Genomic DNA, 144,179 nt, shown 5'->3' with positions numbered 1-144,179 from the left:
GACAGGCCCAGACACAAGGCCGTTCAGCACAAGGTACCAAAGAGCAGGCATCTCCAGGACACACAGGAAACATAGCGTGGCCTGGGGGGCTGAGAGGCTGTCCCAGCGGGAGGTGCTTCTGAGCAGAGCTGTTATAGGAGATATTCAGGTGACTGTGGGATGGGAGAACATTCTCATCAGAACAGAAGGGTCACGTGCAAAGCCCTGGAAGCTAGAGGGAGCGTGGCTCATTGAGGGAACTGGGACAAAGGCATGCGGTGTTACTGGCTCCTGAGAGCTAGGGAAAGGGAGAGGTCAACGCTGAGGGTGGGGAAGGGAACTCCAAGGACTCCTCTAGACTTGGTCCCGAGGTGAGAGGAGGAAGAGAAGGAGATGCATTGATTCCAATGGTGTTTAGGAAGATACTGCTGTTGCAGCATGGAGACTGAATTAGAGGTGGGTCAGGAAGGAAGGCAGGTAGGTATTTGGGGCCGTGCACTGCCCAAGGAAAGCCAAAGGTTTTGAGAGCTTCAGTTTTTCCCCATCATTCCCAGTTCTGTTTCCAGACTTGGGCTTCTGTTTACAGCAAGTCCTGCCATGACCCTCCCTTTCAGTGCCCCCCCATCCCTCAAGTCCTCTGAATTACCACCCGAGCAGCCCTCCTGGTTCTCTTGTCCTTCCCCTCTCCCTCCCTGTCCCCTCAGCGTGCAGGAGAAGGACCAGAAAGAGGAGGGGGGTCTAGGAGCTGCAGCAGGAGAATGTGCTAGACCAGGGCATCTCAAAATCGCCTAGCCTCCAGATGGACTGTTTAAGAGAAAATCAGATCTTAGACGTAAAATTTAACTTCAGGTTAGGACACCTCCTACCATGTGTGGCACCCGCGTCATGTTAAACCAGTGTCAATCTCTCCCTTCACCATCAATTTCTTTCTTTAAATACCCTTTTAAGATATGAGAAATGGAATATTTCCTGCCCTATCAGTACGCAAATGATGTCACCGTCATCAGCGATTGCAGCCACCAGCCAGTGGTGAGCCCGTGAGCCCCGAGGGAACTCAGGAAGGAAAGAATACCTGCCATCTAGCAGCCATCAGACTGCAGCCACCCCCGAGGGTGCACCCCAAGGAAACTCAGGATGAGAAAACACAGGATGCTGGCCACAGATGGCTGAGGTGCACATCAAAGGAATGATTTCAGTGAGCCCAGACTCTTGCATCTTCCCAAACATAGAAAAGCGCTAAATTCCTTGAGATCTCTGTTTTTCCTTAACTAACAATAATCTTTTAATGTTCAGACTACCTGCCCTTTGTTGCAAAATCTCCTATATAACCTGGCCCCCTCCTCGGAGCCCTTTTTCAGGGTTACTTGAGATGCTGCCTCCTGGGCTGAAGTCCTAAGGAGGTCCCCCGAATAAAACATCATGCTCAACTTTTAGGTTGTGCATGTTTCTTTAAGTTGATAGATATTACTTTTTCCCTCCGCCCCCCTGTTTTTGTCCCAGGCTGCCAGCGGGTAGAGAGCGGGGTGTCATTGGTGAAGGATGTGGTTGAGGAGAAAATATCCTTCAGCCACACAGCAACATGAGAGTTCAACTAATGTTCTCAAATGACTAATGCCTAAAACATATGACAGCTGTAATTCAAGGACATCAGCAGAGGCAAACTATGACATATAGGATGGGCAAACAACAAGGTCCTACTGTAGAGCACAGGGAACTATATTCAGTATCCTGTGACAAGCCATCATGGAAAAGAATATGAAAAAGAATATATATGTTTATAAACTGAGTCACTTTGCTGCACAGCAGAAATTAACACAACATTTTAAATGAACTATACTTCAATAAAGTTCAAAAATTAAACAAAATTTAAAAAGACAGGGAAGTAGTAAAAGTGGCAGTGCAGTTTTACATGTGTTAAATGATAAAGAAGTGTGTAAGTCCTGCAGTAAATGCAACCGTTTACCACCCTGCGATATCTCTTATATGTAGAATCTAAAATATGGCACAAATGAGCTTATCTATGAAACAGAAACAGACTCACAGACATAGAGAACAGATTTGTAGTTGTCAAGGGTGAAGGTGGGAGGGGAGGGAAGGATTGGGAGATTGGGATGAGCAGATGCAAACTAGTATATATAGGACCGATAAATAACAAGGTCCTACTGTAGAACACAGGGAACTATATTCAATATCCTGTGATAAACCATAATAAAAAGGAATATGAAAAAGAATATATATGTTTATAACTGAGTCACTTTGCTGCACAGCAGAAATTAACACAGCACTGTACATGAACTATACTTCAATAAAATTCAAAAATAAAATAAAATAAAAAACAAAGACAGGAAAGAGGGAAAGCTTGAGTGTATCACTAGTCCATGAAAAGAAGAAATTCTGCAACAATTGAAATCTGGTAGCTGTTAACTGATACACAGTTCAAATCATAACATGGACCACTACATCACCAGATCTGCGCAGAATTGTGAAGAGTGCCCAGGAAAGAGAGGCTCGCATGTGGACAGGAAATGTCTCCGTGACAACTGAAAGAAGTTCATAAAATTAGGCATAGGTGGTGAGGTGCGAGCTGAAATGACTTTTTGCCATCCACCTCTGCTTTACAAGTCTGCCTTTGGGCCCCTCTCTCCTGCTTCTGTAACAATATCTTGGTCAAAGGCCCGGGCCTTGCAGTGCCTTTTAGGTATTAGCACAGTGTCATTTTTTAGTTATTCAAGTGTTGCTCCAACCTAATGTCCCAACTTCAGTCTCCCAAAGCTTTTTCCTTGTTCCAGCTCCTACCCAGCTCATGAGCTCTGCCATGGGGGCCAGGCCCTGGCAGTTTGTCTCTCTTTCCTCTTTCCCCAGCTGGCTTCTCCAAGAGCCCTCCTCTCTCCATGCTGCTGATGCTCCGAGGATGAGGAAAGTGTGCCGGGGAGAGAGGAAAGGCGGGGTCCTCCAGGGACTGGTGCTCTTGCCATATGTATGTGGGCCTCTGCCTTAGCAAATGTCCCGGGCATACTTCTCTCCTATTCACTTTGGGACTCCCCTCCCCATTTCCCATCCCCTTCTCCAACACTGCACGTTTTCCTAACTCAAGCAGTGGATTTTCTGGCTAACATTTTCCTTAACATTTGCCACTCAACCCTAGCCCCGAGGGTATTCACCAAGAAGAAACGCTGATGTCACATTCTTTCCCCGTGAGTCACCCTGGCTGCCTTCCAGGCTATGGCCTCTGGCTTTGGGAAATGTTATACTTATTTGCCCACCGAATTCTTTAGGGACCACTCCGCTGGCAGCTGCAATCTTTGCTCTGATTTTCAAGTAACTCCAATCCTAGACTTTGACTCTCCCAGGGAAGAATCAGTCACCACGTGGAGTGGAGTCTCGGCCTACCACCCACCCCCAAGCCCCAGGGATCACAAACTTCCAAGGACATTGCCACTGTTCAGAAGCCTGAGTTTCTGCAGCTTCGTGAGCACCCAGCTGGGTACAGAGATGTATTTCTAGATGTTTCTGGAAAGCTCGTTAGCTCTCCATTGGCAACTGACTGTTTCAAATCATCCACATCAAGGGTTCTTAACATACCTTGTCCTAAGCTTTGGGGCCTGAGCCGAAGCTCCCAGGAGGAAAGCCTCACCTTAACATCCGGCTACAAAAAGATGACTCATCGCAACTCTAGATGAGGGCATCTAGGGTGGCACTAGGGTTCCAGGAGAGTCAATCCACATACACAACGAGGATTGAATTGAATCAGGAAATTGATGCCAAAAACTTGGCCTCTGAGCACCGCTGCTGAATCAAATCTCAGAGACAGAGTTTAGGGTGAAGTAGAAAAGAATAGGTTTATTGCTTTGCCAGGCAAAGGGGGACACAGTGGGCTTGTGCCCTCCAAAAACTGTGGGGTGTCCCAACCCGGGAGGATTTGGTGAGGAGTTTTGTAGCAATGGTTGAGGGTGGGGTTACTGATAAGGACCAGGATGTACCAGGGCCTGTGCTCCTTTAATCTGGCCTCAGGAGGTCTCCTGATGAGATTCTGTCTTCCTGTCATCTGGAATGAAGAATACTTCATCTTCTATTTGATGGGGGTTTCAGTATCTGCAAAACAGCTCAGTGATGTTTTTCTGTGCATCCCTGAATGGGGAACCGTGACCCTGCCCCAAGGCTGCACCATTGTTTCTTGGCTGCCCCTCCCTTTTCTCTGCATCCTCTCCCTTTCCTGGTGAGCAACTGTTCAAATATGCCCTTTGGAATTCAGGGAAGGTCATGGAGGCTGGTGTCTATTCCCTACAAATAAGAAATGGGGACATAGAAAGGCTTCCATGCCCAGGAACCCCACAGGGTCCTGCTCGGTTTCAAAATTAGTAACTCTGGGTTGAAATCTTCCATGAGGCATCTAGTCCAATTCTATAAACAATAGTTTAATCAATAGTAAAAGAATCCTAATAAGATTTTGTCCAAACTCTGCTTGAATACCTCTGGAGACAAGAACATTTCTGCATCTCAAAGCTGACCACACCATTTCTGTACAGTTCTAATTGTCAGCAACTTTGGATTTCCATTGAGTCAGAATTTCTGTTTGTAAATTTTACCCAATTTTTCAGATTTAATCTGCAAAAACTCATAAAATCTGACCAGTCACTTTTCTGCATGGTAGGTACCCCTTTAGGTTTTTTGGAAACAATGATCATTTCCCTTTTAGATTACTCTGGTCCAACCTAACTTCCCCAGTTTTTTCCAAGTGTTCTTTCTATAGTACGTTTCAAGTTTTCCTTACTACTTTGGCCACCCTTATGTTATTGTTTTCCAGTTTATCCAATGCCCTACTTACAGTATGGTAGCCAGGATTTAAAACAACACCAGGAAAAATGAAACAGGGACTCATTTCTGTAAAAAGTTAATATCCAAAAAGGGTACAATCATAACTCTCATGTGGTTGCAAAATAAATATATGTTGAAGATTCATTAAGGTCATAATCAACAAGGAAACCAGACAGAGGTTATAATTGGTTGAAAAGAACCCAAAGAATGGACACACTGGTAGGTCAGGAATATTGAAATATTTGTGCAAGGGAGGCACAACTGTTTACTCCATGATGGTAGGGGATTGTCAGTTACAACTCCACAGACAGGGCAGAATTTGCATGCATATAGAGAAAAGTGATCTTGCATTACTATCTGTTATCTACAATTCATGGTCAAGTGCAATAGCTTTCAGAGCTTCTGAAGACTCAGTATCAGATCACCCAGAGAGTATCTACTCCTCTTGCTCCAAATATTCTATTTCCTTGAATTCAACAAAATAATGATTGTGCATAGAAGCCAACACCTACATAGTTATAAAACTGCCCCACATCTTTTTCAAAAGTTTCTTCACATTTATAAGGATTAGTAGATTATTCCAATAAACACTAAGGTTAGCCTTAGGTTACTTAAGGGAAAAAAAAAAAAAAAGGCATTGAAAGCATGTTTGCCCTTCCCTGGGTATATCTGAAAGGAAGCTGATGTCACTGGTTTGCTAACTGTGCCTCACCCTTCAAGTTTCCCACCTTCCAAGAGTCTGGATTTATCATTCTCAAATCAGTTAACAAATCAAATTAATTCAAAAAATGCCAACTGAATTTACAAATCTGCTATATGCATGAGAAAAAACAATAAGTAAAAGTATAGATTTGCTTGCAGATAAATCATATTTCAGTTGGACAGGGCAAGGGGAGACATGTATAAATAAATTACAAGATGAAATATAACTTACTTACCGGCAAAAAATAAGCTATTGGAATTTTTAAATGAGCTAATATTTTAGGTCAAAAAAATCAGAAACAACTTAATGGGAAAATTGCATTTCCTTAAATTATATCAGGATACAAGAGATACTCCTGGAAAAGGAACCAGAAAGAATGGATGCTAGATTAGAAGTGCTGGAAATATTGCTGGGTCATCTGAGGGTCTTGAACGTCAAGCTGAAGAATTTTTATGCAACCCCTAAGCAAAGGAGAGTCATGGGAATTTTTGAAACTTTTATTTACAGGATAAGAGCAAGACTGAAAGATCCCAGCAGAGCTGTGAAGAAGACTGTAAAAGGCAAAGACTGAGGGGAGGGTACCTCTCGGAAGTAAACCTGATGGACCTGGCAGCAGTGTTCTGGCAATGAAGCTAGCAGGGGTGGGTGTGGGCTGGGAGAGAAAGAAATGAGGGATGATTCCAAGTTCTCCAGTTTAGGGAAAAGTCTGTATTAGTTTCCTAGCGCTGCTGTAACAAATCACCACAAACTTGGTGGGCTTAAACAATAGAAATTTATTCTCCCACAGTTCTGGAAGCTGGATGTCCTGTGCCCTCTGGAGGCTCTGGGGTGGCATCCTGACTAGCCTCTTCCTGGCTTCTGGTAGCTCTCGACATCCTTGGCCCCATGGCTTGTGGGTGCATCACTCCAACCTCCGTTTCTTTCTCCACATCACCTTCCTCCCATGTCTCTTTGTGTCTTCTCTTCTCATAATGACACCGGTTATTGGATTTTAGGGCTCAGCCGTACCCAGTCTGATCTCTTGATCCTTAACTCTTTGCAAAAAACTCATTTCCAAATAAAGTGACTTTCTGAGGTTCTAGGTGGACATGAACTTTTAGGAGACACTCTTCAACCCACTACAAGTAACTTGGAAAAAAGCGGGATTATTAATGCAAATAAGTGTTCCACTGCCCGTCCTGCTGGAAAAGAAGTTTTCTGTGAAGGTAGATTCCGGTTGGAGTTCTGACAGCCAGATGTATGAGTGGTAGAAGCTGGAGTAGACTGACTCCTGGTTATAAAGTGTAGAGCCAAGGATGACAATCATTATCATAATTAATAATAATAATAATAATAGATGAAGTCAGAAGCGAAATGAAAATTATGAAAAGATAAGACATTTTTTAGACAGTAAAAGCTACTTTTTTTTTTATTGGAGTAGAGTGGATTTGCAATGCTGTGTTAGTTTCAGGTGCACAGCAAAGTGATTCAGTCATATATTTCTGCATATATATATTCCTTTTCAGATCCTTTTCCCATATAGGTTATCACAGAATATTGAGTGGAGTCCCCTGTGCTGTACAGCAGGTCCTTGCTGTTTATCTACTTTATATGTAGTGGTGTGTGTATGTCAATCCTGGACTCCTAATGTACCCCTCCCCCCATTTCCCCTCTGGTAACTGTAAGTGTGTTTTCTATGTCTGTGAGCCTTTCTGTTTTGTCAATAAGTTCATTGTGTCATTTTGTGGGACTTCCTAAAACGAGCTGTGTCAGTAGCACAAAGCCTAGCGCTTGCTTACGGGGTAAGGAAGACAGCGCCTTCAGGGACCTTTGTACTGTCTCCAAGCAGGAGGAGGGAAGGCAGCATCGATTGACAGGGGAGTGTGATTTAAGGCAGAGTTTTCCACGCAGGGACTTGATTAGGGTTGGGTAAGAATCACGTGCGAGAGTTCCGTGAGGAGAGGAAGTCAAAGAATCTGAGGGCCTGAGCTAGTGATGCTCTCCACTGGAAAATGGATGGGGCTTTCAGAAAGTTCTTGTCATGAACAAGCACATCTGTAAGCGTCTCCAGCAAAGTAAAGACAGGAGGCTAGCAGATGGCTAGGAGGGAGACACCGTTGGCAGGGAGCTGGGGTTCCTGTTCTCAGCATCCTTTCTGAATGTGAAGGCAGGTAGCCTCAGGGCCACCAGGGAGACCATGCCACAGCCCACAGGTTTAGAGCGAGGGCTCAGAAGAGGAATCTAGATGAATTTCTTGAGGTGCAGACCACAGGGCCCAAGGTGATGGTGACGCTTGGGTTTGGGTTTTGTTTTTTTAAAAAGATGCCTGCAACTTTGGTCAAGGGTTTCAAATGGGTTCTGAGTGTATCCAAATTTTGGAACAGAAATAACAAATGTGGGAAGATGATGATAATGAAATTAATAACTATAAGGCATTAGGAAAGTATGGTCATATTTAAAAATAAAGAGGTGGCTTCAGTAAATTGGTATGGTAGACACTGCTAAAGCTTCCCAACAGCCAAGTGTTCTCCTGCACTGTGCAGGAACCGTGACCCTACCTTCCAGCCCTCTTGCGAACAGGCAAAGCCACGTGCTTAGTTATGATGAATGCAGTGAACTACGAGAAGAGGAGAAGTACTTCTGTGTGTCACTTCTGGGCTGAGACAATGAAAGTCGGTGGTGTGATGCTCCAGTTGGTCCTTTTCCACACACCATGCTCATGTGGGTGTGTAGTGAGATTCCGGAGCCACTAGATGGAACATTCTAGATCCCTGACTCATCAGAAAGCAGTAGCTCTGCAGAGTCACTGACTTGCAGCAGACTTTCTGAAGGCAAACAAAACATGTGTGTATGTGTGTGTGTCCATAAGAGCTTTGAAATTAATTTATTCCTGCAGCAAACCTTATCATACATTATATACCGAATTCTAAGAGTCACAAAAATGAACAAGTGATGACAAACTGGGTCAAAAACATAGAGATTATTGTTTGAAGGATCTGGTGATGAGGCAAAGGAGGAAAAAGGGGGAGTTTTCAAGGTCTTAAAAGCAAATGCACATTTTTGATATTTCATTTAGTTTTATAAAATTTGGAAGCTAGAGCAGCATTAAGAGATCCCAGGTTAACTGTTTTGATTTTTAGATCATAAAATTAAACCTCATTTAGTGGATAATGTCACTTTTCACCTTCTGATCCCCATCTTTGCTTGGAAACTCACATCAGAATTCACACATTTGGTGATTTGCCAAGAATTTGACCTCATTGCCAGGAATTTGATCTCACTGAAGCTAAGGGCCTATATTAAATCACTTTATTTTTTCCTAAAGTATTGTCTGCCACTTACATGCTCTGGATTATTGAAATATATTTAGATAGCATTTGATGTAAGAAATACTTTAAATTGTTTTTGATTTATCATACACTATTTTCTTGGGCAATTATTTTTATACTTCTTCCATCAATTGTCAGTTCAGTACGACGTGTTCTCATAATTCCAGGAAGTCATGTTATGGTTGTCAAGACGAGGTGTTGCATAATTGGTAACAGTAAATAGGCTGATTCTTTGAAGCTATTCCTGCTGGAAGGTGTATAAGGATATCCATGGAAAGGTGCCAAAGACTACCTGCCAAAAACTGAAACCTAGGAGTTGAAAGAGCAGGGAGATAAATAAGGAAATGTGCTATAACTGTCCTGAAATATTGAAATATTAGCCTGGGAGGCACTGTGAAAGTACACAGCGATCTCTTGTTTTACGTGGCAATGTGTTCTAATAGGAAAAAGAGTGATCTATCCTTAACTCACTTTTGCTGCTGGATTCGGAGTGGGTGCTTTGTAAAAACGAGTCAGTGTAGATGGAAAAGATCCTCTGCTAATTCAGTGCCTGGCGTATGGTGGGTACTCAGTAGATGTTTGGTAATAAGGCAATGGATGAATAAATTAATGTAGTCATGGAGCAATTGGTCCAAAAGTTGAAAACCTATCCCTTTGTAAAATTTAGAAAAGGCTTGAAAAACTAGGGTTCTAGTTTGCACTAGAAAAGCTTAGACTGTTAGTGGATAATCTTTCTTCCTGGAAAAGGAGGGAGCCAGAGTTCCTAGCCAGAGCTAGGTTCAGGCTTGAGTAGGGACTGACAGAGCTGGACTTAAAGGTGGAGACTTCATTTGACTGCCGGCTCAGGTAGGGGCTGTGCTTTGAGCGGCAGACCTAGGAAGAAGCCAAAATAGAAGGAAGGCAGATGGCCAGAAGTTCTCTCCTGAAACAGAAAAAATCAGAGCAAGGCAATGGAACAGAAATCAGGAAGAAACTGGAGGGCCAGGAGCTAAACAAATTCTTGGAAGTAAAGCGTCATAATTGCAATAACTTCTTAGAAGATGAGGTAAGCATGCCTTTGTAGACATGGCTAGTGGTATCCCAATACCTAGTCTTCCTTACTTACTTAGTAATAACTACCCTGGTGGTCAGTGAACACACTGCAGTCCAGGAAGAAGTAAGGAAATTCTCCATCCTTCCTTGCAGCTGGTTATAGTCAAATGATGACAGTTTGGCCAATGAGCTGTGGCAAAATTGGTGTGTTACTTTTAGAAAACCTACTTTAAAGGAACTGGATATTCCCTTCCTGGATTTTCCCTCCATCCTGCTTTGTGAAATGCAAACGTGAAGGCTGGTGCTCTAGCAGCCATTTTGGACCATGGATATTGCTCTGGAGAAGGCAGAGTAGAAACTAAGAAGGAGCCTGTGTCGTAAATACTTCATGAACCTGGATTGCTTATCCCCGGATTCATTTTACATGGAAAAATAAAAAGTCCATCTTACTCAAGTCACTATTTTTTGAGTCTACGTTACAGCTCATATAGACTACAACTGGTCTTGGAAGTTGCAAATATTCCTTCATTTACTTTCTAAAAAGGAGTCATCTTGAATGTAATGGAAAACTGTTCTAGAATACCCCCAGAAAAGAGCGTGATAAACATTGATATTGACTGATAAAACTAATCATTGACCAAGCTGTTACAATACCTGAAATTTTATTTGGTTTCTGTACAAAGCGGAACACACACGTAAACATGATTTTTATATTTTCTGGTGAATCGCTGGTAATAGTCCTATAATTTTAGTATAGCAAGAAACTTTGGCTAATCCTCTAATTTTTCAGATGGAAAAGCTGATTCAATGACTTGACCAAAGAAAAAAGTTTAATTTATTGTAGAAATGAAACTAGCAGCTAGCTATCCTGGTTTTCAGTCCCATATCTTTCTATTCTAATACGATGCTAGTATTTCAAAAAAGATAACATGTCCTTATTTCTGCCAAAATACAATTGCTTAAGTGTTCTCAAAGCCAAGAGATACTATTCAGTATCTGAAAGCATAAGAATTTCTCCTTCAAAAAATTTAAGAAATAATTTTAAAATTTTGAGTTCCATTGCAGTAAGTTTATATCAATTTACATTCCCACCAGAACTATACTCTTATATTGACATAGTAAGACACAGGTAACACTCTATATTAATATTTTAAAATGTTTCCCTCTGGTGGATATAGCATTTAGAGGTTACTAACTGTCTGATATATCCCTGCATAAAATTTTTCCTGTTTTATTTTGATGTATAGTCTAATCCATCTCTTCATTTGATTGTAGTTTGATAATATCATCTGCTGCAGCGAGAATAGGGAAATAGTCTGTTCTTTCCTATAGCCTGGTAGATAAAGATTTACTTCTTCTTACTAATGGTTTAGAAATGATTGTTTCAGATTTTTGACTTGTTGGATTATGCTGTGAATCTCTAGGATTGTAGTCGTATTTAAGAAAATCCATGTACAGTTTATTTCAAATGTGAGCTGTATGATTTTAGGGCATTTTAAGTGTTCTTATACTGTGACTAATCTTAACCAGAATGTCAGCGTCACTCATCGTAGGGTCAATGCCCTCACTGTAATGGCATAATATGAATCACATATTATTTTTACTGATGTTAGCATTTTACATTAAGCTGGCAAGAAATTATTAGTAAGGTCCTGAATAGCTAAGATACAGGCAAGCCCATTTCCGGCCAAGGGAAGAGTGAAGGAAGGCCTAGACTGGCAATAGCAAGGTGCCCAGTTAGAACAGGACATCCTGTAGGGTCAGGAATCACCAAGTGATGTGTCAGAAAGGTGTTCCAGAGTCAGGTGGGAAGGTGCGATATAGTATCAGATGCAAATGACTCAGCAAGAACCAAGCATCCAATGCTGGTAAGTCATCATGAATAGAGTGTATTGCCTCAAAGTTAGGTAATTAAAGGCCTGATACTAGATCACAAAGTGGCATAAGATAATAGGCTGCACTGTTAGGATGACGAGAAAGTGAGAAACAGCTCTGCTGGAAGCCAGTCCATAATGTTCCCACTTCACGTAAACGTTGTCAGCCAGGAAGAGTTCCCTCTGCAACCATAAAAGGGACTAAACATGCCCCCTCCCTCCTGACTCCACAAGGGTCCACGGCTCAGCCCTCCCACTGCAAGAACGGGTGAGATGGCCTCCAGCCACCCACTCTTTGGCTTCACGGGACGTCATCTCTCCCAGGGCTGTTCCCAAGCCAGTGACACCGTGGTAGGGGCCCCAGAGCTGAGGCATCTCTGCCTGATGTGAACTCTTCTAACAGACAGGCTGGCTGCCCCACCACCTCCCCCGCCACCAAGTGTTTCTCAGCACAACTCTGAGTCAGAAGGATTTCCTATCCAACCTCCTTCCACAGATGTCAGAGAAACATGGTGGTCTGTAGGTCCCCCTGCTTTTTCCCACTGCCCCTCCCTTGTCTCTTCAGAGATGTTCCCCTGATAAATCTCTTTCACTTGTACTTTCTACTTGGCGTCTGCTTCCCAGAGGATAATCTGACATGGTTGGTTCTGTGGAGACAGGATGAAGGATGGGTCGGCCGATGGATGGCATCACTCACCCCCTAAGTGGCAAAGAGGACCAGGGGATGCTGGCCCAGTGGTCTGAGGTCACAGACACACCCGGGTGCATGATGATGGTCCAGCGGCTGTTCCTGCTGGAGCAGAATGCTCTTGCCAGTGTGGCGATTCTGACACTGCGAGGTGCAGGGGAACAGTGCATATATGAACAGTGATGCAGGAAAAGCTTCCCAGTGGCTGGAGCTTCACCGTCATGCAGGAAGATGGAGCCCAGGCAGAGAACATATACAAACTTGTAGGCGGTGGTCAGTGCCCTGGCCAGTTGGTCAGGGGCCTAGAAGGAAAAGTACTAAAAAATCAGAGACAAAGACATGGGAGGTAGAGGCATGCATGTAGGAGTGAGCAGAGTGTGAAGATATTTTTACAATCATATGTTCATGTCCTCCCACCAGAAAGTGTCTATCATGGGAAAGACAATGAACAGCTATGGTGACAAAATGATTTGGCCCATCCTGGTCATTAGCCATCTGAGAACTGGCACAGTGGGCCCATAAGGAGGGTGACCAAGATGGCAGAGAAGAGAATACACATGCACCCAGCCATGTGGATTCCCACTTGTTGAGGCTGACATAGCTGCTGTGGCCTCTAAGTATCTCACTTGCCAGCAATGGAGACCAATGCTGAGCCTCCCATATGTTGGTTTCTCAAGGAGACCAACCATCAGCCTGGTGGCAATTCAGCTACACTGGGCCCCATTGCTCAGAATTCATCCTTCCAGGAGCAGATACCTACTTGGTGTACCGGTTTGCCTTTCCTGCCCTCAGATTCTCAGCCAGCATCACTCTTTGGGGGCTTACAGAGTGCCTGACCCTCAGGCAGGGAATACCACATGACACATCATCTGAGCACTGAAGCACAAGTGGTAGCAGACTCATTTTCCTAGAATCCCCTGGTTGTGTCATATACCAAACCAATCAGAGGCAGCCGGCCTGCTAGAGCCCTGGGATGGCTTTTTGAAGGCATTCCCTGAAGTGCCATCTTGGAGGTAATAGTCTGCAAGGAAGCGGTGTCACTCCCAGGATACAGTATACATAGCAAATTAAGAGACCTCCCAAGAAAACCATAGTTTGAAAAGATACGTGCACCCCAATGTTCATAGCAATATTATTTACAATTGCCAAGACATGGAAGCAACCTATATGTCCAGTGACAGAAGAATGGATAGAGAAGATGTGGTGCATATATATATATATATATATATATATATATATACATATAAAGGAATATTACTCAGCCATAAAAGAGAATGAAATAATTCCATCTGCAGCAACATGGATGGACCTAGACATTATCCAACTAAGAGAAAAACAAATATCAGATGATATCACTTATATGTGGAATCTAAAATAAAATGATACAAATGAACTTATTTATAAAACAGAAACAGACTCACAGACATAGAAAGCAAATTGAAGGTTACTAAAGGGGAAAGAGGGAGATAAAGTAGGAGTTTGAGATAAACATAAACACACTACCATATATAAAAGAACCAACCAGGACCTACTGTAGAGCACAGGGAGCTCTACTCAATATCTTGTAATAACCTATAATGGAAAAGAATCTGTAATAGAATAGATATATATGTATGTATAACTGAGTCACTTTGCTGTGCACCTGAAACTAGCACAACATTGTAAATCAACTCTACTTCAATTTAAAAAAAAAATTGAGTGACCTCTCCGTGTGGCTCTGTATCTCCAATGGGAAGAATACACAGTTCTCAGAACCAAAGTGGTTTCACTGACTGTCACTGCCGATGTCCCACCGGGAACTCTGTGCTCTCTCTGGTTGCAGTGGAAACTCGAAGGGGTCCCTCTCACAGTAGAAACACAAAGGTTATCCCTGGAACTACAAGCTGTAGGTCCTTGTGACCAGAGCCCAGCAGGCAGAAGAGGAGAGTGATTGTCACTGGTCATTGGGAAGAGGGGGCTGCTCTTACATGGCTGGGCAGCGGGGAGAATGTGTGGGGCTCAGGTGACCACCGGGGCATCTCCTCGTACCCCTTTTCAACCATGTGGTGAATAGACCCAAGAGCAGCCCTGGCCTGAGAAAGGTATGCTTCAGACAGGAAGAGCTGGCTGCCCCTGCCAGCTGGGCCCCCAGGCTCTGCAGGGCTGGCTGCTGAGGGAGGGGAATGGATAAGGGATAGTGGAGGAGAGTCAGGATGAGTGGCCTTTGCAGTCAGAGACCAAGAATAGCCACTGGGGCTTGTTTATGTCCCTCCAACGCCCTCCTCCATGTTTCCACTTTGGGTGGGAAGTGAGAACCCTGGGATCTTGGAGAAGCTTCTCCCTGAGCATCTGTGCATCTGTGCGGTGTAACGAGTGGAGAGTGGGAGCCTTGAAGGTCATCTCTCAGATTCCCCTGCTGGGAGGAATGGGGGTCGCTGAGGGCCTGGGACAGACCCCTTGGGATCCACGGAGTAGCATTTCCGCCGAGAACACGCCGGCTGTCCCAGGCAGCTCCAGCCAAGCCTGTGGTGGTGCTGGAGCTGGGCCCTCTTTCCATCACGGACCTCACCAACTGGACACCTTTGCTGTTGGCTCCACGACAGCCTGGCCTTGTCTGTGTGGCGCTGTAGCCTGAGCTCCTCCACCCCAAGCCTCCTTTCTTCTCTCTCTCTTCACGGATGTCAGACCCACATCCAGGGTCAAGGGTTCTCTTTGCCCTTCCTCCTCCCTCTATCCTTCCTAAGTCTTTCTCCCAATCAACATCTTCATTGGACCCGGAATGACACAATAACCAACCACCCAATTGTCACCTCTTTGTGACAGTATCCAATCGAGAAACAAGATTTTTTTTTTTTTTTTTTTTTTTTTACGTTACACGGGCCTCTCACCGTCGTGGTCTCTCCCGTTGTGGAGCACAGGCTCCGGACGTGCAGCTCGGTGACCATGGCTCACGGGCCCAGCCGCTCCGCGGCACGTGGGATCCCCCTGGACCGGGGCACGAACCCGTGTGCCCTGCATCGGCAGGCGGACTCTCAACCACTGCGCCACCAGGGAAGCCCCATGTTAGCACAGTCTTAACATATTCATCAAAAGGTAACATTGTCCAAATAAAGATTTCAATGCAAATGTGTATTTTATATTAAAGAACAAAATGATGAGCAAACTTTTTTATGTATATGGAGAAAACGTTTTGTGAAACTTTTAAGTACATAGGAGACCCTGTTTAAATCAGGGTGATTATCTGGGAAGATGATTATCTGGATTATCTGGGAAGATACAGAGATACATAATGACTCATTGGAGCGTTACCAACTCTGGGTCACGTACAGGAGGTTTTTATGTATGGGTGATCTTCCATGAACTTCTCAGGTTTTGTTGGTTGGTTTGTTTTGTTTTTGTTTCTTTTTCCTATTAAGGGTTCAGAATTAAGCTGGAAACAAATGAAGGCACTTTAGTGTGGCTGGTATAACAGACGTTCTCTTTAGAGTTTTGTGGTTGATGTTACATGGAATGTGGGCTCCCTGGGAATTCAGACAAACAGGGTGTAAAGTGAAGCTGGAAGCTATGATGTAAGAAAATTCCATCTTGGTCTCTCCGGTTTCCGAGTATCTTACAAGCATTGATAGTTCTGTTTTGGATTACCTGTTCAAAGGTGTTTGTGTAGCAAGTGGCCTTGGAAGATAGAGCTACTGTGTCCCTCTGGGACAGAGGGCTGGTTTGTCTGTGGTCCGCTGTGATAATAAGGATGATGTCTTCTTCCCAAGCAAAGGTCATGTGCAGGTATGCTCTGGTCTATTGATACAAGATTGGGGTGGGTGGCCTCAGCCGGAGGACCTTTCCTGTGACACAAGCCACTGTATGTGGGGCCGTCGCTTGGCCCTGTCACATAGCCCTCCCTCCTGGAGCTGAGAGAAGAAGAGGGTGGTGCTCAGGCTACTGCTGTTGGTGTGGGTAAGAAACTGTCCTGTTCTCTGACTCAGGAGCATCGCGGCTTCCGCACGTCGCTGAAACTGTGGTGGTCCAACGCAGCTCGCAAGCACAGCATAATCCCAAACTCATCACAGTTCTTGGTGGCTACTACAGACTGTTTACAGACCTAGACACTGTATGTCATATAGCATGAAACATCTATATACATCCCAGATAATCAGGAACATTTCACTGGGGTAGAGTGTTGTATGGGAAGTGACTCATGACTGCCTATGGAATTATAAGAATTTATCTTCCTGCTGGTTTGGGACGGGTCAGTACTCTCGGGACACTGAGAATGTTTCCAGCTGTGACTCACAGGGCTGAAAACATGGGCCTGATGTGAAAACTTCCCAGGATGTGGTCTAGCGTGAAAAGACAAGCTGGACCAAGGAGAGTCTTCTCTCAAGATTCTGAGTGGGAGACAGAATCCGACATGGCAGGTACTGCAGCTGAAAAGATGCAGAGAGAGGTGCTCATGGATGTCGTCAGGACCACGAGATCTCAGGTGAGTCAAACTTCTGAGGAAGAAAAGTGTGAGGCAAGGGAGCTCCTTTATGAAGAAGAAGGCTGAGAAGAGGAGAGAAGTGTAAACACAGAGCAAGAGAGATCAGGGAAGCCACATGGCTAGAGACAGAGGAGGGCTCCTCCCCCGGGGCTGCCTGGGTTCTTGGCTGTTTCCAGCTTCACTTTATGCCCCGTTTATGTGAATTCCCAGTGAGCCCACATTCCATGTAACATCAACCACAAAACTCTAAAGAGAACGTCTGTTATACCAGCCACACTAAAGTGCCCTCGTTTGTTTCCAGCTTAATTCTGAATCCTTCATAGGAAAAAGAAACAAAAACAAACCAACCAACAAAAACTGAGAAGTTCATGGAAGATCACCTATACATACAAAACTTATGTGTGTGACCCAGAGTTGGTAAAGTTCCAGTATGAGTCATTATGTATCTGTGTATCTTCCCAGATAATCATCTTAAACTCACTTAAGATAGGTGATTAAAAAGGGTCTCCTATATACTTAAAATTTCACCAAACATTTTCTCCATATATATAAAAAAGTTTCCAGAAGGCTTCATCTTGCTCTGATGACATCAAACAAAAATGACATAAAAGTCCATGATTGAAAGGTTTGTTTCTTTATGTATTCATTCACTTTAACAAACTTTTCCTAAGTGCCTTTCATTTATCTATTTATTTTTTAGGTGGCATACCTTTATTTTTATTTATTTATTTTTCAAGCAGTCACCAAGTTTTGTTGATTCTGCTACCTAAATACTTCTTCCTTATATCTACATTCTTTTTTTAAGTCTATTTTTTTAATTGAAGTATAGTTGCTTTTCAATGTTGTGCTAGTGTCATGTGTGCAGCATCTAAGGTATGTTTTGAACACCTGGGCATGGGGAAAAGAAAAGAAGAATTCCTAAGTAGAGTAAGATATAGATTTTGCGTTCGGAAAGTACAGTCTACCGGGGTGAACAGAGAGCAGAGCGTCACGGCACAATCAGACTGTGGAAGTGGAAGATTTACAGTGAGGCTGCTTGGGAGAACAATTTCAGGAGGGACCACTCACTCAGAACCCAAGATCGTCTATGGATTCTTTATCTTCAATACCTCCTGAGAGAAGGGTGCCCTCAGGAACTGAGCAATGCTGTGGTCCTAATAGCCTGGGCATCATCCCATAGAAGGAAATACTAGCATTAGACGCTGGCATGGGGCTGGTAGCAGGCAAAGAATAGGAGAGGAATTCAACCCAGGCATCAGATACGTTCTATGTTCTGCATGTGACTCAGCGTCCTCTCCTACTTCTTTCTATCTGCACTCCTGAATCATGGTAGACAGAGAGCTGAAAACTATGTCTCCTGGGCTTCCTTGTAGCCCAGGTCTGGATGCAAATTAGGTTATGCTAACTGGATGCATTTGTGTGAAATTTGGAACCTGGCTATGTAGTAGGAGCCATTTTTTCACTGCTACTTTAAGTACCAATAATCCCAAAGAGATATTAGAGTTTAAAGGCGGTTGTAGCAGCCAGACTTAATAGTCTGGCATCTGGTGGGTCTAAAGGCAGCCATTGCAGGAGCTGCAGTCCACACACCTGGGTCTAGTTGTCAGCGTCCAGTGTGTCCTTGAAACAATCAGTGCAGGAGCTGCCCACGCCCCTTCTCCTGCAGCAGCCCTTCGATCGTTTCGTAAGCATTTAATTTCCTGTGTCAAATCTCTTCTGCTGGAAATATCTGTTTACCACGCTCCACTCTGGCTGACACGGCATGTTCAAAGGCAAGAGATGTGGAAAAAAAAAAAAAAAGTCTGTGGTCAGGGAATGCGGAGCTGCTAGATGTGTTAGAGTCAAGGATGGATGGGGCAGAAAATCCAGATGGAGGAGTGTTACAAAGATTATGAAGTTTTTAAGTTTTGTTCCTCCCAAAGACTTGGCATCTAGTAGATTTTCATTAAACGTTTGTTGTATGGAACTGTATTTAAAGGCTTTAGAGTTCGGCCTTTGTCTTGTAGTGGAGCCAGTGGAGTGAAGAACCACTGAAGGCTTTGACTTAAGGGAACAACACGATGAGATGTGTGCTCCTTGTTGAAAATTCTCTGTGGATGATGTGGGGAAGGAATTGGAATTCTAAGGAGAGAAAAGCTATCCCAGAGTAGCCTGTTGCTAAAGAGGCTACTGAAGACACAGTTTATAAATGTGGTCACATTTTATGCAAAGTTTATTATGTGATTTTGAACAGCTAAAACCTTAAGATGGTCACACTTTGAGATATTGAGAATCTGAAAAATTTTTTAAATATTCATCAAGATCACATCTTTTTTTTTCCCATTGTTTTAAATTGAAGTAGAGTTGGTTTACCATGTTATGTGAGTTTCAAGTGTAAAGATCACATACTTTTAAAGCTATCGGGCAGAGGAAATTGTAAACTGGGTTAACAGTATTGCCGTGAGGTGACACCAATTTGACTGGTAAACAGATATGACTTCTATCCATATATAGTCAGTATTATGTGATTTGTTTATGGGCCTCAGACTGTCTATATATGGAGATGTATTTTATCATATGATATTCTTACGTAGAATATTTTCATGTCCTTTAATAGTGTCATCTGGAGGTCATTGGCACTGAATTTGCTGAAAAATATGTCCCCAAACTTTGGGATGCACGAGAGATGACAGGAAATGCCAAGGTCAAACACTGCAAATCTTGCTAATTTATTTGAAATGGGAAACTTTAAAATATTGGACCTAGGTTGAGAAAATGAAAGGGGACAGTCAAGCAAAAATGTGCTAAAATAGCTCAAGGGTAGTTCTAATATCCAAGAACACACCTCCTCTAACTGACATTTATTTTTATGGGGAAATTAGTTGAAGTATGTGAGTGTTAATTTAATGTCTTTGGAAAGCTCCTCCTTTGAATTAAATGGGACTGCCTACACACGGCTCTGTTCTATCGGCTACCACTTTGTATTAGAAATACTTTCTTACATGTCTGTGTGTCGGAGAAAACATTATATTCGATATCAATCCATTTCTTCCTGGCCAAATAGAAAGATGCTATTTTCCACCCTGGAACCCCATGGTTTCCATGGAACCCTGTGGTGTACGGAACTTGGAGGCTTGGCTGTATGACCCTTGCACAGTCTTCCTCATCCTATCTTCCTTTTTCCCCGTTTATGGCAATTTTTAAGGCCACACGTTGAAGCTGATGGAGCCGCTAGGTAAAAAGAAACTGAGTTTCTGAGTCACTGCATGGGGCCCCTCCCCCCTCGACTCCCACATCTCCCGACCTGGCCACACACACACCGGTCCACACTAGGCTGTGATATAAACCGGAAATGAACCTTTGCTGTGTTAGGCTGCTGAGATTTTGACATGTTTATTACAAAACTAAACTCACTTTGTCTCACTAGATTGCGTGTGCTCCTTGAGCTCAGAGGTCTTGCTTTATTTGTCTGTATCTCTTGTCCTACCGAAACATCTGGGACAACGCCCTGCACATAGTACGTACTCAATATATGTTGAAAAAATAAGTGAATGAGAATTCTCAGCAAGAGGTAATAGGTATCTTTTACTAAGGCAAAGGCAGGAAGCAGTATGAGTAACTATTTAAAGATATCTTCAATTTGGAAATTATTTTTAAAAAGAATACTTTTTAAAATATATGGTTCTTTAGTAATAAACTATATTTTAAAAATATACAGCTTTTAAACACTCGGCAAATACTGTGTCACTATTCACTCTTCTTTTAACTTTTTGCTGAATATGTCTGGGATTGTTGTGAAATATGAAATGAAAAGTAATGTGTAATGAAATTTATTGCCATGTATAACATGGAATTAGTTGGACTAACTTTAACTCATGATGCCATATGTTGTAACTTAATTCATTCTCCCCACAGCTCTATCTTCTTAAATATTTTTCTTACATTGATAGACTTAAATTTTTGAGCAGTTTTAAGTTTACAGAAGAACTGAGCAGAAAGTACAGAGGGTTTTCATATACCTCTCCCTTCCCCTATTATTAACATCTTGGATTATTGTGCAAGATGTTACAGTGGGAAGATGTGTTTTATTGTTTGTTATAATTGATGAGCCAATTCTGGTACATTATTAATGACTAAACTCCATAGTTTAGAGTTCACTCGTTGTGCTGTGTTGTAGATGTATAATGATATGTACCCAACATTACAGTATCATACAGAATAGTTTCACTACCCAAAAAATTATCTGTGCTCTGCTTATTCATCCTTCCCTCTGTCCTTTCTTCTGAAGCCCTGGCAACCACTGATCTCCTCACTGCCTCCATAGTTTTATATTTTCTAGAAGGTCATATAGTTGGAATCATACAGTATGTATGGAGCCATCTCAGATGGGCTTCTTTCACTTAGCAATATGCATTTAAGTTTCCTCCATGTCTTTTCATGACTTGATAACTCATTTCTTTTTGTGATTGAATGTTATTCCATTGTATGGATGGACCACAGTTTATCTATTTTCCTGTTAAAAGACATCTTGGTTGCTTCCATGTTTTGGCAATGTATAAGTAAAGCTGCTTTAAAAAATCATGTGCAGATTTTTGTGTGAGCAGAAGTTATCAGTGAATTTGGGTAAATACCAAGGAGCAAAATTGCTGGATCAGATTTTGTGGGTGTGTTTAATTTTGTAAGAATCTGCCAAACAGGCTTCCAAAGCAGCTGCACCATTTTGCCTCCCAACCAGCAATGAATGAGCATTCCTGCTATTCCACATCCTTGTCAACACTTGGTGTTGTCAGTGCTTTGGATTTTAGTCACTTTAGTAAGTGTGTAGTGAGTCTTCTTAGATTTTATTCCATGGTACTTAATTCTGTCCTATGTTTTCAGACAGAGTCCTCCTTATTACCTATGAAAAGTGGAAGAAAACAGTAGAGAACCGAGGTTTACATCTGGGAATCCAGGCTTAATTTATTGAAATCACAGGTCACCTTGGGTCTTAGACTCAACTTTCATGTATGAACAAGTGAGAACTTTAACTGAAAAACATGTTTCTAAGAGTTAAAATTCTGCGCAATTTGCTTTGTTTATCCTTTACTGACTCCAGTACTTTCTGGCTCACATCTGAGAGCAGGTCAGATCACTGTGATGACGGATGAATCGACCCAGTATCCCCAAAGATCGGAGGAGCCAGTCCCAGCTCTGGAACTAATGGCCCCATGCTTTGCCCTGAATGTAGTTGCATAGTTGCAACTATGTAGTTGCACACCTTCCATATAAAGTTGAGCTTGCTATAAAATAAACAGGTTGGAAATGGACAAGAGCAGCTGGTATAAAATTCCTTTCGAAGTACTGACTCTTTTATCTCTGCATTTATGAGATGTGACAGAAGAACAACCAGATGGTCACAGGATGGCTGCGGATTAAGGCACAGGTACAAAACTCAGGGCACTGATACAGTTGCTTTTTGCAGATAGCTGTTAACATTCTGAAGTGACTGTCAGGTGCTGAGTGAGGTTTTTAAAGGTGCTGAGAGTGGATAAGAGAAATTCCTGGTCAGAGACGCACATTCTCCGTGGTTCACACTTCCCTTTTGGCAGTAAGCTTTGGGATGACTGCTCTAATTCTGACCCTCGTATGTAAATATTGTTTGAAGGATAGAGTCTAACAATTCATATAATTCCAAAGAATTCCAAACTCCACACTACTGAAGTTTGGGGGAGAGGAAGGAGGGTGGGTAATGGAAGAAATTTTACTTTATTTCTGGTCTTGTTACAGAAAAAAATTATTTTTCTTATCTTTCAAATGGAAACCCGAGTAAACCTGGCAGACAGGCAAACTGACCATATTATGATGGCACTAAAAGCCAATTTATTTGCCAAATGTCCTTCAGTGAAAGCTCTGGTGATTGAATGATATTGAAAGTTGTCCAAAAGGGTGATAAATTCACTTTTATGTGTTTTGACACTACAGATAAAGAAATCACTGTCATTTCTCACGGATTTTTAATTATGAGTTACTGAAAGCTGTGCAGTACCAGATCTAAATGTCATTACTGCGAGCTCATTGACTTCAGGATACATACAGTAGGAAAGTTAGTACGCTATTTGAATAAAACCACTTACAGAGAGAGCAAGGGGTAAATATGTTTCAGTTTGATTTCAAACTAATTGCTAGTATATTAAAACTATTCTGTAAATACCGAACACATAGATGATATTCTAGCATCTATCATTAGTCACAAAGTATGAATGCTTGTACATTGCCCTTTCCTTTAATTGATTCACATCATAGTAAGGGCAATAAAGGTATAGTAACTGTGGTAAATTGTATTTTTTGTCAATAAATATTCAATCTTCTTCTCTCTTACCACTGAGAGAACCATACTTCCCCACCCCATCAATTTGGGGTTTGGTCATATAACTTGCTTTGCTAATGGAATGTGGCAAAAGTGACATTTTGATAGTTCTAGCCTTTAAAAGAAATTACAAGTTTTCATCAAATTGTGAAGCACACCTAATCCAGTTCATAGCCTGAAGCACAGCTGCAGCCCACACAGTCCACAGCCAAGAGCAAGCAATGTGAATAAGATGTATTTGCAGTGTGTGCCCTTAAGATTTTGAGATTTTTTCTTCTTGTTATGGAGCATAACATATTTAAAGCTGACAAATGGAGATATTAACATCTAAGATGGAAGCTTTTTTTACAATAACAACAAAGAAATAGAAAGCTCTGGCATTGGCTTGGGGCTGGGTGATGTAATGTAAGAAAACTTTTAGGAGTCTGGAAAAAATGGCAAGCCGTGTTATGTAATAAGGAAATATTTGGCTGAACTTTTGAATGCAAATACCTGAGGGGCTGAGAATGTAATGGATTTGGTGTTTGAAATTGGTTGTGATTTGATATATCTGTAAAGCTAATGCAAGAAAGAATAAGCTCAGAAAAGATCTGTACTGTTTGCGAGGGAACACAGAGAGTCTAAGGAAAGCTGGAGGACTCAGAAATGAAATGGTTTCTCATTTCTAGTGAGCCTAAGATAAAAGTGAGAAACCCCTTGAGCCACAAATGCTGATTAGCACTTAGGACACAGCATCAGGGTTGTGACCGTAGCAGATGTATAATATATTATATTTTCTCAGAGGGAAAAGTGAAACAGAAATTGCATTTGCAGTTGCCATACTGCCCTCACTATAATACACATTTCCACTCACCCACATGAACTAACACCTGCACTGAAATTCCCTCATACATTAACATTGATACAAACAGCAGCCATGCCTCATCATATCAGACACCTGTACTCGTGCCTATGTCTGAGATTTAGCCCGTTGTAAATGCTCAGTAGTAACTGCTGGATAAATTCATGATTTTTCCCAAGGTCTTAGATTTTAGATGCTAATAAATCTGTTTTCAATAAATGAAGGAGACACATATGTCTTGTATAAAAAGTCAAACTTAAAGGCTTACCAATTTAACATACAATGTAAATACATAAATAATTTTTGTGTGTGGGTAAAAGAAAAACTTTTAATTAAGACACAGTGAAGAAAATGCTTGGAAACTCCAGGGGTTATCTTTCATTAATGTTCATATTGATATAAAAAGTAATAAATATATTTTTTGGCCAAGATATATATTGACTAGATTCAATATTGTTTCTGACAAAGGGTAAGAAGACCCAAACATATGAGTACTAAGGAAAAATGCCCTAAAGTAAAGATGGTCTACAACTAATTTTTTTTTTCTAGTGCACCCAGAAGTAAAGAAGAAAAGACCTCCTAAGGATTCTTTTTTTTTTTTTTTTTGGTTTGTTGGGTCTTCGTTGCTTCATGCGGGCTTTCTCTAGGCGAGCAGGGGCTACTCTTTGTTGTGGTGTGCAGGCTTCTCATTGCGGTGGCTTCTTTTGCTGCGGAGCACAGGTTCTAGGTGCGCGGGCTTCAGTAGTTGTGACACACGGGCTCAGCAGTTGTGGCTCACGGGCTCTAGAATGCAGGCTCAGTAATTGTGGCGCACGGGATTAGTGGCCCACGGCATGTGGGATCTTCCCGGACCAGGGCTCGAACCCGTGTCCCCTGCACTGGCAGGCGGATTCTTAACTACTGTGCCACCAGGGAAGCCCCTCCTAAGAATTCTTGAGAAAAGTATTACAATTAATGTTATTGAGAATTTAGGAAAATTTTCCCCCAAGTTTACTTGGTTTGTGAGTGTATTGGCTTATTCTTCTGAGTTTGCATCAGTTTAAAACTCAGGAGATGTAAAACAGAATTGCCAGCCTTATGTCTAGATATTCTTGTAAACCAAAAGAAACTTGAGTCATGAAGTTTCTAACAGTACTGAGGGTGAACTGCACTTGCTTTTTCCCTGCTGTCTCTGTCTCCATGACAGAAGCAGCTGTAGAATGAAGGGAAAGATCTTAAGCCTTCTAAAGTCTTGAGTCATTTTAGAAATTCCTTCCCTTTGTATTAATTACATATTTTAGTTTGACGCTGCGTTCTAAGTGTAGTTTCACACAAGAGCCTGAAGACATGAAAATCCAAAGTAGTCTTCAGAAGTCTATCCAGAAGAGAAAAATCTGTTAGAAATGAGCATGTATAGGAAAAAATAGAAAAAATTTGTTTTAAATTTATAATAATGGAAAAAAATTTTAAATACTCTTTATAAGACTAGAAGCTTAAAGTGTGTCTTTTCACCACAGACTTCAGCATCCCTTCCACTGATATTCATGAATTTTATTACAAAATTCCTTGGCTTCACTACACTAGCTTTACCAGTTGTTTTTTTCGTGGACCTGTGTGAAGAAATAAGTATTTCTCTATTATTTTACTCGTGTATTTACTTTGTAGTTGAATTAAATTTATAATATATAGATCAAAGTCTTCCCAATTTGCAAGAAAATGAACTGTTTATAAAATATTTAAGATATTTAAATGTGTTAGAATCCAAGGGACCTCAACATTCCTTTTGAGCTACTCAGTGAAAGTAGACTTTGAAAATCCAAGAACAATCTTAACTGAAATTCCTATCTTAACAAGAAGAGAGAGAGAGAGAGAATTCCTAGTATGATGGTCAGGGACCATCATACTGCGATGATTTGACTTATGATTTTTTGACTTTTGGATAGTGCAAAAGCACTAGGAATTCAGTAGAAAGCACACTTGGAATTTGGAGTGTTGATCTCTTCCAGGGCAAGTGATTTGTGGTTCAGTACTGTCTTGTGATGCTGGGCAGCCACGTGATCACCAGGGTAAAAAACTGATATGCTTACAACCACTCTGTATGCAGACAACCATTCTGTTTTTCACTTTCAGTACAGTATCCAATCAGTTACATGAGATAGCCAACACTATTATACAATAGGTTTCTTAGATGATTTTGCCCAGCCGTAGGCTAATGTAAGTGTTCCGAGTCTGTTTAAGCTAGGCTAGGCTAAGCTATGATGTGTGGTAGGTTAGCTGTATTCAGTGCTTTTTTGACTTACGATATTTTCAACTTACAGTGGATTTATCAGGACTTAACCCCGTCGTAAGTCAGGGAAAATAAGACATTTTGGCCAGTAACTTAAATAATGAATTAAAATATTTTCCTCTGGAAGCTATCAAATTATCAAACCACATCTAACTTTGTAAAATATCCATGTCTAAAGAACAGTAAATATGTCATATTTAAATGTGCCTTGAAAGATTTGATTGTAAAGCTGACAACTTTACAATCCTCAAATGTTTTAATTTGAAAAAAAAGTAAATCGCATTTATCATGAACACATTTATAATTATCATGAAAATAGTAGGACTGATTTTTATCACCAGGACTAGAGAGGGTGACAGCACAAGGGAGGCGGCTACGTAAGATTGCAGGAGATATTTTCTGTGCACGTGTGAGTGGAAGAGGAACAGTGGTGGGTGAGAAGCACACAGGAATATTCCCTGCTGTTTTCCACAAGGCCTGAAGGCACAGTCTTCTGGCGTCCCACGCATTTGCCTTTTTTTTTTTTTTTTTTTTTGCAGTATGCGGACCTCTCACTGTTGTGGCCTCTCCCTTTGCGGAGCACAGGCTCCGGACGCGCAGGCTCAGCGGCCATGGCTCACGGGCCCAGCCGCTCGTGGCATGTGGGATCTTCCCGGACCGAGGCACGAACCCGTGTCCCCTGCATCGGCAGGCGGACTCTCAACCACTGTGCCACCAGGGAAGCCCCCGCATTTGCATTTTTAAGTGCTCGTTGCAGTTAGCATTCTTGTATCTATCTGATACAAATTTGGTAGAGCAGTAAACTCAATGATTTAGAGGAAGCTACCATATAGTCCCTTGGTTTCTAAGATTCTAAAAGGAAAGCAGCATAAATTCAACATAAACTAATTCAGACAATCGTTTCATATCCAAATTGTTAAATGGAGGAAATGTACATTCTTTAGCTACATCCTCTTAGGAGGTTTATAAAATTCATATTTGCTCTTAAAGGCAAGATTGAGGGACTGACCATTGACGAGGACATTGTCTAATTGTCAGCTTATATTTTCTTTTTATTTCCAGAAAAACATCTGGAGTCTCCATACAGGTAGCTAACACTGAATAATAAGTAGCATGGAATGGTCCCACCCAGCCAGAAGTTTAAACACATACAAAGGCCAAGGATATTTCATAATTACAGGCTCTTCTCCCTCTACATGATCTTGCTTTTCCACATCTGTGGCACCATCATCAGGCACAGGGTCTTGCAGTTCTGTATTATAATATCAGGGTATTATAACATCCCTCATAAGAGGACTTTCAGTGGTGGACTGACCACTGTTACTGACCTGTAGAGATTTGTGGTGTGGTAAGCACTCATGGCCTTCAGCATTTGCTGCTGGTTTTCCTCTATTTTTGTAAGCAGCTCTTTGCAGGAAACTGCCCTCAGCAGGAAGCCCCTTTTCTTGTTACTTTAGCAGAGCTATATTGTCACTAATCTTAAACCTGGCGCCCCTATGCTCTATTCATCTCTGGCCCAAGCACACAATACTTTGCCGAACCTGTTGGTTCTTTCCGTAGATCAAAGTAGAAATAAAGAATAAGTAATTAACAGATGACCAGATCTCTTCCCCAGCTTTCCCTTCAGTAATCTGGCAAACAAAGTGTGTGAAGAAGACAGCATCTGAAGGAAGCAAAGCACCAGCAGTTGACAAGCCTACCCACAGCAGGGGATGACGACCAATCTCACCCCCTTCTCGATGATTCACTGAAATTACTTCCCTTTTTCCCTTTAAAAACCTTCATGGCCGAGCAAAATCTTTGGAGGTGGATTTGGGGGACACTGAGTCCACCTTCTCCCAAGATTGATGGCTTTTGGATTAAAAGCAACTTTCCTTTCTTCCAACACTTGCCCCTTGGGTACTGATTTTCGAGCAGCAAGCAGCTGGACCTGAGTTTGGTAATGTTTTGGGACGTGGTCCCATAGTAGAATGTGGAAACTGTCCCAGCTGCATTGCCTTCAGGTATGATTCTCTGTGTATTCGCCTGCTGCAACCAAGAATACTTTTTCTTTTTTTCCTCTCTCTCAAACACACACACTTGACAATGAGGGGAAAACACCTTATTACCAGATGTTGGTTTATTAAAACACATTAGCTTTATAAATTTTTTCTAGCATTTTCCAACAGATATAAGAGAAAATGTATTGAGTAGAAAAACATGATAAATGAAAAATATTTCACCATTCATCAAACTTACCTCATTTGTTCCCCTGTACTGGGCATCAGAATTTGGTAACAGGGATAAAAGAATGATTTCAATGGGGAGGCCAATATGCAACAGTTTTTCTCCTAAGGCTTCATAACACTTATCAAATCTTAAATCAGATTCATTAAACAGCCAGTGTGATTCACACATCCACTCATTAAAGAGTAAATCCTGACATCAGGGACACTGGCAGCTGCATGGAAAATGAGTGACACGATTTCTGCAACGGGGCAGGTCAAGTACAGTGTTTACACCTGAACCACCAGAGGGCCCGACTCACACATGCTGGGTCAGAATCTACAGAGAGTGGAGCCCAGGGTCATGCCCGTTTTTATATTCACCCTCTGGGTGATTTGAAGGCACACTAGTGAAAGTTTGAGGGTAATGTGTAAATTTCTTCTCAAAGAATACTTAACTCTTAAAATGAAAACAAAGCCATTAAAAATACCGGCCAATGCTTTGCATCCTATGTCACACCTTCAAAATTTCAGATTGTAATTTTCACATTTTTTAAGGCATCATTTCATTTGCTAAGTTTAGGATGACAGCATTTTCCTCATCCAACAGAGATGAAAACCATGGCAAATACAAATTGTTTCAAATGCTTCCAAATAGGAGGAGCCCTAAGATTTGGATTAAAGTACGATGCTTCTAAAATTCTAGTTGTTTACCCCATTTAATTCCATGCTCTTTAAATTCCTTAAGCTTCTTTTTTTCTGTAGCCCCATTATGGCACTATTATTCCACCATGAGGCCCAGAATTGGGGCAAGTATTTATCAGACCATCTCAGGCCATTACCCCAAAGTGTTTCAATGCTCTACTTAATTTGACCATGACAACTAGCCCAGCTGTAAAATTTCAACAGGATATGAATTATCACCCAGAACCACATTTTGGAGTGTCTCAACTCAACTAGTATCATATCATATCATATGATATATCATATTGCATTATATTGTATTGCATTCTATTGTATCATAAACTCATAACTTTCTAACAGGTCTGTCTTTTGCTGTACAGTTTTGGCCCAGGATCCCCAGGACCCTGGTGGTGAGTCCTACTTTATCTTATTGCTAGAATCTTGAGAAGTACCCATGTCTTTGGCTCCTTACCTCACTATAGAGCACAGTCAGTATCAGAGTTACAGTCCTAGCAGGTAGACTAATGTACACTTATAATATACATTTTCAACCTTTTCTTTTTGGCTAGGGCTAGTAAGAACTATTGTGTATGTTACATGCAGAATCTCAACAACTGGTATAAATGGATTAGTTAAATAGGTATTGGAAAGCTCTGAAGATTCTATGGAATGGCTTTGGGTTTAAAGTGTTAGAGATTAGGGAAAATCCTCCATTCTCCCTGGGTGATATAGTCACTGGGATCTCATCCAAATCTGCCCTCAGAAGAGGCGATTGCAGTGCCAACTGTTAACGAATGTTTTGTTTATTCAAAAGGTTGATAGGTGACATCCTTTAGAATAGTCACGCAATGCGTTAACATCTTTGAACACACTCATTCTTTGGCTCAATTTTTCCATCTACATCGGGTCTTTGATGTTGACCATTTTTGTTGGCTCATTAATTCAATTTTTCTTTGTTCAATAAATTCCCTGCATGCTGATGTTGAATTGCCAGGAATAAGAATACTGATGATAGAAATGGCACCAGAGAAATCACTGCTATTCTTGGCCACAGACATTTCCAGTCTGAACAATAGCTGTTTTCTTCATAGCTTTCACCAATGTCATATTTTAAGCAGGGATTTTGTGGGCTCAACAAATGAATAGAAAAGTCTGTAAAATATGTTGCAGAAATCTCTCACAGGTAGGCAGGAAATTTGGAATAGATTATCAGGACAGAAAAGTTATATAAAGATGTCTAGGTCAAAAAGACAGAGTAAAAAAGCTGACGCATGTGGTAAAGTGTGATGCAGTCAGTAGCCCAGCCATGTTCTTCCCAGCTGATTCTGTATCCACTGCTATGAAAGAAATTAAAGGAGGGAGGCCAGGAGACCTGGCTATTTGAAGATCTAGGAAGTATTAAGAAGGCAGGTTTCATAAGAATAGAACTATCTTAAGGTAGTTTATTTTATAACTCGGTATAATAAAGCTCTTATCCTTTTACTTTATTTATTTTCAAAAGAAATTGTATTGGCGCACAGTTGATATACAATATTGTGTTAGTTTCAGGGGTACAGCAAAGTGAATCTGTTATATACGTACACGTATCCACTCTTTTTTAGATTCTTTTCCCATATAGGTCATTACAGAGTATTGGGTAGAGTTCCCTGTGCTATACGGTAGGTCCTCGTTGGTTCTCTATTTTATATATAGTAGAGTGTATATGTCAATCCCAATCTCTCAATTTATCCCTCTCCCTTTCCCTCCTGGTAACCATCAGTTTGTTTTCTACATTCTTATCCTTGTAAGTGATAATTATTTAAACCAAATTTTTCACAGATTGCAAATATCCAAATAGTCAATTCCAGAGTCAAGGGATATGAATGAGGGAGAATTAGGGAGGACACAGGTAACATGCTCATACCAGAGCTATCTACCTTTCTTGGCTTTTCCTTTGAAGCATGAGTGGGAGGTAACACATACAAAGAAAATAATATCTAATTGTAAAAAACATGCAGAAGAATAAGGAGTTTTCCTGAGAAATACCTGAGACCTAGGGAAATTTCCCAAGTTTATTCAAATCTTCTTCATCTTTCCATCTCTCCAGAGACCCTCAGGAGTGACAGCTGCCCCTCCAATACTCCCAGTCTTTTCACCCTTTCTCTTGCTGTTCTATACTGCTTTTTTTTTTTAATTCCTGTTTAGTGATCTCTTTATTATGTGAATCAAGATAAACCTTGACAGACTTTTTCTTTTGGATCACCACAGTGACTCCCAACAAATGTACTTCATTCTGAAAGTTCACCTCAAAAGGTCAATTCGTTTCTCTAGTTCAAAAGATGCACCTCTTGTTAGGAAAAGCTGATTATACTGAGACATCACAGGTATTTGTGGAATTAACTTCTCTGTTTTCAGACACTGAGTTCAATGGCTAGGGGTACTGTTTTCGCTCATAGGCGGTCTAAGGAAGCTCCAACAAGAGTCACTAGACATACCTGACAGTTAATACTTGAGTTAACTTAAATGTACTAAAATTAAACTTTCACTTCCACTTGCCATATTTCAAAAGCTTACTTGCTAACTACGCCTACTATCATGTTGGAAAGCATGGATAGAGACCCTTTTCTTCTTTGCAGAAAATTCTATTGGGATGACTGTTCTAGAATCTTCTATTCAAGGTGCATTCATGGACCAGCAGGGTCAGCCTCCCATGGGAGTTTATTAGGAAAGTGGATTCCTGGGCTCCACCCAGGACCTACTGAATCATAATTTGCACTTTTTCACAAGATACCCGGGATTTCATATGAGGACACATCAGTGCCCCCAAGAGGTCATTTTGGAGTCTGCCTTTAAATATAAATTTCCTTGCAGAGAGAGCAGATTAAAATATGCCTGATTTTTGAGATGTAGAGGCCAGAACTCCATCTGAGCCTTCTTATCATGCAATGCCAGAACAACCATTAAGTCCCTATACATTTATTTTAATCATAAGGACAATTATGATGTGTTTGCAATTTTCCAAGATGTCTTCTTCAGCTATAATTTTTCCAACACTCACGTCTTTCTGAAATTATGCTTATTTTATTGGGACCTTCAGAAAAAAAGGAAATCACAGGCAAAGGGCAGCTCATCAAGATGTGACACATTTTTTGAATCATGAAAATACTTTGGTCAACATGAGGGAGACAGCACCTAACACAGGCAGCTCTCTGGGGGTTGAATGAACTATCCACACTTGTAACTGCAGAATGTAATGGGGTCAACCCAATTTTAAAGACAAGGATAATAACTAATCTATATCCACCATTACAGATAGCCACCTGAAGATATTTAATATTCATTTAAAATCGTAAAAAAAAAATTCAGTTCTCAAAGTTGCCAAACCACTCACTGTGGCCTCCTTTGAAACTCAGAAAATCTTGCTTCACATATATTGTATAGCTCATCACTTTTTACATTACTGATGAATTGTTTAATGACAGTGAGAATTATTAACACGTCAAATATCAGAATTATTCCTGTAAGTCTTCCTAGGTAGATACTTTTAATATAATTACGTCCCCAATATTTGTTCTTGAAGATGAATATTCATTTCTTTATGAAATGCCAAGATTCTAAGATAAGCAGTTCTTGTAAAGATGTATAGGGATTAGCTCAGGCTCTGAAGATAATTTGAAAGTTTCACAATTGGGCTGGCCCTGAATTCCATCTCTTGAGATAAACCAAGGATCCAAATAAAATAAGCTAATCTGGCTCAAGTTTTGTAAAATCAGGCCAAAATTCCATCTTTAACTGGTGAAAAATACAATATACTTTGTGGTGGCCAAACAAAAAATAATCACGTTAATTTATGATGAAGACTATGGTCCACGTCTTTCTTTGAAGTGAGATTAAATTTGTTTTTCTCTGGCTCAGCTTCCTTGGTTCAAAGATCACCATTTGTATATCTGAATTATCAAAAACACTGATCAAATTGAAAAAGAAAATTTCCAACTTCTAAGCTCATAGACCCTCACAGAGATCTTTTCTCTCACTCCCTCACTCTCACAGAGATCTTTCCCCTCTTGCTATATTTGATACTACTTTTCAATGCTGAAAGGCAGGATATTACAAAGGATGCGTATTTATCATAAGAACCCACTTTCTGCGTTGGTTCCCACTGGCCTGCTGGACTCACTAAAATTTCACCATTAGGAGTTTATCACTTTATCTCAAATTATATCATTTCCAAACGGCAGGGTTTTTTGTTATTGCAAAGTCCTGGGGCAGTTTTCCTTGACATTCTACTGTATGCATTCTTTTATCATATGATTAACCTCCAGCTGTGACAGGTGGCTTCAGTTTTAAGGAATGTAGCTGAGGATCAATGGGACAGAGGACAGAGCCAGAGCCCAGCACGATCCCTGTGGACACAGGCGTGGCCAGGCTCCTGAGAGGAACTTCTGGGTGCCTGGTCCCCTGGGATGCCCTGGATGGGGAATAAGCCACACAGAGTGGAGGGGAGGGCGGAGGCTCAAAGTTTATCCAGTGTAGACATGGGTAAAAGACTATAATACCAGGAGACTATATATACGTATTTATTTATTTATTCATATTTTTTTTGAAGTATAGTTGATTTACAATGTAGTTTAAGGTGTAGAGTTTATATGTATATATGCACATATATAATATGTATTCTTTTTCAGATTATTTTCCATTATGGTTTATTACAAGATACTGAATATAGTTCATTGTACTATACAGCAGGTCCTTGTTGTTTATCTATTTTATATACAGTAGTGTGTATCTATGAATCCCAAACTCCTAATTTATCCCTCCTCACCCCCTTTCCCCCTTTGATAACCATATGTTTGTTTTCTAGTTCTGTGAGTCTATTTCTGTTTAGTTGTGCTACAGCTACTTAATTCAAACAAGAACGCTATATGTAAAGTCTGAATCTTAGTGAATTTTAAGGGTCCAGCTTATTAATTAAGCAGATGGAGTTTCAGTTCAAAAGTTATGCCAAGGAAGGGACATAAAGCAACAAAGACTTTTCATGTACCAGTAAAAGTAATTCAAATAACCACCCCATTTTATTTTCTATTTTGGATATTTGTGGAAAAGTAATTTTTAGAATATTTGGAATCAGCAGAGTTAACTGCTGATAATTCTTTCAAATATCCATCTCATTGTCACATCACTTATGGCCCAGGGCGGTAGTTGGATTATAATTCACACACTTCTGGAATATAACAAAATAGTCACTGCACTACACCAGTGAAATTATCACAGTAAGGCACTTTAATAAGAAAAATAAATCAAGGAGAATACATTTCAGTAAGTAAAAATTATAAATTTATAATGTTATGTTTATAATTTTCCAAGTTGTCTTGTGTAATCAAACATGTTAACCATTTGCCATAATTGTTCCTATTGTTAGTTTGAGAAAATAGTTTTTCCAAAACTTTAGAGAAAATGCATAAATAAATACATCAAGAATAATATAACTGAATAAACATATGGAAAGTGGAGCTGATAGTGATATAAATTCTAAGAGAAATAAACTTATCTGTAAAACAAAATTGTTGATAAAATTACATTTGCATGAATCATAAGAATTTACCTGGATAAAATTAACTGCATAAAAAAAACTAATTATAATGCTTAAGAGTACAGAGAGGGACTTCCCTGGTGGCGCAGTGGTTAAGAATCCGCCTGCTAATGCAGGGGACATGGGTTTGAGCCCTGATCCTGGAAGATCGATCCCACATGCTGTGGAGCAACTAAGCCCATGAGCCACAATTACTGAGCCTGTGCTCTAGAGCTCATGAGCTGCAACTACTGAGCCCACGAGCCACAACTACTGAGCCTGCGTGCCACAACTACTGAAGCCCATGCACCAAGAGCCCGTGCTCTGCAAGCCTGTACTCCACAATAAGAGAAGCCACCTCAATGAGAAGCCCATGCACTGCAACAAAGAGTAGCCCCTGCTCACTGCAGCTAGAGAAAGCCAACCTGCAGCAACGAAGGCCCAATGCACCCAAAAATAAATGTAAATTAATTAATTAATTTTAAAAAGACTATATAGAAATACTCCTGTCTGTGAAAACTTCCATTTAAAAAATCCAAATCTTTTTCTGTATCTGTATGATATAATGCATTAATATGATGAGAATCTACTTTTGCAAAAAATTAATAACAACAGCTTTGATAATAGAAGTTTTTACATTTTTCCAGAGTAATAATATATACTGTTTGTAATTACTTATTAGAAATAATTACTTAAAATTATAAGCATTTATTTTACTCACTCTAGTTATTAAATCCTCCTAGGATTTCTTATGAAATAGATGTTCTTTAGGAAGTATATTAAATCCGTTCTAATTAGCACAAGTAGTTACATATATAAGCATTTTTAAAGTGTCTTATATTTGTAGACAACTAAAACTTGGCTAACTAATGTTAAGCCTCTTGGATTCCAAAACTACATCCTAGAGAAAATAATAACATCTTAATTTCTACATCCTTTCATAGTTCTACAAATACTTGATTTAGTTGCATTATATTTAAATTTAAACTATAAAATTTCAATGACAAAGTTTAAAAATGTTAATTATATTTTACATGGGTACCATTAAAAATATACTGCACCTTTTATACACTTTTTGAATAGATATTTTAAATACAGTATTTTACACAAAACTATATGTGCCATACTAATGAATTATTAAGGGATATTCAATGGTAATTTGATTGAACCTTATTTCTATTTTGCACACTGACTTTAGAATCTAATTCTGGCATAAGATATGTCATTTCTCATGATTAGCTGCTCGCAGAGCTTTGTATCAAGGAAGGAAGACACTTAGACATTAAATCTTCCGATTTTCTCTCCCTCTCCCTTTTTTGCTCTACCTAACAGTAGAGAATTCTGAATTTAACAGTGCAAAATTTGGAAAAATAAAGAGAAACAAATGTCAATTATTCCTTTTGATGGAGGTAACCTTATCTGTTAGGGGTCAGAAGTTTTCGACAGGGAGGATTTAATATAGGAAATTTTCTACCCAGGTGTTGGAGGGCTTAGGGGCAAAGAGAAACGCTGAAACCCCAAGGAGTCAGAGTAGGAATTAGGTACCAGTCTGTCTGGGGAGTAAAGAGGGAGATTAGTGTACTCAGAACATGGGAACACAACCCTGGGTGGAGGGCATGGCCGGGCTGCAGCTGACACGTCTGAGCAGGAACAGACAGGCGGAAAAGGCTGAAGGCTGGAACTGGCAGCTACTACTGGGATGATGGTGACCGACTGGCACAGCTAGCAAACAGTAACAAAGAAGGGCCTCTGCCCCTCTTCCGATCTCCTGATCTTTCTCTCGTTCCTGAAGGATGGTGGTAAAGAAGCCTGTGAGGTGTCATCTGCAGGCTTCCAGTCCCAACTTTTCAGGGTGCATTGTAGAAAGACAGATCCAGAACTGAGATGCAATGGATTTAAAACCAGCACAGCCAGAGGAATGGATAAAGAAGATGTAGTCCATACATACAGTGGAATATCACTCAGCCATAAAAAAGAATGAAATAATTCCATTTGCAGCAACATGGATGGACCTAGAGATTATCATACTAAGTGAAGTAAGTCAGACAGAGAAAGACAAATATGATATGATATCACTTATATGTGGAATCTAAAAGCAAGATACAAATGAACATATTTACAAAACAGAAACAGATTCATAGACATAGAAATGAAACTTATGATTACCAAAGGGGAAAAGAGGTGGGGGATGGATAATTTAGGAATTTTAGATGAACATATACACACTACTATATATAAAATAGATAACCAACAAGATCCTACTGTATAGCACAGGGAACTATATTCAATATCTTGTAATAAGCTATAATGGAAAAGAATCTGAAAAAGAAGGGTTATATACATGTATAACTGAATCACTTTGCTGTACACCCAAAACATTGTAAATCAACTAGAGTTCAGTAAAAAATAATAATGATAAAAATAAAAATAAATAAATGTAAAAAACCCCAGCACAATGATCAGGCAAATACTGACATTGTTTACTTATTACATTCTTTGAAAACACCTATCAACGTTCATTTAGCTGTAATTACAAATTATATTTACAACAAATTAATACTAATAATACGATTTTTCTGCTATATAGCTACAATTCTTTGGTATTTAGGCTCATAGAGTGAAATTTTCTATATATTACTCACATTTAACTCTACCTTTCATTAAATGTTATTGAAATGGCAAACTCAGAAGATGGTGTTATGTAGAGGAAAGAACCTTAGATTTTGCATCAGAAAAACTGGTTTCTAATTCAGTTTTGATCACTAATTGACTTTAGACACATCTCTTAAGTTGCCTGAACCTCATAGTTTTGTTTTGTTTTGTTTTGTTTTCCATTTAATGAACTGTGTTTGTCTATTGTGTTCCATACACCAAGATAACAGAACTAAACACATAAATTCTTTTCTCAGAGAGCTTACATTCTGGTAAGAGTGGGGATAGATACACAAGGTAAAACATTCCAGTAAATGTGTGCATAGAATGATATAGAAGCAAATGGGCAAGGTGGTCAGTGACTTAAGGGTCAGCAAAGTTTTTCTGTTGCAGATAACACTGGAGTTTATTATGAAGAAAAAGTCTATGTCACAAGTTGAAGGAAAAAGGAAATTCAAGGTAGAACAAGAAACATAAGACACAGATACACAAGCCAGCATACTGGAAGCTACAAGGAATCCAGGATGGTAGGATAGGGAGGTTTCAAAGTTTTAGGTGAAGAAAGATAAGGGACAGGAGAAATGGGCAGGAACATATCTATCAATATTTGCATACCATGTTAGGAAATTTAGATTTGGTTCTGTAAGCAAGGGGTGGTCACTAGAAAAATGAAAAGCTTGGAAGTTGTCACAATCAGAAATTGTTTATTTAAATAAATCACTCTGAAAACAGTACAGAGAATGGCTCTGTAGAGGTTAAAAGCATTGCCTCTAAAATCACAAAGACAAGCATGGCCTCAGTTTCCCAATCTGTAAAGTGAGAATACTAATCGTAAGACTGTCACGAAGTTTAAATGAAATAATGTATGCAAAACACTTAGTAGATTTACCAGCAGGTTGGGTAATGATGAAGATATCACTGCCAGAGATGGGATGAAACTCATAGTCTTAATTTTGGATTTTATTTGATGATTTCTAATGTCATTTCAAGACTCATGGGTTGGGGGTTATTTGATTCAATGAATCATAGAAGAACAATACAATGAATTTTGTTATTTGCTGAACAGTGTAATGATATGCTATAGAATGTATACACATGACCTTGCTTAAAATAATGGTGCTACAAAGAATATGGAGAAATTATCCTGTCTACCTATTTGCTTCCAGATACATTAGCATAAAAAAGTAAGATAAAATATTTTCTTTAGTAGCAGCACTTTATTGAATAGAAATGGATCTCTGGTAGAAAATTGTTGCATTATTGCTAAAATTGGAGAAAATTCAATTAAATTTGTCAGAAACAGAAGGACATTGTGAGTTATTGTCTAAACAGTGCTTTTTAAAAATAGATGTTAAGCTGTAGGCCAGGGGAGAGTACAAAGTAATTATTTTAAAGGTAAGTATATTGAAACTATTGAATAATCAATCTCGTATATAAAAAAGGGTTGCGATGTGAAATAACTTTGCGTTTGGAAAACTTGCCATTTTTCTGAAATGTGAAAATGAGAATCAAAGTGACATTAATAAAACTGTTGGTTTCTAAAGCAGGATAAAATTTTGTAGAAAAAAAAATGGAAAGGACTGACTAGACAAAAATATAAAAGAAAAACCTGGAGTCTGGATGCTGAACCCAAGCTGTGAGGATTCTGGAATTTATTAAAAGGAATAATTCATGGGGCATTTGGAAACAATATTCCTGCTATATTATGCATTCATGAACTCTTTACTAGGATCCTGTGGCTACTTTGTGTCACTATACTTTCTAAGAGATGTGGACAAACTGGAAAAGATGGGAAAGGAATGAGGAAAATGAAGAAAGGAACAGAAAATAGTAACCTGAGGAAAGTTTTGAAGAATTCTGTTGCTTATAATAGAGAAGAGAAGCCCATGGGGCAGCCTGATTGTTATAATTAGATACATGAGGTATCTTCACCAGATTGTAACTAATCATTGTTTTCTTTTTTCTCCACACCAATGTTTCCTAGAACAAAAGAAATGTGTTTAATTAAAGAGCATTTAACTGTATACATACCCCCAAGTTAAACGTGTGTGTGTGTTTGGTTTTCCACTTCTTTGATCTAGTGAGAGAAGCGTTACAAAGTTACCTCAATAATCCCTGGGAGGAGAACTCCCCCTTAAGATCTGAAAATAGATCCCTCTATTTTTCTGAACAAACAGAGTAGCTTCCTTGGTCTAAAAAAGGGGCTTCATAGGCTTCTCTTGTGTTTTGCCTGATCTTAGACCCAGGACATTTGATCTAACAATCCTTACAAAGGTAGGTGGCTGAACTGGTGAGAAGGGACATATGGGGCCCTTTGGGTTTTGAGAGTTACAAAGGGGCAGGTTCAGAAACGCAAAGACAGTTTCGGAAAAAATGTGGACACTGTGCTCCCTGAGCCTAGAGGATGGCCAAGGATGGCTTAGAGATGTGAGCACAAGTAGCTGGATGATGCACATCCAAGCAGGGGAGATGCTTGCTCCAAGGAATTCTCAGAGCAGAATCCTCTGGGGATGCCGGGACTCATCCCCTAGGTGACTGTGGAGTATGAGTTGTCAACAGCGACGCCTTGTGGTGGGGAGAAGCAATGACAGCAGGAGAAGGATGAAAAACCGAGCTTCCTCCCCTAAGGGGGGTGGGGGAGGACCACAGAGGAGGGCTGGGGTCTCCTCCCAGCATGGATACTCATGAGGGGAGTGACCTCATCTGCAGCCCGTCTTGGAGAAGTAGCTATGTGGGGGAGCAGCTTGTCAACAGAATGTTTTTAAAGAGGAAAGGAATAATTAACAGGTATAAATACAGATAAGTTGAAAACATTTAATTATGCCCACACAGTATTTCTTTTTTTTTTTTTAATTTTTTTAATTTTTTAATTTTTATTAGTTTCTGCTTTATAACAAAGTGAATCAGTCATACATATACATCTGTTCCCACATCCCTTCCCTCATGCGTCTCCCTCCCTCCCACCCTTGCCATCCCACCCCTCCAGGCGGTCACAAAGCACCGAGCTGATCTCCCTGTGCTATGCGGCTGCTTCCCACTATCTATCTACCTTACGTTTGGTAGTGTATATATGTCCATGCCTCTCTTTCGCTTTGTCACAGCTTACCCTTCCCCCTCCCCATATCCTCAAGTCTATTCTCAAGTAGGTCTGTGTCTTTATTCCCGTTTTACCCCTAGGTTCTTCATGACATTTTTTTTTTAAATTCCATATATATGTGTTAGCATACGGTATTTGTCTTTCTCTTTCTGACTTACTTCACTCTGTATGACAGACTCTAGGTCTATCCACCTCATTACAAATAGCTCAGTTTCGTTTCTTTTTATGGCTGAGTAATATTCCATTGTATATATGTGCCACATCTTCTTTATCCATTCATCCGATGATGGACACTTAGGCTGTTTCCAGCTCCGGGCTATTGTGAATAGAGCTGCAATGAATATTTTGGTACATGTCTCTTTTTGAATTATGGTTTTCTCAGGGTATATGCCTAGTAGTGGGATTGCTGGGTCATATGGTAGTTCTATTTTTAGTTTTTTAAGGAACCTCCATACTGTTCTCCATAGTGGCTGTACCAATTCACATTCCCACCAGCAGTGCAAGAGAATTCCCTTTTCTCCACACCCTCTCCAGCATTTATTGTTTCTAGATTTCTTGATGATGGCCATTCTGACTGGTGTGAGATGATATCTCATTGTAGTTTTGATTTGCATTTCTCTAATGATTAATGATGTTGAGCATTCTTTCATGTGTTTGTTGGCAGTCTGTATATCTTCTGTGGAGAAATGCCTATTTAAGTCTTCTGCCCATTTTTGGATTGGGTTGTTTGTTTTTTTGCTATTGAGCTGCATGAGCTGTTTATAAATTTTGGAGATTAATCCTTTGTCAGTTGCTTCATTTGCAAATTTCTTTACGAAAGTTGTTTCTAATATGCCTAGGGATCAAATCTTCTTGTTATTAATGCTCATGGCATCCAGAGCCTCTATTTAAATTCATTAAAATTGAAATTTTATGTTTATTGCTGTATATTTGACAAAAGCCAGTCTCTCCTCTAGAGTATATTCCAGAAAAGAAGGCCCATGCATCTCACCTTTGTATTTTCAACACAAGCTCCATTTTAGACTCATAGGATTACCGTTGAATCATCAACCTCTATCACAATGGTATAGTACATACATTTGATACATAGCTTGGTAGGTAAGATACACTCAATAAATAGGGCTTAAATTTCACTCTCTAATAGTCTAGAAGTTAAAGTTGAATATGTCATTTAAAAACCTCATAGTAAAAATCCCAGACCCAAAAAGATTCACTGGTGTATCTTTCCAAACTTTTAAAGAAGAAATGTAAATAAGAAATACCAGCCAGACATAAATTCTTCCAGGACATGGAAAAAAGGGAATAATTACTTGGGTATTTTTTTGTTTGTTTATTTGTTTGTTTTTTATAATAGCATCCAATCATTGATTCCAAACCCTGGCAAGGAAATTACAAGAAAGTAATATTACAGACCAATAGTGAACATAGATGCAAACATCCTTAATAAAATGTTAGCAATTCCAATTCAGTATATGTATATGTATGTGTCTATATATATGCTTATATCATCCTTCCATATGCAAAGTTAGTTTATCACTGAAAAACCATCAGTGTAATTTACCACACTAAGAAAAAATGGTGGAGGGGAGAAAAATCACATTATTTTGATAGGTTGAGAAAAATCATTTGACAATATTCAACACTTACTCATGATTAAAAACTCTGAGAATACTAGAAATAAAAGGGAAATATCTTAATCTATAAGTAATCTATAAGAATATCTATAAAAACCTAGTGAAAACATCTTACAAAATGGTGAAATACTGAAAAGATTGTCCTTGAAATTAGGAAGGAGACAAGGGTGTTTACTATCAACATGTCATTCAACAGTGTACTGGAGATTTAGGCAGTAAAATAAGGCAAGGGAAAAAGACATAACAATTGGAAAAGAAGAAATAAAACGATCATTATTCCGACATAGCCATTGTATGCTTAGAAAATATAAAGAGTTTACAAATATTTAAAGTTAATAAGTGAATTTAGCAAAGTGACTGCATATGTGTTCAATCTACAAAAATCATTTGCATTCCATCAACAAATGACAAAAATGAAATGGAAAAAATTATACCATTACAATCACATCAAGAAACATCAAGTATGTAGAAATAAATCTATCAAAAGAGGTTCAAAGCCTCTGCACTAGAAACTAAAATCCTTCTTAAGATGAAAGACTAAAGAAATGGAGGCATAATTTATGATCCTTGGGAGTACAATGCTAGACACTTCCAAATAGCAAGACCTATTATAAAGCTGCAGTAATTAGAACAATGTGATATTTGTGCAGACAGAGAAGTTGAAAGCCCAGAAGCGGCCCCGCAGACCGTCACCTGACAGGGGTGGGTGCTCTGATGAGCAGCCCGTATTTCCCTTAGCAAATGAAGGGCTCCTTCTGTCGGCAGCTGAGAATGATGAAGATGCTGAGAAAGCTGCTGGGAGATGCTTCCAGACTGACAGCCATTTATGGTGATGGCCTTGGCTGAAGGAGACTGGCCCACTCAAGGTCACAGCTACTTCTGGGGTTCTCCTGTACCCAGTGACCGATCGGCCCAGGCCCCTCTTTCCCAACTCAGGGCAACTCTGAAAGGCCATCCCTGCTCCAGATCTCTCCGTGGAATATGGGGAGTCTTTTACTGGGACGTCATCACAGCTCAGCTTCTCCTTCTGTCCAATCCTGTTTCCTTTCTGTCTCTTCTACACTTGTGGAGTCCCAGGAGCACTCTTTAACAAATGTCTGGCAAACTCATCTTCATCTCAGAGTATGCTTCATAGGGAAGCCAAATCGCAGTAGCTGGTGCCAGGAGTGTTCAAAGGAACAGATGCTAACACAGGATTTCAGGGTTGGCTCATCTGCTGCCTGGCTGGAGGATGCAGCAGACTACTGGAAAGTCTACCAAGGCGTCATCCAAGTTGCAGCTTCTGAGCCAGATGTGATTGTCTTTGCTAGAGTATAATAACAGGTGCATGGTACATGGCCACTGATTTGATGAGTTTGTTATTTTCCATTCTTACTAACAAAGAGCATCATAAACAGTTCATATGCAAATCAAAACTACAATGATATATCACCTCACTCTGGTCAGAATGACAATCATCAAAAAGTCTACAAACAATAATTACTGTAGAGAGTGTGGAGAAAAGGGAACCCTCCTACACTGTTGGTGGGAATGTAAATTGATACAGCCACTATGGAGAACAGTATAGAGGTTCCTCAAGAAACTAAAAATAGAATTACCATGTGATCCAGCAATCCCACTACTGGGCGTATATCTGGAGAAAACTCTAATTCAAAATGATACATGCACCCCTATGTTCACAGCACTATTTACAATAGCCAAGACATGGAAGCAACCTAATTTTTCATCAACAGATGAATGGATAAAGAAGACGTGGTGTATATATACGATGGAATATTACTCAGCCATAAAAAAACGAATGAAATAATGCCATTTGCATCAACGTGGATGGACCTAGAGATTGTCATACAGAGTGAAGCAAGTCAGACAAAGAAAGACAAATACCATATAATGTCACTTATTTGTGGAATCTAGAAGAATGATACAAATGAACTTATTTACAAAACAAAAGTAGACTTACAGACATAGAAAACAAACTTATGGTTACCAAAGGGGAAAAGGGGGCAAGGGATAAATTAGGATTTGGGGATTAACAGATACACACTACTATATATAAAATAGGTAAAGAGCAAGGACCTACTGTATAGCACAGGGAACTATACCTGAATCACTGTGCTGTACAGCTGAAACTAACACAACACTGTAAATCAACTGTACTTCAATTAAAGAAAAAAAGGTTCACATTTACTTGAAATAGGCAAGACATTTAGAGACATTTAGAGTTCTGCCCCAGGACACACTGTGTCACAATGTGGCCCAAGGAGATCTGTGCCCTCTGGATGCACCACAGTGCATCACATTGGTCCATGATAGTGATGCCATTATACTAACAGGACTGGATGAGCCAAAGTGGTTAGTGATTTGGAGACCTTGATAAGACCCATGTGTCTGAAGTGTGGGAAATATAATCCACAAAGATCCAGGGAACCATCACACAGGGGACTGTGTGTCCAGTGCCTATGGTGGGACTTGACATGGATGTGACTCATGTCTTTCCCCAGGGTGTGCTGGCCACCTTGGTCAGGGGTGGGGCTGAAGTGGAGGGGCCCCTGTCCCAGGACTGGGTGGCTTCTAATGTGCCCCTAAGGCAAGCGCCCACAATGGCACCGCAGCCTCACCCAGGCTCCGCCCCCGGATCGTGGGTCCTCGATGTCCCATGGTCAAGACTTCTGCCCACCTGTGGCTGCCCCAGACCCGGCGCCGCCCTGTGCCTGGGACTATAGTGTTTGCTCAGCTGGAGCCGAGGCCAGTGTGGGAAACCTAGCAGCCACAGAGCAGACCTATCTCTGCCCGGCCTGGGACACGCCGGCACAGGCCATCCTCAGGCTTCCCGCTGCCCTCCTGTGGGTCCCAGTGTCCCTCCAATCAGCAAGGGGGGCTTGCCTTCCCACCGGGGGTCCCAGGACTGGGGCCCCCAATCTGTGGCTCTCACCACTCAGTCCCTGGGGCAAGTGTCCACCTGTGTGTTCTCCCTTTTCCTCCGAGTCCCCTCACAGGGGCCCAGGTCCTGACCTGATTGCTTTCCTTCCATTCTGATTACCTGTGCAGCTTTCCTCAGCCTTGGTTGTACAGGAGTCCTTCTGCCAGTATCTAGTTTTCCATGAGAATTGTTCCCCATGTAGATTTTTTGGATGTGTTCCTGTGGGCAGGTGAGCTCCATGTCCCTTTACCCTGCCATCTTTATAGATCTCCAGAACTGTGTATTTGTAACAGAGACAATCTTGCTGGCAAAGTTTCAAATACAGTAAGTCCCCTACACGTGAATGAGTTCTGTTCCGAGAGCACGTTCGTAAGTCCAATTTGTTCATAAGTCCGACAGATTTAGCCTACATTCCCAACTAACACTATTGGCTATATAGTACTGTACTGTAATAGGTTTATAATACTTTTCACACAACTCATACATAAAAAACAAACACAAAATACAGAAAACATTTTTAATCTTACAGTAAAGCACCTTGAAAAGTACAGCAGTACAGCACAACAGCTAGCATCCGGGGCTGGCATGGAGTAAACAGGTGAGAAGAGTTACTGACTGGAGGAGGGAGAGGAGGTAGGAGATGGTAGAGCTGAAGAATTGTCAGCAACAGGAGACGGAGGGCCAGCTGCAATTTCGCTCATGCCTGACGTTGATGGCACAGGTTCTGGTTCCTTGCTGGATTCAGTTCTATCTACCTTCTTGAAAAAAACGATTCAGTGATGTCTGGGTAGTAGCTCTTTTTGTCTCATCATAGATAACATGGTAGCACTGGATTGCATGCGGAACAGATGCTGCGACCTTCGTGTACCGTTCTACCTTCAGGTCCTGTGCCTCAAAAACTAACAGTGCTTCCTCAATAAAGAAAATCCCCTGCCATTTCCTGCATCGTGAATCTCTTCAGTTCTTCAGTTACTTCTTCTTCCTCTTGTCTCTCTTCATCCTCCTTTCTCTGGGCCTCCAATTCCTGGCACTTCTTAGCAGTACCAGCTACATCACAGCTGCTTTTACACTTGCTTCCAGACATCCTGATCTTGAAATAAAGATACTGTGCTACTGTACTCTATAAAGTCCTGTACAGTAAAGTACACAACAGCACAACCACTTGTAGAGGATGCATGCATGGGACAATGTACGCCAGACATGTGAACTAACTTACGTGACTGGACATGTGAGCACATGTTCGCTCTTTGAAAGTTCGCAACTTGAAGGTTTGTACGTAGGGGACGTACTGTATTCGTTATCTGGCTCTTTACAGAAAAATGTTTGTCAATCCCTGAAATAGAAAATCCAGTATTCTTTTCAATATAGACTGTGGATATTGGTGTTTTTGTGTTTTCTATGTCTTCTTCAATCAATTTTTGTCATTTATCTATCTACTTGGCTGTCATCATCTATTGCAACTGAATTTATTTTTTCTTTCTGTTTTCTCATTACTAACAATATGTTGCTACAAACTTTTATTTTGATAAAAATAATACTTGGCCAGACATTATTATACTTAATTGGCATAATTTACTTGTTGTTTATTTTAATTAATTTTTACTTTTGATTTTATTGTCTATATTTAAAAGAAAATTAACCTTGTTCTTCTTTGTAATTTCTTGGACTGAATGTTTAATTCATTTATTTAAAATATTCTTGAATTATAATGAATGCATTTATAGTCATAAAGTTTCCTCTTAGTACTGCTTTGGTCTAACTCCATTATTTTTGAAATATGGAGATTCATGATTAAGTTTTAAAGTTCATATATATATATATATATATATTTGTTTTGATTCCTCTTTAACTCAGGTTTTATTTAGAAATGGATTTTAAATTTTGGAACATAGTGCTTTACACGTATGTGTATGTTTTGAGTCATTTGTAGCCAATATCTAGTTTATTGCATTGTAGCTTGAAAATGAAGCCTGTATAGATTCTTCTTGCAGAAATTAATTGAGTTATTCATTGTGGCCTTGTACATAGCCAATGTCTACTACTGCAGGGGCAAAGAATTAAGGTTTGGGGTAAGAATATCTGTGGGTTGTTAACATTTCTTTGTGATTTTTTCCTTTGTTATTGGCTATAAAGTTCTATCTATATTAGATCAATCATGTTAATTGTTTCATTCGAATTCTATCCTCAGCATCTGGTCCCAATCCAGACAGAGATGGGAAAGAGGGAGGGAGGAGGGACAATAGGGGGACAAAATTGAGGGCGATTCCAGTTACTTCATATTTCATGCAGCACAGACCTACTCAGAGGCAAGGAGCATCATATATCTTGTTAACAAAGCAGATAGAAGAAGCAAAAAGCAAAAAAATTCTATACCTTTTACCTTTTTTGTCCACTTCATCTGACAATTTCTGAAAGATGTATATTAAAATCTCCCACCATGATGGTAGAATTGTGTACTTCTCTTTTTATTAATAGAAATTTTTGCTCTACATGCCTTAAGGCTAGCCTATGAGGCATGAAAATTTGTGATTATCAAACATTCTTTAGGTAAGCTATTTCTTCCCTTGCTGTGTTCAGTCTCCTGACAGAGGTCATCAAAGGCATTCCTCATTTCTGTCAGTCTTTTGGATTTCTAGCACTTCCTTTGATTCTTTCTTAGAATTCCCATCTGTCTGTTTATATCACCCACTTGATCTTACTTGTTGCTGCTGTCCACATTAGAGCCCTTATCATGTTAATCATGGTTATTTTATTTTTTAATTTAATTTAATTTAATTTTTGGCCATGCCATACAACTTGTGGGATCTTAGTTCCTTGACCAGGGATTGAACCCAGGCCCATGGCAATGAAATCACCAAGTCCTAACCACCGGACTGCCAGGGAATTCCCTAATCACAGTTATTTTAAATTCCCTGTTTGAGAATGCCAATACCTGTTGTCATATCTGGATCTGGTCTGACATTCATGTTGTTTCTTCAGATAGTTTTTTTCTTACTTTTTGATGTGTCTTGTAAGTTTTTCATGAAATCTGAGCATGTTTTACTGGATAATGAGAAGTGAGGTGATAGGTCCTTAGAGTGTAGTTTTGTGCTAATCTGGTTTGGAGTTGGGCTTTTCTTACTGTTTGTTGTGGCTGTTAAGTGACAAGGCTTCAGATTCATCTTGTGTCCTTATTTTTTTTTTTTTTTCCTTCTTGACTTTGGACTTTCTTAAGTACTTCTCAGAGAGTCTGTTTGTATACAGGTATAATAGTTGTAATCCACTATTATTATAATAAGGTATGGATGACAGAGGGCATTCCACAAACTTCCAGTTAAATCTCTTTCATGGGGCCTATATCTCTGGCCTGTGACCTTCACGAGTGTGTTTTTTTGTATGCCTTCTCCTCTTAGGAAAACAGGGACCAGACTATGAGGAAGTCTTTTCCCCGGGGGAGTAGGTTCTTGTGTTAGCAAAGTCTCTGGGCATTTATCACAAAGCTCACTCTTCCCTTCCCCTGTCACAACCACTAAGGAACTTTTCTCCAGTCTTCACTGTGACAATCAGGGGAGGTCCCTAAAGGTAAAGTCCAAGAAGTGTGAGGCTTGCTAGGACCTCAGCCCCAAGGAGCATCTCACTCTTAACACTAGTCCTCACTCTGCCTCGATAATTTGTCAAAATCACCTTTACGGGTTCCTATCTGTTTACAGCTCCAAGGGCTTCTGCTCCAGGTAAGCAGATCTCAGCTAGGAGGCTCTAGATTTGCCTGTTACTCCAGATTTTGGGATGGAGACTTTCACTACGAACTTAGTTCTCCGAAAGGTCTAAGAAAAAAATTACTGATTTTCAGTTTATTCAGCTTTTTCATGCTGTAAGTTTAGGAGTAACAACTTCCAAGCTCTTCCCAGCTCTCTGGAACTCCCTATCTAGTCTTTATCATTATAAATATACTTGTTTTTGGCCTCATTTAATGCGTTTCATGTCATAGCTCATTTTATTTGATTTTTAGATTATTATTTGTTTAATACATCCTTAGTCATTTCATTATTGTTAGCCTTTCTATGTGACTTTTTTTTGTCTTGTTCCTTGTGAAAGACACATAGCTGGATTTTGTTTTCTAATCCAACCTAGTATTTGTCTTTTAATAGGGCAATTCAACCCATAAATGCCATACAATCATTCTTTGTGTTGTGTGTATTCTGACCTTCAATTTCCCAAATTAATTTGCTTTCAGCAATCTATTTTTAATTTTCTTTTCTTTCCTTTTTTAATGATTGTTTTTATGTACTTATTTAGTTATTTATTTTTGGTTGTGTTGGATCTTTGTTGCTGTGTGTGGGCTTTCTCTAGTTGCAGTGAGCGGGGGCTACTCTTCATTGTGGTGCACGGGCTTCTCATTGCGGTGGCTTCTCTTGTTGCGAGCGCGGGTTCTAGGCGTGTGGGCTTCAGTAGTTGTGGCACGCGGGCTCAGTAGTTGTGGCTCGTGGGATCTAGAGAGCAGGCTCAGTAGTTGTGGTGCACGGGCTTAGTTGCTCTGCGGCATGTGGGATCTTCCCGGACCAGGGCTCGAACCCATGTCCCCTGCATTGGCAGGCGGATTCTTAACCACTGTACCACCAGGGAAGGCCATTTTTAATTTTCTTTATTGACATTTTTTTAATATACAAAATTATTTTGTTGCTGTTTAAATTTTTTTTTTAATTATTGTGCTCTCTGCTCTTTTCTTTGAAGTGTCTTCTTGTATTATTTTAAGAATCCTTTCTTTAAAAAATAATTTTTAGTGGAGTATAGTTGATTTACAATGTTGTGTTAGTTTCAGGTGTACAGCAAAGTGAATCAGTTATACATATACATATATCCACTCTTTTTAAGATACTTTTCCCATATAGGCCACTACAGAGTATTGAGTAGAGTTCCCTGTGCTATACAGTAGGTTCTTATTAGTTATCTATTTTATATATAGTAGTGTGTATATGTTAATCCCAATCCTCCAATTTATCCCTCCCCTCCCTTCCCCTGGTAACTGCATGTTTGTTTTCTGTATCAGTTAATCTATTTCTGTTTTATAAATAGGTTCATTAGTACCATTTTTTTAGATTCCACATGTAAGTTATATCATATGATATTTGTCTTTCTGTGTCTGACTTACTTCACTTAGTATGATAATCTCTAGGTCCATCCATGTTGTCTCAAATGGCATTTTTTCATTCTTTTTTATGGCTGAGTAATACTCCATTGTGTATATGTACCACATATTCTTTATCCACTCCTCTGTCAATAGAGTGTCAATGGAGTCTATTTTTAATTTCCTTTCCTCAATATACAAAAATCATTTTGTTGCTTTTTAAAAAACTTTTTTGGCTCTCTGCCCATTTTTTTGAAGTGTTTTCTTCTATTATTTTAAGATTCAATTTTATTTCCTTACTCATATCTGGGGAATGTCTTACCCAGGTGGTGAGAGGTTAGAAATGAATCCTGTCATCATTTGGTGAGGACCCCATGGCCTGGCAAGCTGACCATATGTCGAGTGGCCCTATTTGGACTCCTCCAGGTTTGTCAGCTCTTAGGGAGGGAGCAGGGAGGGGCATTCTTCTCCTGGCTTCCCATTCCCCTGGCCAGTCCTCCTTAGGGGGACTGGATGGATAAAAGCTTTATGCTTTTCCTTGAGCCATGATCACAAAGAAGTCAGGGGCATTCCTCTGTGAAAGCCACAGCCCAGGACATCATCACCCTAGTGTCCTCAGCAGGCTCTCCTTTCAGACTGCACAGCCTCATGACAGACACTGCTGCTTGCAGGGCCCCTTGGAAAAGAACACATTTTACAAGACAGGGTGATCTCCTGCTTCTCCCTAAGCTGTAGCCCTTGGCCCCAAATTCTTAGAATACACACACACACACTCAAATGACTAAAGAGGTAATTTTTTTAAAAAAAGGATTTATTAGTAGCATAAGAAGCCATCTTTATAGACTCTTTTGCTGGTTATTAACTTTTTTCCATCTTCTTGAATAACAAAAAATTAAACAAAGCAACCCTTTTATATTGAGATCTGCTAAAATACAGCAATGTGTGCCTGACAAAGACTGCAGAATGTTTAATATTTCATCTTTAGAAGTAAAAGAGATCCTCACATTTCAATTAACTGAAATAAAGAACTATATCTATATCTTTGTATTAGAAAAACACTTCAATTCTTATTTTGCATCTGGCCAAGTGAAAATTCTCAAATCAAGACTGCCTTATTTATTCACAAAATAATATTATCCTGATAAATTGTGAAAATGAAGAGGTCTATTTTTTGAAATACATTTTGGCCTACTTATCAATGTGGAAATCATAAAATACATTGCTCAAAAACAATGGAAATAGTATTAAATTTACTGAGCTTTACTCATGTGTCAACATTCCAGTTTCTTTTGACCTCCTTAAATTTTGGCATATTTTCTCCTTCCTGGCTTCCCTCATCTTCCTGATCAATTCCCATTTGGAGCCACGAATTTGCTAAAAGCAGCATTTACATGTTCATAAAGAAATCAGTGGAACTGCACTAAATGCCACCTACTGTAAAATCTGAAATATGTTCTTCCATGAGTCTTGCTTTTAGCTATTCCATCAGTAACACTGTACCTGGTGTGACATCTAGAGGACACATCTTTTGTCTTGGTTTACAAATGGAAACAACTCAATCAGTTGCACATATTTTCCCTTGGAATTATACTAACCAAAATGGAATGACAATAAATGAAGAATCATTTCTGGAATTCCTATATTTCTTTGTAAAACACACTCAAACACAAACACAAACATAACTACCCCATAATTTTCCAAGGGGCGTAGACTCACATCTCAAGTATCATATTGATCTGTTTTTATATGTTTGTCTTCCTAAATACATATCATTATATTCTAGACTAGAAAAAAGATAATAAATATTTTATTCTTATGCAATTCAAATGTATTAATCATCTGGAAGTATTCCAAAATCCATGGACAGAAATTTATATTAAATAGCTAGGAATTTTGACCCTATTGTGTCATATAGGTCTCCAATACTTAGGGAGATAAAAACTTTCATTCATAAATCTAGTGGAAAAGATTCCCCAGAGGTGCTCAAAATTCAGCCTGAGATATAAATGTCTCTCTTCTTCCTCTTTAAGTATTCCCAATGAAAGCCTATCCATTGTGTGCACGTACTCGCATTCTGTGCCTGCTCGGGCATCAGGCTTCCAGAGGCTCAGCAAACCCAGCTACAGTTATGGCAGCACAGGTGGAATTTCCTTGAGTAACACTGATTTGTGTTAGAGCAACTATTTTTGCCAGCTCTATTTTTTAAAACAGAAGTAGAGTTGATTTACAGTATTATGTTTGTTTCAGGTATGAAGTGATTCAATTATATACATATATGTATATTTTTCAGATTATTTTCCTTTATGCCAGTACTATTTTTATATTAAAAAAGGTTTAGGTACAAAATTACTTAACACATACCATTGGGATAGAGCCAGTTATCAATCGCGGATAGAGATTGGTTGACAGTCAAGATTTGCACAGAATTTGTTAGTGGAGAGATTAACATTTTTAAAAATACCATAAATAACTTCTTGAATCAGTTTTACCTCTATTCTAATAAAATTACCTAAAAGTAATTAATATAGCACAAAATTGAAATAACGGTGCTGTGTTATTTTGGAATCACAATACGTTACTTTGAAAAAGATTTACTCTCAGTGCAAATTCATTACACTGTTTGCTTAATCTATTTTAATGACACCCTTCAATGTTTGACAGCAATTCAAAATCAGTATGTTCTTTTGTTAATCATACTTCTTAAATGTTAATCTGTTCGTTTTTATCTCCCAATTAAAGTTCTTCAATGGCTCTCATAGTCTTCAGAATAAAATGAAAATAAACTTTTAAGCATGTTGTTCAATGTTCTTCATTATCTGGTTATACTCTCCTCTCTGGCTTCATCTTTTTCCATTTCCCTATGATGACCCAGCCATTGTGTTAAGTGGCAACACGTAACATAGTTTTATAAATATATCTGTTTGCCTCACTTTGGATCACTTTAGTGTAAGTACCATTTCTTACCAGATTTTATAGTTCAGTTGCTTCCACAATGTTTGACCCATCGTGAATACCCAGAACATGTTTTTATTGAAAGAAAAATAGAATTAAAATGAGCTATATGGTATTTATTCAGCTTTAATTAGAGTAATTTTCTTACTAAAACTAAGTATTGTCTGATGTCATTGTTCTAAGCATCTATTATTTCCACCTTCACGAACTTTCAATAACAACATTCTAGGTTTCAATAATCTACAAAGAAAGCATAGGAAACTGAGTTGAATTAATTAGAATTAGTAAATAAAAGAAATTGAACACAAGAACGACAGAAGAATTTTTATCAAAAGTACAGTTAGTTATTTTGTCTTGGTTTAAATAGTTTTCACTTGGGACTATCAATTTTGACTAATGAGAACTTCATAAAATGCTTATGGAGATCTCTTATTGGCACTTGGTGATCTACATATGAGGTAGAAAAATGTCAAAAAAGCTACTTAGTAGAAATTAACTTCTACTAATGTTTTTTAGAGTCTATCTATATCTAAGTGTGTATTTATCATTTATTCTTACCAATTCTATTTTCTGTTCAATACTGTGTTTTGACTTCAAATGTATTTATTTTAACATTCCATATAGGTAATTTACTATGACTCATTTACATGAAGCAGGGTATGAAAATGAAAAGACCTAGATTTCAAACCTGGCTCTAACACAGAAACAAATGAAATCCGATACCTGCTTTCAGTGTCAGAGATACAGCTCATAAAGCTTCTGGTGTAAGGTAGCTGATCCATGCTTGTTCTGGGTCCCTGACCTTCCCTCCCAAACCCCCAACCCCATTTTCCCGTGAGCTCCATCTTACTCTTTGAAGATGGCAAACTGCAGCCTTAGGCTCTGAAGTTCTCTCTCTCTCTCTCTCTCTCTCTCTTTTTTAAACGCTCTCCTTTCTTCACTTCCATGAATTTCATTTCCTTATCAATTTTAACAATTTCCCCATCATTCTTCCTCTAAGTGTAAGCGTCCCCACAGACACAGCTGTACGTCTTATTCTGTATTTTCCCTCAGTGTATTGGTTGGTATTGTGCCTGATATTACCTCTGCTTCCCTGACTTTCTCCTAAGTACTGGCTTGCTGTCTCAACCTCAGTGCCCCTGAAATAAAACACTTCATCCTTCCTCCCACAATTGCACTTCTTCTGTTCCATCTTTCTATAAATATCTCAATGGCCACCTACTCATCCAAGTTCAAAAACTACGAGTTGTCTTTGAGTGCTTTTCACTATCCTCCACATTTAATCAGTTCTCTGTATCAACTGCATTGTCAAAATCCTGTCACTCATGAATCTCTCCTATGCATTCCAGGTGCTATGACCAAAGTCCAGGTGTTATGATAGGTCTGAAATTGTTCCCTCCACCTCCAGAATAAGAGAAGAAATCAATAACCTAATACGTAGCAGTCAATAAAGTTATGAGTCTTCGCTGCGCTCCTCTTTTATAATTGCTTACAGTTCTTGTCGTGGCTGAATTATGCCTGCCCCGCCCCCATCCCGCAAATGCATGTGTTGTAGCTCTAACCCCTGGTATCTCCAAATGTAGCCATATTTGGAGATAAGGTCTTCAAAGAGATGATTAAGGTAAAACGCGGTTGCGAGGGAACGGCCCTCATCCAATAGGACTGGTGTTCTTATAAGAAGCAGAGGAGACACCAAGGATGTGTACAACACAGGGGTGACCATGTGGACAGGAAGCAAGAGGGCCGCCATCAGCAAGCCACTCAGAGACGCCTCAGAGGAAACCCTGGTGGAGCGTTGGCCTTAGCCTTCCAGCCCCAGAACTGTGAGAAGATGCATTTCTGTTGTTTACGTCACCCGGTCTTTGTAACTTTGTTGTGGCAGCTGCAGCAAACTAATACAGCACTGACCCTGGGTCAAGGACGTTTCAATACACAGGTGTCCTAATGTTGTCTCTCCAATGCATAATAAAGCTGATCACGTGAGGAGAGAAAAGAAAGGTCTAGCAAAAAGAGCAAACGCGATTGCAGATGGAGAGTTGCAGAGGCAGGATGCTGTTTCCCACGACTTTGTTTTCATTTAACACCAAAGTTTATTGTCAGTTACTTAGCTTTCGGGAGAATCTTATTTTCAAATGTTGGAAAGTGTTATGTTTACTGCTGGGGTTGATAGGAAGGGAGCAGCTGAAGGTAAGGGAAAGGGAGAGGGGAAGGCAGCGTCACAGCTCCTGAATACATGAAAGATGCTGAGAGTCGAAGCAAGGTGATGCAGCTGGTGGTGGATGGGAGGAGAGATGGAGAGGAAACGTTTTCTGTTCGCTGAGTGGAGGAGAAAAGCAAAGGTCTCATCACGGGTAGGTTTGTTGAATGAACGTCAAGTGAATGCTCCCTTCTGTTCTGTCACCTGTTGAGAGTGAGTAGGGAGCCGGGTGATGGAAGTTCGAGGACCGCGGAGAATGTATGAAATAACCATGGAAACCAGAGCAAACATAATAAGATTGCTGAGCACATAAAGGGCCCGTCTACTATAAATGTCATTAAAGCTGTTCTGTTAAGTAATTAATCCGTCTACTCAGTTTTGGAGAAAGCAGGTCGTGGGCTTCACGCAGGATTGGAATTTTGTCATGGGGGTGTAGCAGAAGGACAATCAGGGAGTGTAGTGCAGGATATTGATAAGAAAGTTATTCCTTGAAGCTGCCCAACCACAGTTGTCATCGTCCTGTCAGCCACTGAAATGAAATAAAGCAAACCAAACACACAAGCCAAGAATAACTTCCCTGTCATGCCTGTTTTGGGCCATCGGCACACTTGGTTCTGCTACCCTCATCCTACCATGGTCCATCGTGCATCCTCAAGTCTGTGTCGTCGATGTCTCTCTTATTTTCTGGACTCTATTTATTTCCTGAGATGCTACCTACCGACAACTTCCTCAGTGTTCTCCTTGCTTCTTGTCTGTCCCAACACTGTCTCCAGTTGGCTGTTCAAGGGATCACTCTACAAAACAAATCTGATTACATAATTCCCTTCTCTTAAGACCCTTCCCAGCTTTATTTCAACCTATAAAATAATCATCATTGTAAATGAGGCCCTTACTTGTCTGGTCCATGAACCCCTCCAGCTTCATTTCCTGTCATTCTCTCTCTGCCCTGAATCACACATTCTTTATGTTCCAGAAAAATAAAACTCTGTGGAAAAATGTCCACACCATGTATTGTATATCTATGTCTCCACACCCATCTTTCCACTTGTTAGGAATTCCCTTTGGTCAATCTGGCACACTGATTCTCTAAAACCCAACTCAGATGTCATCTCAATGAAAGATGGTAATCTTCTCCCTTCGCTCAGGCTGTTCATCCCTCCCCGCTCAGGGAGCCATGAATACCTCATACATGAGTCTTTTGTCATAATGATAAAACCCTGGCATTGGCAGGCAGATTCTTAACCACTGCACCACCAGGGAAGCCCCCAAAGTAAATCTTTTTAAAAATATATACACCACCACGAAGCTCCACTCACCATAAAATCTGAAGAGAATATTCCAGCAATATTGCTTTTTATCATTAAAATATTGTCTCTGCCCCCACCCCCCCTTCTTTGGAAAAATTATTTTGGTGACTGTGGCTTTAATCCCTGTCTCCAAGAGGGAACACATGATTCTGAGAAGAAAGTCATGCATCCAGGGCTTTTCAAATGATCTTTTGAGAGATGGGTCATGAAGATACAAAGACATAACTAATCTACCAATAAAATAAAGCCATAAACTTCGACATGCCAAAAAACCAAATCCACGGCAAGCTAAAGTTGTTCTTAATGATAACATGATGAGCTTAATTTGCTTGGTGAGGCTGATTTTAAATCTTATTTTAAAACCATAATAATTTGATACATACCACAGTTTTATTTCTATAGCTTACTTTTAATATTTGTATGACCATTATACATCCACTTGCTAATTCTAAAAAAAATTGCTGAAATAGGAAGCCAGTTCTTAGTCATCATCTGTCATATCATAGACATAAATTGTAAACGGAGTTTACTGGTATGGCAAATAGAAAACACTTCCAACAAAGACACAGATTTAGAATCCATACAATGTGCATTTTTGGAAATTCCAGTTGATGTAGCTTGGTACTAGAAAACTTAGAGGAATAAATTCTTAATATTGTCCATAGATAATATTTCTCTAATATTAATTGTTTACCTAGGTCTTAAAAGAAAGAGGTAATAAGCAAAAAATAAATGAACATTGACATTATTTACAAATTTCTAAAAGATAGGTTTTGGGTTGCTTTTTAAACTGACGTGACACATCTGCTCTGGTTACCGGAGAAGACAGCTCTTGTTCAGGACACTTAAGGCATGAACTCCCTTATGAAGGAGGAGAACATGACGTCTTCCCAGACTTGCAGCACTGCTGGTGGGCACATTCAGAGCTGGTCAAAAGAGGCTGCTATTACTTTGTTCGGACTTGGTAAAAACTGAAAATACTTTTGGCAGAGATTCTGTTTCACTGGAAGATTTGTGGGCCTGAATGACTGGCCATCTGCTTCTGCCCCAGGAACTGTCATCATTGCTTCAGAGAAGCATCTGGCTTCGAGCAATAGGAATGAGCTAACTTATCACATGCTAACTGCAAAGCAGAAGAATGAAAGACTCAACACACAGAGAAAAGGCAGGAATGAGCGAGAGAGGGCACGAGAGAGAGAGAAGGATGATGTGAAAAAAATATATATGTTTTTGTTAAAATATGTTTATATATATATTTTAAAATAACTGGGGAAATTTAATTATGGGCAGAATTTAGGTGATACTAAGGGATTCTTCATTTTGTTAGGTGTGAAAATGACACTGTGGTAATGTGTGAAGGTGTCTGGTTTCCAGAGGTGCATATGGGAGCAAGTATTGAAATAACATGACAACGCCTTTAACTACCTTTAAAAAGACACAGATAAAGCAAGTGTTCAATTTTGATTACTGTTTTACAATGGCTATATGGGGGATTGCTGCACTGTTTAAATTCCAGCTCTATGTCTTTCTAACCGTAACCTTATTTACACTAACTCTTCTAGACAGAAAAATGGCTTCAATACAACTTTCTGCCCCTATTAAAAATAAATAAATAAATAAATAACTCACACAAACTGATCTGTGGATGACAGTTGCCTCATAATATCTATCTGGATGTTAAGAGCTTTGGTTAAAATCAGTGATTTTGATATCGTTGATATTGGACTAGCCTTGATAATGAAACTGTGTACAAGCTCCTGTGTCCTTGCTTTTTTGAAGTAAAAGCCTGGGTCAAGAGCTAAGGATTAGGAATATGAAGATGTAGAAACAAAGGTTAGCTGTTGGGCTTGGAAACTGGTAACAATTTAGACTATAAACCAGCGACATAGCAGAATCACTGAACTCCCAGTTCCTTTAAAGATGCAGATAAAGGTCCAACACACAGTCCTAGGTTGTTTTTATAGGAAGCAGACCCACCAGATGAAAACTGCTGACTGTAAGAACGTAGACCCTAGACTATTTGAAATCAGAAGGTTGTTGATGCTTGAAACCTCACCTTGATGCCAGCCAACCTGAGAATCGTGCATGAGCTAATCATGCACCCTGCAGCCCCTCCCTCACACGTCCTTTAAAACCCTTCCCTGAAAGCCATCAGGGATTTCAGGTCTTTTGAGCATGAGATGCCCATTCTCCTTGCTTTTGCCCTTCATAAACGCTGTATTTTCCTTCACCAAAACCCAGTGTCAGTAGTTTGGCTTTTCTGCACACGGGCAAGTGGACACAAGTTTAGTTTGGTAACAATAACACTAAATAATCATTAAGTTCACTTGCTTTTTCCAAAGGCATATTCTTAAAGTATGGTAATAGTATCATGTCATTAACAAAGAGGTGAGTAATTCTTCCTCTTTTTTTACTAAGGACTTAGGACATACACTATATCTAATTTATCTAAAAACTGTATCATATAATGTCACGGCTTTTATAGTGAATATTCTGGCAAAACATTAAAATCTTGATATCCATACACTTCCAATCACAGATAGGTCCTCTCTATGGGGTAAGGGCTGTGGTACATTAATAGAAGTTACAATGGCCTTTGATGGTTCAGAACTGTTTCCTCAATTGGATGAGACAGAATATAATACTCAAATTCATAAACAGGAGTTTCTTACTCATATTTCTACTTTTATTTTCTCAAAATTACATCACAGTTAATGTGTTTTGACTGTATATAAATTTTATTTTGGATGTCATTAGCTATTATTAAATATAAAATTTATAGCCACACAAAAATACTTTTAGTGCCCAGCTTCCAAAATCAGACATACTTAGGTGCATAGCTGTCTCAATCATTTATTAGGAATGTTATTAACAAACTTGGGAAAAGTTATATGGTGCCTTTGGATCTTTATCTATTAATGGTAATAAGAAGCGTATTGCCTTCATAAAGGTGGAGAGGAGATAATAAATTTATGAAGCACCTGGAAAACAGTACACCCTCAATCAATGAAAATAGTTATTATTATTGCTATTATGTGGAAAAGAAAGAAAAATTAAGTGAAAAACAATTCACATCTTCATTAATCTTTAGGACCAACCTGCCATTGGAAGTAAAATTCTGGATCTACTACCAGAACAGCCTCTTTTACTTCAACTTCCTAAACTGTAGCCAGAATTCTGTACAAGCCAAGTCTATGTCTAAAAAATAAGCTGCATTAACTCATGTGCAACTAAAACTGGAGTTTTAATGTTCTAATATGACATTAAAGGTGAATTACTCCTATCTCTTCCCCTTCAACTCTATTATCCTGGAGAAATAAATTCCTTTTCTGAGCCTCTGGTGTTTCATAGATAATAAGTGTATTAAAATAACTTGTAGTCAGAGCAGAAATACATGAAATAGAGACCAAAAATAAAAACCAGTAGAAAAGATCGATGAAATTAAGACCCGCTTTTTTGAAAAGATAAACAAAATTAATAAACCTTTAGCCAGATTTATCAAGAAACAAAGAGGACCCAGTAAATAAAATTAGAAATGGAAGAGAGGTTACAACTGATTTCACAGAAATACAAACAATCATAGGGGAATACTATGAACAGTTATATGCCAATAAATTGAACAACCTAGAAGAAATGGGAATTCTTAAAAACATACAATGTTTCAAGGCAGAATCAGGAAGAAAGAGAAAATCTGAACAGACCAGTTACTCGTAGTAAAATCAAATCAGTTATCAAAAAACTCCAAACAAAAAAAAAAGATAGCTTCACAGGGGAATTCTACCAAATGTTGAAAGAAGAGTTAAAACCTATCCATCTCAAACTGTTCCAAAAAAGTGAAGAGGAAGGAACACTTCCTAACATATTCTTAGAGGCCAACATTATACTGAAACCAAAACCAGGAAAATATACTACAAAAAAAGAAAACTGCAGACCAATGTCCCTGATGAACATAGATGCAGAAATCTTCAACAAAATATTATCAAACCAAATTCAACCATACATCAAAAGGATCATACATCATGATAAGGTGGGATTTATTCCAGGGATGCAAGGATAGTTCAATATCCACAAATCATTCAATATGACACATCACATTAACAAGACAAAGAATAAAAACACATGATCATCTCAATGGATGTGAAAAAAGCATTTGACAAAATTAAAAATCCATTTGTGATAAAAACTCTCAAGAAATTTGGTACAGAGGAAACATATCTAAACATAATAAAGGCCATTTATGACAAACCCACAGCTAACCTCATACTCAATGACAAAAAGATCAAAGCTTTTCCTCTAAGATCAGGAACAAGACGAGAATTCCCACTCTTGCCACTTCTATTTAACAAAGTATTGAAAATCCTAGTGCAGCAATCAGACAACAAGAAGAAATGAAAGGCATCCAAGTTGTAAAGGAAGAAGTAAAGCTGTCACTATTTGTAGATGACATGGCACCATATATAGAAAACCCAAAAGACCCCACCACAAAACTATTAAAACTAATTAATGAATTCAGAAATTTGCAGGATAAAAAATCAGTATACAGAAATCCGTTCCATTTCTATACAGTAATAATGAAATATCAGAAAGAGAAATTGAGAAAACAATCCCATTTACAATCTATCAAAAAGAATAAAATACCTAGGAATGTTTTCCTTAACCAAGAAAGTGGAAGATCTGTACTCTGAAAACTGTAAGACACTGATAAAAGTAATTGAAGACAATACTAATAACTAAAAAGATACACAGTATTCATATATTAGAAGAATTAATATTGTTAAAATATATTTTCTACCCAAAGCAATCTACAAAATCAATGCCACCCCTATCAAAGTACCCATGGCATTTTTCACAGAACTTTATAGTCCTAAAATTTGTATGGAATCACAAAAGATCCCAAATAGCCAAAGCAATCTTGAGAAAAAAGGACAAAGCTGGAGGTACCACACTCCCATATTTGAAATGATATTACACAGTTATAGTAATCAAAACAGTATGGTGGTAGCACAAAAACAGACACATAGATCAATGGAATAAAATAGAGAGCCTAGAAATAAGCCCACATGTACATGATCAATTAATACGACAAAGGATGCAAGAATACACAATGGGGAAAAGACAGCCTCTTTGATAAGTGGTGCTGGGAAAACTGGACAGCTACACATAAAAGAATGAAACGAGATCATTTTCCCACACCAGATACAAAAATAAACTGAAAATGGATTAAAGACTTAAAATGTAAGCCCTGAAACCATAGAATTCTGAGGAGAAAACTTAGGCACTATGCTCTTTGACATTGGTCTTAGCAATATTTTTTGGATCTGACTCCTCTAGCAAAAGCAACAAAAGCAAAAATAAACAAATGGGACACAAACTGAAAAGCTTTTGCACAGCAAAGGAAACCATCAACAAAACGAAAAGGGAACCTACCGAAAGGAAGAAGATATTTGCAAATGATATGTCCAATAAGGAGTTAATATCCAAAATATATGATGAACTCATACAACTCAATATGAAAACAAACAAACAAACAACCCAATCAAAAAATGGGCAGAAGACCTAAATAGGCAAAACAGTATGGAGGTTCCTCAAAAATTTAAAAATAGAACTACCATATGACTCAGAAATTCCACTTTTAAGTATTTATCTCAAGAAAATTCAAAAAGATACATGCACCCCAATGTTCATAGCAGCATTATTTACAATAGCCAAGGTATGAAAACAACTTGTGTCCATGTTTATATGGTTTTAGTGATTCTGCTCAATTTAAGTGCGCTTAAAAGGTCAGGCTTTGAGAAATTGGAAATAAGACTCCGAGATGAAGTTAGATGCCAGGAGACTAGGCAAACGATGAAGTCACAGAAAGTGTATGTTATCCGCTTTGGTCCAAGAAGGTCATTTGTTAGTCTATTGTTTTTTGTTGTTGTTGTTGTTGTTTGTTTGGTTGGGTTTTTTTGGTTTTTTTTTTCAAACTAATGGTCAAAAATAGACCCTAAACGATTCCAGTTCCTTGAAAGGGTTTTCTTTCTGATCCAACCCTGCCCTCACCACCCCTGCCCGCATCGTCTCCAGCCCCTGGTGGGGACCACATTCTCCCGCTAGACGTGGGGTGAAGGCGCTCGCGCGGCCGGGACACCCCTGACCTCCCCGGCCCCGGCCCCAACTCCGTCCCCATCTCCGTCCCCAACTCCGTCCCCATCTCCGTCCCCAACTACGTCCCCATCTCCGTCCCCAACTCCGTCCCCACCTCCGTCCATAACTCCGTCCCCATCTCCGTCCCCACCTCCGTCCCCAACTCCGTCCCCATCTCCGTCCCCAACTCCGTCCCCATCTCCGTCCCCATCAACTCCGTCCCCATCTCCGTTCCCATCTCCGTTCCCATCTCCGTCCCCATCTCCTTCCCCAACGCCCTCCCCATCTCCGTCCCCAACTCAGTCCCCATCTCCGTCCCCAACTCCGTCCCCAACGCCGTGCCCATCTCCGTCCCCAACGCCGTCGCCGCTCCGTTCCGCGGCCGCACAGCGCCCTGACCGCACAGGCGCGGACCACACGGCGCAGGCTCGGCGGCCGGAGCAGGCGCGTCAGCCCATCTCGGGGACGCGGGGACGGTACGCAGCCGCTCCCCCCGCACCGGCGCGTCCGGCCCGAACGCGCGTCCTCCGGGGCTGCGGGCGGGGCGCCAGGGTAGGTCGGCTCCGGAGGGAGGGGCGGCGCGGGGGTCCGGGATGAGCACCCCTGCGGCGAGGCCGGGCCGGGGCGCGGGGGGCCGCGGCGGCGGGAGGCGGAGGCGGGAGCGCCTCCCGCGAGTCCGCGGTGGGGGTGAGCTTGGCAGCAGGGGTGCCGTCGGCGGCGTTTGGTCTGCGGGGCCCGTCAGCCCCTGCCGCTGCCCGCTTCGGGAGGTGTGGGTGGACGCAGAGGGACGGGGTGGCATCTCTCTCTCCGCCCTTCAGACCTCCAGGACGGCCTCGGGCTTCCTGGCGCCGGCAGGGAAGGCGGGCGCAGTCCCTGCGGCCGTGGGCACAGGTGTCGGGGCCGGATGCCGCCGCTGGCTGGGGTGCGGGGCAGGTAGTCCAGTGCTGCGAGGTGACCGCGGGCAGCTGTGGGCCTGGTGAGCCCCTCCGTCGTCTTCGGGAGAGAGGACCAGGGAGGCGTCTCCTCCTGCTTGCTTAGGGCTGCGAAGGAGAAATGTGAGATCAGACTTCCTGGGAGGAAGAGAGATGAAAAACGTGACACAAGAGAAGCCAAATTATGAGGGGGGAGCTGGGACTTCCGTGAATGCTGAGTAGACCGCTCTCTTCCTCTGCAGGAAACAGTGAAGGAGACACTGTTTATGGTTTGGGAATTAAAGATGCGGAAGAGGTCTAAATACTACAGGGTTTAGGAGATGCTTAAAGTTTTTTTTTTTTTTTTTTTTTTTTTTTTTTAATGCATCAGATAGGCAAGAATGTATTTCTCCTGGAGCATGGAAAATGTTATTAAAATACAGCTAAGAAGAGTATTTATTTGGAGGAGGCTGACTATTTTTGCTATTTTATTTCTTACAATGTTACCTAGAATTTCTGGAGTCAGAAATCATCATCTGAATGATAAATGTCAGTATCATGTGAGTAGGAAAGCCAAAAGCTAACTTAAACCAATGAGCACCTTTTTTGGATAAAAGATAACTTGTGAATTTAAAGTACATAAATAAAAACAATGAATTTAGACAATGAAACTCTTTGGTAATATTTTTTTCTTTTTTCTCTATCAGTCCTTTAATACTTAGAATTATCTTTTCTTCGAGAACAGTTTTATTGTTTTTGAAAAAATATACATGTGAAAGTCAAAGAACAGAGGAAATTTAAAAAACAAAACATTGATTTAAATGACCTAGCACGAAGTAACCATCTTAACCGTGTAAACATCTTTCCATGTATCTTTCTAAGCGTATATTGATATACTGTGCAATTCAATGCCAGTTTAGAATTTTATGAAACTATACAGTAGAAATTTTTTCATACTTCCCTTGTATTCCTCATAGGGGTCTTATTTTCTATGAACCATTATTTAAACTAACGTTTACTATGAAACCATCACAAAATGTATAGTAAAGTATAACCACGTAGGTTTGAGCAATGAGAACTTTTTTTAAAGCCAAATAGCATTTATGCAAGTAAAACAAATCACAGACACTATACATGATTATACATGAAAACACACATGATATGATTTTAAAAGTCTAAAAGTGGACTTCAAAGATGGAACTTACAGAGTTTTTTCTTCAGAAGAGAAAGAATAGAAAATTATACTGAGTATATTTAATAAGCTTAAAATATGATAAAATATTTATTTATTTATTTATTTATTTATTTATTTATTTATTTATTTATATTTTTGGCTGTGTTGTGTCTTTGTTTCTGTGCGAGGGCTTTCTCTAGTTGCGGCCAGCGGGGGCCACTCTTCATTGCGGTGCGCGGGCCTCTCACTATCGCGACCTCTCTTGTTGCGGAGCACAGGCTCTAGATGAGCAGGCTCAGTAGTTGTGGCTCATGGGCCTAGTTGCTCCGTGGAATGTGGGATCTTCCGAGACCAGGGCTCGAACCCGTGTCCCCTGCATTGGCAGGCAGATTCTCAACCACTGCGCCACCAGGGAAGCCCCCAAATATGATAAAATCTTAATGTTTGCACCTGTATGCAAGACAGATGTTTGCCACGGGCAACAAGAACTTGATGTACAAGACACCCTTGTCCATTGGGTAGTAATGGACGTACTCCTTAAAGAGTCGTGTAGTTACCATTTGCCTCATAAATGTAAACATTTTCTTGTTCTTTCTTGTAGATCGATCTCCTGAAATTTAACTTTTCAAGATGAAGTTTGTATTGGCGGTGGCCTTTTTTATTTTAATTTCCTTGTGTGTTGAAGAAGCCTGTTCTAAAGAGAAGTCTTCAAAGAAAGGGAAGGGGAAAAAGAACCAGTACCTATGCCCATCGTATGTTCTTCATGTCTTATATTCTTATACGGAGAAATTTTATTGCATTTTTTATCAAAGAGGTTTATTGAAACACATGTCAACAGAAATTTCCCTATCAGAATTGCACCCATTTGTTTCATAGGTAGAAAGTGACAGAGTGTAGAGGGCTTTACAATGGGAAAGCTAATTCTCAGTGTGATAAAGGTAAAGTTTTATAAAGTTTTGTTCTTGCCCTGTAATTTTCATACATCTTTTTTTTTATACATCTTTTATAAAAGTAGAAAAAAGTTACTATTTCTTTCTTACCCTGAATGTGCAACTTTCGTTGGTTACTGAGATTCCCTGCTTTGAGCAAATACCAGTTCAAAAAGTTGACTTAAAAAAAAAATACTACTGAAATTGAATATTCATTTAAAAAGTCAGATTGCTAGACTATGATTTTAAGGTCTATTTAATTTATATTAAGGCACGGCAGGAGAATAATTACATGGTAGATCCATTTTCCATTTCAATGGGTTTTTTGGGGGTAAAAGATTTATCTTAGGAAATGAGTATATTTCTCAAAAAATATGTTATTAACTTTGAAGTTACCTGTAAAAACAAAATCTAAATCCAATTCCCACTCCCTCCCCACCCAGAAAAAAACAGCAACAAAATTTTATGGTTTGGACTCCATTTAAAAAAAATAAATAAAGTGTTACTATTACTGGTGAATAACAGTAAATAATATCCAATAGTTAGAACAACTGAACAGCATATAAATCAATAACCTTCACAGAATATGTGCTTTTAAGTAATAATGTTACAACATATGCAGTGATGTGGAGTAAGAATTAATTTGCTGGTACTGGTTATTTTTACATTAAGATTTCCTAAGTGCTATATTGATCTCAGGTAACATTATTCCAGCATCATCATTACTTAAATATTGATTATTATAGTTTCATAGATGTTCCATAAGAATGATTAAGGTACCTTCTGGGAAGTAAATTTTGTAAAGAAAGGATATTAGAGTTGGTATTTCGGAATGGACGTCTGTATGAATATGTGAGACGGAAGGTCTGGGGACGGTATGGTGACCCACATAAAGTCCCGTAGTACATAAAGCTCCCTGTTAAGAAATACCTCCTAGTTTTCAGCGTTAATAGTCCTGCTTCTTCCAGTCTACACAGCCTGACGTCAGGGCCAGGCTTCCGGGTGTGACAGGATGGCCTCATCCGCCCTACTGAGTGTGACTCATCTTCACAGATAAGAGTGTTTGAGCTGCAACCAGGGGACTAGCATTTTCGGGAACTGGACATGGTCAGGCCTCACTCTGCCCAAGGATAAGGACACCTTTTCATATTTTGGATATCCTTCATTTTAACGTTTTGTTCGATAAATCTTGGCATATTGATGTGAACTCTTGTATTTGTCTTGAAGGCACGCTGATCCTATGTGTGGAGTCAAGCCATCTGTGGTCAGTCGGGTTCCGCTCTCTGTGGAAGCTGATGAGTCTCTCTCCCTCGCCCCAGCCCTGCTTCCCTGCCCCGTCCCCCCCATCCTGTCAAATGTCATGAATCACAGCTCTGAATATGGCAACTGCAAGCCTTACAGCTGCTGTGTACCTTACAAGAGTCTTTTAGAGGGCATCCTATTTCTTCCCAGAACTGCGCTGTTGCCTTATATGTAAACTGACTGTATATGCTTAGGCTGTCTCTGGTTAGGACAGATTTTTAACGTTAAACCTGATAGATAAAGAGTGAAACAATGAAGGTTCTCTTTGGTGCATACAGAAACCTCCAAGTGGAAGGCCCAACATACACGTGGTGAGCCCGTATCGCAGTGTTTTAGGTATGTTGAGAAATTAAAGTTTTATCTCTGAAACTTTCTACCACAGTTTTCAAATTTTGATTATATTACTTACTTTCTTACAATTATGAGACTGAATAAAGCTTTGTAAACAGTAGCCCTGGTGATGCTGCCCCAAATCCAGCTTATTAAAAAGTAGATGTACTTTGGAGAATTACATTTGTATATTTTTTGTTTGAGCATTTTACTGAGAATTTTGATTTCATGGTCACTGAACTTCTGAAGACTAAGGTTTTCTCTGGCTATTGTTGGATCCATTGTATTAAATTTCTTTGAATATCCAGGTTGGGAATCTCAGTTACAATAATGGGCTGAGAAAGAATATGCAAATTATTTGTTCCTCAGCGGATGGTCCAGTTTGTCCATCTTGTGTAAGCTGATTAAGCATAAAACATCTTGATTAAGAGGAATATTTGAGATCACAAAACCCGGAAGTTATGTACAGGCTTCCATATACTCCTCAATATGGTGAAATTTTGCCCAGTGATGTTCTGATTTCTTTAATTTTTTTTTGGAATAGAGTTGAAGAGCAATGGTGTCGAACAGATATATGCAGTTGACGTGTTGTGCACGTGTAGTAAACAGGAGCAGAAACTTCCCTTTTTATTCTTGTAACATTTCTTCCCAAAGATTGGAAATAAGAGGAAAACTGTTTCTAAATGTAGAAAGGACTTAGGACCCTTCATATTCTAGGTTGATGTGGAGCTTGAATCGTATGATACTCTCTCCCTGGCTCTTTATTTTTTTTTTTAACCTTTAATTGTTTTGAGAAGCTCAAAAATGATAAATTTATGCTATTATTCATTGTTTTTTGGTGTGTAACTGGAGCAGCAGTACCAGGTTGACAAACTACCCGATAAATTTGAGTTCAAAAATTTTAGAAATTTAGTGTCTATTAATAAATACACAATAAACTTTAAATTAGAAGCTATGTTTTAGATTAAGTCCTTGGACACTGTTTAGCTTTTTATTTTAAAGCTTGAATTTGACACTGACCTGAATCTATTGGTCTTCTGATTTCCTACATATTCTGCCTCAGCGATTTTGTCCAAATCTCTGGCTGTACCTCCATCTATGCACTGTTAACGCCTAAGGTGCTGTATGCAGCCCAGCCTCTCTGAAGAACGTACCCATACATCCACCTGGTTATCCCATCTTGATCTTAAAACTCAATTCAAAATGATAAAACCCGAGTACAGAAATCCTCCCCATGTCTCCTAATACAGTGTTTCCATTTGCATCCTTTGCCATCCAAACTCAGATCCTAGGGGTTACCTAGGACCCCCTCTTTCTACCTTAGCTTCTCAAGTCCAGTCGTTGCCAAGACTTCCACGTTCAGAGTCTGCGCCATCTTGGGAGTGTGTCCCTCACTTCCATCCCCATCATGGCGCTGCTGTCACTTCTCCCCTCAGCCTTTCTGGTGAGCTCTTTATTGGTCTCCCTCTTCTTGTCTTCCTCCACCAGTTCCTACCCAACCCTGACCCTAGAGTGTATTTTGCTCAGTGTACTCAAGCCACGCCAGCGCTTAGAGCCCCCTGAGGGACTCTATAACCTTTGGAAAAGGTTCTGATTTCTTGGCTCAGCACATAAAACTCTTGCTGCACTGGCCTCTGACTCCCCCGGCTGTGTCTTTGCATCCCGGCCACGCCCTTACTCAAGTCTCATACACGCTTGCTCTTTCACACCTCCGAAGTGTTCTTCCCTTTCCCAAAATGCCAGAGGTTTCCTTCTTCCATGAGTTAACCCCTGCCTCAGTGGTCTTATGAAAATCCACAGCTATAAATACCACGTGTTTGCTGTCGACTCCTGTATCTGTGTGCCCGGCCCAGATCTCTCTGAAGAGCACTACATCCGTACATCCAACACTTGAATCTGACTGTCTCATAATGACCTCACACTCAAACTTCGTTGTCTCCTTTGGGAAACCTTTCCTAATCCTGACAGTCTGATTTAGACAATCACACTCTGTGCCTTCGTGGTCCCCTAATTGCCTATCCTGCTTATAAAATGATGTGGTGACATCAGCTGTAATTGTCTGCTTCCCCTACTAGATTGTAAACTCCGTGAGGGCTGTGTCTTATTGACTTAGTCACCAGAGATCAACATCGTGCCTGGCACAAAATGTACATGCAATAAACATTTGTTTAAAGAGTGAATACAAACTCAAGATCGTTGACCCTTACAAGTCACTGTATCTGGATTTTGTTACAGTACTTGAAAATAATTTATATGATCTCTCTGGACAGTATTTAGACATATAGTCTCAATATAAGGAGAAGAAGGTAGTTAATGTCTAGGTTATTGGTAGAGAGTCTTCAGCCTGGATGATGCTTCCTGGTGAAAGATTGGCCTTCTCGTGATAAACATTGTATCAATGACTAAAATAAACTATACAGAGGAAACATCCAGATGGAAACTAATGTGATACTGAAACATATGGTGGGTATGTGAGACAGAATTAGGATCTGATATGACCTTGGAAGTCCAAAGCGATGGGCTGAATCTAACGAGATTGAAGTATAAACTGCACTTTGGTTCAGAAATCATATGTGCAAGTATAGGATGGGGAAAGCAGTGTGGCTGAACACACTTGGAAAAAATATTAAATAGTGTTGTAACCATAATATAAATGAATAATAATATACTATAGTATAGTATAGTATAGTATATAATATAATATGATATATAATATATAACCTGAGGCAGATGAGTAACTCTGTACACTATCTTTCCATCCCAGCTAAATATAACTATATATATAGTTGCTTAAGAAAGAAATTAGTGTTCTTATTTTACCAATTCTGTGTTAAGCATATTACCAGCCTTAAAAGAATTATATTTAAAGCAAGACTTATAGAGATTTCTGCACTGTGCTGGTCAATACCTTCAGGGGAGACAAATAAGAATAGTTGAGGTAGGGGCTTCCCTGGTGGAGCAGTGTTTGGGAGTCTGCCTGCCGATGCAGGGGACACGGGTTCGTGCCCCAGTCTGGGAAGATCCCACATGCCGCAGAGCAGCTGGGCCCGTGAGCCATCACCACTGAGCCTGCACGTCCGGAGCCTGTGCTCCACAACGGGAGAGGCCACAACAGTGAGAGGCCCTCGTACCACACACACACACACACACAAAAAGAATAGTTGAGGTAATTAAAATAATGTCACATTATGAAGTGCTGAAGGAACTGAGGGATTTGACAGTTATCTTCAATTTTGTGAAAATTTGTGATTTAGATGACAAAGTAGACTTTGCTGCTTGGCACCAATACTTACAACCAGCACTAATGAGTAGAACCATGAGAAGGGATATTTTTGGCTCCAAATTAGCAAGACCTTTCTAATAGCATTCTGCCAGATATAATTGCCTGGGAACAGAGGCAGTAGAGCTCACAGAAACCCCAAGCACTCCGCCACCGGGGATAATTACTTGCAGGCATATTTTATAGAAAGTTTGAGCTTTGGGTAGGTAGTTTGGCCAGACAGCGGTGTTTAAGGACATTTCAATTTGTGAGATTTTTAAGAGTCTTTGATTCTAATATATTGTATGTGATGACGGTCTTATGATTATCCAATTGCAGAATGATATAGAAAGAATCACCTTTTAAAATTTTAATCTCCATCCAGATTTAAATAGCTTGGCTGCTATTTTTGGTGCATTGTCATGGAGAGCTCTACCATATGAAATAAGTATATCTAGGTGTAATAGTAAGGATTTAATAACTTGCAGTGGTAGCATTTCTTCTTGAAATTTCACGAGTAATCAGGTTTTTTGAATATCTTTCAACCTCAGACTATCTTTTTTTCTGACCTAAACCAATCGGAATAATATGTCAAGCTACTGTTAATCTCAAAAAATAATGATTGAGGGATGATGAATATTAATTATCTGATCAATGCCTGCCATAATTGATAAGAAGAAGACATAAGTTTATGAATCTGTATTTATATGTCTATTGTATATGAAACCAGAACATTCTAAAATATACTTTCAGAATTCTTGATTGAATGAACAAAACCAAAACAAAACAGAACTATTTGAACCAAAACCAAAGCATTATTTGTCATTTCTATTTGTACTCATAGCAGACACAATAACACTTTTTAATAACGAATTTGGCCCGACTGTAACCTCTTGACATATACTGACATTTTTGTCATCACTGAGTTAGGGAACTTTCTACCATTTGGTGGGGACTGTTTGAATTTCAGGCATCTGATAGCTCACCGTAAGTGTAACTAATTTGCTTACAAGTTACATTTGAAATCTTTCTCCCATTTTGGGCCCAGACTTGTACCTTAGGTGTGAAGAAGCATCGTAAGAAGCCCTTAATTGATACTTGATGAGGGCTGCTATTATTTATATGACTGTTCGGTCATGTTTGCATAGATTTACTTCATCCTAATGATCTTTCCTCCAAACTGTTGGTACTCTAGCTTTAAAATCATGACATGAAGATTTATGGTTCTGTGTGTGTAATGAGAAACAATATGATTAATTTTTATTAGTTTGTTCACAACCTAAAAAAGTTGTGTGTGTATAACTTTGTTTGATACCAATATGAGATTTTTTTTGTCTCCTTCAGAGAGAGACCATTTAATGGTAGTATTTGTGGACATCAGTTCTGTGTAGTAAGAAGAGTTGGGTTAAGTATAATGTTAGCCATTTTCTTCCTATTCTGATTTTATTACCTGTTATTCATTAATAGAATGGATTGATTTCAGTTTAGTTCCATTTTCTTACTTCCTAATGGAAATGTTCAAGATAAATACATTGGCCCCAGAATGAAAGGCTGATTGGAAATGGATATGGAGAATCTGTACAATGGTATAATTGAAAACTGCCTGTATTATTATTACTATAACAAAGGTAGATCAATTTTTTCATTGTTGGGCAGTTATGTATTTTCTTACTACCTAAGGAACAATTCTGATTTAATGGCATGATATTATTTTGCAGTCAATTGAATTAATGATCTTCCCTTTCCAAATAATTTCCTAGGTCTTTAAATCAGAATCCTCATTATTTTAGTTATTTGGGCATGAAACTTAAATGGAATCTGTTTTCTCTTAAAATGATCTCCTGTATCTGTCCTGTTCATTGCATCTCCTCTTACTGTCATTTTCAACATAGTCTGTTACAATAGTTTCCTAATAACTTGCCGTATTTTCTTCCCCGCTCATTATTGTTCATCTTACATACCATTTCCATTTTCATCTTGTTAATCTTATGTTCCAGACCCACAATGTCTTCTTATTCCCTCAAGGATCCAGGGCAGACTGTTCACTCTGACTTTCAAAGGTCTCTCTGATTTACATGCGGAACTTTGTGCGAAACTACTCTCTCATCTTAGAAAGGCTGATCTGTCCTTGTGCCAACCTGCCACTGCTTATGCTTAGACATGCTTATGATTATAGAGTGACAACCTCCTGCTTAACCTACGCAGTCATTCAGGGCTCATCTCAGTCATTACCTTGCCTGATGAAACCTTTTAAACGATTAGAAGTGTTCACTGAAAGTAAGATTAGTGCAAATTATTAGCATTCTATGGCTGTTAATGCATTGAGGTCTTGGACCTTGATAGAAATACAGTGTTTCCAGAGGAAAAAAGGTTAATTTCGTGCTGGGTATATCATACCTGGAACATTGTGTTGAATTCTGGTTGCATTCGTTTGTGCGGATTGGATTTACGTGGGAGTTTGTTCAGAGAATCATGATCAGCATTTGCAGGAACATGAAAGTCTGTGGTTTGATAGGTTTACCGTGGGTTATTTTCTTTAAAAGTAGATGAGTAATCCCCCATTTTGAGGAGTTTTCATATAATATGAACTAGAATTCATATTTAGACCTCAAGTTACAGAACCAAGACCAAAGAGAGAAACATAGAGGAAGACATTTCCATTTGAAAGGGTAGGATATAACTATCCAATGATATAACTATCCAAGGATTTCCTTGGGAGGTTCTTTGTCACCAGAGTGATGAACATAGCTTGGGTAGGGACACTACGTAAACGAAGCATCACTGGGAAGTTGCCGAATTTAAAAGTTCTCTTCACCAAGGTTTCATGAGCTTATGATTAGGGCTAAAATTAAACTCCCTCTTCTTGACCTCTTAGAATCCTTTTTGTGCATCCTGTATGTTTTGACCCTTGATTAGATTTAATAGTAATATTCTTCCTATTATATCTTTTATTTTTTAGTTGAAATGTATATATTGTGTTAACTCTTCAGCCAAATTATAAATAGTTGAGATGAGATGGCTCTGCCTCTCTCTCCACTTTCATTACAGTATATACACTTTCATTTAGTAAGCATAAATGAAGGTCTGGTTCAAGGAATTTTGAAGTAGGAAGAATATATATATACACACACTTTCATAAATATACACACTTTCATATATATTATAGTTTCATATTCTGCCTACTTCAATGTTCTTTGCATTTCAGCTACATTTATACTTACTAAATCAAATGGAATCAAATGGGTGACTGATCAAATAGAAAAACCATAAATTAATCTTTTGATGGGTCAGTGACTCACTGGGACCATGTTTAGAGATCACCTTGAACATGGATTGTTTAAAATTCCCTTTGCATGTCTGCTTAATCTAGATGGATAAAACCTTGTAATTTGGGAGAAAGCCCACTGCTGTATCACAATTAGGACTCTTGCTGATGGGCTTTATAACTTTCAATAAGTCATTTAATTTATTTGGGTCTCAACTTTCTCATTCTTATGGTGAAAAGTTTCATCTCAGTAGTTTCCTAATTTCATTCATTCATTCCAACTCTATCTATTATGATGCAGTCAAGTTTTATTTATGATTGTTTTGCTACCTTTATATTCAGGGCTAACTATTCCTGTTTTTGTCAAGATTTTTCATTTTCTGATTTAGAACTAGACAAGCCTAACCAATGGAAAGAGAATACACAAAATTCTGTTCCTTAAGCAAGTTAATTACTAAGGGGTCTAATTGCAGAGTTGACTTATCAAAATATAGGTATGTAACCATCCTCCCCAGTAGAAAAATCACATGTGTGCAAGGTGAATTGTACCCATTCTTAACTCTATAATTTTTCACAAACTGAGGAATTTGACTTACAAAAATGTGTCCTGTGTTTGTCTTTTGTTTTCTTTTGGAGGTGAATAATTTCTGTAATGCAGTAAAGGATAGAGTATCTTTGCCGAAGTCTCCTGTATTCTTCTTGAGCTACTACCTGAAAAAAGCACATCACTGCGGTCCTCCAGAGAGCAGAGAGCATGTCATAAATGAGTTCCTTTGCCCTCAACATGGAAATTTACACTTAGAATTCAAGAAGCAAACTATTCCAATTTATGTACATACAAATAGCTCCTCTGAGAGATGATGTAAATAGGAAATTACCTTTCTAAGAGCTCTGATTGGAATAACAGAAAAAAATGATTCAATCATTAATAGATTTTTTTGGAGAATGTGAAACATCTGATCTTTATTAGTCCTCCTGTGAGAAAACAGTAGGAGGAATTCTTGATGATTTGGGGGAGTTTAGGACTCCACTCCCAAGAGTAACCTAATAGAAAAGGCCCACATTTAATGAGTGGGCTCGTAGCCTTCTTTGCATCTGTGTTCAGCTCTCAGTTACACCATGGACGTGGCTGCTGAGATAATCCAAAGGTCGTATTGCAACACACTTTAATATCTCCCAGGAGTTCCATATGTATTTGACCGGAATACCTATAATGTTTTCAGTTTCATTCTACAAATGTTGTTCGGAATCTTCATTGGTTTATTTTGTGTGTTGATGTAGCCTTGGCTGGGTCTTCATTGTGGTGCCTCAATTCTTCACTGACCCTTAGTGGCTCCATGTTTCTCTTTCCCTAATAATGGTTTCAGTCCTTGATCAATACCCCTTTCAGTCTTCACCTACAATATGAACTTCTACTTTAAAGAAAAAAAATAGAAGTTGCTAGACTCGAGCTCACTTACCACTCCATCTTCCCTCCAGAGCTGCCTGTGGCATCATCCTTTCTCTTCTCCTTGGCTCCTGACCGAGAGGAAGAGGGATGTCCTTTTCTCAGTCCCGGATTCCGTCCCCCACCCGCTTCTGAGACGCCCCCATCACCACACTCTGCTTGCCCATGCTTCGTCGCCTTCTCTTCTTTGGCTCCTTTTTCTAAGGGCTTAAAACTACGCTGAAGCATCGCCTACCTGAAAAAATGCATAGTTTTTTTGTTTTTGTTTGGCTGCACTGCATGGCATGTGGGATCTTAGTTCCCCAACCAGGGATTGAACCCGCATCCCCAGCATTGGAAGCATGGAGTCTTAATTGCTGGATCACCAGGGAAGTCCCAAATGCATAGTTTTTGTATTCCTATTTCATCAACTTTGTTTTTTCCTCTGTGTTCGTTGTCACATTTCTGAAACTGACAGCCCACAATTTTAGCTCTAATTCACAATTTTTTCCTTTTCTTTACTTGAATTTCTTTGAATTGCAAAAGCCAGACATTATTGTTGTAACAAAGGAAACAGTAGAACCACTTAGTTATCCTATTAGTATTGACTCCTGCCACCATTCTGTTTTTTGATGAAGATATTTATTTTATTCCTTTTAAGCAAATCTGCAAAATTTCTTTGGAGTCCTTACGTTACTTGACAAGGACAAATGATTGTCTTCTGCATCCTGAAGTGATCTCTTACCCCCAACCCCTCTGCCCTGATTTGCCTTCCAGCTTTGCGTCTGCCTCTCCTGCTACCCCTGATTAGACACCTTCCCAGCTATTCTTTTTTGTCTGTCCAGAAATAGTGGGTTTTGCCACATATTCATATCCTGGATGTTGGTAGATGTTCATCTTGGTCCTTTTATCTTCTTACTTATTGCTCTTCCCCTGAGTAATTTCTACCTGTGTCTGTGGTTACACACACATCCTAATCTACAGGTGTAACTACTCTTGTGAGTTCCAGGTCATTATTTGTAACTTCCTACTGGACCTCAAAGTTAATATATCAGACCAGCTCTGCCATCAGCCTTCCTCAGCTCCGCACCCAGCCTTTCATGAGAAACGGCTGAAACATCTTCCATTCTGTCCTGGATGCTCGCCTGGATCATCTCATCAGTTACTCATTCTGTTGATTCTTGCTCAGAAAGGACACTTACATCTGGCTATTTCTCCGCATCTCAAGGGGTGTGGTCCTTGTTGGGTTCTAATCATTTCACCTTGAATCTGTTGTTGCAGGGACTACCCCAGACTCCTGAATTCCATCCTGTCCTCTGTAGTTCATCCTCTATAACAGTGGCTCTCAAACTTTGGTCTTAGGACCCCTTTACAATCTGAAGCATGTTTAAGGACACAGTGAGCTTTAGTTTATGTGGGAGTTATCTATTGATGTTGCCTTGTTATAAATTGAAACAGAAATTTAAAAAATATTTATTAAATTACCTAAAATATACTAATTGCAGATTAACATGAATAACTTAGTTTTATGAAAATTAACTATATTTTCAAAAATAAAAAAAATAGTGAGAAAAGTGGCATTGTCTTACAATGTTCCTATCTGTTCAGTGGCTGGCAAAATGGAAGACAGCTGAATTCTCATATCTGCTTCTGGATTCCGTTTGTTGTGATATATTGTTTTGGTTGAAGTAGGTGAAGAAAATATGACCTCATGCTAACATATAATTGAAAAAGGGAAGAGTATTTCAATAGCCTTTCCGTAATTATGAATATTCATTTTTAATGCCATGCCAAAATTTGACAAGTGATAGTTCCTTAAAAGTTAGTTGTGATGTAAAATCTGAAATCAGATCAGTGAACATTTTGATCTCTGTTGTATTAAAATTTGCTGGTCTTTCATTTTGAATGGCTTTTTTTTTTCTGCCCAAACATGAATTTATAACATGCATTGATCATTTGGAAAATATTGGTTTGCTGGGTTTTTCAGATCTTCCAAATGTTGACAGGTTTCATTATACAGTATCAAATAATCACATTCATTTACTATTGCTTTCGATCTCACTGGAAAATCTGTTAGTATCAGGAAATTGTCAAGTTCATGGTGGTGAATATTAAGTTTTCTAAAATTCCAGTTGTTTGAAAACTCGTATTTTATTAGTGGCAGCAAATACTCCCATTAGTTTTTCTTGAACTTATAGGCTTTCTTCTTTCACTTGTGAAGACTTTTTTGCCAAATATCCAAGTCTGAATCACCATAGGTTTTCCATGGTCTTCCATGAAAACAGTGTTGCATGAAAAGTCTCTTGTTCACTAGCAAGTCAAACAGTCATCCAAGTGCTGTTCTTTGGAACAATTGCCATAGTTTAGTTTTCTGTGCAGCAGAAGTACTGTCTGGATACTTCCCATTTTTTTCATGCAGAATATTAAAATAATATGGATTTAAATTGCAAATTTAATGAATTTAATATTTTGTACTGCTTCTTTAAGAACATTACATGGGAACACCATCTTTAACATCTTTTATGTATTTATTTATTTATCTATTTAATTTTTTTTTTTTTTTTTTTTTTTTTTTTTTTTTGCGGTACATGGGCCTCTCACTGTTGTGGCCTCTCCCATTGCAGAGCACAGGCTCCGGACGTGCAGGCTCAGCGGCCATGGCTCACGGGCCCAGCCGCTCCGCGGCATGTGGGATCCTCCCGGACCGGGGCACAAACCCGTATCCCATGCATCGGCAGGCGGACTCTCAACCACTGTGCCATCAGGGAAAACCTGAATATCTTGTTTTTGAGTTTTGTTTGTAGTAGCAAGGAAAACACTCCCTTTTACTAGCTCGGTGCTATAAATTTCAAGGGAGTGGTAGGATTAGAGTGTTGATTTGGAAAAGAAGATACATGAATTTATGTTATGTGTATGTGTAAGAAATCAGGATATTCTACATATTTGTGAATCAAATCACATACTGAAAACTTCAACAGATTTGGATCAGCTTTTTTCTGACTAGGGGTCTTTTTTTTTTTTTTTTTTTACTTTGTTTATTTTTATGTATTTATGTTTGACTGCATTGGGTCTTTGTTGCTCTGCGCGGGCTTTCTCTAGTTGCGGCGAGGGGGGTCTACTCTTTGTTGCGGTGAGCGGGCTTCTCACTGCGGTGGCTTCTCTTGTTGCGGAGCTCCGGCTCTAGGCACGTGGGCTTCAGTAGTTGTGGCACGCAGGCTCAGTAGTTGTGGCTCATGGGCTCTAGAGAGCAGACTCAGTAGTTGTAGCTCATGGGCTTAGTTGCTCCACGGCACGTGGGATCTTCCCGGACCAGGGCTCGAACCCGTGTCCCCTGCATTGGCAGATGGATTCTTACCCACTGCACCACAAGGGAAACCCTAGGGGGTCTTCTTAATTGTAACGAGTTTCTGTTCCTTTGCCGATGACTCAAGATAGGGTACCGTGCACTGATTGATATATAACACCAAGTATTAGGTGTGCTGTAAGCTCTTACTTAAATCACCTAATTTGATTCTGAAAACGTGCCTTTTATGAAAAAGAGTGATTTTCCAGGATTATCAGCACAGTTTACAAGACAGCTAATTGAGACACAGGGGTTAGGTGTCCAGGACCACACCACTAGTAAAGCAGGATTCAGACCCAGGCAGCATGGCTTTCAGAGCCAGGATGCTGTCACTAATGGTGCCTCTCATGTCAAGGGCTACATATTTCTTTTTTTTAGATGAGAAGGGGATCTTGCCTTTAATATATGGTTTAGGAAGGCTCAGAATGATATGGTGACAATCTCAAAATCATCATAAACCATACAGAAAAAGTATATATAACAACGATGTACAGTGCAAAGAATCATCTCTAGGGTGCTTGCAGTGCCTCATGCCATGTAAACGCGATGTAAATAGTCGCCAGCACACTGCAGACTCAAGTTTGGCTTTTTGGAACTTTCTGGAAATTTTTTCTCCTCACATGTTTTCCACCTGAGGTTGGTTGAATCCTGGTTGCAGATATGGCCGGATGACTGTACTACAGTCAGTTCTCCCATCTTTGTTATGCATTTTCATGTCTTAACAGTGTCTCTTGATGAACTGAAGTGCTTATTCTTTTCTTTTGAAGTATAGTTGATTTACAATGTTGCATTACTTTCAGGGGTACACCGGAGTGATTAAGTTATACATGTACATGTATCCACTGTTAGATTCTTTTCCCATATAGGTCATTACAGAGTACTGAGTAGAGTTCCCTTTGCTATACAGTAGGTCCTTGTTGGTTATCTGTTTTGTATATAGTAGTGTATATCTGTTAATTCCAAACTCCTAACTTAAAGTGCTTATTTTTAATGAAGTCTGATTTATTAATTTTTATTAATGCTTTTGTGTTTTATTTAAGAAATCTTTCTCTGATGCAGGTCACGAAGTAGTCTGTTTTGGTTATTTTCCTAGAAGCTGTCACTGTTTCGTGTTTCACATTTAGCTCTGTAGCCCACTTCAGCTCATTGTTTGTGTATGATGAGACAGGCACATCCAGTGATGTCAGCACATTTATGCAAAAGGCTCTCCTTACTTTGCTAACTGGAAAGTGAACATTTACTGTAGGTCGGTTATCACTTCTCTTTTCTGTCCCTCTGGTCCAGGACTGCTCACCTCGTGCAGTGACACACCCTCCATCAAGGGAGTGGAAAGCCTCACATCCCCTGCTTGGTTCTCCTTCCGTGTCGCCTTGGTCGTCCTGGGCTTGTAGCATTTCCCTGTGAAGTTTAGAATCAGCATATCCATCTTCACACAGGTAGATACAAAAGCTTGGGATGGTCCTTAATATGGTATGGACTCGATTTTGTTTCTAATTTTTAGACGAACATGAAATAAAAAGGTAAACAGAGCAACGTACATGGGAAAATAGGCAAAGCAAATGAACTGGGAATGGAGATATTTATCATCAAGTTGTGATAACCACCTTTTCCTAAATGTGGCTGAATCATGGGTATTTGAAACTGCATCAGATGCAAACCTTAGCACTGAACAGTGCTCTTTCAGGACTGGGAACTGGGGGCTTTTGGATTCCTGTCCGGTGGCAATCACTCCACGAGTCCAGGGTTGAACTCCAGGAGGGCAGGTGTTTTTGCATGTTGTTTTGTGCACACTTTTCCGAGGCTGAGGAAAATGCCTGGCTGCAGTTGGCTAACTCAATATGTGTTGAATGCTACCCGTGCAGAATATGAAGAATGGTAGTTCTATTTAAGTATGGGTTCTGTGAGGGAGAAATAGATTCAACTCTTGAAAAATTTACACTCACAGAACATTTCTCCCCAAAGGTGTTAACAAATATAGACAATGATAGGCCATAATTGATATTAGTCATGATTAGTGAATCATTTGGCAACAGTATTGGATACTGTATCATAATACCTTTAAAACGTAAGTTTCAAAATCAGTCACATTGATGTATTTTTGGTTACCTTTAAGGTTCGGAATTGTTTTAAAATACAATTCAGTATATTTCATTTTTTATCTTCTGGGTGCTCTGTGATAGCTTAATTCTTGGCAGGTAAACAAGAAAATTTTTCTGTGAGTATTTTGGATTGTTAGAGTGAAACTTTCAAGGAGGACAGGACATCTGTCTGACTGTTTTCCCACCAGGCATATGATCCTGCCTGTATTCCCCACTTTGCCCCTTTCAGAGAAGGCACTCTCCACCTCCATCCAGGACTAATTATGTCTCCCATGACTTAGATTTCATTGACTCTGGGTTTTTTTTTTTGGGGGGGGAGGGAATCTGAAATGGGAATGAATATTTCCAAGTTTTTCCACTCAACTGCATCTTTTATCACATACTCAGATTTTACAACACAGACTAATGTAACGAAAAATTCCCACAAGTTTCTGAAACCCACACTTGTTTCTAGTCAGTTTTTCTCCTTTTCTGGAGTCAGTATAGTCCAACTCTTCTTTTGGGGGTGGTAACAAAGAGTAGCTTTATTTTATTAACTTTTGAAGTCCAAGTATTTAGGAACTATACCCAGTGATATTTTGTCCTGCTAGTATTCACTTTTTTATCTCTTCATGGGCCAGATTTTTCTTAGAAGAAAACCAGGACGTTAAACTTGGTTTTCAAATATTAGCTAGGGAAATAGTTCAAATAATCAGCCATTTGGTTTTAAAAAAAAAAAACAAAAGCAAACTAGTAATGTGACTGATTTTTTTTCTATCTTAAATTGAATAATAACTCAGTCACAATATTTTGTTATGTATAAATACAGTGTGGATTTTCTTGGGGGGCGAGTTGTTACTGGATATTGTTGTTGTTATTTTAATTTAAAATATTTTTATTGTGGCGAGAACACTTAGCATGAGATCTACTCCTTTTCACAGATTTTGTGTCCAATACAGTGTGGTTGACTTTGGGTACAACGTTGTACAGTAGATTTCCAGAACTTACTCATCTTACTTAAGTGAAATTTTACACCTGTTGATGACCAACTCCAGTTCCCTCCTCACTCCCACCAACCCCCATTTTTTCCTTTGTCTCTATGAGTGTGACTATTTTAGGTTCCTCATATAAGTGGAATCCTGCAGTATTTGTGCTTCTGAAACTGGTTTATCTCACTTAGCATCCTGTCCTCCAGGCCCATCTGTGTTGTTGCATATGGTAGGATTTCCTTTTTTAGGGCTGAGTAATATTCCATTGTGTGTATGCATGGACTGCTTTTAAAAATCCATTCTTCTGTCAATAGACATTAGGTTGTTTCCACACAGTGACTATTGTGCAGAGTGTGACAGGGACCCTGGGCTGCAGATGTGGGAATGAGCTGAGGTAGAGTTTTATTTTTTATTGTTTTAATAAATTTATTTATTTTTATGGTTTTTTTTTTGGCTGTGTTGGGTCTTTGTTGCTGCATGTGGGCTTTCTCTAGTTGCGGCAAGTGAGGGCTACTCTTTGTTGTGGTGTGCAGGCTTCTCACTGTGGTGGCTTCTCTTGTTGCATAGCACGGGCTCTAGGTGTGCAGGCTTCAGTAGTTGTGGCATGTGGGCTCAGTAGTTGTGGCTTGCGGGCTCTAGAGCACAGGCTCAGTAGTTGTGGCTTGCAGACTCTAGAGCACAGGCTCAGCAGTTGTGGCACACGGGCTTAGTTGCTCCGCAGCATGTGGGATCTTCCTGGACCAGGGCTCAAACCCATGTCCCCTGCATTGACAGGCGGATTCTCAACCACTGCGCCACCAGGGAAGACCCCAGAGATGGGGTTTAGAGCTCAACACTGTGCACTAAGGTGGCGGGAGGAGCCATGGCCAGTGCCCCTGGCTCCAGCCCTGGCTTGGATCTCTGTGGTCCCCACGGGACTGGTATCCACAGGCCCCATCACTGTCTGGACACAGGTGAGCTAGCAGCCCATCCCTGGGGTGGCACCCCAATGAGCTGGGATGCTGGTTCCACTCTTTCCCTGTTCTCTCTGGTCTGTGTTGTGGTGGGCAGTGCCTGGGGGATGGGGATTGTGGGGATACAGTGTCTCCCCTTTTCCTACTGGGGTCATTGAGGCTGGTTTGGTGGAGAAGCCTGTCAGTTTGTTTCTGGATTTCTCACAGAGGGGATGGATCCATGCCTTGCTGTTGAGATGGTGTATCCACGGCGGGAGGAGAGTCCAGGATTTCCTGTTCCATGTCCTGAAGTCCCTCCAATCAAATTCTTCATTCCATCTCCCGCCCTACATCTTACCATTCCATCCAGTGTAGCTTCTGTCTCTCCCTCAGCTGGAAAGCAGCTCTCCCTTTTGTTCAATCCTGTGAAGAGTCTTATTATTCCTCTCAGCAGCTTTGGTCCTGTGAACCAACCCTTCCATCAAATTTTTTTTTTTCCTGGAGTTCTGTTGACACCACACTTGTGGGTTTTCTCTGTTGACGGAAAAAAATGCACAACCTAAAAGTTGAGAATTATGCTTTATTTGGCAGACAAAACTGAGGACTTAAGCCCAGGATGCAGCCTCTCAGAATAGCTTGGAGGGACTGTTCCAAAGAGGTAAGGGGAGAGCCAGGACACAGAGGAGTTTTTGCAACAAAGACCAAGTAATTAGAACATCAAAAGATTACTGTTAATTAAGGAAAGCCAGACATCTCAAGTTAATGAATTTAGCACTTTTCTATGTATGGGAAGATGCAAGAGTCTGGGCTCCCTGAAACCCTTCCTTTGACGTGCACCTCAGCTGCCGCTGCCGGGGGCCAGCGTCCTGTGCTTTCTCATCCTGAGTCCCCTCAGGGGGCATCGCGAGGGTCGGCTGTCATGAGATGGCTTGATGGCTGCAGCATCCTTTGTTTACTGATATCTAGGCAACATTCTTTGCCCACACCTCCTTCTTCTTGGGCAGCTTATCCTTTGCCTTAATTGTCAGCTTATCTTCCTACATCTGCTCATTAAATGTTGGGGCTCCTGGTGTTTCACTTCCATGTCCTTTAGTCACTGTAAACTTTTTTTTTCTAACTAGTCATTTGTCTAATTATTAAAATCATCCAAGGAGGTTTTAAATCCTGATGCCTGGGTCTCATCCCACACTAATTCAATCTGGAGGTGGGGCGTGCGACTTCACATCTATAGTTTGCAGAGCTCCTCCAGGGGGCTCAGTGCACAATCGATGCTGAGAATCACTGGACCCATTCAACAGAACCTGCAGCTCTAAATACCACCTTTATGTCAGAATCATCCATATGTGTGTTTGACTCTTGAATACCTAACTAGCACATGCACTGTGCATGGCGTGTTGTGAATGCCAAGAGTTTTCTTAAATGAATACTTATATGACTGAAGTAGAAGAGAAATGCAGCATATTGTAGTTGCGTGACTGGTGAAGCTTTTGTTGTTCTTTAAGGAATCTTATTGTTTAATGTCCTAAGTTGAGTTTTCTCAGGGACAGACTCTGAGATGGAGATTGACCTGCAGGATGATATTGTTTTGGGAACAAGACCTCTTGGGGCTGAGAAAGGCAGATTCAAACACAGGAACAAGGCAGTTGCAACTGAGGCTTCAGTTGATGCCCCAGGAGCTCGAGGCTGGGATGGCCTTTAGAGTGGCCTCAGTTAGTAGAGAGGGACTTGGGGCTTGGTGTCCTCACAGAGAGTCTTCAGACATGGGTTGCCTTCAGCTGAAGGCTGTTTCCGAAGAGACTGAGCTCAGAGCCTTAAGCAGCCACATTTCTGGCAGCCTCAGTTGTGCTGGGAGATCTGGAGGGAAGCAGCACCCCAGGATCCATCACAGGGGGATCTGGTTTGTCACCTGCGTGGATCTTAGAGTTCACCTCATTTAGACCTTCGTTTAAAGGTGAGTACACGGAGGCTCAGAGAGGGTAAGTGATTTGCCAGTGTCACGTGGCAATCTCACAGTCTGTCTGGCACTAGAACAGTGTCCACTCTTAAGGTAAGAGCGTCTTCAGTGATACCCGTACTTAACTTTATTATGTGACTGTGGAGCTTATCTTATTACCACGTCTCTTAGGCCAGAAGGGAAGTATTTTACACTTATGCCACATGTGGAAAACTGACAGAAGATAAGTCCTGTTCCAGTTGTAATTTGTCTCAGAGTCAGAGGTATGATTGCAATACTATGGATTCTGATTTGCTGGGCTGCATGGAATACCATTTCTGTGTAGTATGGAAAATAATTGCCCAGTAAACATTTTGTTTGGGTTGAGGTTTAAGTTTAATTCCTTGTGCCATGAGGCTTGTATCAAAAGTACCACAGACTTTGATGAGTTTTGGAAATTGCTAGTGTCCAATATATAGCATCTCTAAATAGATGTTTCTACTTCATGAAAAATATTTTTTTTTCTATAAGCCATGAGTAATGTAATTGTGTAATTGAAGACAGACAATTTTGTCAAATGTTTCCATGGGATTTAACAGTTCCTTAAGCCCAACTGGAGTGATAAATAAAACAGTTGTTGAGGAACACTGTAATTATAATTCTTGGACAATTATAACACAACAGACTTTGCTGCACATATACACATACACTCATAAACACATTCTTTTCAAATAATATAAAACTAATTAAAGTCAACTAGTCAGTCAACGGTATCACTCACTGTATTCATAAACCTTCCGTTCACAATTTGGGAAAACCGAATGGAAAATAAATACCAAAGCTGTTAAGAGAGGTGATAATAAATTATACTATAGTAAGGCGAATACAAAACAAATAAAAGTACTCTACAATAACCCCACAATTATCTGGATTCTTAAATAACTACTGACCTAATTTATTACCTGAATCTAGGAAGTGTTTTTCTGTCTTTGTATGTCTATCTGATTGTCTAATTAAAAATTCTTCCATGTAGATAAAAGTGGGAACTAACCTCTTAGTAAGGGGATATGTACAGACTTGTAGCAGTGGTTTTTCATAAGCCCCAGCCTTCACGTATGATCAAAATGTCAGTTTTACCTGACTGTATAGAGAGTTTACCTCCAGTTATGGCTGTGGATTTGGGAATAAGAAAGTGTGATTGCCTCTCTTGAATCTTTTAGCTTCTTTCTTGTTCTTTCTCTTAACTTTACTTTTTCAGAGAATTTTTAGGTTCACAGCACAATAGAGAGTATGGTACAGAGATTTCCCATATACCCTCTGCCCCTACAATGGCCTAGTCTCCCTCATTATCAACATCCCCACCAGATGGTACATTTGTTACCGTTGGTGAATCTACATCGTGATCACTGAAGGTCCGTAGTTTCCATGAGGATTCACTCTTGGTGGTGAGCATTCTGTGGATTTGGGCAAATGCACAATGACATGTATCCATCATTATTGTGTCATACTGAGTATTTTCACTGCCCTAAAAATCCTCTGTACTTTGCCCACTCATCTCTCCTCCAAACTTCCAACCCCTGGGCAACTGCTGGTGTTTGTACTGTCTCTAGTTTTGCCTTTTCCAGAAAGTTATATAGTTGGAACTATACAGCCTTTTCAGATTGGTTTCTTAGAAATATGCATTTCAGTTTCCTCCTTTTATTTTCATGACATGACAGTTCATTTCTTTTTAGTACTGAATAACGTTCCACTGTCTGGATGTTCCCCAGTTTATTTATCCATTCACCTACTGAAGGACGTGTTGGTAGCTTCCAGTTTCGGCAGTTATGAATAAAGCTGCTGTAAGCCTTGTGTGCGGGTTTTTGTGTGGACATAAGTTTTCATCACCTTTGGGTATATACCAAGGAGTGCTATTACTGGATCATATAGTACGAGTATGTTTCATTTTATAAAAACCCACCAAAATGTCTTCCAAAGTGGCTGCACCATTTTGCTTTCTCACCAGCAATGAATACGAGCGTCTGTTGCTCCACATCCTTTCAGAATTTGGTGTTGTCAGTGTTCTGGATTTTGGCCACTCTAATCAGTGTGTAGTGGTACCTCGCTGTTGTTTTAATTTGCAGTTCCTTGGTGATACATGATGTGGAGCATCTTTTCATATGTTATTTGCCATCTTGCTCATCTTTGGTGAGGTGTTTATTATTATTATTATTTTTCTCCCCTCTTCCTTTTTGTTCCTCAAATGAAAATTTTAAAACAATTAGAATAGGGACTTCCCTGATGGCACAGTGGTTAAGAATCCACCTGTCAATGCAGGGGACATGGGTTTGATTCCTGGTCCAGAAAGATCCCACATGCCATGGAGCAACTAATCCTGTGCTCCACAACTACTGAGCCTGTGCTCTAGAGCCCGTGAGCCACAGCTACTGAGCCCACACACCTAGAGCCCATGCTCCACAACAAGAGAAGCCACCACAATGAGAAGCCCGTGCACCACAGAGAAGAGTAGCCCCAGCTCGCCGCAACTAGAGAAAGCCCACGCACAGCAACGAAGACCCAACACAGCAAAAAATAAATTAATTAATTAAAAAAAATTAGAACAGTTTTAAATTTATAGAAAAATTGTCAAAATAATATGGAGTTCCCAATATCCTGCATCTAGTTTCCCCTATTATTAACATCTTACATTAGTTTAGCACATTTTTTACAACTCAAGATTCAGCCATAAAAAGAAACAAAATTGAGTTGTTTGTAGTGAGGTGGATGGACCTAGAGTCTGTCATACAGAGTGAAGTAAGTCAGAAAGAGAAAAACAAATACCGTATGCTAACACATATATATAGAATCTAAAAAAAAAAAAAAAAAAAGCTTCTGAAGAACCTAGGGGCAGAACAGGAATAAAAATGCAGACGTAGAGAATGGACTTGAGGACACGGAGAGGGGGAAGCGTAAGCTGGGACAAAGTGAGAGAGTGGCATGGACATATATACACTACCAAACGTAAAATAGATAGCTAGTGGGAAGCAGCCACATAGCACAGGGAGATCAGCTTGGTGCTTTGTGACCACCTAGAGGGGTGGAATAGGGAGGGTTGGAGGGAGACGCAAGAGGGAGGGGATATGGGGACATATGTATAAGTATAGCTGATGCACTTTATTATAAAGCAGAAACTAACACACCATTGTAAAGCAATTATACTCCAATAAAGATGTTTAAAAAAAGAACCACCAGTGGTATATTGTTATTAACTATAGTCTATATTTAGATTGCTTAGTGTTTACCTAATGTCCTTTTTCTGCTCTAGGACCCCAGTCAGGATACAAATTGCATCTAGTCCTCACACCTCCTTAGGCTCCTTTTGGCTATGACAGTTTCTCAGACTTTGTTTTTTGTGGCCATGGAATCTTTGAGGAATCCTGGTCAGGTAGTGTGTAGAATGTCCCTCCACTGGGATTTGTCTGAGGTTTTTGTCAGGACTAGATTGAAGTGATGTGTTTTGGGGAGGAAGAACACTCGTTTAGAAATGACAGTCCCATCACATTATATTAAAGGTACACAGAATCAACATGACTTATCACCTGGTTAAGAGGTTTAGGTTAGTCACCTGGGTGAGGTCGCATTTGTCAGGTTTCTCCCCCTGAGAACTTCCTGTTTTTCTCCCCTTTCCATCCCATGCTCTTTGGAAAGGTGTCGCTGTGCACAGCTCACACCAAGCTGGGGGGTGTGATGCTCCAGCAATTTGAGAGCAGAGGATCTATGCCAGTTAGTTGGAATTCTGCATGGTAGATTTGTCTGTGCTCCACCATTTAGTTATTTACTCAATCAACCACTTTATTTACATCTTTATGGAGTCCTGCATTTTTATTTTATACTTTGGATTATAAGCCAGTACAATTTTATTTTATTGCTCAAGTCATCCTAGATTTGGCCGTAGGGAGCTCTTTCAGTTTGCTCCTGTGTCTTTTTGACAAAGTCCCATCAGCTTTAAAAAAAAAAAAAAAAAAAAAAAAAAAAAAAAAAAAAAAAAAAAACTTTCCTTATCTCACTTGAGGTGAGGATAACAGCATTTGTTTCCATGAAGGAGGGTTTTTTAACCTGTGGGGCACATCCGGGAACCCTCAGCATTGCAAACTTTGTGGCCATTTTCTAAGGGAAGAACATACCTTTCATCATATTCTCAGCGTTGTCTGTAATGTTAAAAACGAGGTAAAGAATCACTGCCCTAGAGTAAAGAGGAGAAATAATACAACGTACACATCTTGCACGCCTTGCTCTTTCCTTCCTCCCCGGTGCTTGCTTTAGTTCACATCCAGCCGAAAGCTCTGCAGAGCCCTCCTTGAGATGACCTGGCTAGTGCCCTGCCACACTCAGGTCTGAGAAGACCTGTGACCTTGGTTGCTGATTTATAACTGGAAAAACAAAACGGTCCTTTGACTCAGATTCCTGGTTTAAGGGAGGATGTGAAGCCAATATGCTCGCGCACACCAGCTTTGAAATGCAGCAGTGCTGTGTGGTCGCTAAAGGGTCATGGAAAATAAGTACATTCTGCAGTTAATGGAAAACTGAGCTTCCCTCTTTGGAAAGACATTTCTGGATTTTTCCTTTAGTTCTGGAAAACATTACATCATCCAGCTATACAGCCTGGTCCATTCCTTAGCATATTAGTCATGACATCAGTTCAAGTTTAGGTGAGTGAACAAAAGAGGGCAGGCTGTAAAAAGGCTTTTGATATAAAATACATTATTTTCTCTAGTCATTTGATGACTTTGCCTGAGTGGACTCAGTTATTGTCTTAAATTAATATCATATTTCCATGAAGTCAATCCTGTTGTGTAATAATATCATAGTCGTTGATAGACTTATTGAAAGAAAACACAATGGCCTCATCAGATGGATAAAATATGGGACTGAGATTCAGAATGTGAAATCTCTAATAATGAAATAGACATTGAGCATGGAACCTAATTAAAATAATTTAACTCTTCTTATTCCTGGTTATTTTGTATAAATACTAGCCACTTTCCAAATTATAAGGTTATGTATAGTAAAGTGCAAACACAGGAAAATGTGCTATATGCAAATTGTTTCAGCTCTCTTGAAGAAAGTGATGTAGCTATCTAGGCTTTTCAAATATATTTTAATGTGTGGAGATGACTTTAATGTTATTTTAGGATTGACCAAGCTGAAAAGAATGATTTCTATCTTTTTATTTAGGTAGGAAAAAATCCCTGAATTCATCCATGTGAGTACAAATTACGTAAGATTTCACTTAAAATTTAAAATGTCTTTGAATTTCTAATATAAAGAAAGGTGAAGTGTTGATTAAAGACTCATATCAGGTTACCTGCAGCACAGACATGAAAATATGTATTGACACAAATGAGAATAAAGAAAAAGAGCTATAACATATTTGATATACTCCTTTGTTTTAATTTCAAGAGATTTTTGTCAACCAACACTGCACTTTTGCTGTTACTGGCAAATAAGTTTTTAAATTTAATTGTAGAGAGAAATCTAAGCATTTGGAGATAGATGGCTAGAGGGAAGAGTGACCCTGGCAAGTTGTAGAAACGGCAACTTCAGATTTTCCAGGACTAGTGATTTTAAAAATTGGTAAGACTAATGTAATATCTATCTACCTATCTATCTTATCACCTAAAGCAATGCATGGATGGGTGGTAATAAGAAGATAAATAATATTTCACTTCCATTATGGCAGGCTTATGAAATGACGACTAGGAATGGGGGTTACCAGGTTTCACTCTTGACTCTACCACTTTAGAAAATCTCTGAACCTTGCTGTGACCTGGTTTCCATATACCATGTACCCTATGGCTCCATTTAATCACCTACTGCTGACTCTCTACCCATCTGTTTTTTCTCTTTCTCTGCTGAAAAACCATTCTCTGTGTGGTTCATGTCTCTCCTCTGTAACCAAGTGAGTCTTTGTGATGATGAAGTGCAATCATTTAATGGACATGGTGGTTGATTATCCAGTACCTGTTCTCTATCAGATTATTGATCTGAGACAATCATGATGGCTTCTTCCTCTTTGCTAACAGTTGGTTCAGGAATGGCTAATGCTGGAAAGCTTCTGAGGGAAATGAGTCCTTTTTTCCTAAGAAGACATCTCAGGAGCAAATGCCCTTCATCTGGAAATGTTGAGTGAAGCTGCTACCACTATAGCTTCCGCGGGCATCCTGAGGCTGAAACCAACCTAGAAGAGCAGGCACGTGGGAGATTGCCTGGGGCAACGTGTATTCAATGCTGTACAAGTGTAGGGAATTACAAAACCATAGAAGCCACGATTCCCTCAGGAATCACTCGGTACATTCCATCTGATTGGTAATATACACACAGATATGAAAAAAAAGCTACAAAATAATTGCCAAACAGTAAATTTATCAGTTTGTGTTTTTTACAGTAAGCCAGGATGATTGGGGCAGGATTTTAGAAGGGCAGTATTAAAGGATAGGTTGTCTTTGGATTCATACAATGCGGAGGAGTTATGATATTCCATGAATGGGGGCTGACTGATTCTGTAGGAAGGATAAAATCTGGTAATGAGTTAGGCAGGCTAGCCAATGAATTTGGGTGACACAGCTTACAGATGTAGGGGAGGAAAGGTTTGTTGGGTTTTTTTTTTCCTCTCTCTATCCTCAATAGCTGGGTCTATGAAATAGTCTGACAGCAGTCATGCTAACAGGATAAAAGGCATACACATTTATTAATTTTGGGGACTTAAGACAAGTGACTTCCTTCTGGAGGATCTCTCTTCAGGCAGATAAGAAGAATTTAGAGATATCCTCTCCCTGCACCTGCTGTTTTTCAAGTGCCTTTAGCTCAAAATAACTTTTATGCTGAAGAAATATTATGGGGTGGAAAATTATGCCTCTCTTCACAGCTGGAGAAAAAATCAGGCTGGAGATGTCTCTACCACAAAAATTATCGTGGGACTTCCCTGGCGGCCACTGGTTAGGAGTCTACACTTCCACAACAGAGGGCACAGGTTCCATCCCTGGTTGGAGAATTAAGATCCTGCATGCCCTGTGGTGTGGCCAAAAAAGAAAAAAAAATTTAATTGTCTGTGTTGTCTGGTTCATTCTATTGCTTAGAAGAAATGTACTTGTGAAGGATTTTATATCAAGACATAATAATAGCAGTCCTTAATTGATCCAATTCAAGTGTAGTTTGTAATCCATCAATTCCGTTTTCCTCCCTTGAATGAGAAAACTTGTAGATGGGTTTGGACACTAATCTACATCTTAATATCTAATTTTTCCACATAACCTCATTCTCTTGAGAATGAAATGGAAAATGAATGAATGGGAAAATCTCATTACTGGTCCCCAAATCCTGGAGAATGAAATGGAAAAATCTCATTACTGGTCCCCAAATCCTGTAGCTAGGATATGGGGGCCGATAAGGTTGTGAGAAACAAATCTACTTAATCTCCTGCACCTTTGGGAGGTTTAACTAATTGGTTTTCATTTTTTTTCTCGAATGTTTTGGATTCTTTCTGAGAGCTACTTGAAAATGTTGTCTGTATCAACTCATAGTAGTTTTAGATTTTTTCATACGCTTCTCAATATGTCATATTTCACCTGTAGTGGTTGTATCTTATCAGCACATTGTATGATAATTAACACAGAAAAGAATTACCTGATAGGTCAGAGCAGGGATTTTAAAACAAAGCCAAGCACATGACATTTTTTGCTTCCTATAATGTCATTTATGAAATTGACACTTTTATCATATCAGTACAGAATAGACAATTCTGGATGCAACAAGTGTAGTTTTAATCTTCCCTGTGATTTTCATGGATATTATTTTTGGACTGGGAAAATGATTATATGATAAGACTTTACTGGTGGTAAATGAATCCAAACAAACAGTAAAGAACAACAGTTTCAGGGCTTCCCTGGTGGCGCAGTGGTTGAGAGTCCGCCTGCCGATGCAGGGGACGCGGGTTCGTGCCCCGGTCTGGGAAGATCCCACATGCCACGGAGCGGCTAGGCCCGTGAGCCAGGGCCGCTGGGCCTGCGCGTCCGAAGCCTGTGCTCCGCAGTGGGAGAGGCCACAACAGTGAGAGGCCCGCGTACTGCAAAAAAAAAAAAAAAAAAAAGAACAACAGTTTCCATTGGCTTCCAAGGAAGTGTTTATGTGCTCCCAAGCAACTACCAATTTAGTCAAGATTCATTGTTCAAAGTTGAATAAAATAGAAAAAATGGCAGTTTTTCTCTTTTTGATAGTTGACAGCAAATATGTACATATAAAAGAAAAAGGCAGCTGTATCTCAGAGCTCTATATTTTCCCTATTTAATTGGTCTGATATTTGAGGAACTGCTTTTACCAATCCCTGATGTATTTTACTCCACGGAGAGCATTCCTTGTGTGTTTCTTGGACAATATCATTTTATGGGTCAGCATGATTGTTTTATGAATTCTTGGACCCTCTCTGGCCATATCATCCTGTAGTATTCACATACTCCTTTGCTTAGGTGGAAGGTTAATATTATATATATTATTCAAAAACTATTTTTTGCTCTTGTTTCCTTGTCTGCCATTCTTTTGTGCTTGTCTAGATTTTGATTGCATGTTGCTTCAGGACAAGTGAGAGGTCGACTTAATTTTATTTAAAGAAAGTAACATGAAGTATTTAAGGCAGTGTTTCATGCATTTGGTAAAATTAAATGCTAAAATACTTTTGTGGTTGTTTTTATTTTTTATGACAAATACTTTTTGCGATTCTGATAAGTCTACTACTTTTCACCTCTATTTGGAAAAGCCATGCTACAAATTTATCTGAAAAAGCGAAGTCTTTTCTCCAATGAACATCACACATTCCTGTTGTTTGCTATTCTAAATACTTACCAGGGCTTTGTTTTGCTTTTTCTCATATAGGCAGCAGTCAGCCGAGGACCTTGCCCGAGAACCGGCCAACTCCACTAGCAATATCTTGAATAGGCTATTGGTCAGTTATGATCCCAGGATAAGACCAAATTTCAAAGGTTGGTCCCCCTCCACCCCAATATCTCCATTCTTTGCAGTTTAAAAACTAATTTTATCTGTATAAAGTCATTTATTTGTTTTATTCAAAACAGTATATTTTAAATTGACATCTAACTGTCATGTAATGTGCTTAAGTCAGAGCAATTTAATGCCAAAAATGTTTAAAGCAAAGCATTAGTTCTAATAAGCTTATATAGTTCCCAGTTTAAAAAAAAAAGATATGTTGTGAATTAATAGGCTAACCGATCTGATGGGTTTTCTAAGTACTTTCTATTCTTAACCTTAATAATTTAAAATTTAGGCTCTGACTTTCATTCAGACACCAAAGTTCTACTTTGTAGGACAATGGCCATATACTCATTTGAGGATAGAGAACACTCTGATAGACATTTTAATTATTTTTTTAAATCTTTATTAGGTTTTTACATTAATCAAAAAAAAATCCCTCTACTCTTTAGCTAAAAAAAATGGCCATATGGTTTTTAAAAGCATGTTAACTTTGGGAATAAAATGACTATGTTTTCTTCGACAAAACATTATCTCCTATCATTCCTTTCAAGAACCAAAACTGTACTTGAGCTAAAAGTTGTGGGAAGATGGTACAGCTTGCCTCCCTCCCTCCCTTCCTTCCTTTCTTTCTTTCTTTCTTCCTCTCTGTCTTCCTTTCTTGCTTCCTCTTGATGAGTTAGGAAAAGTTATATGAACATATATCTGGAAAACTGTCATCTTTGTTGCTGGTTAAGGACAGGTATTAATGTAGATTGGATTAACATTATAAGGCTTGATTATTTTTCCTTTATGGAAAAAAGAAAGAAAAGGAAGGAAGGAAGGAAGGAAGGAAAGAAAGAAAGAAAGAAAGAAAGAAAGAAAGAAAGAAAGAAAGAAAGAAAGAAAGAAAGAAAGAAAGAAAGAAAGAAGGAAGGAAAGAAAGAAAGAAAAGCTTGCAGCTGCTTCAAGTGAAGTTAGACGACTCTATTATAAAAACAGGGTTTTTGTTCATTACCAGAACTTGCAGTTACTTTCAGCAGCACTGTACTCTGGGTTGTCACATGTCTACCCTGTATTGATTCAACACCTGTTTTTCATCAGTCAGAGGTTATGTGGCTAAAAGGCTAAATTCACATTTTCCCTTTGTTAGCCCAAGCAGCAGTTCACAATGAGAAAAAAAAAGAAAAAGAAAGAAACAGAAAGAAATTGGCAACATTATACTTTAGTTCTCACTCCATGAACTTTAAAATTATTTTCCAGCAGGTCAGGCAAAAATCTTAATAATGATTCTGTTATATGTCTGATTAACTTTGCATTTTCATGAATTAAAGATCAAAATATAGCAATTGTAATTGAATTCTGCATTACCATTTAATGTAACAATTTAAAATGATTATAAAATGCAAAAAAACATATTTTAAAAATGATGTTTTTTAAAGAATAATTTACAGTCTCTTAAAGTAAACGCATCAGCTCAATTTAAAAAAAAATAAGGTAAATGTATTTTCCCAGAATTTCTACAATTTAAGAGAGAAATATTTCTGAATAAATAACGCTATAAAGTACAATGTAACTCATTATTTACTTGTGTGTTGATCCCTATTTAGAAAAATAAGTCAATAGCAACTGTGAACATTGTATCCTGAAACCATAGGTTTATAATTTCACATCCATACAGATTGGAAAAAACAGAAAAATCAAATGCATAAACCATAATAAATGAAGATCCTGACCATGTTTTTTACAGCTACTAAATATGTCCTTAATTTTTATTGACAGGCATTCCTGTTGATGTAGTTGTCAACATTTTTATCAACAGTTTTGGATCTATTCAAGAGACAACAATGGTAAGATTACAACCAATTTAATATTTTTAATTGAGAAGATTTTAACTGGCGGATAGTGGAAGAAATTATAACTGAAGAATAAGGAGTAAATCTCAGGGAAAAAAATGCAAGCTCTCTCCTAGTATAAAATATTCAAATTTCAGGGTTTTGTTGAATCAGTGATTTCAATGGCTTTGTAATTTTGCAATTCAAATTTAGTCTTTATATTGCATTGAAACTTACAGACCTGAGAGAATTAAAGTACTCACTCTGAACGACTAATTGGATACCACCTGGGAAAAGGATTTATGCAATTAATATTCTGGAGCGACATTTTTTTCCTAATATGCTTATGTGTAGAAGCATTCAAAAGTATTTAAGTGTTCATAGTTTTTTTTTTTTCCTTCCAATTTCCTGAGAAGAATCTTTGTTTTTTCTCTTGTGCTAATTTTGTGATGTGTGGAGCAGAGAATTGTAAAAAGCAAATTTGATTTTCCTAAACTAGAGCAGCGGAGCTCCCTGAAAAGATTATGCGACACAAAGAAAGGGCAAGGAGAGGGCCAGGAAGAGAAAGAAGGGACAGAAAAGAGCGAAAGGAACAGAGAAGGGAGGCTTGAGGTGGGGCTGCCATCCAGGGTGAGTTGGGCCTTAGGGACAAAGATGTCTGTGGAGGGTGATTAGTAGATGCCCTGAGCCATGTGTGATGCAATTACTCCTCAGCTTTCAGAAGACATTTGGTATAGTCCACTTGCTTATTAATGTTTTAACATGTTAGATTTGTACCCTTTTTGAAAAACCACATGCTGAAATGATACTTTAGGTGGGAGAAAGAAAGCTTAATAAGTTTTTTTTTTGGTATCTTTTTTCTTGAGATACTTATATTTTTCTTAAGGAATAATATAAGGTTTGGATTAAAAGCCTAATAGCAATGGTTAGAATACAGTAGACTTTTTCAGGGGATATCTCAGACCAGAGAAAGAATGATTTTAAATATGTTTTCCTCTATTCCTAGGAGCAGCGTAGTGTGTTACAAAAGCAATTGTATATTGCATTTAAATTATGACACCTATTTTTATATTCATTAATATAAAATATAATATATTAATTGTGAGGAGAATGTTATTTATTTTTTATAGAACCATGTCTTTAGCCCTGAGTACTTGATTTTTTTTAGAGTGTGTAGATATTTTGCATAATTAAAGATGTCGAAATCAAGTCCAAAATTCACTTGCAATGACTTTAGTTCACCTAAATGGCTGTATGTCTAATATAGTATAGATCACTAGAAGACAGCTCTGAAATAAAGGACAGACAACCGTATATCACTCAGGAGACAAGGGTAGCCCTCATCATTTGAAAATATGACTAGTTTATCTAAGCACTTCACTTAACAAGAGTGAGAAATTTCATTTTCTCAAGGTGAAACTTGCAGGGGATCTATTTGGTCTCTATACTCTTCCCTGTACCCTGTTTTATCTTTCATGGCACCATTATGCTAATCCCGAAACACCACCACCGAGGTGTTTCAGCCTGTGAGAAACATTCCCAACTCTGTCTTGCATTTTAGGACAACTAATGCAGGGATTTTTTTTTCTCATTTGCATGAAGGCTACATATGTGTCCCAACTCAGGCAGTACCATTAATGTATCTGTTCTTTAATGAACATTGAATGCCTCCCATATATCAGATGCTACACTTCTCTAGGTCCCATCAGTAGTTACTTAATTGTATCAAGCTGAAAACACGTGGGGTAAAGGGACATAGAAAAGGAGTAAGAACTTTCTTACAGGTTATTTGAGGATTATAACAAAGTGCTGAATAATTTCTCACATAATCTTCTCTTGTCCTCCTGCTCACTCTTCACAGTAGCGAGCCCAAAGTACCCGTTGCTGGGACCAGATCCCACCAATTTTCAGCAGCGTCTTTGTCTCTGCTACTTGCCTTGAACCTCCATCTCTCATCTGTAATCAGGACCTCTTTCTCTGAGCTACTCCCACTCATTCTGTGCCCCCTTTTCCATCCAGGTCTTTCAGTTCTATCATGTTTGTTTGTTAAACCAGATCGCTTCTTGACTGTAATGCAGCTATTTTTGTGTCTTTTCCTTTTGTTCTCTGATAGACTATTAACTCCTTAAGTCAGGAAAAATGTATTCAACTTCTTCATTTCCTGTAAAGTGAGGAGACAATAGGCCCTCAGTTAGTGAACACATAAATAATGTCGTATTATTAACTAATACTGGTTAAATAAATGAACAAATACATTCTGCTATTTGCCTAGCAAAAAGTGAGTCCACGTAGCCATAAAAAAGTTGGCAAGCAAATTTAAACAACAGATTCATGTTGAACATTTATTGGGTTAAAAAAACAGAGCAAATAATGTTATAATAGTAGAGGGTTATTTTTGTGAGTTTTAGAGACCTTTATGCAGAGGAACCAAATTATTTATATTTACTGTTTCTTTTGATGAAATAACCTGCCTTTCCCTTTGTGTTGTGAAGATACTGCCTAAAGGTTCAGAATTGGAACCATACTCATCAAATAGACATAAATGTTCCATTTTATCATAAGTATTATTTTTTGCTTTTGCAGTGTTTATTTCATGCATACCTATAAGACAGAGTTTTATAGATGTGTATTTTAAGGCTGTCATAATTTATAGATTTGCTCAGTCTTTCCAAAAACAGATGCCCTAATACCTTGTTGCTTAATAGTTAGGAAAGGTACAAGCTATTCTTGATATAGAGATAACATTAGGATGTCTTCTAAGGGAAAAAATGTTATCTAAGACAAGCTTGCTCTTCATTACTTGTTACAGACACCAGTCAGATATAGTAGTGATGACTCAGCAAGGTAACTAAGAGGGTCCACGTGTGGAGAGCAGTTATTTCTTTGTTTTTCCTTCCAGTCACCCAGGGTGGGCTTATTTATTTTTTTCAGCTTAATTGAGGTATAACTGACAAATGAAACTGTAAGAAATTTAAAGTGTATGTGATGATTTGATATGCCTCTACATTGTGAAAGAATTTCGCCCATCAAGTTAATTAGCATATCCACGTTTATCTCTTTTTTTTTTTTTGATGAGAACATATAAGTTCTATTCCCTTAGCAAATGTCAATTACACAATTGTGTTATCAACTACAGTCACCATGTTACACATTAGATCCTCAGACCTTATTCATCTTACAACCTAAAGTTTATACGTTTTATCAACCTCTCCCTATTTCCCATACCCCCAAATTCCTGGCAATCACTCTCCTACTCTCTGATTCTATGAATTCAACTTTTTTTTAAGATTTGACATGTAAGTGATACCATGGAGTAATTGTCCTTCTCTGTCTGGCTTATTTTACATAGCATAATGCTCTCCAGGTTCATCCATATTGTTGTAAATGACAGTATTTCCTTCTTTTTTAAGGTTAATAATATTCCACTATATATGTATTTATATACCACATTTTCCTCATTCATTCATCCATTGATGGGCACTTAGGTTGTTTCCATGCCTTGGCTATTGTAAATAATGCTGCAGTGAACATGGAAATACAAGCATCGCTTCTAGATATCTTGTTTCCTTTGGGTATAGGCCCAGAGGTGGGATTGCTGGATCATATGGTAGTTTTATTTTTAATTTCCTGAGGACTCTCCATACTGTTTTCCATAATAGATGTACCAGTTTGCATTCCCACTAATAGTACAATTGTTCCCCTTTCTCTACATTCTAACCAGAATTTATCTCTTGTCTTTAAAAAAAACTATTGAAGTATAGTTGATTTACAATGTTGTGTTAGATCTCTTGGCTTTTTGATAATAGCCAGATAGCATATTTCTTAAAAACAGAAGAAAACAAACAAAAAGATGCCTCCAAAAAAAGAGGCTGGAAAAGCAGAGAGCCTTAGATTTGTCTTAATATAAGATATATGTTCATAGAAACAGTATGATGAATAGTGTGTAAGTTGTGATATCAGACAGGCTTGTGCTGGAATCTGTTGTGTACTTGATGTGTTACACCCTAAAAAGAGTGAAAAAACTACAGAAATAAAGCAACAGTATTTTGCCTGGCATAGTAACTCTTAGGAATGGTTCACTGTTTGGTTGTCATGCATTTACAAATTAACGTACTATCAGGATAGAATCTCATCCTAAAGAAAATGCTAAAGAAAATGAAGCATTTATGTTTGTTAGTAGCTTCACTGTACAGTTGTGGTTTTGTTTATGAATAGCCCTCTGGAAAATTCACCTATAAAGATCTGCTGAAATAAAGGAAGTCCTAAAATTTGGAAGCTTCAGTGTTGCCCAGAGCTTTCCTCTGCACCTCAGATCTTTCTACTTTAACTGGCAGTTGCTTACTCTAGAAAACATATGTAGAACACAGAGCTTGGGGTGGGCGTAGCAGGAGGAACTGCAGACAGAGGTGGGGCAACTTCTGAAGCAGGAGGGCAGCCCTTTCCTCCATTGTATAAAGTTCATTACCAAACAAAGAAGCCATCAAGGTGATGCACATTAACACTGCTGTAAGGACATTTTAGCCAATTTTGTTTGGAAAACATTCCTTCCTGCTTATTTGTCTTCTAATTCAGAGGCTATTTTTTTTAACACCTTTCTTGGAGTATAATTGCTTTACAATGCTGTGTTAGTTTCTGCTGTATAACAAAGTGAATCAGCTGTACATATACATATATCCCCATATCTCCTCCCTCTTGCGTCTCCCTCCCACCCTCCCTATCCCACCCCTCTAGATGGTCACAAAGCACCGAGCTGATCTCCCTGTGCTATGCGGCTGCTTCCCACTAGCTATCTGTTTTACATTTGGTAGTGTATAAGGGTAATCTGGGACGAAGTGAGAGAGTGGCATGGACATAATTCAGAGGCTAACTCGCTAAACTAAAATCAATCTCACATTTGTTCACAAACTATAACTGTGTAGTGGAAGAAACAATGTCACAGCCATATTAATTCTCCTTAAGCCCTTCTAACCTCCATGGTTATATGCTCCTTCAGCTTGTTTCATAATCTCTTTTTTTAGCTTTATGGTTCCTATTTCTTATGTCTGTGTGTTCATTGGCATTCTGCTACCTTCCATTTCTGTAAGACATCATTATTAATGCTGTAAGTTATATTTACTGATTTAATAGCAGCATTACCCAAATCATCAAATAAATGTAATCATCCTCATTTGAAGTTGGTACAGCAGTCACTTATTGTATCAGTTTATATGCTACTGCTGGTGACTACTGAAATAAGACCTTCAAAACAGAAGAATGGTTTGTTAGAGGTGAGGTGGCATCTGCTCTATGGTTATACTGAAAATATTTGTTGATTTTTCCATTCAGTTCCTACCTTTGACTTACATCAGTTGGTTTTTAGAATTGAAAATGTGAATTGTTGCACTTGTGGGGAAAATTAGGTGTTAGGTTTATTGTAATGATCTGTACACAGACATTTTACCTCATCAGAAGTACATAAGAACTCTTTCATGGAAATAAAAGCCTGATTATACAATCCATTTTCTTTGGTGTAGACACGCTTTGTAATTATATTGAATTATTGTCGCACTACGATTCATGATCCTGCCAAGCTTTCTATGCTTTTGTGCTGCATGACTTTTTCAAGAAGAAAATCATATTTGGGATCAGCTAAAAGAGCCTAATTCTAGTTCTTGGCAATTACTTATCTTTGTTGTCTTAAAACAATTTTATTTTCTATATTTTCTTCTACATGTAACTTTAAATTTCTTTCCTTACAACTTGTCTTAGTTACTCTCTATCCTATTTCTCCTAGCTATATTATTCAAAAGCACTGGTGATCAGACATCATAAGTAAGAGGACTGTACAGCTGACCCTTGAACAACACGTTTTTGAACTGCATGGGTCCACTTTATACAGATTTTTGTCACTATAGTACTATATACGTACTACAGTATTACACGATCTACAGCAGTTGGTTGAATCCATAGATACAGAAGGGCACACAATAAAGTTACACACGGACTTTTGACTGAATGGCGGGTCAGCACTACTAACCCTGCGCTGTACAAGGGTCAACTGTCTTAGACAAGAAGGAAGGATGAGAAATGTCCCAGTTTTATTTTCTCCTTCCAAAATTTGTCATTAGCTGGTACAGAAAAATTAAATTAATAGTGTAAACAGTGCTAGCCAAATATCATAACCTGTCAAAATGTCATAGAAATTATTTCTTCACTTCTGTATTTAACAGAAATATATTGGGCACTTGCTAAATATCCAGTCCAGCAGACTGCAACTCATGTAGTTTATAGTTTAGGGTGGTTGCATTGTATCACCTAGCAGGCACCCCTAATAAAAGTGGAATGTTGACATAGGTCTAGAAAAATTTAAATATTCATAAGGTGTTATTAAACAGTATTTAACTAAAAACTCTTAAAAATGACATATTGAGAAAAATAGATAAAACATAACCTAAGAATTTTTACTGACATTTTGTTAGCTTGCAGTTCTTACATGAAATTTCTAACCTCACTAATGACTAAATTTAAATCCCTTTCACACCAGGCTTTATAACAGCTCTGTTGACAGAACTTTAATTATGATGCTGCCAGATGCTATGACAGTTGATTTTCTTTATTTCCTTGAACGCCATTTTTTTTATCGTAATGTAAAGAAATCAAATGAGGAAACATCACGTATGTGAGAATTAGGTAAAAATTACAAGTAACCAGAAGATGTATCCTAACAACAATACAAAATATAGATGAACAGTTCTTAATATTAAAATATCATTAATGAAACTAACCATTTCTAATGTCTTCTTGTGAAATGTTTTATTGCCTTGAATAAATAGTGTAATTTGGGTGTTAATTGGTACTGAAAATCTTGGAGAACATCCATTTTCCAGATCATGACTATTAGTGTGCTATTTGGAATGAATAATGATAGTATTTGTCACAAAGTTCTTTCAAAACAATTAAGTAATTTCCCAGTGATAAAAGAGGTCTGTTTCTGATGGGAAGTTGTTTATTGCAAAATAAATGATAGAGCTATAAGTATAGTGATTGAATAAATGAAAATAAATAGGTTTCTAAGTTAGTGATCTAAATACAGAGCCTTTGAAATGCCAATAAGTAGCAATTATTTAGAAATGCCCATAAAGCATGAACCAAAGCATACTAATTAATAATCTTTTATCTTTTAATGAATGTTAAGCCAAAGCTATTAATTTAAATTGTGAAATTTTTAAACACTCTTAAAAGATGCATCAGCGTACTGCAACTTGTATTGAATATAATACTATGTAGCTACATAACTAATAGAAAAGCATCTTGGAAGCACATGAGACAATAAGATGTAATGACCAAGAATGATACAATGAAGTAACTGATTTCCAGTTTTTCAGTGATCCTCATTGTAATACAACTCTGGAGTTCTACTCACAAGTAAAATTTGAAAAAGGATTACAGTAGAGACTCAAAGCATATGGTATACTGAGCTTATATCAGTGCAGCTGAAAGCAAGAGTTCATTTCAGGAGATGCTCAAAGCAGTTTCAAGATTTGTGACCTAGAAATGGATTACCATTTAGAATAATTGTAGGTCGATCACAGTACAGAGCAAACCCAATGAATTACGATATAGGCTTGATTTTTTTTTTTTTTGAGGCAAAAAGCCTATTCACCACTATTACCAACATTATAAAAGAATAACAACATTAAGGATATATACTATCAATAATGAGGCAAAATATCGATACTTGCTTAGTGCTTAATATAGCCAGATGAACTTTGTGTACTTTACATATGTTTGCTCATTTATTCCTGACAAAAACCCTGTGTTGTGGGTGTATCATTATTATCTTCATCTTATAGATAGGAAACGTTGTTAACGTCCTAATTCTCTGTCATCTTGCTTTTATATGCCACAGTGTTTTGCTGAAATCATCAGTGTCTCCCTCATTTGCTGAAAGTATTCAGTTTGATTGTACTTGACCTTTGATGGCATTTATTGCTGTTGACCATCTTAAAGCTTTTGACTCTGCTTTGGTGAAATCACATTCTCAGGGCTTTCTTCTGTTTCTCAGACTTCTGAGAAAGCCATCCCTTTAAATGCTTACACTCCCCAGGGTTATTTTTTCCCCTGCATTCCTTCTCCAGGTAGTAATATTGGACAAACTCTTTCTTAGTCTTGATTTTTTTGAGTAGTGTTTTCAAGGTTCATTCATGTTGTAATATGTACCAGAATGTCATTCCTTTTTATGGCTGAATAATATTCCACAGTGTGTGTATATGTATATACCACACTTGTCTCTCCATTCATCAGTTGATGGGCACTTGGATTGTTTCCACCTTTTGATTATTGTGAATAATGCTGCTATAAAAAAGGTTGTACAAATATCAGTTGTAGTCTCTTGCTTTTAATTCTTTTGGGCATGTACCTAGGAGGGGAATTGCTGGATCATATGGTAATTCTATATTTAATGTTTTGAGAACAAAGCACAATTTTTTAAAATTTAAAAACATGAATATTGTAAGGACATGTCAGTGTTTTATTTAACTCATTAATGAGGGAACCAGACAGATAGTAAAGCTTATTCAGTGGAGGATTCAGGAGACTGGAGAGAAAGGATGCTGCAATTAGGTTGTTAAATTAGATACACTTGTTAATGTTCCACAGGGCAATAAAGGCATACCTTTGGGAATGTCTTTCCTACCTGACAGAAATCATTTGCAATTTAGCAATCTTCTTGAAATGACATCATTGTACAGAGTCTAGGCCCTAATCCACAGAAAATGGCTAGTCAAACAAAGTTACATTTTCCTAGAGACTCATACAACCCTTAGGTGGGCTTGTTAGATAGCATTTAGTGTGATATTGAAAGGGCCATCTTTTTGCCTGTCTCCAAATTTTGGCTAACTTTTTATTTATTCCCTTCCCTTTTGTTTACAGAATTTTTTGCATTTCCTTTTCTTAAGTAGACTTTATTTTTTAGAATAGTTTTAGGTTTGCAGCAAAAAATGAGTAGAAAGCGTAGAGAGTTCCTGTAAGCCCCTTACCCATGGACGTGCAGAGTATCCTCCACTATGGATTTACTCCACCAAAGTGGTCCTTTGGTTGCAATCAATGACTCTACATGGACACATCATCACCTAAAATCCAGAGTTTAGATTAGGGTTTGCTCTTGGCATTGTCCATTTGATGGGCTTTGACAAATATATGATGACATGTATCCACCATTATGGTATCAAACAGAAGAATTTCACTGCCCTGGAAAACCACTGTCTTCTGCCTGTTCATTCTTCTCTCACCCTAATCCCTGGCAACCACTGATCTTTTTACTGTCTCCTTAGTTTTGCCTTTTCCAGAATGCCATTATAGTTGGAATCATACAGAATGCAGCCCTTTCAGATTGGTTTCTTTCACTTAGTCATACGCATTTAAGGTTCCTTTATGTCTTTTCATGGCTTGATGGCTCATTTCTTTTTAGTGTCGAATAATATTCCACTGTCTGATGGAGCAGTTTACCAATCCATCACCCACTGGAGGACATCTTGGTTGCTTCCAAGTTCTGAAAGTTATAACTAAAGCTACAATAAATACCCATTTGCAGGTTTTTGTGTAGACATAGTTTTCTACTTTTCTTGAGTACATACCAACAAGTGCAATATGATAAGAGTATGTTTAGTTTTGTAAGAAACTGACAAACTGTCTCCTAAAGTAGCTGTAATATTTTGATTCCCAGCAGCAGTGAGAGTTCCTACTGCTCCACACCCTCATTTCCATTTGCTGTTGTCAGTTATTTTTGGTCCCTTATAATTTCTTTATGGCTGCAGGAAACGTGTGTCCAGGTGCAAGCCCTGCAGCAAAGGGTCCCAGGTCCCAGGTCCCAGCCTGTCTCAGACATATAGAATAAAAAGAGGATTGACTGTAGATTAAAACATTCTTGTATCATTTGTAATTTTGTAATTTTTCCCACAGACAGTTTATTTTGTCAAGGTCTCTGATACTATCTAGGGCTTTCATCAGCTTTCAGCTGATTAAAATGCTTTGAACTTAATAAATGATAAATGACATGAATATATTCTGGGATGGTGTGGAAACATTGATTAGACTTCAAGAAGAATTTAGAAAAATGGACTTCACATGGAAAAACACTATTGCAATTGCTATAAAAATTTTAAAAGAAAAATAATTTTGCGATACAGTTTTAGATGAGTTAACCATTCCATTTTGGAAATAGGTGGGAAGTAGAACAGTGCTCCCAAAAGAATGTGTGCATGTGTGGAGATTTTGAGGGGAGCTCGACAGAATGCAGGCTTAATTCCTGAAGTTCCATCCCAAACATTGTAAGATGGCTTCTTTTTTAATTATGCAAAATATGCTGGAGTTAAAGGTTAGCGTTGCTTTAATTCCTGTCAGATATCTTTCTGATATTAAAAAAATACTGATATAATGTCTTTAGAAATTATTTACTAAGAAGCAAAATGTAGTTGCTTGGGTCTAGATAAAGAATACCAAAGAGATCTTAATATTTCTATCTCTATACATATTTCTCACCCTCTTTAAAGTAATAAAACCTAATATTAGGCTAAAACAAAGCATCCAGATTTTAGAAGCCACACTGGTAAAGTTGCTTGGGAGTTGTGCCCAAATAATACTGAAAGAGTCTTGTCAGTATATGGCAGTATCTCAACTGTTATTTATTTTTTTATCCAGCTCCCTATTTCTTTTTTTTTTTTTATTAGTTTCTGCTTTATAACAAAGTGAATCAGTCATACATATACATCTGTTCCCACATCCCCCCCCTCATGCATCTCCCTCCCTCCCACCCTCCCCATCCCACCCCTCCAGGCGGTCACAAAGCACCGAGCTGATCTCCCTGTGCTCTGCGGCTGCTTCCCACTATCTATCTACCTTACGTTTGGTGGTGTATATATGTCCATGCCTCTCTTTCCCTTTGTCACAGCTTACCCTTCCCCTTCCCCATATCCTCAAGTCCATTCTCAAGTAGGTCTGTGTCTTTATTCCCGTTTTACCCCTAGGTTCTTCATGACATTTTTTTTTTTAATTCCATATATATGTGTTAGCATACGGTATGTGTCTTTCTCTTTCTGACTTACTTCACTCTGTATGACAGACTCTAGGTCTATCCACCTCATTACAAATAGCTCAGTTTCGTTTCTTTTTATGGCTGAGTAATATTCCATTGTATATATGTGCCACATCTTCTTTATCCATTCATCCGATGATGGACACTTAGGTTGTTTCCAGCTCCGGGCTATTGTGAATAGAGCTGCAATGAATATTTTGGTACATGTCTCTTTTTGAATTATGGTTTTCTCAGGGTATATGCCTAGTAGTGGGATTGCTGGGTCATATGGTAGTTCTATTTTTAGTTTTTTAAGGAACCTTCATACTGTTCTCCATAGTGGCTGTACCAATTCACATTCCCACCAGCAGTGCAAGAGTGTTCCCTTTTCTCCACACCCTCTCCAGCATTTATTGTTTCTAGATTTCTTGATGATGGCCATTCTGACTGGTGTGAGTTGATATCTCATTGTAGTTTTGATTTGCATTTCTCTAATGATTAATGATGTTGAGCATTCTTTCATGTGTTTGTTAGCAGTCTGTATATCTTCTTTGGAGAAATGCCTATTTAAGTCTTCTGCCCATTTTTGGATTGGGTTGTTTGTTTTTTTGCTATTGAGCTGCATGAGCTGTTTATAAATTTTGGAGATTAATCCTTTGTCAGTTGCTTCATTTGCAAATATTTTCTCCCATTCTGAGGGTTGTCTTTTGGTCTTGTTTATGGTTTCCTTTGTTGTGCAAAAACTTTGAAGTTTCATTAGGTCCCATTTGTTTATCTTTGTTTTTATTTCCATTTCTCTAGGAGGTGGGTCCAAAAGGATCTTGCTGTGATTTATGTCATAGAGTGTTCTACCTATGTTTTCCTCTAAGAGTTTGATAGTTTCTGGCCTTACATTTAGGTCTTTAATCCATTTTGAGCTTATTTTTGTGTATGGTGTTAGGGAATGATCTAATCTCATACTTTTACATGTCCCTGTCCAGTTTTCCCAGCACCACTTATTGAAGAGGCTGTCCTTTCTCCACTGTACATTCCTGCCTCCTTTATCAAAGATAAGTTGGCCATATGTGCGTGGGTTTATCTCTGGGCTTTCTATCCTGATCCACTGATCTATCTTTCTGCTTTTATGCCAGTACCACACTGTCTTAATTACTGTAGCTTTGTAGTATAGTCTGAAGTCAGGCAGCCTGATTCCTCCAGCTCCGTTTTTCGTTCTCAAGATTGCTTTGGCTATTCGGGGTCTTTTGTTTTTCCAAACAAATTTTGAAAATTTTTGTTCTAGGTCTGTAAAAAATGCCAGTGGTAGTTTGATAGGGATTGCATTGAATCTGTAGATTGCTTTGGGTAGTAGAGTCATTTTCACAATATTGATTCTTCCAATCCAGGAGCATGGTATATCTCTCCATCTATTTATATCATCTTTAATTTCTTTCATCAGTGTCTTATAATTTTCTGCATACAGGTCTTTTGTCTCCTTAGGTAGGTTTATTCCTAGATATTTTATTCTTTTTGTTGCAATGGTAAATGGGAGTGTTTTCTTGATTTCATTTTCAGATTTTTCATCATTAGTGTACAGGAATGCCAGAGATTTCTGTGCATTAATTTTGTATCCTGCTACTTTACCAAATTCATTGATTAGCTCTAGTAGTTTTTCGGTAGCATCTTTAGGATACTCTATGTATAGTATCATGTCATCTGCAAACAGTGACAGCTTTACTTCTTCTTTTCCAATTTGGATTCCTTTTATTTCCTTTTCTTCTCTGATTGCTGTGGCTAAAACTTCCAAAACTATGTTGAATAAGAGTGGTGAGAGTGGGCAGCCTTGTCTTGTTCCTGATCTTAGTGGAAATGGTTTCAGTTTTTCACCATTGAGGACGATGCTGGCTGTGGGTTTGTCATATATGGCCTTTATTATGTTGAGGAAAGTTCCCTCTATGCCTACTTTCTGCAGGGTTTTTATCATAAATGGGTGTTGAATTTTGTCAAAAGCTTTCTCTGCATCTATTGAGATGATCATATGGTTTTTCTCCTTCAACTTGTTAATATGGTGTATCACATTGATTGATTTGCGTATATTGAAGAATCCTTGCATTCCTGGAATAAAGCCCACTTGATCATGGTGTATGATCCTTTTAATGTGCTGTTGGATTCTGTTTGCTAGTATTTTGTTGAGGATTTTTGCATCTATGTTCATCAGTGATATTGGCCTGTAGTTTTCTTTCTTTGTGACATCCTTGCCTGGTTTTGGTATCAAGGTGATGGTGGCCTCGTAGAATGAGTTTGGGAGTGTTCCTTCCTCTGATATTGTTTGGAAGAGTTTGAGAAGGATGGGTGTTAGCTCTTCTCTAAATGTTTGATAGAATTCGCCTGTGAAGCCATCTGGTCCTGGGCTTTTGTTGGATGGAAGATTTTTAATCACAGTTTCAATTTCAGTGCTTGTGATTGGTCTATTCATATTTTCTATTTCTTCCTGAGTCAGTCTTGGTAGGTTGTGCATTTCTAAGAATTTGTCCATTTCTTCCAGGTTGTCCATTTTATTGGCATAGAGTTGCTTATAGTAATCTCTCATGATCTTTTGTATTTCTGCAGTGTCAGTTGTTACTTCTCCTTTTTCATTTCTAATTCTACTGATTTGAGTCTTCTCCCTTCTTTTCTTGATGAGTCTGGCTAATGGTTTGTCAATTTTGTTTATCTTCTCAAAGAACCAGCTTTTAGTTTGGTTGATCTTTGCTATTGTTTCCTTCATTTCTTTTTCATTTATTTCTGATCTGATCTTTATGATTTCTTTCCTTCTGCTAACTTTGGGGGTTTTTTGTTCTTCTTTCTCTAATTGCTTTAGGTGCAGGGTCAGGTTGTTTACTCGAGATGTTTCCTGTTTCTTAAGGTGGGATTGTATTGCTATAAACTTCCCCCTTAGAACTGCTTTTGCTGCGTCCCATAGGTTTTGGGTCTTCGTGTCTCCATTGTCATTTGTTTCTAGGTATTTTTAAATTTCCTCTTTGATTTCTTCAGTGATCACTTCGTTATTGAGTAGTGTATTGTTTAGCCTCCATGTGTTTGTGTTTTTTACAGATCTTTTCCTGTAATTGATGTCTAGTCTCATAGCATTGTGGTCGGAAAAGATACTTGATACAATTTCAATTTTCTTAAATTTACCAAGGCTTGATTTGTGTCCCAAGATATGATCTATCCTGGAGAATGTTCCATGAGCACTTGAGAAAAATGTGTATTCTGTTGTTTTTGGGTGGAATGTCCTATAAATATCAATTAAGTCCATCTTGTTTAATGTATCATTTAAAGCTTGTGTTTCCTTATTTATTTTCATTTTGGATGATCTGTCCATTGGTGAAAGTGGGGTGTTAAAGTCCCCTACTATGATTATGTTACTGTCGATTTCCCCTTTTATGGCTGTTAGTATTTGCCTTATGTATTGAGGTGCTCCTATGTTGGGTGCATAAATATTTACAATTGTTATATCTTCTTCTTGGATCGATCCCTTTATCGTTATGTAGTGTCCTTCTTTGTCTCTTCTAATAGTCTTTATTTTAAAGTCTATTTTGTCTGATATAAGAATTGCTACTCCAGCTTTCTTTTGATTTCCATTTGCATGGAATATCTTTTTCCATCCCCTTACTTTCAATCTGTATGTGTCTCTAGGTCTGAAGTGGGTCTCTTGTAGACAGCATATATATGGGTCTTGTTTTTGTATCCATTCAGCCACTCTGTGTCTTTTGGTGGGAGCATTTAGTCCATTTACATTTAAGGTAATTATTGATATGTATGTTCCTATTCCCATTTCCTTAATGGCTTTGGGTTCGTTATTGTAGGTATATTCCTTCTGTTGTGTTTCTTGCCTAGAGAAGTTCCTTTAGCATTTGTTGTAAAGCTGGTTTGGTGGTGCTGAACTCTCTCAGCTTTTGCTTGTCTGTAAAGGTTTTAATTTCTCCATCAAATCTGAATGAGATCCTTGCTGGGTAGAGTAATCTTGGTTGCAGGTTTCTCTCCTTCATCACTTTAATTATGTCCTGCCACTCCCTTCTGGCTTGTAGAGTTTCTGCTGAGAGATCAGCTGTTAACCTGATGGGGATTCCCTTGTGTGTTATTTGTTGTTTTCCCCTTGCTGCTTTTAATATGATTTCTTTGTGTTTAATTTTTGACAGTTTGATTAATATGTGTCTTGGCGTATTTCTTCTTGGATTTATTCTGTATGGGACTCTCTGTGCCTCCTGGACTTGATTAACTATTTCCTTTCCCATATTAGGGAAGTTTTCAACTATAATCTCTTCAAATATTTTCTCAGTCCCTTTCTTTTTCTCTTCTTCTTCTGGAACCCCTATAATTCGAATGTTGGTGCATTTAATGTTGTCCCAGAGGTCTCTGAGACTGTCCTCTGTTCTTTTCATTCTTTTTTCTTTATTTTTCTCTGCATCAGTTATTTCCACTATTTTATCTTCCACCTCACTTATCCGTTCTTCTGCCTCAGTTATTCTGCTATTGATCCCATCTAGAGTATTTTTCATTCCATTTATTGTGTTTTTAATCGATGCTTGATTCATCTTTAGTTCTTCTAGGTCCTTGTTAACTGTTTCTTGCATATTGTCTATTCTATTTCCAAGATTTTGGATCTGGGAAATAGAATCTTGGATCAGCTTTATTATCATTATTCTGAATTCTTTTTCAGGTAGACTGCCTATTACCTCTTCATTTGTTAGGTCTGGTAGGTTTTTATCTTGCTCCTTCACCTGCTGTGTGTTTTTCTGCTTTCTCATTTTGCTTATGTTACTGTGTTTGGGGTCTCCTTTTTGCAGGCTGCAGATTCGTAGTTCCCGTTGTTTTTGGTGTCTGTCCCCCGTGGCTAAGGTTGTTTCAGTAGGTTGTGTAGGCTTCCTGGTGGGGGGGACTAATGCCTGTGTTCTGGTGGTTGAAGCTCGATCTTGTCTTTCTGGTGGACAGGTCCACGTCTGGTGGTGTGTTTTGGGGTGCCTGTGGCCTTATTATGTTTTTAGGTATCCTCTCTGCTAATGGGTGGGGTTGTGTTCCTGCCTTGCTAGTTGCTTGGCATAGGGTGACCAGCACTGTAGCTTGCTGGTCGTTGGCTGAAGCTGGGTGCTGGTGTTGAGATGGAGATCCCTGGGAGATTTTCGCTGCTTGATGTTATGTGGAGCTGGGAAGTCTCTTGTGGACCCGTGTCCTGAAGTTGGCTCTCCCACTTCAGAGGCACAGCACTAACTCCTGGCTGCAGCACCAAGAGCCTTTCATCCACCCAGCCAGGTATTTGGGAAGTTTCTTGCCTTTTGGGGGGTCTGAGGTCTTCTGTCAGCGTTCAGTAGGTGTTCTGTTGGAGTTGTTCCACGTGTAGATGAATTTCTGATGTATCTGTGGGGAGGAAGGTGATCTCCGCGTCTTACTCTTCCGCCATCTTCCTCCGGCTCCCCAGCCCCCTATTTCTGGAGAGGATTTACAGTATATAATAATAACAGAAATACAATGAAGTAATTGAAATAGTACTAAATGTGCAGGAGCCATACAATGATAGTCATACCAGGATGTGAGCTATACGTTAATTCAATTAGCTATAGGGTTTAGCTTTCAGTTTCCTAGCTGCCAGACAGAAAGCAAACACGACAATAAGCTTACCTTGTACTTCCCAGTAAAGGAAGCATTTACGAGCATCAAGAGACCATTTTCATAGTATAAACTTTCAAAAATAGTCATATTTTTGTAAGGCAGTTAGGCCAAATATGCCTGGCATGTAGTAAATACCTATACAAAGATATTATAGTTATATTTGGATAAGCAAATGAAAAATTAAAGAAAAGTTCATTTTCAGTATTTTCATGTCATGGTTATTGACCAAAATAAGGGATCATAGCTTTAATAATAAGCTTATAAAAGATACATTGGCAACCTCATCTGACCCTTAGGACACAGTATTTTATCATAATACCGTGAATGCGTATTTCAAATACCACAGCTTAAAGATGTAGTATTTGATGGTTTACCTGGATAAGAAAATAAGAGGGTAATAAAATAGCTTTTACTGTATATAATTTTAGAATACCAGTCATTTTGGCTGATCATGACAGGAAAGCTTCTTAGCAAATAATTTGGAATTGGATACTGTTATGTGCTCAAAGTAAAGGCAAGTGTATATCAACCATGTGCTTTAGCAAAGCTAGCATAATAGGAATTTTATTTGAAAATGATCAGATCTCTGGTGCATTTCTTCTTAAGTTGGGGGCCATGCATGTTTTTCTGGGATGAGAAAAATTTTGGTCAGGAAGCAGCATTGTGGCCACTGGAAGGCTTACCAGTTGATAGGCCTATGTCCTGGACATGTCTTGAGCTAATTTCTTTAGCTGTCACAATCAGATATGAGGTAACCACTTAAGTCCCATTATGAATCGTAAGATATGTGTATATTTGACAAAAAGTTAATGGAGCTGTGTAGTGCAGGTCTTCATCTTCCAGGGTCCTAGGCCTCCTTCACGTCCTCCTTGATTCCATGTTCATTTGATTAGGAAAATATTACTTTTGTTTTCCCTGCCAGTGGTACAGATATGTTCAGTGTCAGCTTACATAATTCTTAATTTATTTGACTTTCGCACTTCAAGACCATCTGTGTATGATTTTTAACAATCAATTTATATTATGTGTTGAAGTTTATTTATTAAACATGTATTTAATTGAAGTATAGTTGATTTACAATGTTGTGTTATATGTGTTGCAGTTTTTATATACATCAAGTTTAGCTGTTAGATGTAGGTAGGTTAAATCTTACTTCATTGTCTGTAGTTCAGTAAATATTTATTATCAATATGTGCCTTACCCTCCTCTGATTACTATTATAGAATCTGAACATCATAGGAGAGAGAAAGTGAATTCCTCAAATTTTCCTAGAGTCACTGCGCATTGCTTATGCTTTATGTTATATTTTATACATAAATAAAATGTGTGCATTTATGTTTCATATAAATATGTTAGGTCTTATTATTTAAAGAAAGATAATCTATCATCTCTTCCTGTTTAAATATTTGGATTTTGATTTGAAGTTTATGATCTGATTCATTTTGATCATGTCAAAAGGCCATGGCTAGATAGTATTTTGTGAATTTTGAATGGTTGAAAATAAGGATGCTGAAGCCCAATGTCATTTATGCCTTGAGCACTTTGGTGCATATTCTGAGTTCAGTATATAAAATTAAAATTAAAAAACCTGAGCATAATGCCACAATGCTGCTTTTGACTGTATATACCCCAGTAACCCAATGTGTGCCAGAATCTCATTTCACTGGCAAACATAAAATGTATTAAGGTATTAAACAATGTTTCTAGGTTCATATATTCTTAGAATATACATGTCTTGATATAATCCAACTTTTACAAAGTTTTACAATTAAAACTTTGGAGATAGGCAAAAAACTGAAGTAAAATAATCAGCTATTTGGTGGATTTCAAAACCTTTTCCTACTGTAGTTGAATATAACATTTACAAATTTTTCATGTACTCTCATCTGTTTGGCAAAATCCAAATGTTATTTGACTACCTCTGTGTAATCATTTACATGTATGAGTAGGCAAAGATAATTTTTTCCTTTTCTTCCTCAAGTATATATATAAAGTATGTGTTTTATACATATATGTAGTTCTATTTTTATTTTATTTTTATTGATGTACAGTTGATATACAATGTTGTGTTAGTTTCTGCTGTACAGCAAAGTGATTTAGTTATACTTATATACACACTCTTTTTAAAATTCTTTTCCATGATGGTTTATCACAGGATACTGAATGTAGTTCCCTGTGCTCTACAGTAGGACCTTGGTGTTTATCCATCCTATGGATAAACAGCTTCCATCTGCTCACCCCAAACTCCCAATCCTTCCCTTGTAGCTTTATATACATATAAATTATTTTTTTATTTTGCTACTTAGTAAAATACAACTGAAATATTTTCTCTTGGCTTCTTATCTATTTTTAATCAAAATGTATCCTACTTTTGGGGGAAGAATAATGGCACTATTTAGCAGTTCCTGTGCTTTTTTGACAATACCAACTAACCCCCTAGTATAATTGGTGTTTGTATTACAGTAAAGCAATTATTGGTAAAGTTCTATGACGACGTTTGAACTCGCAAGCGCTAAGAGGATGTCTGTAGAGAGTCTTAGAAAGACACGAGGGGTTTTTTATACCAAGCTGTTGTGATCCTTGTTGATGTTGGAAGAGCAAACGTATTTGTGCTGCTAATGATTGAACCCTTTTTATTCTGGTGCTGAATGCATTCCTAAAAATGGCAGTAAACACACACACACATGTAATTTTCCCAGGATTATAGAGTCAACATCTTCCTGAGACAGAAGTGGAACGACCCCAGACTGAAGCTGCCTAGTGATTTCCGGGGCTCGGATGCCCTGACGGTGGACCCTACGATGTACAAGTGTCTGTGGAAACCTGATTTATTTTTTGCAAATGAAAAAAGTGCCAATTTTCATGATGTAACCCAGGAAAATATCCTCCTCTTTATTTTTCGGGATGGAGATGTCCTCGTCAGCATGAGGTACTCTTTTCTCTCTAATATTTGTAGATTCATATTTTCCTTTAAAAATCAGCATATCACAGAAACATGTGTTAAACATCTTCTAAGACGTCTGTTTCTGCTTTCAGGCTATCTATTACTCTTTCGTGCCCTTTGGACTTGACCTTGTTTCCCATGGATACACAACGTTGCAAGATGCAACTTGAGAGCTGTATGTAAATGAGACCCTAAGTCACCATAGGGATAAAAATGCTTAAAATTTCTAGGCAATACATGCTACTAATATCTTAGATAATAACGGTGAAACTAATGCTTTTGATTACAAATAGACGTTAGAATAAGTTATTTAGGGAAATTATAGTTTTCCTTTTACTATATTAATTTGTATACTAAGATAGATGAATTCTTTTGTTACCAGTTGATTTCAGTTGAGTTGTCGTTGGTGTAGATGTGCACCCTTCTAACTTATTCCAATCGTCACCTTCATTTGAGTTAGTAATATAGGCAAGGTAAAGGAGAAAATGATGTCCTAATAACTTTTCTAATGTTAGAACCACATTTTTCAGAACAGAAAATTTGGAAAACATTGAAAAATATTATCTAAATCCTACAAAGCATTCATTTTCTATGGATCTATAAAAATTTTATTTTTTACAAAATTGGATTTTAGATTTTCTATGTTTCTAGAATCATATATTTTTCAGTTTCTAAAAGAGGTACCAGGTGTAGTCATTGAAATGATTATCTCTAAAATATATTTATTAATTAATTTGTTATGAAGCTTGTCATGTGAAAATCAAAGTAGGAAATAAAACTTGAAAAATTAACACTAATAGAAGGAAGCTTCAGCCTGAATACCCATATACTGTGACCTATTCCTACAAAGAATCACCTTATAAAATGTATGTGCTTGCTTGATGACATGCTTTAAAGTTACTTGGTGGTTACTTGTTGTTGTTGTTTAATTTACTGAAGCTGGATCCTAAATTTGAACAGTAGTTTTTACTTTCTAACTGTAATGTGAGATTTTGCAGATGTAAGTGTATGTATGTACACATCTGTGTGTGTATTGTATATACGTGTGCCTGTGTGTCAATATGCATTTTTATAAATAATTCCAAATGTGTATATACCTTCTATTCTATTACTAGATACACTAAAGTATAGCTTTAAAAAATATAGGCATGTAAATAAGAGTTGAATGGTAGGCTACAACATGCTGTAAACCCATGGGGCCTTGAATTTTAGCCAGGTTACCTAAGCCCACAATGTGGGTTCCAGGAGGCTCTAGTGATGGAGTGATGTCCATTTGAGGGGCTGTTTTATTGCTCTCCTCTGACCATGCAACTCCTCTAAGGAAGTTGGTAGTGAATTCTTCAAAAAAAACCCATTTTGGTGCTTAAGTTTCTTTAATAATCTCCAGGTAGCATATTGCATGATTGTAATTGTATACATTCAGAAAGCTAGTATCACTTATTTGCTACTTTTTCATTGATGACAGTTCAGAATTCTGACATAGACAGATGTACTACTGTTCATGACACCCGAGGATTTTTACCATCTGCCACATGCTGATTATTTAAGCTTGTTCTTTCTTTAAGCCAATTATCTGTAACTTTTGTGCTAATATTTTTATTAGTGGCCATAGATTTTACCTCTTTACATTTCTAACAAAAGTATCATAAAAGGGCCTATTGTTTTACCATTTCTGTGTTTAATATCTGGATGTTAAAATGTTAAAGAAGTGTTAATAATTATATTTCAAACTAATATTTTATTTACTTTTGTTTATAGTTGGTTACACAACTGATGACTTACGATTTATCTGGCAGTCAGGGGATCCTGTTCAATTAGAAAAAATTGCCTTGCCTCAATTTGATATTAAAAAGGAAGATATTGAATATGGAAATTGTACAAAATATTATAAAGGCACTGGTAAGTACTATTCTTTAAATTAAAACTAAGTCTTATTTCAAGGATTTGTTTCAATATTAAAATATGCTAGGGACAGAACAGAGAAAACTACTTAAAAATGAATTCAGTATTTATTTATAAACATTATATCTGTATGTTGATATATTTAAATCTTTCATAAAATTACATCCACTAAAGTTAAAATTTATTTTATCACTAGATAGTTTTGCTTTTCTTTATGTAATTCCAGATAACAAGAGGTTTTCAACATTTTATTTTATATGAACTCTCCAGGCAGTGGTTTTCTTAGATGTTGCCTAGAAATTCTGCTCTGACAAGATTCATATTAGGGCCAAACGTTATGGATATAAACAATGTAACCCATATATATTCGTCTGCTGTCTTTGGGGCAGTTTTTCAATGTTGGTTGACCCATTTTCTTAATTTTCAAAAAATTTAGTCTTTATGCTGTGCAGGAAACAGTGAACACATGAAATAATTGGACATGAGTAAAAATTAGCCATATAATATTCTTGATCTAGGTTATGGAACAGCCAATTATGAAAGCTCAACAAATTAACCTCATGCATTAAATCACATCAAGCTTTACAGAAATGAAAATACAGTACTCACTGATCAATACTTTCATAATATGATTAGTATTCAACCTTTGAGTCTCCTCTGGAGGTTATAGGTTATTGAAGGCTCTAGATATTAAATATAGTGCTGTTTTTCTCAGCAATATAAATAAAAAAGTGATTGACTTTTGACCAATACATTCATACTAATAATCAGTCTAACATAAATTACCACAAAATTCTAATTCTGTATCAGGAAGTAAATCATGACAAAGGTATTCAGGAATAGATGTAATTAAAGTATAAGTTTATTGCAACATTTATGTTGACTTTGCAAAAATAAAAATGTGTAGTGTAATTGTGGAAAATTTACAGAGATGAGATGTTTGAGCTAAAATGTTGCATTGTGACATTATCAAAGACAAAATATGATTTAAAACATACCTGTTGATTAGAATAAAAGATACAGTGAATAGTTGCATATCTACATTGTTGTAATAATAAATACAACACGGGCCAACTTAGAGATAACGTTAGTTTAAGCATCTGTTGTCATTGACCTTCAAATAAATTAACAGATTATATAACATTTATATATAAATAGTCCCTTTTCTTGTAGAGCTTATAGTATTTTAGGACAAGAGACAAAATAAGCAAATACACTGCTGAAAGAATTATCAAATTTTTTAATGGAAAAACAGAGCTCTTAAAAATTTGACCATCAAAATATTCAGTGAAGAAATCGTTGATACCTTGATTTTCAGATGTGGAAGTGATCTTTCGGCTAATGCTGAGCCAGCTCTTTTGTTGAACACGTAAAATAACTGAGATGCAGGGTCAATGACTTCCTGAATGTCAAGGGCAAATCAGTGTCAGCTGTAACCTGGGCACAGTCATTCTCCTCTCTATGACTCATGCAAATTGAGACTGACTACAGTTTTCAGGGATTTCTCACCTCGTAATGGAAAAAATAAACTTGACAGCCAAGAGAAGTGTTTTGGAGGACTGATGTATAGAAACACTTAATAGATGGCTTTTTGAGTTCTTGCTATCTGTCAGGCATTGCTTTAAGCACTTTGCAGGAATTCTATCATTTAATCCTCACAACAATACTATGAGTTCAGTGAGTGCTATTATATTTGGAAAATAGTTACCCACATCCAGATTATATGATTAACATTTCAAAATGAATAGTCTCTAAATTGTTTGAGAAACTTGAAATAGAGTTTACTGAAGTTTTAAACTTCATCTAGAGATGAAAAATAAAACCGGTAATTTTATTTCTAATTTTATGTAGTATAAAATCATGTAATAGTATTGAAAATCATGGGGTTATTCATTTTTTCACCTTTAAGCCCTGAACTTAAAATGTCTTGGGACTTCCCTGGAGGTCCAGTGGTTAAGATTTCGCCTTCCAGTGCAGGGGGTGCAAGTTCGATCCCTGGTCTTGGAGCTAAGATCCCACATGCCTTATGGCCAAAAGGACAAAACATAAAACAGAAGCAATATTGTAACAAATTCAATAAAGACTTTAAAAATGGTCCACATCAAAACAACCTTAACAAAAAAGAAGCCTCTACTTGGGGACTCAACAGTGAATAAAGGACAGATCCCTGCTGTTTTACAGATCCATATTCTTACATGGCAAGCAAATAAAGTAAATATAATTCTTTTAGTCCTAAGAAGGAAATAAGAGGGTGTGCTGTGGTAGAGAGTATTTGGGGATATACTCAAGATTTACCATAAGTAAATCTTTCATAGATTTTTGTGTGTGTGTGGTATTTTTTGAGTTATCATAAATAAGTCATTTATATCTCACTAGATACAGAAAATAACAAAAAACTCATGGCTAACATAATAATAATTGGCACTATATTTCAGTAAACATGCTTTGTCAGTATTTATATGAATCAGTATATGGATATAAAAAAACATTTTAATGTTTGGATAATACTTACAAATGTATGTAGGAAAATAGAACATCCAAAATATATGGAATGCTTAACAGTGTAGAATACTGGAAAAGATACAGAAAGCAACATATAAAATGATGGCCAATATTTTCTTTAATTTGTATAAAATTATCCAAAATGGTGATTTGGCTTTAACTTTATTAAAAATTAGGGTTTTATTTATAATAGTAGAAATTACACAGGTGGAGAAATATATGGGTACACATGTATAGAAAAATCTTTAAATTGGAAGCCTGAGTGAATAATAATCAAATAAAAGCTCACAGGAAATAGAAAGTAAATTGAATTTACCAATGAGCATTTATATCCATTAGCTGCCCACCTGCCCCTCATAAATGTAACAGTACCAGGAAATCAAAAAAGGTCAAGAAATGTTTCTCATAAAAGTTTATGGAGCAAATCACTATGATATCCAAGCATATATTTTACTGCTAAATGCATCCACGTCTTGGGAAACTCCCCGGGGGGTGGCTTCAGATGAAGCACTCGGTTACTAGGCTGTCATCTAAATGTGGTGGATGGGATGCGCAAGTGCATTGGAAAATGAGCAACTTTATAGAAAATTGTTATAATCCTGTGACAACCTAGGCTCCTAAATATACATAATAAGCACTTATGTGTTCTTCCCCATTTCACAGGCACTAGGTGAATGTAAAGTTACCTTGAGGGAGAGACGCTCTTAGAAAGCAAGGTACTGCAGAACCGTGTGTAGGAAACGCTGTGGGCCTCCTAAATTGCAGTGAATGGGCTTATGAAAGATTATAGTTTGGAAGTTTTGCACATGGTTGTTAGTTGGAAGCATATGTTCTCATTTGTCCAGGCAGGAAGTTGAGATAAGAGGTAGACGCTGAAAAGGGAGTGGGATTTTCCATCGTTTTGCCTTTCATATGATTTTAGAACCTGTGCACCATTTAAATGAATTGCCTAGTTTTAATGAACTTAAAATTAAAAAAAGACAAACACTCTGCATTGCTTGTCTTTTTTTGATATAATATGGAAACATTGGGCATAATTAGAATTTACTTCAGTTCAAATCAACTCTTCATTTGTGTTACAGATTAGCCCTAACATCTTTCTAATCCCTCTGAGGTATCGATGATTATTGGGAAAAGGATAGATTTCTAATCTAAGCTATTTGATAAAGGGATGAGAATAGCCATTCTTTTAAAGACCCTATTTGTGTGCAATTACTGCTCTAGATACTATTAATGAATAAATATGAAGATTATTCTAGCATCAGAAACATATACCTTCTTCCCAACTAGGAAAGCTAGATAAATACAACTTTTTAAACTAAAACACAGTAAAAAAGTAATATTGTCTTTTTCCCCATAATTATTTTATTTATGCACTGTCCATTTGTTTGTCTCAACATTTTAAAATAATTACGTAAGTTTAAGCTGAACACAACTGAAGATATTTTAACGTTTTGGAATTCATGCATAACCTTCCTTTTATTGAATGGGAAATGACATTTTTATCTAAATTGAACATTTAAAAAAATCATCTCAAACATCTGGAAACGTCTCTTGTATGCCAGTGCTGGGAGGATATTTGTGTCACTTATTTTCTTTCTCCAGTCAGCAAAGGCTATTACGAGGCTGCCCATAATTTGTGATTAATTTGAGAGACTAGTTGATATCATGGCAGCCCTAGAATGATGTGTAAGGGCAATGTCTGCTTTAGCCTCAGCCTGTGAAAGTGAAGCTCTTTCCCTCGATTCCAGAACATTTGAGGGCCTGGAGTGGGACCAGGGGAGACTTGGGAGGGATGTCAGATGTTTGCCCTTTACAAACTTTTACCTGCATAGACTGGAAAAGCTCACTTCTTACCCTTGCTAGTGTTTACCTTCAAGACTGTCTTCACATTTCATGCGTAAATGTGCATATGATCTCCTATAGATGGTCATCCCTTCCAGATAAGAAGTGGTCCACGTGGCTGAAAATTATACTGACAACGTGTAATCCAGGAATGTTTCTTTATAGACTTGCTCTGCTTTGATTTGATGCTCCCAGTGACTTCTTTAGATGTTTTGCTCCCAGAGTACCCAAAGATAATGGGAAGTTTAAGTCACTGCAAAATCTCGGAACATAAAAGCTGAGACTGGCCATCCCAGAGCAGCACATGGTGTCTTTTTGTCAATCTCATAATGAAGTTGCAAGAGGTTAGGTGAAACAGGTCTCATCATGCCATCCTCTTAGATCACGTAAATGATATATATTTACAGAACCAGCCCCCATCCTCTTTACATGGAGTTCACTTTGTGAAATTGCCTCAAGCAGAAGCGACCTGTAATTTACAGGCACGATGTGATTTTGCGGTTGGATGTGGCAGGAGTATCACTCTTGCCTGTGTCTGTCGCTGGCAGGTTACTACACGTGCGTGGAGGTCATCTTCACCCTGAGGAGGCAGGTGGGCTTCTACATGATGGGCGTCTATGCCCCAACCCTGCTGATTGTGGTTCTGTCCTGGCTTTCCTTCTGGATCAACCCCGATGCCAGTGCTGCCAGAGTGCCCCTGGGTAAGGTGTTCCAACCTCTCTCTCGGGGGGTCGGGAGTGTGCTGCATCTTTATAGAAATGACTGCATAATTTTGAAATTATACCAAATGATTTTGAGACAGTGAGTTTTGGAATTGATGGCAACTTTTTTTTTTTTTCAGACTTCCTTCAGTCCTTGACATTGAACTAGATTTTCTCCATGTTTATGCATTCTATAATTAGACTGAGTTTTCTCTTTTTGTGTCCTTGGGGTATTTTAAGCAGTTAATCCATCCTACTTTGAGTCTTGTGAAATAATTATTAATAAGAGATTTTCACGGATAACGGAAGGCTAAAATCCCCAGTGGTGCCAAGCTTAAAAACAAATGACTATTTGGATAGAAGTCTTTCTAAATCATATACTGTCTCATACTGTTCATCAGGGAATATGTAATAGAATTTACCTTTTTAAACATGACTCTGCATAATTTTCCTAAACACTAGTTATTGTGTGCTGTACCACCAAGAGAGGCTAGAGAGAGGAAGGGTTGGTTAGGCCATGATCTCCAGTTTGTGATGTTTAATGCTCTGTGACATAGAAACACCAATAGCCAGACTTGAAAATTATGTCTCTATAGGGCTTAAATAGTCTTGAGTTGGGGAAATAATCGAGAGCCTTTCTTTTTTTTTTAATTAATTCATTTATTTATGGCTGCATTGGGTCTTCGTTGCTGTGCACGGGCTTTCTCTGGTCACGGCGAGCGGGGGCTACTCTTCGTTGCGGTGCATGGGTTTCTCGTTGTAGTGGCTTCTCTTGTTGCAGAACATGGGCTCTAGGCACACACGCTTCAGTAGTTGTGGCTCGTGGGCTCAGTAGTTGTGGCTCACGGGCTCTAGAGCGCAGGCTCAGTAGTTGTGGCACACGGGCTTAGTTGCTCCGCGGCAAGTGGGACCTTCCCGGACCAGCGCTCGAACCCGTGTCCCCTGCATTGTCAGTCAGATTCTTAACCACTGCGCCACCAGGGAAGTTTGAGAGCCTTTCTTATGGGTAAAGTGAATAAACTTCAGAATAAGGACATTGTAACAACAAATTTTTATTGCTTGGAGTGTTTTAAAACTTGTCATTAATGTGTGTGTGTGTGTGTTCTTAATATCACCTGGAACTTGTATCAGTAAGTTTGTGAAATACCTGACCTCTTGGTGACTGACTAGTTGCAGCATTTAATTTTTTCTGTCGTCAAAAAGGCCTTGCATAAATCTCCCTCCTGACTTACTGGGGGAATTAAACAAAATACAGATTTTAAAGAATAGGAAACCAGGAAAGTGCCAATGAAGATGACAGTTTTATCCAAATAAGAAATTTGGTGATTTACATCAAACTAAAACCACAAAAAACAAATCTATATCTTAATAAGCAAAAAATGTGAGAAATTTCATCCTAAAGGTTGTGTATCTGTAATGAAGCAATGATAGTTCATAGAGTAATCCTTTAGGGAAGAAGAATTAACTATGTAGTGTATTGTACTGGGAATAAAGCACCCCCAAAACGAGATTTAAATTCTTACACTTGTCAAAAATATCACGCATTTCCCTCAAATTGCTAAATTTTTTTTGGTTTATTACAGGTATCTTATTCTCATGCACTGATATAAATAGAAATTTCAGCCTTCCAAGGATGCTCTGGAGACAACCCTATCCCTGACATATTCTCAAAGGACATTCTCTGTAAATCCCCGTCTCTTGCAGGACTTCTGATATAAAATCCGTGAGCTGTCACTTAGCGTCCAGCAGACCTGTTGTTTGGAAACCAGTTAATGGTTAAAAGTCAAACCAGGTTTGAATTCCAGCTCTGTGCCTACCAGCTGTGACAACTTCCCATCACATCCAGCCTCTGTGAACATACTCTGTGGACATGTCAAAGTATGGATGGAAAAGTACTCCAGGGGTTTTTGGAGGCTTGAAAAAAATGAACGTAACACCCATTCAAGAGTTCATCATATGCCTCCTTTACAGATTGCTTTACACTTTTCAAAGCACTTTGACACATTCGGATTCATTCAACAAATATCTGTTGTGGGCTGACTATGGGCTAGGTACTATGCAAAAAGATGGGGATATGGTTAAAAAGTAAATAGTGAATAAATAGTGAATAAAATAGATTTAAAAAACAAGCAAAACTCGGTCTCAGTGAGTTTATACTCTCTTGGGAAGAAACAAACACCAAATAAGTACAACCTATAATATATAAGATGGTGATAGAGGGATGGGAAGTTGAGGGAGACAGGCTGCTTGTCAGGAATTGCCTTGATGAGAAAGTGATGTTGGACAGAGGCAAGAAGGAGGGGAAGGAATGGACCACTGTGGATAAGATAGGATAGGATAGATTAGGTTAGGAAAGGGTACCTGGAAAGCCATCAGGGCAGCATCCCTGAGATAGAAGCATGCCTGGGGTATTCGGGGAAAGATAGGATAGGTTAGGACAGGGTACCTGGAGAGCCATCAGGGCAGCATCCCCTGAGACAGAAGCGTGCCTGGGGTATTCTGGGAACACTAAGGAGTCCAGTGAGAGAAAGGGAGATTAGTGGGTGAGATCAGAAAAATAACAAGGGCGAGGGGTGGGTTATGGAATATTTCTTAAGGAATTCAGTGCTTATCTTTACTGCTTTGTTTAGAATAGACTGTCAGGGGGCAAAGGTAGAAGCAAGCAAAGCAGGTAGGAGTCCTGCAATAAGCATGGTGTGAGCCAGTGGCAGTAGTGCAGGTGCTTGTACATATTAGATGAAGGATGTGGTAGAGAAAGATTTGCAGATGTCTTGCATGTGGGATTTAAGAAAGCAGAATCAAGGCTGACCTCAAGGTGTTTTTGGCTTAGAAACTGAAGAGATGAAATTGCCATAAATGGAGGTGAGAAGAGCTGCAGGTCAGGTAGATTTGAAAAGGTTGGAGGACCAGGAGGTTGGTTCCGGATGCACTGAGTTTGAGATGTCTGTTAGGTGGAGATAGCAGGTAGACAGGTGGATGTACAAGTCTGGGGTGTCTTGGAGAAATCAGGACTGGAGGTCAGAATTTAAGGTTTGTCAGGATGTAGATGGTATTTAAGGTGATGAGTGGAGTGTAGGTAGAAGAATCTCAGGGCTAAAGCCTTGGGATTGAGAAGATGAGGAACAATCTACATGATGTGGTTTCCTAGAATCCTGCCAAGTGGAGAAGGTTTGTCCAGGCGAGGAGAGTGACCAGCCAGCTGCTTGTAGGTCAAGTTTAGGGCTAAAGATTGCCCTTGGCTTTAGCAGCCTAGGGGGTCACTGGGATCCAGAACAGAGACAGTCTCCATGGAGTGAGGAGAAGAGGGAAGCCTGGTCAGAGTGACTCAGGAGAACACAACAGGGGGACCTAGAGCCCTCGATGTAAACGGCCTGTTGGAGGTCGTTAGCTGCCCACAGGAGGGGAGGGTGGGGAAATAGCCAGGGGGGGTGGGAGCTGAGAGGTTTCTTGGCTTTGTTTTTCTAAGGGGCACAATCCACACACGTTTATTTTTGGTGGAAAACAACCAGTAGTGAAGGAAAAAATGAGAGATGGTAGAAGTGCAGGAGCAGTGAGAGGGGATGGGACGTAGGAAATGAGGGATTGGCCTTCGCTAGAACACAGTGGATTTGTCCGCAGGGTCAGCAAACTCCTTCAGCGACAGACTGAATAGCAAACATTTGAGGTTTCTGTTGAAACCCCAAAATCCTCTGTCATAGCACTAAAGGAGCCTTAGACAATAATAGTTGAATAGGTGTGGATATGTACCAGTAAAACTGGATTTATAAAAATAGGCGGTGGGTCAGATGTGCCTGGTGCATCAGGTTGACTGACTGCTGGTCTGTAGTGTCAGGAGAGAAGGTAGAGCTGATGGGCACACAGTGAGATGCGGTCATGTGGTCATGGGGGCTAGCCTCTGATTTTGTTTTCTTAGTGAAATGGGAAGCCAGGTCATGAGTTGCAAGGGTGATAGGGAAAAGCGCTGTGGTTCTGAAGGGAGAGAGACTGGTGAAGGAACTGGGGAGGTACACCCTGATTGCCTGGTAGGATCACGGGCCTCTGGAGGTCAGTGATGGTAAATTGAAAGTGGGATCAGTCAACATGTTGACTCATTAAAAGAAAACTAGGGACATAGTTAGGTTTTTGAGATTTATATGTGTTGTTGTGTGTGTTAATGTTTGGTTCTATCTTATTACTGAGTAGCGTTTCATAGTATGGATATACCACCATGTGTTTCCCCATTAACCAGTTGTTGGGGATTGGGTTGTTTCCAGTTTTGGGGTATTATACATGATGTGACAAATAATTGCATACAAGGCTCTGTGTGTGCATACATTTTCATTACTCTTGGGCAAACACCTAGAAATGTGATTTCTGCATTTTATGGGAAAAGTATGTTTAACTTTTCTAAAATATTAGCATAATGTTTATCAAAATAATGATACCATTTTGCTGATTCACATACTCCTGTGTCATACACTCCCCAAATACGTTTTTTTTTTTTTTTTACTTCTTATAGTGCCTTGGACCTTGGTACAATATTGAATACAATTGTGAGAGATGCTTATTCCTGATTCTGGGTAGAAATAGTTGAAGTATTCACTGTTGAGTGTAATAGTGACTCTAGTTATTACAAATCTCTTAATCAGGTTGAAGAGGTTCCCTTCTCTTCCTAGTTGGCAGATGGTTTTTACCATGACTGTTGACTTTTGCCAAATGCTTAAATGTTTTCTCTGAGTATATTTAAAGGTTTATATGTTTTTTTCCCTTTATTTTGGCAAATTTTACCAATTGATTCCTAGCTATTAGATGAGTAGGTAAAATTATTAGCACAAACATGTTCATAATATTAGTTTTTCCTTTTAATGTCTAGCTGTAGTGATGTATTCATTCCTACGTACTCCTGAAATTGTTAAATTGTGAATTCTTTTTTTTTTTTTTGACCACTCTAGATAAAGACTTATCCCTTTTCTTGGTATTTTCAAAACATCAGCGTTCATTTCATTCATTTCTATCTGTTTATTTTTCTTTTTCATTGATTTTGGCTCTTATCTTTATTATTTCTTTTTACTCAGTTTGGATTTTATTTGATCTCTTTTTGATGATTGAAGTGGAAACTCAGCCGAATTTAGACCTTTCTTCTTTTCTAACATGGATATTTAAAGTTACAAATTTCCCTTGTAAGTCCTGCTTTAGCTGCAGTGCACAAATTTTGGTATACTGTATTTTCATCTTCCTTCATTAAAAAAATATTCTCTAATTTCCCTTGTGATTTCTTCTTTGGCCCATGGATTCTTTAGATATGTGTAGTTTGGATTCCAAATATTTAGCGTTTTCATAAGTACTCAAATATGATTTGTTTTTAATTTTGTCAGGGAACATACTCTATGATTTCAATCCCTTTATGTTTATTGAGACTTTGTTAATGGTCCAGCCCAGCATATGTCTCCTGGCAAACATCCCATGTCACTTGCACTGTATATTTGTCACTCTTGGGTATAGAATTCTGTAAATATGAGTGGAGTCAAGTTGTTGATAGTACTGTTAAAATCTTTTATGTCTTTTGTCTAGTTATTATAGTTATTGATGAGAAAGTTTTTAAAATCTCCAACTCTAATTATGGAATTATGCTTCAGGTATTTTGAAGCTCTGTTATTAGACCCACACATATATATAATTTTATCTAAAAAGAAATAATATTACTGACAGATTAAATATCAGGATAGACAATATGGCTATTTTGACCCAGTGTATCTTTCCTTTTTCTACTTTTTTTCCCCTACATTGTTCCAAAAGATTATGAAATCAATTTGCCAATCTTTTCCTTCTATGGCCCATAATTTTTATTTTCTAAAATTTAGGAGAAGAACATATATCATTTACCCTAGACTCATTTTGATTTAAAAAAAAAAATCAGTCTTGTGTTCCAGTTTTATTTTTCTTTCTATCTCTTTTTGATTTACTTTCTCCATTGTTAACAAGTATCAAAGCTTCCTCTGTGGATTTTAGGTAGAATTTGTCTTCAGCTCTTTCTTTAAGTATAAAAGTAACTGTGGAGGTAACGTCTTATACTTTTTACCCTACGTAAACTTTACTGTAACACATTCTTTTCCTGGTACGTAAAATGCTTTAGTTGCTGCTGAAAAGGATTTTTTTTTAAACAAATACTTTTTAATTATAAATGTAAAAAGATGAATAATTCAGGTCACAATTCAGACCTCTAGCAGGTCACACACAGTACCTTTCTTCCTTATTATAGTCTTTTCTTATCATCTGGAACAGTGGTTCAAGATCTTTTTAATTATAAGCATCTCTTTCAAAAATGTCAGAGATTATTTCTGGATTCCCACATTGTAGTAATTGTAGTTTTCCTTTTAGTATCCTTTGATTAGAATGCTGTGCAACGATAACATGCTGATGTAATAATTTAGCAGTATTTCTAAATGAATTTTCATGTTATTAATCACAACTCCACATAAGAATTTGGTGCATAGTGTAGTTTGTCTCAATATGGGATAAAGATGATTTCAGGTTTAGACAGTAGCTGTTGTGCACAATTTCTCCTTGACTTGCTCTGTTGGTTCTATTTGTTGTTAATTAAAAGTACTACCGGGACTTCCCTGGTGGTCCAGTGGTAAAGAATCTGCCTTGCAATGCAGGGGAGGTGGGTTTGATCCCTAGTTGGGGAACTGAGATCCCATGTGTGGCGGGGCAACTAAGCCCACACCCCACAACTGCTGAGCTTGCGTGCCACAAACTACAGAGCCCACATGCTCTGGATCCTGCATGAGACAACTAGAAAGAGAAAAGTTGCATGCCACAACTAGAGAGAAGCCTGCGTGCTGCAACGAAGACCCAACACAGCCAAAAGAAAAAGAAAAAAATAAATAAATACAAAAAAAAATACTATCTCTACCTCCCCTTTCTTTTCCTTTTCTTTTTTCACCCTTTTTCTTGCTTTCCTTTTTCAGTCTTCTAGGTTTTGGTATTCCTGTTTTAGGCAATAGATTGCTAGAGTGTATGCTATTAAAGAATTATTTTTCAGATGTTTCCTCTGAGATTGTCTGAACGAGAAATCTCTGGACATCCCATAGTCAATGGGAGTTCACTATCAACAGTGGTCTCTTAAATAAGGATTTTATCACTATAAAGTTCTTTCTGCATATTGATGAGCTGAACAACTTTATCTTCACCCTGAATTCTTTATAGAAGTTTTTATTCAGGTTAACATTTTTATGTAGCTAATTTATTAGTACTTTGATTTATATTATTTGTTAGCCATAACTTTTAGTAGATGTAGACCCCACGCCTATTTATCAGAGTTGATATCAATTTTATGACATATTCCCTGATTTGAAATCTAGACTTGGTTTGTTTTTGCATTAGGGAGAGAAAGTAACAAATGACAAATAAGGACTATATGTTTTAAACACGTTATAGAAAGATTATACCAAGAAGTCCTGGAATTTATTAGAGAGGTGTTCCATTAAATGGGGATAATATACACAATATTGAAATTATAAATATCCCCATTTTTATGAATGATGGGTTTCACATTTCTTTTATTGGTTCATAATGTAGTAAAATTCAGGCAGCATTTCACTATGAATTATTTAAACAATGAAGTAATCTCATCTGAAGGCCATATTAAGATAAGGCTGAAATATTTGTCCAGAGAAATATTTGCTCAGATTTCTTATTTTAGGATAAAAAAGCAAGTGGATGTTTCCTATTTTAATATGATTTTCTGAAGACAAGTCACACAGTGGGGTCCACATTCTCTTCCTTCTCAACTGATCTCCGTTTCCATTCTTACATCTTCGAAATGATACAGATCTTATTGGAATTGGTCACCATGGTTTTTAACTTAATGCCTGGGATTATAAATGTCTCCCAAATATCCATTAATATCCTATTATTCCGAATCTTTCTCTGCTCCTTTGACCCCCTTTTTCTGATGCCTGAGCCTCTCCGGAGTCCCCTCCTTTTCCACCACAACCTCCCCTGAACGATACTGGCCAATCTGTCCTTCAAGAAGTTCCTGGGTGCCCTGTGCTGAGTCGTGGTCACCAGTTCTTTGTTTCTCGGCCTTTATCTGGCCTAACTCGGTGTTTTCCTTCCAAAGTCACATCTTTTCTATATTCTCCTCTTCCTATATTTCATGGGTATTTCCCCAGTCATTCTGTTTAGAAGTTTGTCTCAATCTTTTCCTTCTTCCTTTAAACAGTAATCAAGATTTAAAAAATGTTTTCTCCAAAATCCTTTCACATCCATCCTATCCTTCATTTTCTTATTCTTTGTTTCTGCATCTCCTATAGTTTTCTTTCTCAGTTTATTTTTTTCATCCCTAGAAGAGTGATGTTATTGAAATATTCTCTTGATAATGTCATTTCTCTACCAAATATGATAAAAGATCTGCTCTAGGACTTTGAAGGCCTTCTATAATCTAGCACTATTCTCCATTTCATTCATAAAGCTGCTAATATATCAGGATAAATATTCAGGTATACTACTAAATTTACTACAATTTGATACATTCTGTGTTATTGATGAGCATGAAATGCTATGGAAACACAGAGAATGGTGTCAATATATGCTACTTCAAGGCTTGTTTTTGATTGATAAGTTGACATAACATTTGAATAAGAATAAAAAAATAACTTGGGAAGATGATTTGCTAAATTAATGCCCATAGGTATAATTAACTGAGTTTAGGGCAATGTTTGAAAAGATCTTGGATTTTTATGTTACTTTTCACTTCCAGGGTAGAAAACGTTAAAACCTATATTAACTTTTAAAACATGGTCCTGTTAATTAGTTTTCTTCAGGATAGAGGATAATTACAATATAATAGTAATATATATATATATATATATATATATATATATATATATATATATATATGTAATATTTTTTCAGTCTTCAGAAGTTATATTTTACTAAAAGCTTTTCTTTCTAGGAGAGAGTCTCTTAGTTCTTCAATATAAAAAAAAAAAATCCCCAAAACTCCACACCTTTCAGGAGCCTCTGAAATGATGCAACTGGTGGAATATATATTTTTCAATGTTTTAAATGATTATTGATACTAATATAGTGTTTCCCGTATTCCCAATGCAAGAGCAAAGAGAACCAAGTACATCTTTCATTATTAGGGTAATAAAAAATAAAAATTTATTTTTTTAAATGTTAAGTGTTTACACACATACCACCCACATTCAATAATTCTTACATAAGAAGCAAGTACATGGCATTTCTTCTACTCTTTGTGTTTTAAGGGGACCTGAGGGACATTGAAAGTTATTGGAGGGGGATTTCATCAAAGAGCAGTGATTGTAGAACATTTCACGGGAGTAAGAAGCAACTTGAATTCCTGTTTCTGTCCTGCAGGAATCTTCTCAGTGCTCAGCTTGGCCTCTGAGTGCACAACCCTGGCTGCGGAACTTCCCAAGGTGTCCTACGTGAAGGCTTTGGATGTGTGGCTCATCGCGTGTCTGCTCTTTGGCTTTGCGTCCCTGGTGGAGTACGCGGTCGTCCAGGTGATGCTCAACAACCCCAAGAGAGTTGAAGCAGAAAAAGCCAGAATTGCCAAGGCTGAGCAAGCAGATGGGAAGGGGGGGAGTGCAGCTAAGAAAAACACTGTGAATGGCACGGGCACACCTGTTCACATCAGCACTTTACAGGTAAGGATGACGTCGGCCAGCAAAGTGCATTCTGCGGGTTTAAAGGTTTGGTAGAATTGGTTCTCGTTTTTCTCTCACAGATGCAAAGGGACTAAGCACAACCTAGCTTTTGGAAAAGAATAGAAAACACTTAGGTCCAATACTAACTGAGAAAAAAATCGACACTTTATTAAATTACTGGAGAACTTTCCGTGGAAATTAAGGATGCTTCAGTTCCTTTGCTTTGATGGTCACCATTGAATGTGGAAGCCTTGACCAAATGACAGACCTTTCTACTCTTTCTCATTTGACAAACCATCATGAATGGCCGGGGGGTTGAAGGCTTATGGGGCCCACGTTCTTGATTCAATCTCCCACCCATTCCCCATCAATTTTGGAGAGCTTCACAATGCTCATGTCAGGCAGGCTACTTCTTTATTGGGTGCCTGGCTCATAGGGAAACTATGCCCATGGTTTGGGATTTGTCCAGCACAGAGTGAGTAGCTAGAGAAGAACTGAACAGTTAAAACCCATAACCTTGCCTTGTCACTTGGTGATGGGTCTAAGAATAGCGGACCATGACTCTAGATTCAGGTACTGATAAATCCTGGAGCGACAGACCACGTCATGGATTAAGGACAGTTGTCCACTCACCCCAGCATGCCTGTACTTGATGACTTCTAGTTGAGAAGACCCTAGGCCAGGGGACCATTTCCACTGAACGTAGCATGGTAAGTTCCACAAGAGACTAACAGGTCCAGATCATCTTACAGCCTTGGAAACCTTGCCTACATCTGGCCCCAGATCATGTCCATTTGCTGACTGCCACTCCTACCAACACCTAGAACGTTAGACACATTTTTAGAGACAAAGGCAAGCAAACTGTTCTTACGTGGTGCTGTCTGCAGGTCTTTGTTTTTTTATTCTTTTGAGTCATTCATCTCATTTTCTGAGCCCACAGCCAAGACTCCCTGCAAATACTTTGTTGCTACCTTGTAAGGAGGTTCCTCCAGCCCTAGAGCTCTTTATACACTAATCCTCTTCATGAAGGATATGTATAAAATATCCATTAATGCAAAGCTATCATGGCCTTAAAGAAATCATGTCTTTGGCATATCTCTTTCCATCCTTTTCCATGTAATGTGTCTGTATCATTCCATGTGAAGTGAGTTTCTTGTAGGCAACATATCATTGGTTGATGGCATTTAATCTTCTCTCTCATTCTCATGTTTTAATTTGTATATTTAGATCATTTAAATTTAATGAACTTATTGATATATTTAGGGCTTCAGTCTATTTTATTTTTATTTATTTTTTTAATTTTATTATTATTTTTTATTGGGGTATAGTTGCTTTACAATGTTGTGTTAGTTTCTGCTGTACAACGAAGTGAATCAGCTGTATGTATACGTATATCCCCTCCCTTTTGGGCCTCCCCTCTCCACCCCTGTCCCACCCATCTAGGTCATCACAGAGCACTGAGCTGAGCTCGCTGTGCTCTACAGCAGGTTCCCACTAGCTATCTGTTTTACACGTGGTAGTGCGTATATGTCCATCTCAATCTCCTAATTCATCCCCCACCCCCATGTCCACATGCCCATTCTCTACATCTGCATCTTTATTCCTGCCCTGCAAATAGGTTCATCTCTACCATTTTTCTAGATTCCACATATATGCATTAATATTTGTTTTTCTCTTTCTGACTTACTTCACTCTGTATGACAGACTCTGGGTCCATCCACGTCTCTACAAATGACCCAGTTTCGTTCCTTCTTATGGCTGAGTAAAATTCCATTGTATATATGTGCCACATCTTCTTTATCCATTCATCTGTTGATGGTCACTTAGGTTGCTTCCATGACCTGGCTATTGTAAATAGTGCTGCAATGAACATTGGATGCATGTGTCTTTTTGAATTATGGTTTTCTCAGGGTGTATATTTTGTGTCCTATTTGTTCGATTTTTAATCTCCTTCTTTCTCCTTCTTCCATGTGGACTGCTTGAACAGCTTCTAGAATGACATTTTGAGTATTCTGTATTGTTTGTAAGAATGTCACTCTCTTGCTTGGAGGCTGCTCCAGGTGTCCCATTATATACACACGACTTTATCACAGTCTCCTGATGTCACTCTGTTGCCACTTTGTGTGATGTGTAGAAATGCTACCTGCCTTTAACACCTTTTGCTTTCCTCTTCACATGACAAAATTATTGTAAATACTTCTTAGAACCTAATTAGAAAATGTTACACTTTTTGCTTCACCGTCAAACATAATTTGGAAAACTCCGAGAGACAAGGAAAGTTTATTGTATTTGTGCCTATTTTTGTTTACTTTGATCTTTCTTCCATTCTGATTTTCCAAGGTTCTATCTTTTATTGTTTGTTTCCTTTTAGAGAATTGCCTTTGTCCATTATTTTTGGGTAGCTCTGCTGGTAACAGATCCTCCTGGTTGTCCTTCACCTGGGAATGTCTTGGTTTCCCTTCATTCCCAAAGGATGTTTTCACTGGGAATAGGATCCTCGGTTGAAAGTTCTTTTCTTTTGGCACCTAAAAAGTATTGTGCCTATTCATTCCGGCCTCTGTGGCTTCTGAGAAGAACTCTGCTTCATTCACACTGTTTTTCTCCTTTAGGTAAAATGTCATTTTTCTCTGGCTGCTTTCAAGATGTTTTTTTTTTTTTTTCTTTCTTTCTTTTTTTTTTTCCTTTAATGTTCAGAAGTTTAATTATGTATTTTGGAGTGGATCTTTTAGGGTTCATCCAGTTTGGGGTTTGTTCAGGTTGTTAAAAAAAATGCAGGCTTATGCTTCTTGCCAAATGGAAGAAGTTTTCAGCTGTTATTTCTTTGAGTACCTTTCCTCCATCCTTCTAGGACTGTGATGACACAGATGTTAGATTCTCTGTTACAGGCCCACATGTCACCACCGAGGCTCTGCTCATTTTTCTAGTAAGTTCTCTGTTGTTCAGGTCGGGTAATTTCTCCTGTTACACCTTTAGTTCACAGGTTTCTTTCCTCACCCCCTCCTCTTCTTGTTGAGCCTATCCATGGAGATTAATGTTTTGATTAAATGCATTTTTCAGTTATAAAATTTTCATTTGGTTTCTCTTTTTTTACTTTATTTTTTTCTTTCCCTCCCTTCCTTCCTTCCCTCCTTCCTTCCCTCCTTCCTTCCTTTCTCCCTCCCTTCCCTCCTTCTTTCTTTCCTTCCTTCCTTCCTTCCTTCCTCCCTCCCTCCCTCCCTTCTTTTTTTCCTCCCTTCCTCCCTCCCTCCCTCCCTCCCTTCCTTCCTTCCTTCCTCCCTCCCTCTCTTCTTTCTTCTCTCCTTCCTTCCCTCCTTCCTTCCCTCCCTCCTTCCTTCCTTCCTCCTTCCCTCCCTCCCTTCGTCCCATCCTCCCTTCCTTCCTTCCTTCCTTCCTTCCCTCCTTCCCTCTGTCCTTCCTTCTCTCTGTCTCTCTGCTGGGATTTTGTACTCCTTTTCTCAGGCTTTCCATTTCTTATTTACTCCAAGCATGTTCATAATTGCTGATTTTGCCGTGCTGCTTTAAAACCTTTCTTGGATAATTCTAACACATTTCATCTTGGTGTTGGTCTCTATTGACAGTATTCTGAGATCTTCCCCAGTTCTTTGTACCATGAGTGATTTTTCTGTTGCCACCTAGACAGTTCATATTACGTGATGACATACTGCATCTTGTCTAAACTTTCTGTTTTTGCTGCCTTCTCTGGCTGTTTGTCCAGGAGAAGGAAGGCTGCTCCCTCCTTGCTGCCAGGTGGACATGAAGTCCAGGCCCCTCACACAGTGAGGTGGGAGCTCCCATTCCTGCCTGGTGGCATCGGGCATCCTTGGTCCCTGTGTGGCCTGCCTGACATGGGGTGCCTCAGTACGCCTGGCGATGAGGAGCAGCTTGGAGCTTGCTGCTGGATGGGGTGGCAGTCCTGCCTGCATGGTCCCTACCAACACCCACAGCTCCCCTGGGAGCGGGGCCTTGTGACTTGTCCCCAGAGATGGAAGGCCGGCTCCCTGTTTGGCCTCCTCCAGTTAACTTCAGGGATGGCTGGGCACCTGTTACAGCATCTGGAAGGCAGATATGCAGCTCCCTGCCCAGCCCTTGGCCTGAGGTGTGGCCATAGTTGTTCCTGTGATGCTGGGCTGCAGTAGAGAGATTTCTGTCTGAAAGGTTTCTGTCTTGCCAAGTTACCCCTTCCTTGGTCCTTTGTCTAGAAGAAGAGGGCTGTTATTGGGGCTATTTTTGTCTGCACCCCTTGGCCTTTTCAGTTCCAAAGCTGGGACATCTGAAGCCAGAAGGAAATGCAAGAACTTACCACTGTGCCCTTCCTCAGCCCTGAAGGTCTTCAGCTGACCTGCTTCCTTTTCTCCACCTTGCACAGCCTTGTGCTTGTTTTTTCTGATGTCCAAGGTATGCCTTGTTTATCTTCCTGGGAGCAGAAGGACCCCATGTTCTTTCAAGGCCCCTCAGCATCCTCCTTGTACGTGCACCCTGCCTCCTGCATGTAATGATTAAGTAGAGACATATCACTGGACTGCTCTTAACACTTCTGTTAATGATGCAACCATTCTACCTGTTGGGCCAGTTCAGATTTACTGCCCTCCTGCCCCAGGAACACACCCTTTAAAAAGATCATGGTCCTCTTTCCCAGTATTTTATTTTCTTCTCTGTTCCCATCAAAGCCACCAAATAGTACCTGGAAGAGGTAAGAACTGATCAAAAGCAAGCCCCAGCATATCAAAGAAATGGTACTTCTTTGTGAGAAGCTTGGGTTTTCCTTCTAAAACATACACTTGTTTCTCCAGGCCAGGAATGGAAGGAGAAATACCTGAGACTTACATCCCAGGGTGATGTTCACTCTTTGACTTTTTGGCTCTAACTGTCAACCCCTCCATTTACATCTCTCCGTCATTTCCCCCCTTACTCGTGTTTCCAGCCCACTGATCCCCTTCCCCCTGGTTAAGAGACCTGGAGACTGAAAACAAATCTGTGCTGCAGAGTAGGTGCCTGATTTCTAGTAGTGTCACAATCAGCCCCATCATCTGGGGTGTCCTGGAGCCTGGCGAGCTACAGAAAGCACCAGGGACATAGAACACCACATGATCCCGGAACCTTAATATATTCTGTTGACTGGAAAAATGAACAACCTAAAAGTTGAGAATTATGTTTTATTTGGGGGACATTCTTAGGACATCAAGCCCAGGAGGCAGCATCTCGGGTAACCATGAGAGAGCTGCTCTGATGAGGCGAGGGGGGAGCCAGTATATAGAGGAGTTTTTGCAACAAAGACCAGGTAGTCGGAATAAAAGATTACTGTTACTTTAAAAAAAAGCTATCTCAAGTTAATGAGTTTAGCGTTTTTCTATGTATGAGAAGATGCAAGAGTCTGGGCTCACTGAAATCATTCCTTTGATGTGCACCTCAGCTACCTGGGCTTGTGTTCTGTGCTTTCTCATCCTGAGTCTCCTTGGGGTGCATCATTGGGGCTGCAGTCTGATGACTGCTAGATGGTGGACATTCCTTGTTTCCTTCCCCTTCCTGAGTTCCCTCAGGGCTCACCATCAGGGTGGCTGTAATGTGATGGCTCAATGGCTGCAACATCCTTTGTTAACTGATATATGGCAGCAACATTTTAGTTCTCAATTCCATGAAAAGGGGTCCTGATGGAAGGAGACTCTTCAGATTCAGATTTTCAGAGTACTAGGGAACATACCAGGATGACTTATGAACATAGATATAAAAGATAAGTAGGATCCAGGATATTAGACTGAATTATCTTAAATTTGGCTTTCAAGCTTTAAAATAATTACCCAATGAATAAAAGTTCAACATATTTCAAAAATTCTATGTTTTTAATCTCTATGTTTTTAGCATAAGCATATATACCTGGATTCTGAAACTACTGGGACATTTTGCTACAAATGTCATAGAATAATGTTCTAGAGTTTAAAAGTTGACCAGAGATTTTCATCTCCAGAAATAAATTTAAGTTACTCTTATTTCTTCCAAAATGAAATTTCTAAAGTGCAAAGGTACCTATGTAATATTTGTATCCTGAGACAGGCTTCAAAATGAGAATGAGTCCAAAAATAACAGCTTTAATAGACACATCCAACTTATAGCAAATTTGTAAGGTTGATAAATTCAGAAGGTTACACATTTATGCATTAAAAAATATGAAAAAGAAAATTTAAAAATTGTTCCCTATTTAATTTATTGATTTTGCTAATGTAAAATATATTTATAGTTTTGGTTTCAAAATACACTTGTTCCAGTGTATTTTGCTTTTCAAAATGCAGATTTTCACTAGGTAATTTCAATCAGGGTATATGTCACTTATTTTTAAACAGAATAACAATAATAATTAATGGAAGCACAGTGAAATTTGAATTGTAGAAAAATTTTGATGCTGAATTTTAAAATTATGTTGTGCTGCTAACAAAAGGAAAGATTTTAAAAAGTGTAAGAAAGCTGAAGGGTAATTTAATCTACCTTTGAGTGTGAGGTTTTCATGATTCTGCCTGCAGACATAAATTTGCCGTCATACATACATAATTCTCTCGATTTCTCCCTTCTCCAAATCTGGTACTTCCTCCAACATTGCTAATATTTTTTTTACTAATTTGTTTGTTCACTCATATATTTCTATTTTTATTCAATAAAAACAGTTGAGGTCCTACGTTGTTGTTAATATCACCCTATTTTCAACACTTAGTATCTTACAGGTGAGCCACAGCTGAGGTTCATGCAGCATGAATGAGATTGTTGTTTCTTTATGGTAATATGTTTTTTAAAATAAGGATTGATTTAAATTTGGTAAAATATATAGAGATTATTCCCTTCTGAGCATATTTTTATTATCTTTAGAGGATACCTTTACCACCGTGAAATCACACCTAAGTCTTCTGGCCCAGAAATATTACCTCTGGTGATTCGCTTTTACCTGTGTGCAGATTCACGCTGGAAAGGACCACAAAGAAAATCTTAGAGGCTACAGTTTGAAGCCTTTGGAAGTTCTTATCTTCATCATTTTTTATCCTTGACAGCCTCATTATGGTAGTACCTCATTTTTGCTACCAGTAATTTTCAGAAGTGACAAGTTTATATGATGAAAGTAAATGAGATACATATTCATATGAGGAAAAATGAGGAAAGTACAAATTGGAGATTTGTAGAACCAAGATCACTTTTAAGAATGTGTTGAGTGGGGTTACTGTCTTAATTATAAGTAGCTCATTTAATCCCTCTGCCTGTGATATTATAATTGTTTAAAATAGTATTTATATTGTAAACTCTTTGTACTCTCGTGTACATGTTTGATTTGATAATGATGTGTGGAGAGTATTAACTAAAGAAAGTTGTGTTTGTGTAAAGTCTCTGATGAGCAGAAGAAGAGACCAGCAAATGAGGTAATGAATTATGAGCTGTTTAAGCAACTAGAGGCCTTCTCAGTAGGGAACCTAATTTTATTGCTTATTCAGCTCTGACACGTCATTAAAAATTACTTCTGCAGTAGACGTACTCTTCACCAACACACACACACACACACACACACACACACACCTCTCATTTCAAATATAAGAATCTGCAAATACGTTTATAGAAGAGTGTTCAATAAACTAAATGATTAAGCATTTAGTATAACCAAACTGAAGTTTTTGGAGTGCTTTTTCCTGTTATCACTTCAACATTGAAGTAATTATTCTTTCCTTAAGTACTTCCTATATTTAAACAATCTCTGGGAATAAATGTAACATTCTATGTCTACATTTTGAATGAGCTGTGTAGGTACAATTCTATAGTGATTAAAGTTCCTGGCAGAATCTAAGAATTTGTTTATGTAAACAAAACACTAGAAAATCTGAAGTATTAATATGTATGACTTAGATTATAATATCATATAAATTGGGCTACTTGTCCAGTTACTTATAGATACTGAAACTACCCCTAAAGCCATGAATAAAATACAGTTCAGAGTAAATGTATTTCTGTAGTAAATATGTATGACCTTCTTTGTGCAAAAGTAAAAAGAACTGGTAGGAATCATGCTTCCTGAGTTGCTGTCAGAAGCCAGAGTCCTCCTTTGTTTTGATACGTGATTCTAAAGCACAGTTAGTGCTCTTGGAGCAGAGGATTCTAAAGTGAGAAAGAGCCTGGGACACCCACAGAGTCCCAGAGTTTGCAGGCTGCTCTGAGAGTCTGAGAATAGTACAAAGGTTTGATATGGAGAGGCTATTCCCAACTTCTCTTCCAATCAAGGTCGTGATTGAGTCTTTACACAAGTTCGCTGACACACACTGAGACTTACCCATTCGTCAAACAGTCCTGGAAAACCAGAGCTTCAAATGCGGTCTTCTGTCTGGGACACTTACCAGGAGGGTATGTGAGTGTGAACATGTGTGTGTGTGTGTGTGTGTGTCTGTGGAGACAGAGCTTAGGTGACAGACTGCTTGCTGAAAGTGGCCTTTTAAGATTTCAAATTGGGGAATTTAAATAAAAGGCCTGGAAGTAAATTTTAAATATATGTTTTCATAATTTGTGATATATATATACATATATATAATATATACATGAACGATTTCCCAAAGTCACATTTAAATAACTTAGATTCCCATTGATAGATTTGTTCTGTCTCATTCCATTGATCAGTCCCTATTTTTTGCCAGACATTTTCCTAGACACTGTGTTAAATTGATGTGGACCAGAGCCTGGACCAATGGTGGCTCCATCAGGATATAATTCCTCTTTAAGGTCTACTGGGTTCTCACCATGGGGAAGCTGGGATTGTACATTAAAAAATGGGGAACGGTAATCCTCTTTCTTCTGGCTGGCCTCCTTTAGCTCCAAGTCCCATCAAACCAGGACGGAACTAAATTGACACTTTCTAAATATTTTAATATGTTGGTGATTCACATTTTTTTAACCTATAAAACATTCAGAAAGGATGAAATTCTAGTGCCTCAATCCCCATTCCTACTTATCAACATTTTCTTGTGTAATTTTGTACAATTATATTTACATAAACATCTTTTTCAAAAGTTCTTACCCACCAGGATTGTACAAATATCTATGTGGTATAAAGATATAATAATAAAGCCAACATACATAGATCAGCTTAAAAAAATAACATTACCAGCACTTGTTCAAAATTGAAAAAAAAAACAAAAAAGGAAACAACCTAAATGTATAAAGCCAGAGGATGTGGTAACACATTTTCATTTGTTTTTTCACTCAGTGTATATTGGTTATCTTCGCTATCCACCTCTGAGCACTGCCATGTCCAGAAAATATGCCTCAGTGTTTGTTCGGGTAAAGGATACCGTCCTAGTACCTGAAGGGCTTCTGGGGAATGATTTGTATTACATCTTACATTAAGCATCATTTTTACCCAGGCATAATCTAGTAAATGTGAATAGAATCCACATAATTAGTCAATGTATTATTCTAACTAAGGCAAAAACTAGAGTGTACTGATAGTGTACAATGACATGGTTTCCTTTTTTGGTAAAACAGTAAATATTTTAGTGAAGATTTCCAAGGTGAATCACAAAGGTCAGGAATAAGAACAGTGGAAGATTAAGCAGTGAAATCATGGACTCCCCCTTCTGTGGCCTTTCCTTAAGCCACTGGTCAGCCCTATACCCCTGTCTTTTCCAAGAGCTTTTCTGACGGCCAGAGAGAGTTCAGTGTGAAATAATTATTTTGTATATTGTAGGGAATTGAGTCAAATTTAATAATTCAGAGATGATCAACTGAAGAGTCTCTGCAGCATATGATCTGGCTGAAATATTCACAGTTTCTTTGGATTTTCTGAGTTTGGGTTCTCTGGCTAATTCATCTTCAGGCAACCAGTGAGGAATGCCTTTCGTTGGTCAATCTTTGGTTCATGATCATTGTGACCATTTTTAGTTCTTACTTGTGAGTGTGATTTAGAGACACAGTCTGTCTCATTGCAGGGACAAATGCCTCAGCCTTTTATAAACAACCCAATTTGGCAATAGGATCCCTGGGGAAATCAAAGGTCAGAGGTACCAGAAGACGTTTGCATTCTGTATGCTCTGCTAATATGATCTGTGTCATGGTTAAGTGTTGGATTTTCATTTATTGGTCAGTCTTTCAACTGATAACTCTCACAAGCCTGGGAGCACCTAAGATAAATGATGATTTGCGCCTTGATCCCTTAACATAAAATCACCTAACAAAAGTTTATTCCATGACATAAGCCTTGTTATATAGGCAACATTTTAGAGCCCTATATGTTCAGGTAATTCCGTGGTTTAATCAGTTGACTATTATTTCTGTTTGACAAAAAGACATAATAGTCAACTGAATAAACCATCAGATTTTTAAAATATCTTTTTGAAGATGTTTTATAAATAGACAAATTCTAAATATCCTGTCTTTAATTTTTATTCTCAGGTTGGAGAGACCAGATGCAAAAAGGTTTGTACATCCAAGTCTGATCTGAGATCTAACGACTTCAGCATTGTTGGAAGCTTACCGAGAGATTTTGAATTGTCCAATTATGACTGCTATGGAAAACCCATTGAGGTCAACAACGGACTTGGGAAATCCCAGGCCAAGAACAACAAGAAGCCGCCTCCTGCCAAACCCGTTATTCCGACGGCAGCGAAGAGGATCGATCTTTATGCAAGAGCGTTGTTTCCTTTCTGCTTCTTATTCTTCAACGTTATCTACTGGTCTATATATTTATGATAAACCTTTTCCATTTGTATAAAGTCAAGTCCCATTGCATTGTGAACAACCTCGTTCATTAATGCGAATCTGTGAACATTCTTTGCATTTTCATAGCAATATATTGCATTTTGGATGCCATTGGAGTGTAATACAAATATGGCGCCTTCATCATGTGGAATGGCAGCATGATCTTGTTACGTCTGTGCTCTAATCATGATGTATTTATGTAAAGCAAACATAATTCCTTTAGGAATAAATGAAGGATAAGCATACTATGTAAAATAGAATTCGAACATTTCTCTCCAGTTAGTGTAAATTGCAAAATATTCCAATAATTCTGATAATAAATGGGGTGCACTCTGCACCCTGTTATGTCATCATCGCAGTGTATGTAGTGTTTCAAATCCCTTTCCTTGTAACTTTCAGAGAAAGGCATCTTATTCTTGTACAATTTTAGATGGTATTATCATAGATAAAGCAAAAGTATATTACATATGGTATAACTTTATAAGTAGAAGTATATCAACTCTAACTACATGAGCTCTGTGGAGAAATAAAGTTCAAACAAATTCCTAATTTGTAAAAGCAGCTCATTTTAAAGTGTGCCTGTGTTGTCAAATGCCAGATAATAAAACCCAGTAAGCATTTTTGAAACAAAGGGAAATCTAGATTTACTAAATTCGTGCTGAATTCTGGTTTCTCATAAAATAAAAATAAAAGTAGATATATTGATTAAATATTTCTGATAAAAGAAATTCTATTTAGTCCACTTTAAAACCTAGATATATTTTCATGGATTTTATTTTGTTGATACAGAGTATACAAAATCATTGTGCCTTAAAAAGAGTCATAAATATTTTAAATTGGAATATAGTAATGAATATGTGATTTCATACTATTTGTAAGAAACCAAGAGGAAAATACCTTGTTACTAGAAGTAACTTGAGTTGGGAAGAAAAATCCATAATTAGAGGATTTAAACTTCTTTATTTTATTAAAATGCTCACATATTTTAAAGTAAAATTAAATTATTTTCCTGAATTTCTTTTTTTCTTATTTGAATGGTGTTTGATTTTTTTGCAAGACATTTAAAGGTTAAGTCAATGATTACTTAGTTAGGTCTCACCTCCATTTGTATTTTCTTTCTTGCTAAAAGTCCAGGCTACTTGGATTTACTTGCTTTGGTCTTATTCCAACTTGCAAATAGGTACTTTCTGGTCTATAAGACTTGTATTTCCTAGTAATATCAGAGCCAATGTACCTTTTTATTTCTCCATAGCTGATACTAGGACTATCAGTGATCCATGTAACATAAACATGAGAGCAAATAAGTATATTTACATTATTTGGAGAGTTTGCAGCAGCTGAGGGTTTGGATTGTCAATTCAATAATAAAATGTGTTTACATATTGTTTATGCAAATTGCCATCTATAATTGAATGTTATTTTATTGAAGACTTTAATTTGTAAAAGAATCACTGATTACTAAATCTTTAAAAGATGAGATATATCTAGTCCTCTGTGGTCCTTCAGCACCCTCTAGTTGCAAAAGCATAGTCATCTGAATCATTTTAAAAATGCCACAAGTCACCCTATTGGTGGACTTCAAAATCCTTCTAGGACCTGGACAATAACATCTTAAACTCTGAGAGGAAAAAGCGTCTTGAATAATACTTAGACCATTTAAATTTGTAGGTATAATAATTATATTTGCTTGTGATCTCTGTTCTTCATTCTTGCAAATTTCATTCATTTTAGGGAGTTTGATTTAGATATAGAGTTTAAAGTGGGAAATGTATGAACTGGAAGACAGTTCTGATTCTATAAGAATTTACTTCTTGAAAATAATG

At 38.5% G+C, this 144,179-nt stretch overlaps 1 protein-coding gene across 5 annotated transcripts; it reads left to right on the top strand.

Moving 5' to 3' along the window:
• Positions 1 to 65,430: 65,430 nt before the first annotated feature.
• On the top strand, positions 65,431 to 142,347 carry GLRB (glycine receptor beta; the record flags this gene model as incomplete). 5 transcript variants are annotated; one of them, XM_079707864.1, is made up of 9 exons in its annotated part: positions 65,431 to 65,552; positions 93,491 to 93,597; positions 95,366 to 95,433; positions 114,793 to 115,022; positions 115,130 to 115,212; positions 116,796 to 116,936; positions 121,835 to 121,987; positions 131,354 to 131,646; positions 142,051 to 142,347. In XM_079707864.1, the coding sequence occupies 9 exons, from the start codon at positions 65,431 to 65,433 to the stop codon at positions 142,345 to 142,347; spliced, it is 1,494 nt and encodes a 497-aa protein (XP_079563990.1). The 5 variants fall into 5 exon arrangements, with proteins under 5 accessions (XP_079563990.1, XP_079563989.1, XP_079563988.1 ...); XM_079707863.1 differs by having other exon boundaries at positions 142,012 to 142,347; XM_079707862.1 differs by having other exon boundaries at positions 131,354 to 131,670; positions 142,012 to 142,347.
• Positions 142,348 to 144,179: the final 1,832 nt, after the last annotated feature.

The sequence above is a fragment of the Hyperoodon ampullatus genome, assembly GCF_949752795.1.
Source record: "Hyperoodon ampullatus genome assembly, chromosome: 1".
NCBI lineage: Eukaryota > Metazoa > Chordata > Mammalia > Artiodactyla > Ziphiidae > Hyperoodon > Hyperoodon ampullatus.
Note: the sequence above shows the minus strand (reverse complement) of the source record. Positions and strands in the feature narration are given on the sequence as shown.